Here is a 121,896-nt window from a genome sequence, read left to right on the forward strand (position 1 = left end):
GAAACCTTTCACATGCTCTGTTCTTGTTTATTTCACACTTCCTTTTGCTTTCACAGTCCTGTGCTTCGTGAGCAGAACAATACCTGGAAAAGGTTTATAGTGATCTGTTCATCTCATACTGTATGTCTTAGGAAGTATTTTCACACCATGTCTAACATTATGAGTTAGACATGGTGTGAAAATACTAGTATTAGTATTTTCACACCATGTCTAACTCATAATGTTACTAGTATACTAGTAAAGTCTAGTATATCTGAACATTTTGTACCTTGAGAAAGCTTTTTTCTTCACACATATTTAAGAAAATACTTATCAACATTCAGAGAGGAATCTTTTAAAATTAACATTCTATATAACTGACCTGCGATATGATGAGTTAGCTGTTGTGATCGCAAATGGAAAGTGTATATTAGAAACACTTCCTGCTTTCACACGGCCGAGTTAACTAGAGTAATCTCTTTTTCAACATATGTTATCTTTGCTTAAATTATTGGATAAGCTATAACAAGTTTAGTCTGTTTAGTGGGGAGGTTACAATGAGGGCTGTAGAGAGGGGGTTATGGTCAAAGGGCAGGGTGCCCAAACTCTGGCCCTAGCCTGCGATAGGTTTTAAGAAAGTCCTACATCATTTGCTTGCAGAAGGCCTGGAATTGTGAAATATGATAATTGGAACCAGTTAAAAAATAATTAATTAGAATAAGCGACTGATGACAGGATTTGTGATAAATTCTCTCTACAATGCACCTTTATCATTGCCAATAAGAACCTCACATGCCACATCCACATTTATAGGGCAACCACATAATGGCTCCATACAGTTTATTCTCTTGCATATCCCAAACTGTAGGACACGTCAGTATGAGTAAGTGTGCATACACATTACACAACTAATGTTAAAGGAATATGCAGTCAACCATTGACAGTAGCAGTTAAATTTCCTTTTCTTGAGATTGTTTATTTTACTTTGATTTATTAGAATCACAAGATACTACATTATCAAGTTGTTTCAGTGAGATTGAAGCTGCTTGGTGTTCATTACATTATATTTATTATTATATGTAATGTATTATTCATATAATGCTTTCTCCACAGTACATTTGTAATTCAGTCTACATCCTAACCCTAGAAAGAGTGTTTTTAAAAAGCTATAATCTTCTTTTGTGTTTCACCATATCTGTACATGTAGGTGTTTGTCAGCTATGCTACAGATCTCTTCAAAAAGACTAGATGCCACTGGCAGCTTACAAAACCTTGTTGAACATCTTTAGTGACATGGATTTACAGTCTGTTAGATCACAGGGTGGGCATAACAGTGGCACTACTGCCTCTCATCTCTTCGGTCCAAAGTTCGATTCCAGACTGCAATGCCTTCTGTGCATATTCTCCCTTTGCTTGTGCAGGGTTTTTGCCAGGTTTTTTGCATTCCTACCACCTTCCAAAGAAGTGTCTGCAAAGAATGCAGTCCAGGATGTAGATAAGAAGTCTTTCAAAATTACTGAGACACATTTGCAGGTGCATTGGGAAAGATAATCCACTCATTAGCAAATCTAACAGGGAGCGGTAAAGAAATTATAGACTATTTTCATTTTGGTTAATGTACTGGCAGACTGATTTGCAAACACTACAATTTCCTTTCTGTGTGGTAACATACTTGTGAAAAATACTAGGAGAAAGGAAATGATCAGCGCTTCCTGCTGATTAATGGCACTGATAACATTTTTATCTTTGAAGTTGTCCGAAATTAAAAACAAAATCAAATTTTGCTTTGTATTCTCATGTTAAGCTATTTAAAACAATTCTGTCCAAATAATATTGTATACCTGCATGCATTGAGACCCTTCCTGTGTTTCTCATATAATTAAATGTGAATGAATATCTTTTAAGTATTAACTATTAGCTGTGTTCATCTTACCATGGCACAGAATCTCACAATAAATGGCATGCGTTGTTTTTAATTATTTCAAAGACTTTACTTACTGTGTTTTACTAGTGTAACTCAAGAAATAATAGCACATTCAAATGGAAGAAAGCTACAGTAATTTTGTTAAGGTAACAAAATAATAAATTTGTTAATCTTCAATAAACAACATATTTTACCGTACCTTCCCGTACATGAAATGAAATCAATTGGCTTAGTTGAATGTATTTTATTTTGTATTTCCTTGAGTCTTCTCATTATGTTTGTTGTATCAGTCATAATTCTTATTGATAAGAAGAATTGAGATAAGAAGACTGATAATTCTTATGACTGATTCAGAAAAACTGTTGTCTTTTTAGTTTGCTTTGTTTGTTTAAGAAACAATGTCTTTTCACAAAAGTGTTTGTGGTTGTATTTAGAAACAGTGACATTTCCAATGGAAGTCACACAATGAACACCACCCTAAGGCTCTGCGTCATTTCTTTCTTTTACTTTGATTTGAGCTTTGTGCAGGTTATAGTTAGTATATGTCCTTCACTGTTCTAAAACAAGGTGTTTGTGTAAGCATTATGTAAAGCTTACGTCACAAACGTTCCCATGTATGCTATTCAAAGCAGCAATTATTCATGAAGGTATTAAGAGGGATACCATTTTTCTCAAATTAATTCTAGAACTGCACGACAAAATGCTTAAAATTCTTTCTCAAAACTACAGTGCCTTGCGAAAGTATTCGGCCCCCTTGAACTTTTCAACCTTTTGCCACATTTCAGGCTTCAAACATAAAGATATACATTTTTTATTTTATGTGAAGAATCACCAACAAGTGGGACACAATTGTGAAGTGGAACGAAATCTATTGGATTTTTGAAACTTTTTTAACTAATAAAAAAATGAAAAGTGGGGCGTACAAAATTATTCGGCCCCCTTGCGTTAATACTTTGTAGAGCCACCTTTTGCTGCGATTACAGCTGCAAGTCGCTTGGGGTATGTCTCTATCAGTTTTGCACATCGAGAGACTGAAATTCTTGCCCATTCTTCCTTGCAAAACAGCTCGAGCTCAGTGAGGTTGGATGGAGAGCGTTTGTGAACAGCAGTTTTCAGCTCTTTCCACAGATTCTCGATTGGATTCAGGTCTGGACTTTGACTTGGCCATTCAAACACCTGGATACGTTTATTTGTGAACCATTCCTTTGTAGATTTTGCTGTATGTTTGGGATCATTGTCTTGTTGGAAGATAAATCTCCGTCCCAGTTTCAGGTCTTTTGCAGACTCCAACAGGTTTTCATCCAGAATGGTCCTGTATTTGGCTGCATCCATCTTCCCCTCAATTTTAACCATCTTCCCTGTCCCTGCTGAAGAAAAGCAGGCCCAAACCATGATGCTGCCACCACCATGTTTGACAGTGGGGATGGTGTGTTGAGGGTGATGAGCTGTGTTGCTTTTACGCCAAACATATCGTTTTGCATTGTGGCCAAAAAGTTCGATTTTGGTTTCATCTGACCAGAGCACCTTCTTCCACATGTTTGGGGTGTCTCCCAGGTGGCTTGTGGCAAACTTTAGACGAGACTTTTTATGGATATCTTTGAGAAATGGCTTTCTTCTTGCCACTCTTCCATAAAGGCCAGATTTGTGCAGTGTAAGACTGATTGTTGTCCTATGGACAGACTCTCCCACCTCAGCTGTAGTTCTCTGCAGTTCATCCAGAGTGATCGTGGGCCTCTTGGCTGCATCTCTGATCAGTCTTCTCCTTGTCTGAGCTGAAAGTTTAGAGGGACGGCCAGGTCTTGGTAGATTTGCAGTGGTCTGATACTCCTTCCATTTCAAGATGATCGCTTGCACAGTGCTCCTTGGGATGTTTGAAGCTTGGGAAATCTTTTTGTATCCAAATCCGGCTTTAAACTTCTCCACAACAGTATTACGGACCTGCCTGGTGTGTTCCTTGGTCTTCATGATGCTCTCTGCGCTTTCAACAGAACCTTGAGACTATCACAGAGCAGGTGCATTTATACAGAGACTTGATTACACACAGGTGGATTCTATTTATCACCATCAGTCATTTAGGACAACATTGGATCATTCAGAGATCCTCGCTGAACTTCTGGAGTGAGTTTGCTGCACTGAAAGTAAAGGGGCCGAATAATTTTGCACGCCCCACTTTTCATTTTTTTATTAGTTAAAAAAGTTTCAAAAATCCAATAGATTTCGTTCCACTTCACAATTGTGTCCCACTTGTTGGTGATTCTTCACATAAAATAAAAAATTTATATCTTTATGTTTGAAGCCTGAAATGTGGCAAAAGGTTGAAAAGTTCAAGGGGGCCGAATACTTTCGCAAGGCACTGTAGGTGTATATCCTTGTGATCTGATGTATTTCATCATGAAGGAAAGTCCTTTTTGAAAACATTTCTTCCTGGTGTCCAAAATACAGGCAGAGCTAGATGACAAAGGATATTCATGCTATGACTATTTCCTGTTATAGTGGCTTTATGTTATAGTGTCTCCTGATCCAGTGCTTGTTTTGCTGACATGTCACACTTATATCAACTATGATACTGTATATCCATCTAGACAGTTATATAATGTTGGCCTTAAAGAAAAAAGGCTGCACTTAATGTTTGAGGACAGAACCCCAGAAGCGTCTTAATATACATATGTACTGTAATTATGAAAGGCTTTTCTCCCTCATTGTCCAAAGGTAACAGATAGCATTAGCTGGCAAAATACAGTTTACACAGTGCATGTGTATGAATGGTGAATGGATTACTGTCTTTTAATGAAAATCTGTATTTCTCTGAGCTCCATGAATGCAGATCCTGGTTACTCATTAAAGGCTAGAGCATAAATTAATTTTCGCTGTGAGCATGACTGTTGTAAAACACCTGCATTCAAAATGAAAGAAACCATATTTAAGCAAAAGTCCACAACTGATACCGGGGAGAAAAATAACTGTGACATGCAAAACTGAAAATTCTAATCTAGATAAAAATATATGAAATCCTTTATATTAAACTAAATCATAAAGCATATTGTGGTAACACCTAGAAAATAATATATACATACAACAATGTACATGCCTGTACATGTAAATCAATCTTAGAAATGTTAATAATTAGTTGGTTAAATGAATGTCTTCATATTTTAATTAATGTATTCTGGAAGGGTCTTCCTTAATGAAACATGCTGATGCATATTTTGAGCAGTTTGAATAAGAGACTATGATTTTGTTGCTTGCAGGTATGGACTTGCAGTCAGCTACAAGCACGTATGCCCACTCAGCAACTGGTATGTTGCTTTTTTCATGATTTGCCAGTTGTTGCCCTACAACAGTTTCATAGATTGATGAACAACAGCTGAATTAATCATTTTGTATAGTTGTTATGGCTGCTGTCAAACACCACTTTATTATGCTAGTGAAATAGTGAAATTGTATTTAAGAAATTGTATGTAGTACAGAATAGCTGAGCTGATTACATTTATTAGTAGAAATCTAGGTTGTACTATATTAGGAAAATTCCTCAGATTGAGTCTGTTTTCTTTCTTACAATTTATCTCATTTAATTTCAGGAAATACACAGATGTCTGTCACCCAAATGCATCAGAACAGTGCTGCACTGATGGAAATATGCCAATGATTAGGTATGAACACCTTCCTGCTGACCCCTTTGATCACTTTAATTTATTATATTAATGCACTGAAGTGTACATGCATATGGTTTGTAAATGTTTGGAGCAGTGGGGAACTGTGTCAGCATGTGTTGGCTGCAAAGGAACAAGTAAACAATAATTCCACACTGACAAATAGAAATGAGAAACTCAACGTTTTGGTGGTAGAGCCTTCTTCATGTGTCTGTGCTTCTATGTCTATATTCCTGAGTTTTTTTAAAGACCAATCTCAAGAGAGAACGGATATTAAAATGACCAAATTTAAGACCATTATGTGAAAACACAGTATTCACTTTTGCATTGTTTTAATATAATGGACTACTTCATCAGAGCCTCCTGAATATCATTGATAATTGCTCTGAGCCTCTCAGACCATGTCTTTGTTACCTGTTCCGCTTCTTGGGCCATAAATCCAGCATCAGCTGGAAAGGTCTCCAAGTCTGTTTGTACCTGCTGGTGTCTTTAATTGACACGTGTCAAGCAAATACCCATGCAATCTTTTCTGCTGTTTTTTTATGAGGTATAAAGCCATTATCATACTCCTCTTAACTGCCAGCAGTTCCCTACCACTTTTTAGATGGTGTTCATTCTGCAGGGACATTTCTCAAGTTGAAAAAGGTTGACAGATAACATAGCCCAAAATGACTTAAAAGAAGAAAATACTACTACAGAAAAATGCATATATTCATTGAAAAATATGAATTGCTAACCAGATGTACCCAGCTTTTTTAAAAACCTGGATGTTTTTCGTGTCTCCACTCACGGCGATGAACCCTGCAACCGGACATGGGGAGAATGAGGAGGCACGGACAGGCCACACACCCTTGACCTAATGTGACAGAATATGTGGTGTCATACAGGAGATTCAGTGCTAGCTGGAATGAGAGGCACATTTCTCGCCAACAGTACCCCAAGCCTGCAACTGCCAGGAAAGTTGCAGGGGTTACAATTTCGCTGGAGAATTGGTAGGGCAAAGGAAACTGTCCTCTCAGTGACACCCAGTCCATAGCGCCCCACTGTTGGGGAGCAATAAGAATAAGAATAAGAATAAATAATAATAAAAATAATAACAATAATAATAATAATAATAATAATAATAATAATAATAATAATAATAATAATTGCTTACACTTATATAGTGCTTTTCTGGACACTCCACTCAAAGCGCTTTACAGGTAATGGGGATCCCCTCCACCACCACCAATGTGCAGCATCCACCTGGATGTACTTGTCATAGCCTGTTAGTGATATGACACATGTTCTAGCTGAGGCATTCAGGAGCCCTAATACGTCTGTTTATACCAGAAATACCTCCCCATGGTTACTATGTGCAAGACAAAAATGTATCATGTTCCCAATGTTCAGAATCTTTAGGAATTTTGAGTTAAATGGATGGGCTATCTTGTGGACGGCCTCTCTCCTGACTCGCTTGAGGATAATGAACCACAACTTCCCCATATGTAAGAACATAAGAAAGGCTGGAAATAAACGAAGGGCATTTGGCTCACCTTATTCATTTGGATGCTAATAGCTACAGTATGTGATCTGAGAAAGGCCCAGGTATTAATTTCTCACCCACAGTCATCTGGGAAAAACGTAACCTCTCACATATATCCCTCCTGTTGAAGGAGTGATGGGCCAATTACTAAACATGGTGAGTATCATTCCAAAGGCAATACAGAGGATGGTGAAATGGGGTGCTTGCATAACAGACTGGACGCTATCTCCCCCCCCCCCACAATTAAAATGGACCCAATCTTGGGAAGTGCTACACCAACTGGTGCAGAATCCCAATGAGGTGGGAGTTCCCAATATTTTGTCAGCAAGTGTAAGTTTATGCCATCTACATACATCATTTTGATTTTTGTTATTTATCTTCTGAAACAAAATAAATCTTAGAAAGTGCTTTTATAGCTTTATGGCTATTAACCTAGCAATCCTTTTCTTTGCAGCTCATGTGGGAAAAACCCACCAGAAAATTCCTTGTTCACTGCTACTTTCAACGCAGCAGCTGTTTTGTGTAAGTGTCATAAAATGTGAAGTAAGAGAAATGTGTTTTAATGGGAAGGCATTGGTACTTTTGGAAAGATTAAGGAAACAAAGTAGAGCTGATAGAAATGAGAGTGTCCTTTTTGTCAATTTCAGCATTGTACAGAGGCAGTGAATTGTGCGTAGCAAACTCAAGTGTTGAGGAATGTATCTTTTTTCTCTTTCAGTTCTCATATTCTGCATCTGCCAACATGCTCATATTTTGGATAAGAACAGTAACTATGCCTTACTCAGCAAAGCAAACCTGGCCATTGGATGTTTGGCTGCATTTGGAGCTTTTGTCACCGGAAATTGCAATGTAAGAAACCGATCAATTATTTGACTTACAGTTGTTATCATCAGCCTGGGGTCTAGAATGTATTTGCACTCAACCAAGGTTATACTGGCAGATTTGCAGTGCCTTTTTTGTTACTTCTGCACACATGCACATTGTGTCCTAACACATCACATCAAGAAATCATACTGTATTCACATCAGCAGCCTACAAATGGGTTACTTTCTAAACTGATCCAGGGTTAATGGAAACATAAATGAGCACCTATATTTCTGAGTTATAAACCAATACTGTATATATAGAACTAATGCATGTATTCATGTACAATAATCCCAGATCACTTTATAAAGAGGAAAAAAAAAACATTTTTGTTTCAGTGGAAATATAGACATTTGACAAACATACTGTTTCCTGCTTTACAGCTAGTGCTTATACCTTTTCCTGTTGGTTGTATTTTAGCCTGTTCACGTGCGATGGCTTCACTACCTGGGAGCAGCACTGGGCTTTGTATGCCTCTGCTTTTACACTTTGATACTGACAATCCTGACAAGCAAGTGCTTCATCACTGGGCTGGAGCGCTTCCTTGCTCCCTTACGGATTATTTTAACTGTCGTTCAGGCTTTGTCGACCATCTTCTGTATCCTTTAAAGTCAGGTCACTCACTGAAGCACCACTCAGGTAATGGGAATTCACGCCGTTTTGTCAACTGTAGTTTCAGAAGCATAAACAAATGGCAAAATCGAAACAATGTACAAAAACAAAATTAGCACTGCAGCTATAATAATGTACAAACATAAGATAAGATCACTTGATAAGCCATATACAATTTCTTGCATTACGAATTTGTCTTTTCGCATACCCCAGTTTGCTCTCCATGAGACACCAGGACAGGGAGAGAAGCTTGGGGTCAGAGCACAGGGTCAGCCATTTATACAGCGCCCCTGGAGCAGCTGGGATTAAGTTTATATGTTCCAGAATCCAACAGAATAGGATTCCTCTGCCAGCTGCGAGATTGAACCTGTAACCTTCCAGCCCCAGGCGCAGATCCTTAACCACAGTGCCACTGCTCTGCCTTCCCCAAACTCATGCCTTTCCCTCACAGACAACATAATCTTTCTTGTTTCTTCTCGACTGTCTTGGTATGTTCCAGTATTGCCTGATGAGGTGCAGAGCTGAGACCGGTCAGAAAGCCCGTTGTCAGCCATGCACCTTTGTTTCAGGGCTGTAATCAGATATAAGGTGACAAAGAGTAAAATATTTAAAATAATATTTTAAATAAAGTAATTATTTAAAATAAAATAAGGTATCACAAGCAAACAGTACATGATGGCCAAACCAGAGTAACTGGCTTAAGCTGCGTAATTAATTAGAAGTGAGAAGAAATCTTAGTCCTAAAGAGTTCAAATATCTTTTGTTATTTGTATAATTCTTGTTTTGTTTCAACTGTCTCTTCTCTCAGACACCAAAGAACAAATCTGGAACACGACTGTGTGTTTGCAAAACTGGGAACAGTCTTCTAATGTTTCCTGTCAGCTCTTTCCAAGGCTGTGTGAAACACATGCTTAGTGCGAGAACAGAGAGGCACTTGCATTTCTCCCTGACATTTGAATATTTGCCATTTGCCTGAAATTATCACTGACAGATTTAATCAAATTCAAACTGAATATGAGCTCAGTCTGGCACATAACAAATGTACCCTGATCTGTTCAGACTTGCATATAATTTAATGTCATACATTACCACTTCCTAACGAATCTAGAAAATATCTAGAATCTAGAATCTTGAACATATTTTTATTTACTTATTCATTTTTATTAAAACTGGACTTTACCCTTGCATATTTCGTTGCCGATCCTAATGAAACATTATCTGACTTGCCACAGGGATTTTGCATAGTTGACATAAATTCAGAAAACCTTATGACGGCTGCTGAGCAGCCAGCAGTCAGGTTTACAATGCATGGCGTTTACAGTGGTCTTCATGGGAGCTTATGAGAATACTAGAGTCAACCTTTGAAGTCATTTCTCCTTAACTACAGATCACCCAGATGTGGTCTTCTTTGTACAGCCTGAATACAATTATAAGCACATGTCTGCCATTTGCGAATGGACTCTCAGCACCAATATCCAGCTGTTCGAGCTGACTTACGTTGCTGAATTTTACTATTTCTCCTCCTCCATGCTGTCTGTTTTAATACACAAAAGAGATGAGGAGAAATCATTGATTTTGTCCTGATGCTCAGGTTAACTGTGATTAATAATTGGTAATAATTATTGGTGAGTGTCAATAGTACCTCACTCTCCCATTTGACACTGTTTAATTTTTGTTGTTCTTTTTTCCTCCAAATGCATCCTTGTAGTACCACAGTGTAAAGAGTTTCTGCAATGAGTACTGCTGTGTTGTTACACCACATACAGTATATATGATAAAGTTTTCTTGAATCAAATATACTGTAACTCTACCTCATTAGAAAAGCAACAGACTTAGTACAATCTATTATTCTGTTTTCTGTAGAAAAACTATCACAGTTAATAGCCTGGACATGTACTGGAAGTGTAACCAGCTTTGAAATTCATTTATATGTTGCAATATTTTTTATCTTCAAAGCAAAACACTGGGAGCTTTGGAAATTGAATTGTTCAATTGTCTTCTGGGCTTGCTGTGCCCTTATAAATAACTGTATCCTTCTGTCATTGGGTAATGTTTGAATTTACCAGGTCCTGTTCACAGTATGTCTGAAACTCAACTGTAAACTCATATAAATGGTAGAATAACAAAATGACTGAATTAAGCGATGTAATTTTTTTAATTCAAACACTGTACATCAATGCAAGTGTCCATAAACCCAAAGTTATTAAAATGTGATTTCTGCAATGATGTCATATATGGATCTGAATAAAACTGTCTGGCCTAAGGGAGTTTCTTTTGCCATAATTCAAGCATACAAAACCAAAACTATAGAGTGATCTGTAAAATCAATGTATACACGACACATATCTGCACATGTAGAGATGGGCATTTCAGGCAACCAAAGTTCATGACTAACAACACCCAAGAATTAGACGTGTTCGAGTTATTGGGAAGAGTGGCTTTTGGTTTGACTTGCTTGGCTGAACTAAACTCCAAGTGTTGTAAACCAAGAGGTAGTTGCAAAGGTTGAGATGAGGTGGAAAAGGAATTAGAGAAATGACATCAGGGATGATTATGATTAAAAGCAGTTGGACAAAAATGTCTTGGTTGTCGTCATCCCTCCTGATCTTCAGCTAAGCATTTCTATTTGCTACAGGTATTTTACAATATCTTTTTGCATTACATTTTTTCTTTTCTATTAGCTCAAGATCTACAACTCAAACTGGTTGCACACCCTTATGAAAAGAAAACGCCTAAAACAAATAAGATTGCCCTTACTGCCGTTTCCATGCACAATCAAGGGATGCTGACTAGGCAAGGGAAATGTTACAGTAGCTCGGGAAAGAGGGGCACAAAGAACTACAGTATGAACTTGAGAGTCAACCTGAAACAATGGATGTGCGCTTAGCATTGTGGAGCATCACAGATACCTTGATTCTTTTTATTCAAAATTATTGTCAACATTTTCAAAAAGAAAGGGCGTCAACACATGAACATCCGTGTTAAGGCTGAACACGTTGGGAATTATCAAATAGGTGTGTACACCACTGTTAGAGAGTGTGTTTACAAGCTTAGAAATTGTCTGCTCTTCATTGTGAACATATTCTGACCGCAGATCAACAGGCTGATTTTTTTCCCTCCAGAACAGATCTTTCATTAACAGTGCATGGGTGGGTTTGCAGGACCACAAAAACTGTTGTTCAAAACAGGTCTACGAAGGGAACGTTAGTCATTTACTGCTTCACACACTAAGAAGCGAGTGTGAATTTAATTTATGGAACTGCCTTTTTTAAAAAAAATAGATACTGCCAAAGGCAGGCTGCAGTGCTTCTGTATAAAGACAACATAAAATGATATTTCTGATATCTGGATTAATTCAACTACGGAATGAACACATATAACATCTGATTCCCACTCAAGTGGAATTCTGATATGTTCAGTATAGCTACTACTTCCAAGACTTCTAAAGAAAATAAGAGTTTATTTTTTAGTATGACAACTTTATTGTGTGAGAATTTAAAAAAAAAAATATATACAGTATATACAGAAACATGGAACTCGCAAAAGTTACTTCAATGTCAGGATTTTTCTGTGTACAGTATAGATATTTCAGTGCATTCTTAATCACTTTGTCTGGTCTTAACTTATCAAATGGCAGCTAGAATGATCACATATGGTGCCTTGTGCAAGTTGTCACATGATGTCAGATTTTTATGAATTATAAATAATGGACATAAATTTATATATTCAACACTAATGAACAAACTGTTGATATTGGAACTCCTTCACACATAAAAGTGTTCAAAGTACAGTAACTGAAATGTTTCCGGCTTTCTAAGTCAGTATTTGACAAGGGAAGGAAGCACCTTTGGCAGTAGTTATTCAGTAGTTGGCAGTAGTGAATCTTTTTGGATAGGTCTCTACTACCTTTTGAGGAGATGTTGAGAATTCCGGCAATTCTTACAATTACAAAATTGTAAATTAGTTGTGGAGTACAATCCTGACGTCTTTCTATACATTTTCTACTGGATTCAAATCAAGAACATTCCCACTCAAACTATCTCAGTGTTGTGTTACTTTGTCATTCAGGAGATTGTCTTACTGAAGAGTTAACTTTTGACTCAGTTAGACGTTTGGCTTGCTGGTCTGCCTGCATGATTTAACTATACTTTGCAAAATTCATGTTCAACTCTGTCCAAACTAGCTTCCCCTTATCATGATGCTGCTACCACCAAGTCTGGCAGATGGGATGTTGACTGGATTAAGTTATATGTTGGGCTTCTGGCAGATATGCTTTGCATTAACACCAAAATGTTTTTTTGTTTGGCCTCACCTAACCACAAAACCTGCCGTATGTCTGCAGTACCCTTTTGACATTTTGTTGCAACCTCCATATAATATACAAACCTCTTTCTGCAATAGCTTCTTTCTTGCTACTTGCTCATTTCTAGGGGAATTTATTCATTATATGAATATTAGCGCAAGGTTAGGGCCTTTCTTTTAGGCCACAGAGCCACTGACTGGAACTGATCAGGTTCTACTAGGAGAAAGGGCAGCAAAATGAAAACAAATGTACAAAATAATTTTGCAAGCATCAGATCCAGTTGAACACTACAGCTCTTTTCAGAAACAAATACTGAGAGATCAGCCAGAGCCTGGAAGTTTTTACATTATGCATCAAACAATAATGAACCTGGAATTTGACCCTGAAACACCAAAAACAGGCGTTTGTTTGCTTTGTGCCTGCAAGTGCTTTGCATTGTCTACAAAGGAGGATATAAATGGGAGGAGACCAGTTTAGATAGTTTCTCACATTTGCCTGCAACAAGCCTGACAAGCTAGTAATGGGTGGATTCCAGATTTTGATTGAACTATGCGTCATTGTTAAGAAAGGACACACCTGCACACGCAATAAGTTATTAACCCCTGTAAATGGTAACTTTCTCTCCTAAATAACAGTAATATAAAGACAGTTAATCCGATTTCATCCTTCTTCACCTAAGAAAATATTTTAAGATGGAGAAATGTATTTCAAAGCGAGTAAACACCCAACATAAAAAACAGGCAAACCACAAAGAATATTCAGACTAAACTATGGGGCTTGTAAAATAGAACAAACTTTCTCCCTTGTTTGCGCAGAGCAAATTTGCCTAGCTAGTTATAACAGCTGAGGCTCTTACACACTTGATTAAACATTTACAGCCCTGCAAAAGACACATGTTAAAATTCATTAGGAGAATCTACAGCAAAAAAAAACCTCTGGTACTGTTCACAATCTTAAAGTAGATACCATTGTGAAAACAAGCTGCTACTGACACTGCATAGTCCCCAACCCTGTAAACGGGAGAGAGAGAATCGCAGCCACTCTGCTCGCAAGAGTATCATGAATGTGGTGGGGTGACCACAAGGGGACAGCTTAAAACATCCAATTAAACTAAGAAGCACCCCTTTGGGTGGCGAGAGGGAAATAGAGCACCCAGCAAAAACACCACAAAAACCAGTACCCAGGCCCAATTCTTACCCATGACTGAAGCTATGAGGCAGAACTACTAAGCACCACACTACCATGTTGCCTTAGCTTAGAGTATTACATCATTATCATTCAAAAAAGGGCATCACTTTTTTGGTGCGTCTTTACCTCCACAGGGAATGAGTAAGATCAAAGGATATTGAATAGAAGTAAATAAATATAGAAGGTAATATATGAAACTACCTTGCAATGTTTGTTTGTGAGCGATTTTGGTTTCTCAATAACTAAAGCGAATAAAGGAGCTGAAGGACCATCTAGAAAACTTACATCTGGGGGTGTGAATTAAACTATAGCGACTGTACTTTGATACACCACTTAAGTAGATTTTCCCCGATATCTGTACTCGAGTACGTTGGTTTAGTACTTTTACTCCACTATATTTCCCAGAAGCATGTTCATTCCCTTTTCCCACCTGGGATATTGATGTGTACATAGGCTGGGATTTTGATTTGGTAAAAGAGTGCTTGCTTTCGTGATATACTATTCTGAAGCCCAAATACAGACCATTTTATTTTTTTAAATCTCCATCCAGCAACACCCCCAAAGCACAGGTCTTCGAAGAGCTGAAGTGTTTGAATTAAAACCCCTAACCATGTCAGATAATAATGCTGATCTCCCAGCATCCAGAGAGTTTACAAAAATTAACACAGAGGTGTGTAAACATTACAGGATACTTAATGCAGGTCCAGATAATGTGTGTGAAAGAGTTCTGCCACCTTGTGGAGATTGTTATGCTGTCCATCAAATTACAAATCCCCCTCCCTGTAGAAATCTATTGAAATTCCAAAGACTGCCAGGCCAACAACCACTCTTGTTAACACAGAAAGTCTCAAAGAACTTCAAGTTAAACAATGTGATGAGATGGGTCCTAGACTACTTCTTAAACAGGTTTCAGGTCAGACAGATTCACTACACTTCCACTAGATCACCATGGGACTGTCTCACCCCCCCATACTATATAAAATCTACACTAAAGATAAGAGAAAACAGAAATCTCAATAAGTTTGCTGCTGACAGCTCTGATCAGGACCCAAAAAACATCACGAACCCATTCTAAAAGATTTTACCAAACGGTGTGATGTGTTAAATGTCTTGAAAACAATGGGACAAGTCACTGATTTTATGTTATAAACTCCAAGAGACCTTTTTTTGTGGGAAACATTTGTTTGAAGGTAAACAGAACTATTTTCACTTTTTTTCCAGAAGAATTTAATTGAAAGATTCTTAAAACAGTCTCACACGTTGTGTTGGCAACATCAGTACTGTCAATAAAAGGTTGGGAATATTAGTTGAAAATAGCTAAATAAAGACAAAACAGCAGAAAGAAAGGCTACTCATTAATTTCTAATACTTGAGTATTGCCAAGAGATACTTTTGTACTTTATTATTTAGTATTTTTATGTGAGAAAAACATTTACGGAGTTTACTTATTTTTGTATCAAAGTAACAGTAATGTTACTCAAGAAACATTTGAATACTTTTATACCCTAAAACATAGTAGCAGAGTCTTCAGCAACATTTGCTCTACAGCATCATAGAGCAGTGTTTCAGAAACTAGAGCAATATATACACAATACAAAATCATGTTTTGACAACGGTCATTGAATATTGATTTATGACAACCCAATTTGCAGTTATTAGACTTCAACCCCCATAAAAGCAAGAGAAAGATAAAAACCATGCAACATACTGAGAACCATCATTTTACACATAACCACATACCACTTTGACTCTAGCAATTACCATCTGAGGGGGGAGTGGCAGCCATCTCTGTCTTTACTGTTTACTCAACTAATTCACATGGGGGGGGATACCTGTGCAGTGGCCTAACAATCATCAGCCCACCCCCAGGCTTTGCAGCACTAACAATTAAACACTGCTACTTGGGAACTTCTGACCACCTTCCTCTAACAAGAATAAGTTCTATGACTGTTTCTCACAATACAAATTAAATGAGTGCAGCCATGGACCTTACCATTAAAACCCAAACAAAGCAAAAGTAACCTGAATACATCCATCAGTGTGGTCTATATGAGTTTAGTCAAAGATATACTATTTACTCTTGTAGTTATATGGCTATGCTTTCCTTTAACTTATTGTGAAGAATAAAAATGAGTTGCATACCTGTTATCAGTGCACTTTTGCTACAGCTTAAAAGAACAAAGATATATCCCCTTTGTGAAGAACTGCACTTGGGAATGGAAGGTGTAAACAAATGCAAATTAACTTCAAAAGTGATGAACACTCACTCATCACAGTCTCTACTGTGAATGACGTATACAGCATGGGATAGAAACTTAAAATACATTTTACAAAGAGAAGAACTAACAAAAGATGTATTTTTAAATGCAGTGTACTGAATCAAATGTTTTAGTAAAGCAATTAACTTTTACTTTAAAGAATTTAATATACACCCTGGAATTACAGAAGCAAAAATCAAAGTACAAGAAGAGCAAAATAATTCACAATGAACTTACTTTTGCATTCACCCAGAAGTAGTGTAAACAAGCAATATCAATTAGAAACAAATTGTGAAAAGCACACTTAAAAGGAGGAGTATCCAGGTATGTTCTGTATTTTATATTGTATAAAACATTTCTTCTATAAGCAGTAGTTCACATTGCCAACTTTGTCAGAAATCAAAAACAAGGACCACAATTTCATGTCGGTCCTCCAACTAAAGTTCCACAGCAATGATTATGCCATAAATAATTCTGAAGAACAAAGATCCAAAATATATAACCCTACAAGCAAGAGTACTAGTTCAGCATGGCTGAAATTTTAATTTAGTTTGGAGTTCAGTTCCAGCCTTACAGAGTCACAGCTAAGGTCTGTTAATGTCATTTTTCATACTGCAGGCATAGCCGTTAATACTTCTCATTTTCAACACTGTCTGCCAGAAAGGATTTTAAAATTTTAGAATTGCTTAATGAAGTAAAATGGCACTGGCTCAATTATTCTGGTTATAACCATTTTAGAACATTTAGCGGAGGTCATATAGAGTTTGAGAAAAGCAAAACATTACAGAGAAAGGTTATATAAGCTTTACAACCTTTTTCCTGTAACTAGATATTAGTTGTACACTAAAAATCTATAGTTTAATATACATTTTCTAGTTTTATTCACTGCCTCTGATGCAGGCCTTTTATACCCTAGAGCAAAACAACCCAATACCTTGTGATCTGTACAGGGATATTTCAATGGCTGCCAGCCAATTATTACTGAAAAATACCGCCTTTCATTTGTGAATTTATATTATTGAACATTTACAAATGTTAAAAAAATGACACTACAGTAGTTGACAACCCAAAGTATTAATATGATGCAGATGGATAATTTTATAAACCTACAGAAATTTTAATCCAAGCCTTCTTCAAACTGTATACATGTTCTTTGTCGTGGATCCACTTTTGCTAGAGGTGTCATCATGAGACTGATAGCCAAGCAGGGCTTTATTGGGAACATTCAAACGCTCTTTGTATTGTTGCCTGTAATAGAGAAAAGTACACAGCAGAAATCAATTAATTGAAACTGGACATGAAGTCCACATTGCAAGGTTAACAAATATGAAGATAAAAGTGAACTTCAGTCATTTCTTTCTGAAACTTCAAATGTCTAACTTCAAAAATAGTTTTAAAATGAGAGACAGTTACAAAATTAGTTTAAAAACGAGCCACTGGAGTTTGTAAATCACTTAACCTGCCCTATATAACTGTGGAGCATGCCACTCATCCAAAAAATGTTATGTAAATCTTTTTATGTGCTCTCAGTCATAAGTGTTGCTAGAACACTTAAGAAAAGGTATATTAAAAAAAACAAATTAGGTTGTCATTTATCCAAAGCAACTTGTACTTGTACCCAGTTATACAGGTGGGCATTTTACTAGAGCAAACTGAATGAAGTGCCATAGATACAACAGCAGTGCCTAACCTTGGATTTGAACCCACATTCATCTCTTACAATGGTGCTTACAGTCAATAAGATCATAAAGCTTTTCATATTCACAAGCCTTTGAGATTCTATATTTTGTGAACAATTTGCTTCATGCTGTTTTAAAAGCACCCTTTTCGCCATTTTATATTTCAGAACCAAAATCCTAAACAAAAAAATACCCCTACTGGTAACAATCTGCCATTCGTAAATACGTGGTTCAGGTCACATAGGTGCTAACTCTTAGCAAGCTCAGTACACAGTTGCCATCTAGTGGTGAATTAGAATTGAATCAAAACGCACTGTTCTGCACTACATCTTTAGTAGTTCTTCATTAAGCAAGAAATTAACTCTAGATCTATGCGTAACAATTATAAACAAAACATTTAAATGAAGTCCCCTGTGAATATAGAACAAGTTTCTTGTAAATTAAAGCATCTTGGAAAAAAAGTGAAAATGTGGGAAATTAAACTCCATCAAAGCTTTACGATATAGATTTATTGGGTCATAAAACTGTTGTCAAGACAGTTAATTTGATAAGGCTCTAAAATGAAGACAATTAAACGTTTTTTGGCATTTATTTAATATACTTACCCTATAGTCATGATGGCTTCCTTATTTTGGCAGTTTCCTGTCCAGATGGATATCTTGTCACCTTTAGGTCTAACGTTGACAACAGCACCACAAACATCATCACTAGCTTCATCAAACGATTCGCCGATTAAGCATAACAACTACAAAATAACAAAAAAAATCCAAAGTGAAACCTCCACAGACTATTTGTTCAAAAAACGAATCAAGACTTTGACAATAGAAGACGGGAATTTATTAAGACACTTACGGTCTCCATCCAGTAGCGGTCTAAGTCATTATGTCTCTGCTGTTTGCCAAGTGTCATCAACCACCTGCCACCAAGTTTATTTCGGTCATCTTCCCACATTGGTTTTATTCCATCCTGAATGATGAAGTCGACACCCACTTGTAACAGCATTATCACATACAAGTGGCCTAAACCCTTCTGTAATCGAATGTAGGGGAATAACACTTTGCACTATTAGAACTCAATTTGCCAGCAAAAGCTTGAGAAACTCATGTCACTTTCAAGAATAACAAGAAAAGCATGCTCTTGGAATCATATATCATATATACACATCATAACATGACTAAATCACAAAAATAAACAGTTTGGCTATTTTATTCCAAATTTAAAAAAAAACTGCGAAGATGGTCAAACATTCCTGACAGTACTGCACGTTGTAGTCTGGGCCATTTTGAACATAACAGCTGAAAGTGATGAGGCAAAGAGTTGAAGAAATTCCAAAACATCTTAAGTCTTCTAAAATGGTTAACAAAAATAAAAAAACACACATTTACCCAGTCTGTTTTTTGGAAGATTAATTTCCTCAAACCACATCAAAACTACAAATTGGGACCATAGGTGACCATGGATTTCCCAGGACAATTCATGTCTTACCTTAAATAAACAATAGTCACATCCAAATCCAAGCTTACTTGGTTGCTGTATGTGATTGTATAACCTAAAGGAGACAAAATATTTCTTAATCTCAGATTGCAAATCAAATATCAATAATGTCCAGTATTAATGTGATGTGTTACATATAGAACAGGAATTAAGAAAAAATGGTAAATGCTTAGATAAGGAAAGAGATGTTTACCTCTTTAACAATACTCAGATAAACACAACAATTGCAAACTCTTCACCCAGAACTAAAACACTTAAAAGTAAGTTTATGGTATTAAGTCTTAAACATTTTGTAAAGAAATGCTAAAAACTATAGAAATTACACAAATATATACCAGTGCTATTTGTTTGAAATTTTGTGATTTCAAACCTCATCTATACTGTAGAAAGTGGACTGCAATCATATTGATCCTAATAATGTTACTAGTTCAACAGCTACCCTGGTCTAAATAGCATGTCCACCCCTGTCTATCCAACCTGTTATTCTGTTTTGCTGTGCTACTCACTGACTGCTTTTAGAAAAGAGAGCTCTATGAAACAAACTGACAAGCACTGCAAAGCCATCACAAAGCTCCCGAGACGAGCTATAAAGTGGCACTTCACAACCAGATATGCAGAACTGCTTAAGAACACATGTGAACACCTCGCTGGTGAGCCTGGGGGCAATGGGACAATGGAAGAAGGTGAGGAAACAAAGCACTTGGCCATCAAGAAAGATTTGTAACCAAATGAGAAGGACAAAGATTCAAGGCGCTGTGAAGACTTCACAACAGGCTAGTCAATGCCCACATGAGAAGGTGGATCCTAATCCTACAGTTGTGTGGAAAGAATTTTAAAGTATTCAGTTGTACAATAACACACAATATAAAAATAGAGAAAAGGCATATGTACAAAAATCAACAAACGCTAGAATTCCCAGATGTCGAGCTGCACAAGAGCAGGCTCTAGTGTCCTTTCTGCACAGCCAGGTCTTCAGCAGTGCAAGACGGTCTGAATCAGCAGATCTCCGATTAAGAGCTGGAGTGTATCCGCACAAGAAATCCTTAAAACAATCTGGAGCTAGACTATTCAGTGCCTTATAAGAGAGCAGAACCTTCAAATCCTTTCTCAATTTCACAGCAGCCTGTGAGCACCAGTTATGTGCTGAAGCCAATCACCACACAAGCCACAGATGTCAAGACAAAGCATTATCCAAGCATCAGGTAAACAGAGCCAACTGCTTTACCTAAACAGTGTTACACAGATTAAGGAACTATACTCTTGAGATGTTCCTAACAATCTTCAAATGAAAATCCTGGGCGCAAATAACACCAGGGCTTCCAACGTCCATCAAAGATTTGATTTCAGAAAAAAAAACACTGAAGTCACACACTTTGCTGCAAGACTGAGAATCTCAGTCTTGACACAGATTAGTTTAAGACAGTTTCACCCATGTTATTATCAGACAGAATTTTATGGTAATTTACCAACATCAGCTAAGTATAGAAATCTCAGCAGTAGTATCCAATTTCGTCTGCAAGTAAATGAGCATCATCAGCACAGCAGTGACATTCAAGTCGAAGGCACCTCTTCTGACCAAGAGGCAACATGTAAACACTAAATGGAAAACAGCCCAGCACAGAACTTTAAACTGTCCCTGAGTGAGTGAAACAATATCATAATTAAGATTGAGAAAATTGCTCCAAGTACCCCGATAGCAGCCATCCCAACAATGGCACAATGCTCCTGATCTCCAGGTAATTCAACATCTGATCCAGGAGGATGGTGTATCTATCACTATAAAAAGCTGCACCTAAATCCTTAAGGATAAAAAATGGGCCGTTTCAGTACTAACACCCGGTTAAAAAGATGTCTTTAGATACAAGATGAGATTTTGGCGTTATTTGACCTAAAAGGTGTCATCTGAAGGTTATGTTAGGAACATCTCAAGGGTATATTTCCTTTATCTGTGTAATGCTCTTTAGGTAAAACAATTGCTCTTTGTGCCATTGTTCATTTAAGAAATTTTGCAAGAACATTTAAATATAATTTGGTTAAGATTAAGGTGTGCATAGGATTTTCTGCAGCACTGAAACTAGAGCAAAATAAAAATATTATGGCACTTGTGTACTTTGGAGTGATGTGAAAGGTGTGAAAGCAGAAGAGTAAGCCAACAGCTACCTAGACCAGATTTCAGGGACCTGATGAGTGTACAAATAGACAAAAGCAGAGAAGCAAGCTTTAAATGGGATCCAAGACAGGTAGTATGTTTGATTTTAGCTACCAACAAATAACTGCAGCAACAGCAGCAAAACGGTTATTTACGAAAGCGGGAAGGCTGTGGCTGGGTTCAGCAACCAGTGACTAATATGTAATTTGTGAACTTGCACGCATTAAAAAACAAAAAGGACAAAAATCAGATTTCGCAGTCTGTTTTGTGTGAACACAAAACAGAACCTGGCTGCTCAAGAACAATGTTAATGTTGTTCTAAGATGGCAGATGAACTCTCAGCCCCTTCTATCGCCACACATTCTCTTGCCTACCAGAGGAGGAATGAGTTAAAATAAACATTACCACAGAATTATCTTCCTTACTAAAGCTTTTTCCTGTTGCTGTACAATCTAAACAATTAGGTTGTCTAGTCTTAGTTCTGTTATCCTGGCTCGATAATTAACCTACCCCCAGGTGCACAACAGGGATTCACAGTCTATGTAATTAAATCACAAAAGATGACTTTGCTGATCTTTTCATTATTTACAATTTCAATATGTAAATTTACACATCAGATGATTGGAATCATAAGTCTTAACATTAAAAAAGGAAATTCGAGGTACAGGCTATTTTGCTTTTATGCTTGCCCCTTCCTCTGGTGAGACCCATAAAAGAAAACATAACCCACAGCACCTCAGTAGGCACCCTTCCAGAAAACAAAAGGAATATTTTTATAAAAATGATAAAAATGAATGTTAAGTGTTAAGGAGTGTTAAGAAATGAAGAGTCCAAAATAGGAACTTTGAAAATATGAGGGCTCTTCAGAACATAGATATTGATTTAAAGATATCTATTCAGAGTGCATTTGTATTGACTGTTTGCCAGTTATACAATATAAACCAAAATGATGCTTTACTCCACATTACCTAGACCACCCTTATAACTCGTGTTTAAAAAACAGTTTACTTAAGCAGTGGCACAGCTAATGCGAACAGCCATCAGGCACACAAATTACTTACGCCCAGAAGTCTTCCACTGTGTCAAACTTGGCAATGAGTCGCAAATTTTCTGTCCAACTTTTGCTTTTGTCATTTTTGAAATACCAAAGGGCCCATCTGTAAAAGAATGAAAAAACATATCCTTACATGTAAAGCTCTGCCCCCCTCCCACAAACAAAACCCAAACAATTACAATCACATGTTCTGCAAATTCTTATTTCCAGGACCTATTCAGATCCCGCGTCGTGGTTTCCTGAGTGAACACAAGTATTGGGCAAACTGCACTTGCTAGGTCACGGCCCCCAAGCGTGACGCTGAATGAACAAGGAGATGGACTCTGATCACACAAAGCAATATAAGAAAGACTTAAGCAAAATAGCTGTGACTCAGATTAGGCATCATGGCTTAACCGTTTTGGAAAAACCCACGACAATTGCCAGAAACGGCATTTCACTGCGTTTTGGTCATCTTGAGGACATGGGCTTTATGTCTGGGAAGACCACAGAATCTTACTGCTCCATGCTTTTTCCACATTTAAGTCTTTATGAATCAATGAGAAAACTGACAGCACTTTGGACACTAAGGCAGGGCTAAAGGAGAATTCAGGAACTGAAAAGGGAATTTCTTCAATACTTTGAGGTTCAAAAGGCATCCTGGAAATATCTCGGTATTAATAAACAAATTGACACAGATTGTCAAAAGAGACTCCTGTCATTGGCAACCCTTCCAACGTTAAGGCTATTTTGTTTCACCCTGCCTAAAAGAACACATTGCTGTGCTTCTTTAGTACATTCAGGGCATCTGCTGTATGTGGGAATGGATAAACTATTACTCGATTCAAATCATACTGGCCGAAAGATGTAAAACCAGACCATCATGCAAAACTCTCAAACAAAAATCAGCCAGACTAAAAAGAAAAAAGGTCTTTATTCTGCACTTTCTAGAATGTAGACATTCTACACATTGTGCTGAGCTCTGTAGAAAGTAATAGAAATGCTGTCAGCCTTGTCACAATAGCACCATTGTCTACAAGCTCTATTCTTTAATATGGCAGAAGACATTCTATTAAACCTATGCACTCAATTTAGTTTTACCATGTACACTGACATTAAAATTCAGTTAATACCTATTTCTGTTATTCCCAGATAAATTTGTTTAAAGGCTCTACATGGTATGCAATTTCTTACTTATCTCTATTTTTGTATTATAACTTTGCTCAGCACAAACAGTATGTAAACAGCCCTGTATGATGTTGTGGTAGGTTTTAAATCTAGACATGTTCTAGTGTACGTTGACAAGAGTACAATTTCTTTGGGTTGTCATTCAGCTCTAACATACAAGTCAAATGGCAAGACAGCTCTGAGAGGTAACTACTCCCACTGGAAACACCAGCTTCTGATCAACACTTGTATCTTACATTATCTGCAACTGATCTGTACAATCCTTACCGACCATCCGCATTTTAAATAACATGCTAAATTTAAATATTGCTGATAATTTAAAATATTACGTAACCTCCCCAACTAAAAACATGGACATTTCAGACATAGTGAGCACTATCAAGTACTCTGTACATTAAGTTTAAATCACCAGAGAGACGAAAGTTCTCTCTGTTTACCACTAAACTAGAAACTCTGCATTCAGGGTTTACAAAAAAGTGTAAATTCAGCCAAATTACACAAATTTACACAAGCCAAATTCAAAGTGATGACAATCTATGATACCCCATCATGCAAGCAGTGTAACATCACATTCCAAGTGCACAAGAAAATGAATGGGAGAATCGGGAGCAAGCTGCCCAGCCATGTTGCAGATGCCCAGGGCTCAGGTTAAAGAAAGGGCTGGATGAGAGCCCAGGATCAGTTAGCTACCCACTCACTACCACCCTAAATAAGCAGAGAGTAGACCTCTCTTGTTTGTTATTCTTATAATCACAAAACAAGGTCCATTTCATTGTTTGCCAAACTGCACAGGTCTTTGTATCAAACGGGACTTGTGTTCTGGATGGTGACTTTAATTGATGACCTTGCAATAAACCTTCAGTCATTTTTATGCTATATTCAACCATGCAAGATCTTTTGTGTGACATCAAACAAGCTATACAGCATAAAAAGAGAACCAAAATGCAAATTTGAGCTCAGCTTCCATCAGCATTTTTAAAATAGCTTTAACAAGAAAACACCCAAGAAGGGTGAAATTTTAACATTCACAATACACTGGAATTTCCACCAGATCACAGTGAATATTATCTCAAACTCACGCTGATCTTATCGGTTTTAAGCATATCTGAAGTATCCAGAAAAAAAGCTACCTGTTTTGCAAAGGATGTTTAATGTACTGATCTGGACTTGTAACTGCAGAAGAGGTTTCAGTAGAAGTCTCTTCAGCTTCAGGTCCACGCTGCTTAAAGAGAACAGGAAACAAAAGTTAGCACATTTTGAAATAAATCGAAAACAGCCAGAAAAACTACGTCACTGTAGATGATACAGTCGATAATCTCCCAAAAAATTAGGCCTGTTCCTCCCATTGAAAAATAATATACATAAATGACTCAGCCGAAATCAACGTCCAGATAAAGAGCTCAATGTCAATGCAGGATTATCTAAAAAAAATTGTAAAGCAAGAATATACAAAACTTAAATTCCGTTGACGACGTGATTCAGTATTTGACTTTAAATGAAAAGGTTCTTCTAGAATAGTGTCACTAGATTTCACTTTAAAACAAAAAAGCTCCTATCAGAATTACGCTGCGCATTATCTAGAACACCAAAAAAAATCACCTTGACACACTCCAGTTCAAATCCAAAGAAGTATGCTTTAATTGATTTGTGCTATGCGGTCGTTTTACTGTACGTAGTATCCAACATATTGAAAAGCAAGCTTGTGATGTGGCATCTAAGACCGGTATCTACACAGCCTTCCAGACTTTCAAGTACAAGTAAAAAAAAACCCAGTCGTCCACGACAGAATTGGGCTGTATCATGAAACCACTAAGATAAAACGGATATAATTTCGTTTCTGGATGCCTGATCTTTGCAATTCATTCAACACACGTGTCTTGGTTTCTACTCAAATCGGCCAGAAAAAGAAAAGCTCCGCCGGAAAGATCTGTACGAATTTAAAAAAAGGTATTTCACCCTAAAATTCGTTCTATTCCCAAATCCATCACTGAAAAATAATTGCTAGGAACCGAACCGACAAATATTGTCTAGACTCTGAAACTAAACGAGTTCCTTACTAACCCTCTCATTTCACCCTAGCATTCTGGGTACTGAACATGCTGCAAACCAGGGTGCATCGCCAACGCCACTCCCGCTCCATCAAAACTCTTTTAACAGAACCCCAAATATTTATAACACACTATACCGAACCTCTAGATGTTTAATACCACATATTTCCATTCGTTTACAACATCAGAGTCCCGAATCTCCATCCCAGCTTACCGGCTCCGAGGTCGCCATCTTGCCTTGCAAAAAACGCTACTGTCCACTCGGCCTGGCGCGTCACGCTACCACTAGGGATTCCTACGGCAGGCAGCTGAGGTCAAACTTGTAGTACGTAGACGAGAAGTAGCGTTATCGCGAGAGCCAAATGCCCTTTGACTCATTCATTGCATGGCCAGTGGTCAGCATTTCGGTCAAGGTTGTATAAAGGTTACGATAAGATGTATGTATTCATTTAACATTGTCCTATAGACTAGTGGATTTTTTAGATTCACACCTTTATTATTTTACTTATTTTGCATCTTGTGTGGTATTCAGATATTATTATTTCAAGTTATTGTTTTGCAATATTGACGAATTAAGAAAACGAGAAATATGATCGAGAAAATCTAGTCTTATAAAAATGCAAATCATAATAGGAAGAGAAACTCACTGAACAACAGATTATGTTCACATATCACGCAATGGACAACAAATTAAACAAACTGGAAATGCTGGTCGGCAAATCTCTCTATATGGGGTGGTTTAAAATACGACTGATTTTCTGAAAGAGTTTCTAAAGCAGTGGGTTTCACAAGCTAGCAAGTCTTGAACTGCACGGTTTCCTGACACAAGGTCCAAAAGCATCTGATGAGGTCACAATCTAAACACTATTTTAAGTTAATTGAGAAAGTCGACTCAGACTTTTAAACATTCATTTGGCCTTCCGGAATGCTCAAGAGAACGTAGGCATTCATCAGATCAACCACAAACAGACCAGATGAACTGTAACTGAGGGCTTGCGAATTTCTGACAAACTGGCCCTCACTTCCTCCTTTGGCAACGTTCAACTCTTTATTCCCAACAGAGATGGAAGGCAAATATGTAGTATTAACATCACCTTTTTGTATTATTTGTAAGCATACAGCTTCAAACGAAAAAACAAAAAGTGCCCTTAGACTACAGTATTAGTAGTAGTCAGTGCTCCTGGCCACAGTGGAAGTCATTTGTCTGTAGGCTGGAGGTTAATAATGTACATTATCGTGCTGAAATATCTACAGTGGGGGATCCAACTGTCCAGTGCCAGTTCATGTACACTCATTGCTAAGAGTTTTAGTCTGATTGGTGTTTTTGACAAAATAATAATTTCCTGTTCACACAGAAGCTTAGAAAGAGAACATCTTTGGGATGCAAATGTACTGTATCTTATGGTTTAAAAAACAACTTCTAGGTTTTGAGATAGGACTTCTCAGAATCTCAAAATGTCAAAGAAGGTTTCATCATTGGTACTACAGAAGTTACATAACACAAACAATAAGGCCCATTTCTTTGAGGGGCATAAATAATTTATGCACAAGTCATATGTCTAAATGAATCACTATTAATGGATGATAAGCCAAGTATATTGGTCATTCCTATGTGAGTTATTGTCAACAAAGCCTTAGATATTAGTGGTTAATTGATAACTGACAATTAACATAGTGACTAGTTTTGTAATAAGCAGTAGCATCAAAGAAGTGTGCGAATCATAAGTACATTAACTAAACATGCTTTCCAGCTGTATGTGTACACAAATTCACTAAACACAGATCAAATGCAAAATATAAATATATCTTTATTTTAAAATTGCCCATAAGGCAGAATTTTAGGAATGGTAAAATTATTTAGGATTTTGTTTTCAAGTCTGTAAAACTGATATTTAACTAATGTTTATGTACAGTATTTTATTTCAACAAGTCCCGAAGGGTGACTACACCATATAACAAAGTAAAACTCAAGAATATACAACAGTCATTTTCACATGGAAAAAAGCTAACATTGTGACTAATCCCTACTTATTACAATCCATGTTCCTACAAGAACCTTAAACATTAACAAAGCTGGTGTTCATTCCCGTTGTTTTAGGACAGGTTTCAAGTTACACACAGGTACAACTCAGATGTCTTCAAGTAAAGCTAGCAAAAACACACATCCGCAAATTAAAAACAAATTACAAAGAATAAAAGCAAGAAGAAAAGAAGATCCAGATTACATTAGGCCTAACTTTTGGGGCAACACAAAATGCATTACGGTGAATGTAAGCCTCTTAAAAATGTATATACATTCCCTCACATGTAGAGGGCTATTTAGTTATAAATGCTTTTTCAGTTTGATGTATAGAACAGTATAGAAGATGGGTCTATCTACAACTTATTTGACTGGGGATCTGTGTCAGCATGCATTGGCTGCAAAGGAACAAGTAAAGGTTAATTCCCAGCATAAAAACAGAAAAGAGACACATGACGTTTCAGCTATTTTGAGCCTTGGAACTCAGCTCAACTTTAATAATAATAATAATAATAATAATAATAATAATAATAATAATTGCTTACACTTATATAGCACTTTTCTGGACACTCCACTCAAAGCGCTTTACAGGCAATGGGGACTCCCCTCCACCACCACCAATGTGCAGCATCCACCTGGATGATGGGGTGATCTTTACATGCACCAGGCACACCTGAAGTCTCAACAACTGAAGCCTTGCACTGCATGGAATCAGCCTTTAATAGTTCCTATGCAATACCTGCTGTGCTGTTATTTGATTAATAATCCATCTTTCTTAAACTGTAAAAGCCAAAGTAAAATATAAATAAAAAGTTCTGTCACAACTTTCTCCGGCACAGGATTACAGTGTAAACCAAAGGAAACACATGTGTTTTCTAATTTGGACATTGAATTGCGATCGTCTCCTCCCTGTTGGTTCTTTTTCTAACCGTGTCTGTATGATACAGATAACAGACTGAAGGCTACTGTCTTCTTATCCTTCTTCTAATCATACGTCAACATCAGTGTCCATGGACATGGAAATAAAACATACTCATATAAAAGATACAACATATTCCCCAGGAACCAACATATAAGGCAAACATATTAAACTGAAAACTCAATTCAGTTCTACATTGAACTTCCAGAACCCAAGTCAATTAAAAGCATGTTCTGTTATGAAAATTATATGAAATGGATAAATCTTAAAATGTAATTTGAAACTTTTTTCTTTAAACAATTATGCCACCCATGTTTTTGTAGACAAATTATTCATTTTAACTTATTTGGGTACCATCATGTACATTTCCAAAAGAAACAAAAGCTTATTTTACGCATTTCATTATTTTAAAGTTGAAATGTACAATGAAAAAAAAACAGATTAGCCCTATTCCCTGAAAGATATTGAGAAAGCTAACTATCAACACACACTTACTGTATAAGTATCCCTGATTCTTTAGCAGAAAGGCAGTCAAAAAAGCTCAACACTTTTAATGAATGCACTCCTCAATTACACTTTGCACTGACAGAGGCATCCTAGCTTACACACAGTAAATAATGGTTTGGGTTCTTTTATCTTCAGTATCTACTGACGTATCCCATAGAACATTTTGTCTACAGTCACAGGCACCCAGGCCTTTCATTAACTGATTTGCCGATGGGTTTCTATGAGGCACTCCTTCATGTGTAATCACAAAATAAGCCAGTATAGTAAACAATCATTGTCAATATTGACAATATTGAGAATCATAATTTGTTACAAGACTTTGTCATATTGTTCTATTCTGCATTTTAGGCATTGGTTTTGAGTATATATCTTTTATTTACATAGCTAACCATATCTGTTCTGATCAAAACCTTTTCCATGAAAGCCTGTGTTTGTAGCTTTCTCTCTTGTATTTGTTAAATCCCTTGTACATCTATGAAACCTTTACATCTCTTATTAACATTTGAGCTCTTGTCTCACATTTCACAAAGCCAGGCCAATAAAGTTTCAGATGAAGTCATAAAAATAAAAAAATGTTACGGACCAGTGTGCTGGAATTACAGTACTGTGCAAGTTGTTCATTCTGAAAATGATTTATGTTATGATTCTGGTTAATTACTCTATTAGAATGATTATTCCCATTGATTGGCGATGTTTTATAAAGGTAATGCCCAGTGACCTGACTGTGCTAAACCTACAAATAATATTTATTTATGCTCCTAAGAATATTCTTGGGAACAGAGTCAAGGTGAAAGCTTATATTTTTCATTGACTAATCCTAATCACAAATGCACATTAAAAATGTAAAATGGTTTATTTCAAAATATGTAGAATAGTATGCTAAGAGTTATTAACAAATCCAACAAATGAGCATTGGAACCAATAGCATTTGTTGTGTTCGTAATCTCTCTTATTCCTGTTTTAGTTATTTGTTTTATTTGGTCACGAAAGATGTGTTCCTTCCCATCTTTTTCTCAAGTGAAAAAAAGTGTTAATAGTTCATAAATCTCCCCTGATGGCAAAAGGCTAGAGGCGTGTGCCACTATCGTTGTTCAGCAGAAGAAGCTCTAGAAAATATAAACAGGCTTCTGAAACAATGAAAGGAAAGATATTATTTATAAATATTTAAAGGTTTTGCCTTTTCACTTCAGGAAATATACTTCCATGCAGAATTGATATTTTTGAGTTTGGCAATTAAATACTGAAACTTTACAATATATGATGAACCCATCAGTTATCCTGTATGTAGACCCACTTTGAAATAACTCATTTTAATGAAGTACACTGAAGATAGAGCTCAAAGATTACAGTTTAGGTGAAGAACTCTGTACCCCACTTATTTTTGTTGTTCTGTGATTTCACACCACAAGTTGCTGCTGTTATTTTCAATTTTTGGCAGCATTACTTACAAACAATGGCACAGCACTGGAATTTGACATTTCTTAGCCATTGCTTGTAACATAATATAGCTGCCTCAAATTGTGCTCTCAATCAATACATATGAGTACAGTTTACAGATCAAAAGCTCTAAGGGCATACAATATTAAATATATTGTGGTGAGTGTGCAAAACATTTTTTGCAAAAAAAGTAAAGGCTTTTAAAATCTCTGTTAACAAGACATCACAAAAGTTCAGTTTTAATTACAAAGACAGACTGAACATTTTATGTCTGACACATACTTCAATACAAATTTTGTGGTCATTTCAATTTTAAAGAGCATTCAAAAAGTGGCAGAGAATTTTAGCACACACAAAAATAACTCATCTTATATTTTCATGTACAGTATTAATACAAATAGCTCACTACAGTGACATTAGCAATCTAATACACATGATTATTATGTGCTGTTTACAGGGTCTTCAGGAAAGGACTTTCTATTTTATTTTCCATGCAAGTTTTATTAGCAACAGGTCCTTTCTTACTATTAGATTTGTTTTATTTACATGAAAATAATTTCAATTTGTGCACCATCCACCTTTAAGAACCACAATCTAATGCAGTTTTGAAATTGTTATTGAAAGCTCTCAACTGTCAGAGGACAAGGTATGACCAATAAAAAAAAAACACTGTTTTCTCTTCCACTGTTTACCAACTCCACACTTCCTCCAACAGCTCTGTGAATATGACACACAAAAAATGACCAGTCATCTCATGAAGACCCTAATAATGCAAAGTTATTGGTATAATTGTGTTTTTCATGTTTCAGGTTAGCTTTTATTAATAGTAACTGTCACCCTTTGTTTTTAAGCAGATTCTAAGATATATTCTGACAAAGGAGATGTACTGATCCAATTCTACGGGCCATATTACAGAATCAGCACATAATGAATGGTGGTTAGCCACATCTTTTGTGGACAATAAGTATATGACCTACATGACTTGTCTTCAAACAAAAGCTATGTAAATAATCAGGATGTTTAGCGGAGTGCATCTGCTTTTCACTTGGGTAAAAGGATATTATTCGATGTCCAATTTTATAGTTTTTACTACATTCAAAAGGCTTAAGGTTGATATTTCATCAAATGATTATACATTCAAATTTTTTAGTTAAGGGCTTGATGATGGTAATATGGTGGTTGCATATAAGTGGTCATATGCATATATATATGTGGTCAAACCCCCAAAAGTTTGTTTAAAATCATATCTGGGTGGCTCCTCAAAACAGAAACCAAGACACTAGTGATATTCTCAAACTGGTGCGACTCCCTGTGTCAACTGCAGGTGTCAGTAAGGGCTGAGCTGCCAAGATACTGCCATGCTTTTCTTTCACTTCTAACAAATCATGCATTTTCATTTACATGATCTGTGACACAGTGAATCTAAATATCAGCTAATATACTTTTTAAATGTGGTATTGTTCTATAGCGCTTACATAGGGGTCCCTACGGGATGTTGTATAACAAGTACTTTTGCAGGTACTGCCACACAGCTTTCTAATTAAGACTTTAATTAAGGTCATTTAGATGACAAAAGGCAAATGCAGTAGACCTCAGATACTCTTGGATAACTGTGGAACTGTTATCACGTAAAGAAGCAACTGACAACATGCAAATTAAATCATTTCTGAAGAGAACTGTAAGAACCTGTCACACCAGATTGGCTGGGATGCCAGTTCTTCAATGATGGAACATTAGTCTTGTGACAGTGTATAGTAACTGGCGCCGCGACGAGCACCGGTAAAAAGTCAACGCCCCACGTCAGGGGACGGAAGCACCAGTGTGAGGCAAGCGGGGACCAAAGGTAACACAAAAAGAGTGGAAAACTCACAAAAAGGCAAAAAGAAAGGTGTACCGCTGTGCCTCGTGACCTCCTGGCTGGGCTTACCCTATTTAACGGGGTTCAGCCCGGGGAAAAAAAAAAACTGCTAGCACAGCGGTGACCCGACTGGACTGACCCTATTTAACGGGGTCCAGTCTGGTAGAGCACGGTGCACAAGGCAACAACAAAACAAGATCGCTCTGTGTGAAAAAGGTGTGTGTGAAACTATGTGATGGGACCGGCGAAAAGAAAAAGAATGCCTTACTAGGGCGCATCCCCTTCAGGACTGTCGATGTAAAACTGCCCCTTCCGGGGGTGTCCCTGCCCGTCCCGTCGGAGGGTGTCCAGGGTGCCTTTATAGGACCTGCCCAGCTGTGGCTCATCTAGAAGCCGGGACAGCTGGGACTACAAAGGTGAGGAGTCGCCCTTCTACCAGGGCTCTGCCTCCACACTGGGCAGGCCCCCGCGGAATGTCACAGTACTTAAGAAAGAAGGAGGTTTTATTGGATTTGACTCATGGTTGACGTGCACTGGTGGCAAATGTTTACCACAGGCCATTCATTAGCCTACTGCTTTATTTAAAGCAAAGCAAAAACTGACTACAGTGTGACAAAATTGACTAGTTTGAAGATACAGTATGGGTGTCTCAGTTAGTCTTACTTGACTTAAGTAGAAGAAGTAACACCATCTTGCCTGTGACTTTTCTAGCTTGGTAATATACTACACAATCCTAACAAATCATCTTTATCATGTACTGTACTTTACATTGAGGATAAGGGTTGTTGTTTTGTCATTACTGACAATTTTAGGTGTCACAGTGTAGGGAATTTAGACTGCCTTGTTCAAAATGCAGTTTTGAGATGGGAAGGGGACTTTCATGGCTATCTAAAGGAAGTGGACAACAGCAGAAAATGTTTGCAAGGGCTTTTTTCAGAACGAGAAATTCTGTAGAGTATTCACACATTATCATCCCATCGTTGTTCACTGACTGGACTGAAATTCATAGCACTAGAGTGACAAATCCGTCAACACGCTAAAATATATTAATTTAAATATAACAGTTGATATATAAATGGTTTCTAATCCTGCATTCAGTAAATTTCAATAATCTTGAAATAATAAACCTAAAATATTTTCATGTATTGGGCAACACGCTGTGCTTCTAGAATATACTGCAAACAAACTCTGCTGTCTACCATGCTTCCTGTCTACCATGTCTGCCATGCTTTCACAACCTTCTAATATACACCTTTAACTTTACACCAGACTTATTTTTCATTGAATATCTGATTTTGCATTAGCCAGTGCCAAATGGTTTTACAAAATACTGAAATTGTACAGTTAAAGTCTATAGTTTTGTGGGAAAACATAATTACTCCCGTCCCCACCCCCACAAAAAAAAAAAACTGTATTTAGCACCAGTTTTTAGTTCAGAATGATAGCACTGATTTTCTGTTAGCTGCAGTTTTGGTTGTAACACAGTGTTCTTGTTCTGACATGATGACAGAATGTAAGAACCTCACATTACTGGCTCTGTCTTCAGCTCTAATGCCAGGATGGCATTGTGTGCAACTGCCACATTTAAGGCATTAATGTGAAGAGAGACGTTTTTTAATATACAGTTTTTGTAATTAACACAGTAATAAATAATTCAACTTTTTGCAGAATTCTTGTAATCAATATGAGAAAATTTGTAGACATATTTACGCACCTCAATGTCTTCTCCAAATCGTTAGAATATGAACCGAAAAACAAAATTATTAATGATGATTAATTTTTCTGCAGGCTGAGTGATAGACTTTCACTGCCATCTGGTATAAGTCATTGTAAATCAGTTTACTTTTCAATCTTCTGGGAAATGTTGACAATGTTGCCTCTACAGGAGATGCTGATCTCCATTTTCACATCTTTTCAAAGTATCAGTATTTGGGGGTAGGCATTTTCTCCTTAAAGGAGAAATATAATCAGATATCTGTGGTTAAGTACTACAAAAGGCTTTGGATAATGAATAATGCACTACAGAGGTTTTTTAACAACACAAATTATTAAAATACATAGTATTCACAATTCCTGCTATCTTCATCCATACAAATCTGATGTTGAACTTTTTCAAGTTATTAAAAAAATAAAAAGTGCTTTTAAATATTTCATTTAAGTAGGCTAAAAACAAATAAATGTAACAAATCAAACAAGTACAAATGGTGTACCTTTCCTTCATAGTTAATGCCATATTCAATCTTTAAACATTAAATTTGAAGGAGGAAGAATTAATGCAATGCTACAGCTTTTTTCATAACCAAACCTAGCAACAGCAATGTTTTTAAATTTTGTGTTGGTTTTTGCTAATTTCTTAATGGAAGTTCCTACTACAATGGCACCATAAAAAATAGTTGAATTTGTGTTAGAATTCATATAAAACAGCACCAGATGCCTTTTACCCTACAAGTTAATGCAAAATATGAATAAAACCAGAAAAGTACATAATTTATGTTTCACTATGTAAATTCAAATCTAGAGTTTTCCTATTTGCAAGTCAAACGCACATTGACATACAGTAAAATTGCAGTAAACAGGCATAATTGAAGCACCAGAAATAAATCTCCTATGAGAAAAAGTAAAAAACAGCCTTGATGATGATCAGAATAAATAGGTTTTTGTGTCTGTACATTTTCATTCAACTTGTATATAAAAACCGTAAAAAAATCTTTAAAATCTTCTCTGAGCACCATTCTTTAAAATCAAAAACATGTACACGTACTCCTCCTACTCACAGTTAAAATCCCATGAAACAGTAAACCCTCTTCCTAAAGATATTTGAGATGAGGAAAATTACAAAAATAAAAAAATCAACCAAATGAAAGTCTAAAAATGTGTTCATCTTACAGCACCATCGAATGCGAGCTAACGTTGAGGTAAGGCAGCCTGAAAGTGATGGAAATGTCACACCCAGCGATTGTAAGGGCCGGTGACTTGAGTCAGGGCGTACGACGAGACGGTGATCACCCCATCCCTGGTTATCGCCAGAGCCCTGCGAGTGGGGATCTGAAGCAGCTCCCGCTCCTCCTGGCGGACCTCCTCCTTGCCAGCGCCGCCGCCAGGCTTGGCCCTTTTGTTCCTGGGCCTGGCGGGGCCGCCCTCCGCCCCGCCCAGCCTCTCCGCTTCCTCCTCTCTCTCCTTGGCCCGCTCCGCCATCTTGGCCTCCCACAGCGCCAGTCCGTGCTTGGGCTCATTCAGGCTCTTGTGCTGGTAGAAGACGAGAGAGATCCGGGTGGGGTGGCTCCGGTTTGGCTTTTTAATGGGGGTGGTGGCGTGGAGCTCCCTCCTGGCACATTCGATCAGGATGGAACCATGGGATGGAGCCACAGCCACTCCGCCAATATCAGCATCCAGGAAGTTGTGTTCGCTGTCCGACCACACTTCCCCAGGTTTAGCCTCGGGGGCTGGACTTTCTGGGGTCCTGCAGACATTATGTGTCCCTTGTATGTGCTCGGCTAGAAGCCCATGCTGATCTTTCTCTGCAAACTGAACTCTGTGAAACCCGTTGGGTCGGTTGCTAAGTGCCTCAGGGGGTTTGGAACAGAACAGTTCAGGAGTGCTTCCATGAGGGTGCTTTGACAGCAGGGAGTTGCTGTTCTTCTTGTTGGGTTCAGTCTTCAGAGTCTGCCAGTTTCTATGTATCTCACTCTGCCCTGTGCCCATGGGATTGGCTATTAAATTTTGGTTCCTAAACTTTTTCTGTTCAGGAAGGCCGGCAGCGTAGCCATTAACTGCATTTCCCAAGCTGTTGTATTTCAGGAGGGGAGGAACAAAGTTTTGATTTGCAGGTAAACCAAGACATCCATATGGGACACTAAAGCTGGGATGAAATTTGGAAAGTGCTTCCATGCCTGCGTTGGGCATGACCGAAGGTAAGGGGTACATTTTACTAATGTCATAAGGTGCAGAAGGATTGTAATTTTCTAATAAGTAATTTCCAATGCCAGTTTGCCGGGGCAATTTAAAGGAGTTGTAGTAATCCTGAGGTTCCAATTTCAAAGATGGTGACTGACTTGATGAAGTGCAACCTGCCAACAAAAAAAGTAAGTCTATTACCAAAAATAAAGTAGCTCTTTTATAATAAATAACTGAGTAAATGAAAGGAAATAAAGAAAGCTTTCTTGCAGGTGTGCATAGGTTCTTGGTTTTATTATAGCTCCCAGAGGTGACAGTTTGGTCAGCCTTTCTCAGTAATATAACTTGTGCAAACTCACAGTCTGGAGTCCCACAGCTTAATATTTAAACGTACTGTCAAAACTAAGTATAATACAGTAGTGCAACAAAATCTGGCATAATATTGTATCAGATGTTGTACTTCTGCGTGGTTCCTATTTGTGTTTCACTGTTGATAATGAGGATGTTCGCAGGAAAAACATTGTCTTCCTTTGGAAATTATGAATACTTGAATGAGGTCACCTCATAGTCTTCTTCACTGGGAGACTAAAAATATTCAGTTCCCTCAGCCTGTCAGTGTAGGACATTTCCTTAAGCGTTGGAATGGAACTGGTTTCTCTTCTCAGCAATATCTTTCTTGTAACATGGACAAAGGTATTCTTTACAGTGTATTGTACACTTTAAACATCCTCTTTTTAATTCTAATGTTAAAAATGTTAAGTGCTTACTTTTCTCTCATTAAAACTACACACAACTGGATAAACAGGGCCAGTAAATGATTTGTCCTGCCTGTCAACAGAAAAGTAACAATGTGATTAGATGCAATGTGACAACAAAAAGTGGAGGTCAGTTCAGTCCTCTCCTCCTGAGAGTGCACAGAGTGTTTTTTTGTTGTTGTTTGGACTAATATCTGCTGATCCAAGACAGAAAGGCATAATGCCGATCACCCACTCCGCACTGTAACCTAAACCTAAGCTACTCAGGCACAACCCAGCAGCAAAGCAACAGAAGCTTACAGATACACACACTTTAAAAAAAACAGGCAAGGACACGCCATTCACCTGTGATACACTGAGAGCTTCTCTCCTGCTCATTTTTGAGCTTCGCTGGGCTGGTCTGTTTCCGCTCCTGGCTGTTCTGTTTCTCCGCTGCTGCCCGCTTTGCTTCCAGTTTCTTCTTGCGGGCCGACTTGACGGGCTCCGCCAGCAGGCGCACCTCTCTGGGGAAGGCAGACAGGGCCTGCAGGGCGCCCGTCTCCATCTTGGCCCTCTGGCCCTCCACGCTGCCGAACTCATCCGTGTCGGAGATCTTGTACAGGGGCAGCACGTGCAGCTGCTCGTCCTCAGGTATGTTCCTCACCGCACGGTTGTCCTCCTTCGTTAAAGTGCATACCTGCTCAGACATGGGGGAGAAGCCGTATGAAAGAGAGCCTGACTGGTCTCTCTGGTCTGTCTTTTCCCCATTTACAGGTCTCTACAATACAGTGGCTCCAGCAAATCATGTGTAGAATATGTGCAGACATAGTTACTGGAATCACTGTAAAGACGACCTCCTTCTGAATGTAGTGGTTTCATACACAAAATGGCTTTAATAATGCTAAAGACCAAAACAACTAAAATTCCTCGTTATCCTTTGTGGGTCTTCATATAAATAAACATGCAGCATTATTAATGGGCTTTGCCATTATTTCCATTAAACTGACTCACAAAATCTGTAACTGCAAACCAAGGTTCCACAACAGTTTCTGCACAGCTCGCTCAGAAAAGAATCTGTGTGCTTGAAGCGATCTACCGAGATACGTACAACGGTGCTCCCATTATTCATGTTGTGCGTGTCCTTATGGGCATGAGCGCAGAAGTCGACACACGCTGTTACACCTGAGAACGGCTTGCCTTCTTTCAGACCCAGACGACAGTCTATACCCAAGTGTTCCTGCTCCACCTTCAGTCAGAGAAAAAGCTCTTTTAGCGATTCTGATGAAAAATGGCCATAGTATGTCAGAGGAAAACTGAAATAAAACTTAGAGAGGAATACAGTACAATCATGGGAAAAATGTGATAAAGCAAGAGGGAGTCTGTTAAAGAATGAGACAAACCAACAGGAAACTGCAGACTTCTGTGGAAACATCATGATTTTACAGAAATGAGGGTAAATCTCAAATGGCCGTGACACAGAGCCTTGACTTAGTGCTCTATTTTAACCTACTGTATATACAGTATGTATGCTATCCCTTCTTCTACGAAATCTCCTGGCATTGGTCAGGTGTTCTGGGTCCAATTGGAGACTTGCAAGAGCCAAAAAACTGGTATTTACCTTGTAGCTTCTTTAAATACTAAATAACAAATAAACCACATACAGTATACACTAGCTAGGCAACAGCAACAATTTTAAAAAAGGAAACATTATATGAAAAAGTCATTGAAACTTTCTACATTAGTCAAATAAATAACACTTATTACAACATTAAGTTTTGTATATCCTAATGTACAAAGTGACTATAATTGTTGAATTTTTTTTTAGTTTTGCTTTGAGGTGCTCATGCTATAACAGAATGAGATCTATACAATGAGATATACCTTTTCAGATGAACTGTTGATGTACAAGTGATTTTAGATTGGATGTTAACCCTAACCCTACCTGATTCTTAAAGGCCTCCGGAGCAAGTTTCTTGTACACAGGAGCCAAGTCTGTTGCTAAATTCTGAAGATTACTTTCCAACTTCCCTTCCTACACAAAAAAAGTCAAGAAGAAAATAAATTGGTGACAATCAAACACGACATGTTAAATATGTTCAGTAGAACAGCAGCAGATACATTTAATGTAATAAGTGTGTGTTTCTCCTATAATGGACAGCTATTGTGTTTTCATAAAATATGGATTCATGCATCTATATGTGTTGGTATGAATTGACAAGTAAATCACTTGTCACTTTCTTTTCCACTTCTATTACATTAACAAATTTGAATAGTTTAAACCTCTGCCTTTAAAAGCTTAATTTGTAGTGAGGTTACAGAAGATAGAGGCTACTCTCACTTCTGAGAAACCAACAGAGAGGAAGAGAATGACAATAGAAGGGCACAGGAATTTGCCTCCATATAGCACTTGAACTCATTGTTACTCAGCTGAATACAGAGTTAGTATTTCACAATTCTGCTCAATAACAACAACTGTAGCAACAATTAAGAATATCTGCCAGAATTCAAATATAATCTTCCTCATTGTTAAAGCAGATACACACTGTTTAGTCAGACTGAAAATGACTTAATGGTCAAGTGCATCACAATGATGTTGTTAAAGACAATGGTTCTTGACAGACTGGAGGAAAGCATTCTTTCAAATGCAGGAGGAAACTTTCATGTTATCTTGATGGATGTTCACTACATTAATTGTTTCATATTAAATTTCCCTAGTAATGTTTTGGAATTTACTTTCCCATCAAATCTAGATAAACAAAATAGGTTTCAATTTTAAATTGTCTCTCTTAAAACAGTCATCAGATCTGAGAATATATTAAACATGTACTGAGTCAGATTGGTAGCCACAAAACACAGTTTCTCCTACAATATCAAAACCTATTCCTTCTTTACTTACTTTCTGTTTTTCTCATTTTCTCTGCGCTTGGCTAAACGTGGATTAATACACGTTTAGCCAATACACGCATTATTTTGTGGTACATTTTTAAGCACAGACTAACATTCCTTTGTCCAGTGATCTTTTCATCATAAAAGTAGGAGAATCTCATACAGTTGAGCTGATCTTTTATAGACATTAGAACCTGGGTCCGATTTCTGGTCTCCAGATAATAAATAGCTTCTCATTAAGATTTTGCCACACTTAGTTTCAAACCTTCTCAAATGTCTGCTATCTTTGATATTCATAATGCTGATGGAAAAATGCTTACACTTCTAATTCAGTTTGGCATAATTTCTTACGTGAACATCAGACAAATAAACAATCATTATGGTCACAGTTGCCTTAGGAATTGTCTGGAGTTGTAATCTATGCGAACAACTGCTGTACTGTCACTTCACACTTTGAGACAGCTTAGAACAGGTTTCGTTTTAAACTCACCTCTATGGGGTCATCTCCCAGCAGTCTGAATCTGCGAGGGAATTTGCTCCGAGCAAACTTACAGCCATTGAAGTACATGCTCCATGAGCAGCCAAACGAGAAGGATGTTCCAGAAGTCTCAGGGTCAAGGCCTTGACAGGCACAAGTTCGGCTGAGTTTCAAAAAGCGAAAGAAAAAAGAACATAGACCCTGTTATTTTCACCCAAACCCAAGAAAAGATTCTTATATTCCAAACAAAACATTATGTAAACTGACCATTGTAGAGTCCTTGTATGATTTATCCAAAGAAAATACAGCACAGCAGTCAGGCATTATAGTGACAGACCGAAGCAAAGGAACAACAGGATCTGTATCCATTAGGCTGTGGGAACAGTATTTGAGGGGACACATACCAGATGACAGATGGGTATGCAGGTGCTGTGTTGTGTGTTGAAGCTGTATGTTTGCACACCTTACTAACAGCATACTAGAAAGTGTAACGGCTGATGCTTTTATATCCAAACTGACTTACATTTGTATCCATTTATACGGCTGGGTATTTTATAGGAGCAATGTGGTTGAAGTGCTCAAAGGTACAACAGCAGTGTCTCACCTGGGAATTGAACCCACAACCTTCCAGTGAGAGTCTAGAACCCACACTACTGCTGCGGTATCCTACTATCTCATCTGCTCCCAAGAGGATTGTGTGAGTTACAGCCATTGAGCCAAGTCACAGGTCAAACACTTGAGGATTCTGACAACAATTAGTGACTCCAGAAAAACAAAAATAAACACGACAGAACTTTCTGTCTTTCATGAAAACCAGTTTCCAAAGTAATAAAGTATGTAAAGGCTTGGATTAAGAGCAAAAGTATTCAAGGAACAGGACATAAGTCTACTCATCCAAATTATTACACCTCTTTAACAATTCTTCACCATTTTCTGAAAACATTTGATGCAGTACACCTAGCACAAATTTAGTAGTGTTCATTCAGCAATGTGGAATAAGATGGGAAACAAATACTGTCGCCTATGTTACGTGTTCCTAGAAGTACAGCATGCCATTAAGCCATCATTGCGGTATGCTTTCTGCTGACATGGCAACAAGAAAGTGCATTTTGAGCTGACCAGGGAAATGCCGGCAGGAAACCGGTACTCACTCTTCATTTAGAGCACATCTCCGGCTGGTTGGTGAACCATACTTGCAGAGCGTCTCGGTAAGCTCCTGGTACAGAGTGTCTGCTACTATACGCGGGATCCCTTCCCAAGCCAGGATGAGGATGACCACCACAGCATTCTGACAGCAGTGACCTGCTCGCTTTCTCACCAGGCAGAGCAGCTTCTCTTCCACGCTGGCACGCCGGATCACCTGGATTGTGTCACAACACTCAGCTTAGCAATTGACAAAGTCACAAATTGTCCAGCACATCTTTTACATTTCATTGGCTTTCAGTTTAAGAAGACACTTGTAACCCATACAATGGTACACAAATCAGAGCAGGTTAAGATCTTTAAGTACAAGACCCTTATACCACTCATAGCAGTGTGAGACCATCATTCTTTGTTTTTCTGACCGAGAAGGTGTTGGTATTGCCAAGTTTCTTATTTTTTCTGGAATTTCATTCCGTCGATCAGGTCATTTGTAGTGGATGAAAACAAATTAATATAATAAAACATTGGAACTTAGATCTTCCTCTTTTGCTGTCACCTACCCATTTTGCTATTGGACAACCTTGGGAGCTCTTTCCTTCCTTTCCGGTGTAGACCACCACTTCAACACGCACCGCTTTCCCTTTCTCCCCATACCTGCAACAGCGGAAGGCAAGATTTCACTATACTTAAACCAGGCATACACAGAGTACATGGGAATTCGAACCAAACTGTGACATGGTAACATCTAAAATACAGATAAAGCACGATGCTTGAAATTATTATTATTATTGACACAACTAGTATTTTTTCAAGATACCGTTTCATTTTAGGCTGTAGCCACATAAAAACAAAATTCCATCAAAAACACTCCATTCTAATAGGAAAAAATAATGTGCATTTGTTATTTGCATAAACAGTATCATTGGCTAATTGTCTCACTTGAGGCAGTAACAATGGCCAAAGATCTAAATGGCCAAACACTGGTGCTAAATCTAAATTCAGCCTAGACAAATTCTCAGTTAATTATTTTAATCCCTTTTAGAGCAAGAAGTAATCTGAGCACTTAGACCAATGGAGTCCAGACTTTTAATAAGGGACTGCTGTCTTACACTTCAGCGAAATTATCCTTCGGGTTAAGTAAGCTCTCATTATTTAGTGATGTATTATTTTGCGTATGGAAATATTTTACCATTCGTTTAGCTTCTGTTGAGTGAATTAGGCCTGAATAGTATCCTTTTATTTGATGAGATACAGGTTTCTTCCCTGTTTGCTCCTTTATTGTGACTCTGCTCCAACACGTGCTGTGTTATGCTCTGTATTCCCTGACTATATGGAATGAAAGAGTAGATAATAGCATGCAGCCGACAGAATTTGATTTTGAAGAATAATTCTGTATTTTACGTAATTATGTAATATTTGAGGAATTTAATTTTAATCCCCTCCCAGATTGTTGCAAGCTGTTTTAGTAACTTTAAAACCAAAATCTAATTTATTGATTGTTCTCTGTTTTGTCTAATAATAATTTGACTGTAATGAGACAAAAAATAAATTTACTTGAAAGGGTACAGTAAAGAAAAAAAATCTTTGTTTTTCTGTGGAATCTTAACAATTTTTAAAAACGTGTACATCCATAATTTTCTTTACATTAAAATGTTCAATGTTTTGCTTTTTTCAATACTAATATTGCACTTAATAAACCACATAATTCCTAATAACATTTCAAAAGCTCTGAAGCTCTAATTCACTGTGAAACAAATGAACAAAAGTCCACTTTACGTGACTGGGTCAAAAGTTCAATCCGTCCTCATTAAGGCAAAATGCTTATCGGCAATTTCAATGACATTTAAATCTGAGCTTTCCTAAAGTGCCTTGAAGCTTCATTTGTGAATGGTGGCATGTTATCACATCCAGCCCACTGAGTCACCAGAAGAAAAGAAATACACCAGGAGGCTCAAGAGAGCACAGTGACACAGCTGCCACACAGCAATCTCCCTTCACTGGCCAGTACAAACAGAACACAGAAGACTGCACTGCCTGCAAGGTGTGGACCATGGGCAGAATCCATTCACGTTATTTATTCTAAAATCTATCTGCTGCCACCAGTCAAAAAGAGGGTAAGTAGTGTATTCTCCAAAGCAGTAAGATTGCCTTAAAATCCAAATTCAATTATGATGTATTTTCCCAATGAGTTTTGGCCTACACGCCAGCCATTAGTGCAAAAAAACTGCAGGAGACAGTTTTCTCCGCGTGGCTAATTTACATATCGGTCTGTACCAGCTGTACTATTTATTTGCATGACACTGCGCAAAAAAGTGAGTCTTCCAGAACAACATGAACATATGCTAAAGAAATCCCCAACTGGTCCGGGGCTGTTTTTTCATTAAGTCTCCACCAAGGTCTCTGGTGTATAAACAGAACACACAGAAGCACTCTTACTTCCTAAAATTCTCTCACACTAATAAAATATATGCAGGCCTACCTGTTTTCCATCATCTCCCGCACTGCAGAAACACTTGGTCCTGATCCAAGATGTGTGTAGTATGGTCCTTCCTCTTTCTCTATAATTTGTTCTAGCCAGAAAAGTGTACATATTTATTTAATTGCCCACAGGCAGAGAAAGGAATTTATCATTTCAGAAAACATCAAATGTTTTTTTGCTTCACTTATTTAGATGTTACCGCTCATCTAAAAAAAATAATTTTCAAAATCATGGTTACTTGGTTACAAATTATGGTTACATACAGTATTAAATGTTTTGAAAAACAAATCAGGATATATTTTGACATCTGAGAAGTACATTTTTTCTATGGATTGGAGATGATTACTAGAGCACCTGGAATGTGCATTAGACTGAATGGAAGAACTTCAGCAGCATCAACATATTTTCCATTACTTTACTCAATCACAATTGGTACATACTGGTTCCATTCAACAGGTACCAGTGCATTCTGTCTGCTAATGTGTTCTTCGTCTGTCTTGCAGCAAAATGTTTTTATCTAGCTTTACAAAAACATTTTTCAACAGAATGTAAATCTTATCCATCACCATACATTTACTTTTTGCTGTATATGAATGCTTTAAAGGCTATAATATTTATAGTTAATAATGTTCTAGAAGCAGAAATATGTTGTTTGGGAGTATATAAGGTAATTAAAACAGCACAACTTGTTAAGAATATACACGCTGTATGAATAGTCAGGTTAAGTCAGGACATTACTATCTATTGGAAATCCATCCTTCTAAACAGATATTTTGAAGGCCTTAATGTGGCATTTAACAATGTTTGAATAACAAACTCATTACAGCCTTTTCACTTACCCACACAATCACAAGTTGGAAAGTCCGATCCTTTTTTGGAAGGTGTGTCAATCAGATTTTTGGTTGGGGTGTCCAAGAAGTTAAGAGGAGACTCAAGAAAGCTGTTTAAAGTGTTTTTGGTTGGCGTTGATTCCCCATTGAAGTTGGGTTCTACACCACTGGAGTTCAGATTTGATGTGGAAAGGACAGTAACAGAACCAGATGTTTCTATCTTGATACATCCCTCCGCTGTTGAGGCAGGTGGCAGCTGACCTAGAGAGCTGATTTTTGATTCGTTGGAATATATTTTGCTGCTTGGAGGTTCATTTCTGTCTTGAGAGGCTTGAACATAGAATTGGACCTTAGCAGAGCCTGTGTCTAAATTAGCACCATGTTGCTGCCCATCTAATGATTGAGCTACCTGAGTATTTGAATCACATTCTGTTTTTTGCCTCAGTGAACCTTCCAGGTGTTCACTTTTCTGTATTAAATGCCCATCAGTGTTCCAATCAGGATGAAGTTCAGAGGAGTCATTTGAAGGTGGAAGCCCAGAGTTTTTACAAGAAACAGACTGTAAAAGAGAATTATGTTCTAAAAGTTCAGACTTAACACCATCTTGAGGATTATTCTGGTAAATAAGAGCCTGTTTGTCCTGAGACACCTCTGCAAGATAGCTTTTCAGGTCTATTTGAGTCTGTGGAGGAAACAGGGGTGATTTGTGGTTCTGCACCATTTGTCTTTGTGGGAACACCTTTTGGACTTTGGTTCTTTGGGGTGCCTTGGTGTTTGCACCTCTTTTGGGAAAATGTCCAACATGATTCGCGGGTGACTGTCCCCAAAGGTGTCCGTTGGTGTCTTCAAGCTTTTGCAACTGTGCTTTTTTAGTTCTCTGCTTGGAAGGGGGTGTTCTGGTCTTCTTCAGTGGAGACGTGCTCAGGCCTTGCAGCAGTGAGTGATGATTGTTCTTGATGGGCTGAAGGGGGAATCCTTGGGGAGCGTGCGGGGCCAGCTGGGCAGTGGACGTTTCATCGACTCCTGAGGAATTCACTTGGCCTTTTTTGTGACTTGATTCAATAATGAATGCAAGCTGGGCCAGCTGAGCTGCCACATCTTCCTCATCCTTATTCCTGACCCTTTTATTAGGTAGGAGAGACCCATCTGAACAAGGGGATTGCTTATGTCCTTGAAAGGGGGCACCTCGACCATCTAACCCTTGTGTTCTAAATATCGTGTGGTCTCTGTGGAAATTGAGGCTTTGTTCAATGTAAGAACACTGTTTTTCAGGACTTACATGAGTTTGGATCTTATCTGTTAAAGAACTGGCTTCTAAAAGATCCTGTAAGGAAAGTTTGCCTGTTGACAATAAGGTTTGAGAATTATTAATGCTGCCTTGATTATGCAGTAAAGCAGGAAGAGTGCCATTCTCATGCTGCAGTGAACTGACTGTGAGGGTGTCTCTTAGGCAAGAGCCTGATGCTGAATTCTTGTCATTTGGAAGTTCAGCTTTGCCTGGTGGAGGTGTACTTACCTCTGGGCTATGACAGGTTTCAGCGGTTTGTGCAAGGTTTTGCAGTGGAATTACTGAAAGCTCCGTCAGAGCCTCGATAGCTATGGCCTGTTCAATGCTTATGTTTCTTTTCTCAACCAATGATTGGAGACTTGGATGAGAGAGCACCAAAGAGTTTCTGCAAAAGGAGGCATCTATGTTTTCAAGACTTGTAGCACCGTTTGTAGCACCACTTGTAGAACAAGCATCATCTGTGGTGACCTCTGTTTCCTCTAGTTTGCAAGTCTCATTTCTTGAAAAGGGGGAGATGGGTTTTGTAATACCGTCACTTACTGCCTGCCTTTTAGATATTGAGTAGCAAACAACAGCAGCCAAAGTGGTTAATCCATCCTCATAGTCTCCATCGCTTTCTAACTGTGCCAAAGAGATCTGATGATGAATTCCCACACAGTTCTCCTCTAGCTTAATCTTTTTTAGTGGCACAGTATCTTCCAAGAGTGACTCAGCCTTGGATTTAGGGCTGTTTCTGGGGTGCCATGGGAAAGATTCTTGGAAGTTAGGTGGAGATTCCAGACAACTTGTTTTTCTTTCTCCATTGTGGTTCCAGTTTTCGGGATTGTTCCCAGAATCACAGAGGTGAGAAGGTTGCTGTGCACTGTCTCCCACCTGCTCCTTTTCCAGAATGGGGTGTGCGTCTTGCTCTTCCTTGACCACTGGTGAGATGGGGTAAATCTGCAAGGCGAGATCCTCCTCTTGCATAGAAAAGGATTCTTCCATCTGACTTGACTTTGTGCCATTTACTGAATGTCCATACGACTCAACCTTTAGATCAACAAAACATGAAAACAAAAGTGAGCAAAAAGCAGGCAAGATCACCATCGTCATCAATGCAAGAACACCATCATCATTAAAAACATTATGTATGTAGTGTTTTGATTTGCACTGTAGAAGCAACAAAATAACTCTACAAAGCAGATTGTCTCTCTGCAGTTATATGGACACACCGAGAGTCAAAGATTCATTGAAATTAGTCAGATTTGTGTTTGAATTTGTCTGTGCAACAGACAGGAAGTACACTGCTGCAGGGGAGTTATTTTACTGCATGTTTGTTGATAACCAAGGTTTGCCAACACCTCGCTTACCACCTGTCAATGAGTAACTCATAATATGATTCTAAAAAACACTGTTAATATAACTTTAACTGGTCCTGCTCCAGGAGTAGCTGGAGCAGGATATAGGTGCTTGTCAATGGTTCTCAATTCAGTTAGATTAATCAGTAGACTCAAGTGATATTGCTCAGCTGATGTTTTTTTCATACAACGTATGAAGACTTCACCATCAAAGAGGGGGTTTTGACATTGTTGTCTCTTAAAACAACAAAGGTGTCGATATCTACAACATGGTGAGGAACCATTTTGTTGAAAAGAATGCGCCAGTCAAGAAGTCAGTGTCAAAAACAGTGGTCATGCAGCTACCAAAATACCAAACAAGCAAGAAGGGCCAAATGATCTTGACTAATTTGCAACTTTTTTTTGATGTTCTTGATAAAAAAAAACAGCACTGGGAAGTTCAGAATAAGCTGTCGAATGCTTAGAGAAAAAGATGTGGTTTTTCTGTTCTCGCCATTTCTAGCAGTGCTCTAATTACACACACAGAGGAAGCCTCAAACCAAAGATGAGAAGAGACATGTACACTACTGAAACACCACAGATGTGTTAATAGAAAACTGCCATGTTTGTTACTATTATATAAAAAGAAAACTATTTTTACTTGTTATGACACAGTCATTCTAATAAAATAGTCCATTAAAATATATTCTCCATTTTTAGATTTAAGAAGGATTCTAGGCATTTTAAGAGTAAAAATCTAAGTTGTCTTTCGAGTGCAAATCATGAAATTTATGTTGTGCTATAATGACGATTCAACTATAGTTCAATTTTGTTTGTCTTTCACATAAACTTGCATTAGTATCAACAGTTTGAGTTCTCTGTATTGTAGAGCTTAATCAACAAAATTAATTGTTGATCTCCAGCACAATCTAATTTCAGCTGAGACATATTAAAAGAAATGACATAGGAAAGCACCACGGAGCATTAAGTCCCAATGAACAATGAACCTAGTGTTCAATACTTAAAATAAATCATGGTTGGAAAGTGTTTTCTTTTTCTTGTGGCTTTCATTACATTTGAACAGCATAAGAAAATAATCACACAAAATCTTTTATGTGCATCACCAGAAGCAGCTGTTGATGTATTTGCTCTTTATCCTGGGGTAAAAGTAGTAGTTAAAATCGAAAGAATCATTTTAATTTCTGTGACACTGCAATATGGACTATTGTACGGTTTAACAGCAATATCCCCAGAACTAAGCTGTCTGAACTATATTTACTCTAACAAAATTAGAAGCCTTATGTTACTAAAATAAAAACTCATATTACACTTAATTACAAAACCATATACTAATATGACTATGGCAACAACAAATATGACTTTTTTTATAAGCCTTGTGGTTTTTGTGGTATAATGCATAGTAAAATAAATATTACCAAATAGAGTCAGACATATAGTTTGAAATCACATCTGCCATACAAAATACTATTCCAACAATTACCACAAAAGTCCACAAAACAAAGTCTGCAAAGTATATAATCATTGTGGTAATCAGATGTTAAACTATAGAGCTGTGCCCTGAAGGTTCCAGTGTAACATGTGTGTCAGACATCCATTTGTATCAGTAACTAAGTAATTAAGCCATGGCTAAATACCCTGGTTCTCCCCATTTCTATGCACAACAGAACTATCACACAGGTCTTCTCTTCAAACTGGAGCCTGGAGTCAGACTGGTTGCCAGCACTATTTTCCCTCACCAGGTTTCTTGAAAACACAGATTCCAATTGTAAATTCATGCAACTGCTGCTAAACAGTGATTACAAGGACCGGCCAACTCACACTCCAAACTGTTTTCTTTCAAAACAACAAGGTGTTGCAACTCTTCTATTCACAAAGACAAGCAAGATAAAAAAAACTCTTCCACATTCATTACTTACACAAGTAAAAATAAAACTGGGACATTTAAAGTGGATGTTCCAGTTGGTAAAATAACGTTTGCATTTAGTATTTAACAATCACAAGCAATGCACTCCATATCATCACTGGCTAAGCACACAGAGTGCTATTTTAGTTAGCAAAAAGATTAAGGTAAAGAAGGGTGTTGTTGAATGGGTATTTCCTGCATTAAAGTCTAGCCTGCACTTTTGTCATCTAGTCTATGTGTCTCATAGGTCATTCTATCAATATTTATGTGCATGATGCTTTGTAGACCACTGAGAAAAGAGAGTTTTTGCGGAGCTTAACTATGATATTACATGCACACTCAATAGCTAGATATTGTTTCCCTATACGCAGACCTGCAGACCTGTCTATGACTCTTGAAAATCCCTTGTAATTATTCAGCTCCTTGACTTCTGAGACAATTTGAAAGCTTTAGTCCATCCCAGTTGTCTGTGAAAACTCTTTGAAGTAGAAATTATAGCTGTTATGAGTTACACTACCTTACCCAGGATTTTCAGCACGTATTACAACATGTATAGTGCACTTCTGGTCTAGTGGTTACTGTATACAAAGCAGTTGAGACCCCCTTAGGTCTCAAATATAAATGGCAAAAAAATACAAACACACCAGTACAATCAAGGTTATTTATGTTTACTGAGCATTAAAAGCATCCATCTGGAATGGCAACAAATTTCACAGTAACTATAAAAAAATGAAATAATGGAAAAAACAATGCACAGACTTGTAGCATGTGTGGCCCCTGTCCGAAACAATACAAGCTGGAATTCTGTGTCACATGATTTGCACCAGGTTGTTGATACTGTCTTATGTGACTCTGTCTCATTGTAAACATTGGACAAGCGTGTACCAGATTTTAACCAGGCTTGACATTCAAAAGGTGCTCAGCATCACTTATGTCCAAATGTCCAAATCCAATTTATTTTTCTAAGAACACAAATGCATAGAGTGTCCCTGTTCTGTTTCTTCTGATGCTCAGTGTACATACATATTCTCAAGGTGGGTGGTTTTGAGGAAGCAGAACAGTACCTATCACTCAAGGAACAGCTCACCGACTTCATAGGTTAATACTATTGACATCAGAACAGATTCCGGCGTCTTCAATACTGGCCAGTGGCCATTGGTGTTCTGTGTCTTGCTGATCAAAACAGCACTGCCCAGGCAGGAGGCAGCAGATACTGTATTTATATACTGATTAGGCAGTTGTTAGATTTCCAGACCAAGAACAAATGAGCATTTCCTTTCCTTATACAACAGACATGATCTGCACAAAACAAAGAAGTATATATGTAGCTAGCTTACAGTTCAAGTTTTAAGGTTTGCATAAAACAAGGTTTTTTAGAACACTTATAACTTAGTAATCCACCATATTAACAGTTTTGAAGTATGCATTCCTGAAGCAGGTGCGCTCTGTTGTGACTGAGTCTATGACAGGAGATCTGTAGATTTTGTTTCTTGTAATGGTCATTCACATTAGCTTCAACTTTACCAACAGAGATAAGATGCTTCTTTAATCAACATCTTATGAATCTTTCACTTAGATGTTGGCCTGCAGAAGGAAGCTATTTCGTTGCAGAGTACTTATCTCTAAATGTATGAAAATCCATACAGTAATCACACGGAACTGCTCTTGTCTCTACTGGAAAATACAACAGGTGGCCTGAACAGAAAACGTGGAGATGTGCTGTTTCTGTTTCAGCACTTACAGATTTGAGTTAGTTTTCCTCGTAAACATTACTTCATTTCAAGAACAGTGCATCTAAAAATTTAAAAGCCATTACTTTCTATCTATGACTAGAAAGTCTTTTATTCCTGATTAGCACAATAATAACTCAGAGCCTAACTAGGCAGCATAGGGCATAAGGAGGTCTACACTCTGAACAGGACACCAGGACATCACAGGGTGCACACACACAGGGACAAATTTAAGGACAACAGCTAAGTTAGCCAGTATGTCTTTGGCCAAAGTGGCAGAAACGAAGTGCACCTAGAGAAAAACTACAACAGTTAAAAAACTCAATCAAACATCACATGCTCTTTACAATATGTGAATTAGTTTAATGCTGCCAAACCTCCCTTCTTCTCTGAATTTACAAGTTACTGTATTTAAAAAAAAGCCAGTAAATCTGAAGATGCCTAAATCCTTCTTCCCTTTCATGCATTTGTTTCAAATTAAGAATATCAGTTGCTTTTATTTGAATTGTCTATCCCTTTACTTTTAAAATAAAAGGACTTACAAACTTCAATGTATAAAAAATTGTGCAAACTGTCAGGTACGATAATATTGTGAGGCTGAGCTTTTTAAAGCTAGAAGAAAAAAAAAAACTTCCTTCCTGATTCAAGTGCATTTCTCTGAAGTCCTGTGTGTTTTCATTCACAGAGCTTACCTTTCCTGTTTCAGCTCCAGACTGCACTGAACCCAAATAAAACAACAACTGAAAATAGTATCTCACAAGAGCACATTTCTAATAATACCACAGACATAAAATTTGTCTCCCCATATTCAGATGTTCTTTATTTCATTTCCATTAACAAAAGCAGGTGCTTACACCTTCTTTATCTTACCATTATGAACACAGTAAAGCACTCTATGAACCAATGGCATGACTAAAGATGTAAAATTAGGCATCCGTTACCTTGGAAACTCGCGTTTTTCTCTGTGGTTTGGTTGTATCCTTGCTCCCCACCTGCGACAAGACATGTGAACATATTAGGATCCTAATACAATAAAATAGGCTCAAACAGAATTGAGGAAAACCTAAATGATTTTCACAATTCAAGCAAATTGAAAATAACTGTTGTTTTACCTTTCTTTTCCCCAAAAGGAAACCCTCAAATATGGGCAACATATCCTATAAGGTAGCCATCTTGCTTCCTTCAGCTTCAAAAGAATAACTGGCTACAGTACCTCATTCTTCAGAGAGCCTTTGGTATCATTATCATAGCGCTGGAGAGCAGTTGCTGGCTGCTGGTGCTGCAGACGTGCTGGGCATGCCTTTTCGCAGAAGCAGCCAAGGCCAGAGCAGCCAATAGCATGAAGAGTTTAGCGGCTTGTAAATTATCTTCCATGCCTAGACCCTCCTAAACAAAGGATCCCCTATGTGGGCTTTTACTCTACAACTACGCACGAGGGAGAGATACAATCTGTGACATGGAGACTGCAGAAGCCTGGACTGGAGCTGACACTCTCACGCAGACACGACGCCAGACTTCAAATCCAGAGTGAAAAATCCTGTCTGGTTCTTTTTTTCTGTTTTCAAACTTTCAGTTTTCAAAGAAATAAAGCATATGACTTGTTCACTGACATTCACGTACAACCCATGGGACATGAAAAGCAATAAAAAAGTTTCAATGTCTGTATATCTTTATTGTGATCATACAGAATGCCTAAACCTAGCTCAACAAGTCTATAAATCAACTTAACACTTACAATACATGGTCATGCACTGAAATTACATTTTAAATAAGTATTTATAAAAGAAACTACACAATTATCAGAACAGAAATTCTTTTAAAAATGCAAGACTCCAGCTAGTTAAAAATAATATTTCCTTCAGTGACCCATTCAGTGCCACCTTGTTAGGTCAAGACCTCCACACAGGGATCTGCTGCCCTGGATAAACACGACCTTGCTGATTAAGAGTCTTCAAGTTCTGAATTAACAGGCATTCATGGGAAGGTTTACACCCACATCAACAAAACTGAATTCAGACATTTTTTAATCTTGCCAGAACAAAACAGAATGTCCTCGTTAAAACACCTGACCCCATCGCTTATTTAACATTTAATCTGACATTCATAAAACAACTTCTAGGACATACTTGAGAGGAGCATCACTTTAACCAGGATTTCTGTATTCAAAGACGTAAATTCCCATATTAAAGCTTGGCCATGGATTGATGTGATTAGTCTGTAAAATGATCCCATACATAACAGAAAAATGTATGAAACCAGACTATAATTCCTACAGTTTACACAGATTTTGTATGACTCAATGAGAGGCTGGTAAGAACCTCAAATATTTTGGGCATAAGACAAATGACGGATTTGATAAGGGAACTGTGCCACAGAGAATTAAAAACTACCATATTTTATCAGACATTTCACTGTGATGATGAATGTGTTATAACTAAAACTAGACCCTTCAAACACCAGCAGTATTCCCCAGCACTTTGAAAACTTTTAAGAAACGTTTCCCATTTGTGATTAGACTACGGCAGGATCAAGACAACCTGTGATTACCACAACACAAGCTTAATACCTGTCAATGTTAGTGTGATGAAGATGGCTGATGAAACTTTATGGCAACATTTATCTTGCCGAAAGGAACAGGGAAGAGTGTGACCTCTCTTGCAAAAATGCAAGCCTTTTAATAAAAAAACAAATTATTTTTAATGCTATGAAATCCCTAAGAACCTCCCAGCTCTGCTACTGTGATGACTTGGTTTCTCAGGGAATTTTCTTTCCCCATCACAAAGAAAAGTGAGTGGAGTAAACAGCCCTGTTTTTTTTTTTTTATTAATGGCAGCGATAGATGTGGAAACACAGGAGATGTTGTGGAGCTCTCCCTTGCCCTCTGGGATTTTTTCAGAAGCTCAAAACGAACTCCTTGCCTATTGAAGGCATACTGGAGTTCTGCAGCAAAATGCCATGCTGTTTTTTTTTAACAAAAAAAAAGCCAACTGAGGGGTTTTTAATTAAATTCCGCATGCTGTAATACTAAAGCTAAACATGTGGTGCTGAAGGTCATGTGAGGACAGCAGTGAGCTACCTCCAGCTGTCAGCATGTCGGATTCCATATTACTGCCGTTTTCAAACTCTGTTATGCACTACACCATCCAGACAGCCCTTCTACCATGCTTCTTAAACCTGTGGCAGCAGCAAGACGCTCTGCAACCAACAAGGGCATTTGAGCTGAGGTTTTTTTGCGGCTCAAAATCGAACTGTAGTTATGTCTGTCTCGTCATCCAGGATATACTTTAGGAAACTACTACTCATGGCAAACACACAGAGTGCAAGTGTAACAAGGAAAAAGTAGAACGAATTTATAGAACCAGAGGGTATCAGAATAAATGAATAAAATTTACCTGACATGCATAAGTATTCAACATTTGGTCTACATTTGCATGCTGATTCTGATTCAATAAATTGCATGTTTTGCAAGCTTACAACAGGCTGTCCTACAAACCAAGGTGTTGTCTGACATGAGCTGAATGTACTGTCAAGTATGTATTTTGTCATCCCTCTATGTGCAATTATAATAAGACCATGGGTGTGTCTTATACACAATCAACTGCCTGAACTGGCTGCTTTTAAACACACATAGTTAGGAAGCCCATCATCAGACTTGAATCCAGGAGTTTATTCTAACAACACTGTTGAGAACATATACTGTAACAGGTACAGCGTATCCTGTCTCTAGATTTTAATTTAAGGTTGAGGGGACCTTGTTATTGAAATAATTTATTATTGTAGACTGTAGCCCTTTGTTTCAGACTTTATTTAAATGTATATATTGCATTACCTGCAAAATAAGGGAGATCTTCTTAATCTGAAGACAGGAGAGACACACTCAGCAGGAGCAGCATGTACCACTAAGGGTCTATGGCATTCAATATTGAAAAATATGGTTATCAGAGTGTTATTGTTTCAGCCTTGAAACTGTAAAAACAAGACCATCCTACCTTACCTGATTTTGTTACATTTATAACTTCAGAAAATAAGCTGGTACTCTTTAAGTGAAATAAATCTGTTAAATAACCATGAAAATTCACCTAAGGTGTTAAACTACACTAACGTGGCTAAGGACTGAAATTTGACATGGCTTCGGAATAATACTGCAGATCTTAATAAAGACTTCCACTGCAAAAAGCAACAACAACAAAAACAAGTCAAGACTCAGTAAAAGTACAGTCTATGTGATGACTAACAAAGAACAAGTGTTAAGAAACAACATTCCCGATCTGATGAGCAGCTGCAATTAACAGAAAGTGCAAGTTAATTTTAAATTCTCCCCCCCAAAACATTTTTAAATTCACATGTTTAGTCTAGGAAAAATCAGCACTTCCAGTACAGGAGCTCTTTCAGGGTAGCAAGATCACTGGCAGCCCCGACAGCCCTTAAAGGGTTAACCTTCAGCTGTGTAGTGATTTGGCTCGCCTCCCTCTCCCTCTTCTCTAGCTCACTCAGCTCTACGTAAAACGACAACCCTCAAGATCCCCCGACGTTTGCCGACTCAAGCGCTGAAATCACGACCTCTATTCACACTCGCCCGCCCCCGCATTCACGCGCGCCAAGTCCTGCTCCTGCCGCTACACAGGATTTTATAGGTGCAGCTGAAGATCCGCCGACTCCGGAGGCACGATTCACCTTCCACGGCTTTCAAATCAGGACAACCGCAGCACGCCGCTCTCATTCAGTGTACCCAGCCTCGAGTTCCCCGTGAGGCAAGTTCGTTTGACCGAGATCAAAATCGGCACGCTGCAGCTTTCTGTCATGCTTCGTGTCAACAGTCTCTAACAGAGTGTACACAACTCACCCCAAAGAGGAAACAAAAGGCTTGTGAAGCGAACAACTTGTGCTTCTCTGCCCGCACTGTAGCAGAACTTTATATATTCAGTTCTTGCTCACATACACCGTCTTATAACACAATTAGCTACTCGACGGTTTTGCTTCTGTTGAGTATGAAACCCCAGTAACTTGATCATATTGTGGAGAATTAGAGTGGAAACATACAGTCCTTGAAAAATGTCTTTTCACAACAGCAGATTTTTGCATTTTTGGTAATGTGAAGGAATTAAAGACTGTTAATGCAATTCTTTTGACCATGTGTGGGGGATATTATAATACAATCTTCACTGATGTTCAGCAAAATTAACTTCATATAACAATTACAGAATAAAGTTTTTTTTTATTTAAAGCATGAAATAAACATGTACAACACTACTGCAGAGTAATTATGGTACTCACTCATTTATTTTTCTCTTCTGCTGGTACAACCAGATCTAAACGAGTACAGCGACACTTAAAAAAAAACAGCACTTAAGGCATTACTAACAGTGTAGTCACATATCGTATCACTGATATGCTGACATGTTAAAGCAATTCCTAAAGAAAACAACTCAACCTGACAGACCAGTTTATGAACATTAATTCGGCGCTTTCCTGTGTGACGCAGTACTACGTTGGTGTGCTGCGGAATCAGAAGAGATCAGGTTTTAAAAAGTGCAGATCAGGGGTTTCTGTAGTCCCTCTCAGCCCTGAACCAAATATTAAATCTGCGATGCTCACTGAAACAAGCCTATATTTCACGTCGAATTTCTAGTCAAAAAGTGAAGCCATTTATTTCTCATTTAAATTGCATTGCATGTTTCAGTTAAAAAAATGTTATTTCTTACAATATTGGTGCAGTTCATCTTAACATCATCTGGTGTGTCATGAAAAGTTTGGTACGTTACAAACTTACTTTCAGGTGTAAAACTTTAGGAAGCACTTAACTAAGTGATTGAATTAACAGAGGTGCTACTGCATACAGACTCAAAAACACTACAATGCAAAAATCACTTACAGCACAAAGTCTGGGAAGTCAGTCCCCTGGAGAACGAGGTTACCCTGGGTCATCGAAGACCTGTCTTTTGACTGTAGACCTGTCCTGACCTCAGAGAAAGTGAAGAGCTCCCCTTCTGTTTGCAGTTCCGAGTTTCAATACCAAGATCCGCAGCCTCTTTTTCAAGCTAGATTGTTTATGTATTTCCTGGTGTTTCAAATAGGTTTTTCAGACTGGTCTTTATTAATGCACCTTTCTCATTCCATTTCAAAAGGCCAGATGCACTAAAAAAGTTTTAAAAAATTCAATGGTGCTCTCCTTTCCAAAGGTTTGGGAAAGACATGGATGATGGAGGAAAGAAAAGATGTGAGAAAAGACCCCCAGAAGTGCAAGCCCTGAGCTCTGTCAGCAGTGTGTTTTCGTGTTTCCCTGGCCACACCTACAGTTGTTAAGGCACAGTACTCTCAGCTAGCAACAAGTGCAACTCTGCTGCAATTCCCCAGATCACATCTGTCTGTGCTGTAGAACAGATACAGCCCAGCAACACAGCAGGATGAAGAGTGCAAAAGAGCAGGCAATGCTGTCTCCCTCTGACCCTTAGCAACTTGCCTAACCGCCTTCTTGGATAATGTCTCACGAGTCTATGATTTAATGAAACGCTCAGTCCTGTGATCATTGGCCAAATCCAGATAAAGCATTATCAATCCCACTCCGCAATCTGTCAATGAATTTTCAACCAAAGCCAGTGGATCAGGAACCTCAAACCATGCCGCCATCAAGAAAGATGGGCTTCAACCAGAAGTGCAATATGTGTGGTGGGCTCAGGAGTGTAAAAACAAATGTTACAGAAAATGTTGTTGACATGCTAGCTGCTTTTTGGAAAGAGTTTTGACTGTATCGGGGAAAGCAAGAATATATCTGGACTCCTGTGATATAAAGCAAACAGTCTGCAGATGTATGCACTTTGATTTGAAGCAAGTTTCTAAGAGAAATGAAATGCTTTGATTAGCAGTAAACGACACGTAACTTAACTGTTCCATTCTAGAGGAGAAAAGCAGAGTTTTTTTGGCCTTACTGCTTTAAGCTGTTTTTTTTTCTGTGAAATCACCATCTCCTACCTGAAACGGAAGCATTTTTATCTGAGAAGTACTTATCAGATAGAAACTGGTAATGCAGTCATTTTCTGAAATGGACTCATATCGATGTCTACTATTTAAAATGTAAATGTGTAAACTAGTCTCTTTTAATAAGATGCCAACTTTACCAATCAGCATATTTGAACCAACTCCTGTAATGAATTACTATATATTAATAAAAAGAAGCACTTTCACAGTACAATGCTATGTTCTGGATACTAGCTATGACATTGCTATGTTTTCTTAAATACAAGTGGCTTCTGATATTGGCCCAGCAGCTCATGGGTACCTCGTAAAAACAGACTTGCACCAGCCTGCCTTCAAATATTGTAAAAGCTGCAGGGGAAGAAAAAGTCTTGAATACTTCCACAGTTTTGATTTGAAAATTGTAGTATATTGTGCAGTTTAATTAGCAATGAGCTGTAAAGAGCTAATTCTCATGTTCACACATGAACATGAGTGGTCTTATGGTTGTAAATGTAAACTATGTTCATCTTGTCAGTCTGCAGGAGCAGTAATTAAATCTAATTGTCGCTTGATGATGAGAATTTAGACTGATATAAATCCACTTCCATTAAGAGTTACAGACATAACATTGAAATTCCATCTTTATCCATTTCATTAGTCCTGTTTTTCAACTAACAACAAGCATTTCTATAGTTTTCCTTAACTAGGAGCTTTCTAAAAAAGCATCAAAATGTGATTCTCCAACAATGTACATGAGTCATTTGATTTGGTTCTGCTTTTCGAAACAGGAAAGGAGACCAGCCTTCATATCGTAATTTCTGCCACACGAAATTTACTGCATTAGCAAATAACTAATTTTTCATGTTTGAAATTCAAGCAGAAACATTTAACTGCCTATGGATCTAAAATTAGCATCCAGACAAATTTAGACTTCAGCATGTGCCAGTTTACTGATCTACTGTGTTGCTGTATTATGAGGAAAAACGACAGGTGGAAACTCAGCAGGGTGGTTAGTTTTTTGCATGAATAAAGCATAGGGCCTCTTCTCCATTTTCCTGGGTCAGCTGCATGATGTATCACTGGCATGAGGCTGGAAACCCGGGTTATCAATGCTTAAATAGATTATGATAATCTATCATAATCCATTTTATTACGCACATTCTTAAATTAATGAAATCCCATTTAAAACCTCACATGCTTTCCAAGTATAATTCTCAGGCACACTTCAGATTTATTAATGTATGTTGCTGCATCATGCACCAGTGAAGTACAGAACCTCTGCCCTTGTTAGATCCAAGATGTTAAGAGAAATTCTGCCAACAAGATCTTGTAAAATGTGAGGAACAAACTAAGTTAAAAGGAATTTAACTTGCTTGTACACAAGACATAAGACCATCATAAAAAAAGCTCTTCAGATGAATACATCCCACATACTCTACATACTCACAATGTTCCCCATTGTGCTAAAAATGTACTTCATGTACATTAGGCATTAAGAACTATGTACTTTTTCTAGAGATTCGCACTGAGAGTGGGAGAAAAATGTTGCTCATACCTCCTTCAACAATAACTGAGTCCTGTCAGTTCACACAACTAACAGACCAAATATCTGGACTGAAAAATGTCTCATTTGTTAAAGTACTGAAAAGCCTACCTTGTCTTACTCATGACATGAGCTGGCCACGTTGGCGTCCACAACGTTGACCCACACTGATCTGTTTCACCTGAAATCCGCCAATAGCATTCAGACTACTGGCCTGTGGAGCACAACACTCTGGGCTTTGACCACATCTCTGACACACGCCAGGCATCTGGTGCAAACTCAACAAAGCTGTCTGTAATTGTAAGCAAACGACAGCTTCACCTTCCTGTACAAAGGCAACAAAAACAAAAACCTCTGCAAGCGGTAATATGAGCCAGTGCATATCTGAGACTGTTTTCATTATTCACTGCATTGCTGCTTCTTTTCAGAGGCCCTTCTAAGTGAACTTCAAAAGAGGGCCTGCTTTATGTGTTGCACATGCTCTGGTGAACTGTTTCAGGCATTCTGTTTTGTCACATAGCCATGCAAATTCAAAGCACTCCCCGTTACATTTCTCTTGCCAACATCCCCCAAATAAAGAATCATCATTCATATAATATTCTCCTTCATTTTATTTGCTTTCGTTTCACAATATAACTCCTGTCATTCAAAACAAATCTATATGATCATCTGAAAAGAGCAAAATCTGATTTAAAGGCCACAGTTAGAACTCCAGAGCTCTACAAATTGGGTGTTTTACGATGCTAAGCAGGCAGTGAACTAACAGTATTGAACAACTCCCTTCTAGGCTGTCACATTCACTGTATTAAACGTTAAGAACAGACAACTTTATTTCTCATCATATCCAGCAGTAACTAATCAACTCAACTCGTTCCAGTAGAGGAAGAATGAGGATTACGCATCCTTCTGTCCAAAACGGTCAGAGCCATGTGCTTCATCATTACACTGCCATCACCTGGTGTCTTCAGCAGACTCGACATTGTTCAGCAAAGTCTCACTGACAGCTCTACAAGCTCACAGGGAGCAAGCATATCCCAGGCGTTGCTGTTGCATGGCAACCCAAGAATACCTCTCCCCAAGTCAAGCTCACTCCAGTCCAGGGGCACTTGGCCAACTGTGTGCTGCTTGGTGAATTTCAGTCACAGTCAGATAATGACAGCCCAGTCGTGAACAAGTGATGTCTAGACTACAGGACAGAAAGTGTGCGCCAAAAGTCTCTGCTGGATGAACCGCTTACACATCTCTAGAAAGGCAACAGTAACATGCCCTCTACTTTTTACTTAAGTTTTTTTTTTATCTGCCTTATGCAGAGTCAGGGCACAAAGAAGCCAAGCCTAGAGTCAGTCCTACATCCTCAATTCCAACACAGACCACTCCTTCCAACTGTTTTGTGGCAGCTGAAATCCTGGAGGCCCAGGTTTTCCCAGGAAACAGCTTGCTCAAGTTTGTGTGACTTGAACTGCAGAGTCAGGAGAAACTAGCAGAATGTATACATAAACAGAAACTATGTGAGGCCATATACAGAGTTTCTTCTGCAGCAGCAGGGGAAAGTAATGTTGTGTTCCTCTTTGCAAACTACGTATATTCAAGTAAATCTTTTTTTATAAGATATCCATTTCAATTTGCAAAACACACAGGTTCAAAATGAGAGATTTCTGATGAGAAACAGATGTAACTCTTGAGACCAGAGCTCTGAAAGCGAAACTAGAGCCAAATGTGATTTGGTTTGCAGATGGAAATATCACTGAATTACAAACATTATCTGAGAAAAGAATGGCTCCAGACTAACACCTGTATGGTTTGTGTTTTCTTGCCAGTTCATTAGGACCGATGAATTCATGGCAGTGGGTCCAGTGTGAGAACAAATGTGTGCCAATGACCATTTAAATTTAAAGTGACTCCATTAGAAAAGCTTTTTGTGCTTCAGATGTTGGTAAATTCACCCTTAATTAAGCAGCAATAAAATAAAAAATCATCCAAAATAATATACTCCCAGATGAGTGTCATGAACAATATAAGTGTAGTGGACAAAAGAATGAAAACACCATTGTTGAGTCACCTAACAGGGAGTTGGGCCACCTGCATGGCTAGTACAGCCTATAAGTGCTGTGGTATAGAGTCAACCAGCATCTGGAATTCTGCAGGAGGGATAAGGCACCATTCTTCAATGGAAAAGTCAATTAGCTCACTCCTGGTTGATGGAGATGGAAAACGTGGTCTCAAACAACGTTCCTGAACATCTTAAGATTGGTAGCACACGTGACCTCACTCCCATTTGTCAGAATTGCATCCATTGCTTTGTCTACCACCTGTACATGCCGTAAAAGCCCTGGTAAATGTTAAAATGAGCACCAGCGAGCCATACTCATGTACACAGCACATATACACAGGGTAGACAAAATAAAGGAAACAACAAGCTAAATATAAATGTTTAGGTGGGTAGCTCCGTCAGCATGCGTAGGCTGCAAAGGAACAGGTCATAGGTTTATTCCATGCTGAAAAGAGAAGAGGGAAGTGACACCTGAAGAAGGCGCCAGGGCCGAAACGTTGTGTCTTCTTTCTTCTCTTTTCAGATGGAATAAACCTATGACCTGTTCCTTTCCAAAATAGAAATGTTTATTGTTATAAATAATAAAGAGTTGGGACACCCTTTGCATTCAGAACAGCTTCAGTCCTTCTTGGAAGACTGTTATACAAGATGTGAACTGTTTCCAGCGGGATACTGCACCGTTCTTCAAAAAGGAAACTGTCCAGTTCATTGAGAGCCGAAGGAGGTGGTAATCTACTCTACATTTCAACATTCCAGAAATTCCCATAAAGTGACATTCAGTGATATTTAGATCTGGTGACTGGGCATGCTATGGAAAGTGTGTGACTTCATTCTGGTATACAGCACATGACACCACTCTTGGATTCGTTTTGCAGTGTGTATGGGGGAGTTAACGACGCGCAATATCTTGAGGTACCTGGTTGCCAAAGACTGTTTTGTACTAATAATAATCGTGTAAATATCGGACCCAATGATTCCCACGAGATGGCACTCAAACCATAACAGATCCATCCCCATGGGTATGAGCTGGGAACAGGTAAGGCGGGTTGAAGGCTTCCTTTTGCTTTCCTCACACATAAACCCGCCCATGTAGGAAAAAGAGTAAAAGACAACTCATTAGACCATATTACTTTCTTCCATGCTCAGACCTCCAGGTTTCACACTCCCTACACAGGGCTATGCATCGCTGCACACTGGTTTCTGAATTCAGTTTTTGTTGAGACTGGGTCACAGAAGTATAGATTCAGTCCTGTGGGATTTGTTCAGGCCATTGTTTTGTGATATTTAGCAGCTATCCTGAGAACTGTCTGTCTATCCCTGTCAGTGATCTTCGATTTGCAACCACTGTTCCTCTTCCCTGATGCTGTTTTCCCTTGTTTGTTTTATGCCGTCATTATTTTTGACACGGTTCCCCTTGACACACTAAATCATTTTGCTGTTTCTGACTGACGCATCACCACTTTGGATCTCAACTATGTGACCTACTTCAAAATCTGTTAGATCTCTCATGTTGCTTTAGAACTTAAATATTAAAGTGTTGATTTTAAGACAACTTTTATAGTGGAAACATATTAGTAATTAGTACTGAAATTAATATGAAACACGTGTAGAAACCTTTTTAATTGCGATTTAGCTACTTCAAAATAGTCATTTTTTATTACGTGTTCCTATTATTTTGTCTGCCCACTGTATATAAAGAATGATTTGGTTAAAATCTTTTGAATACAAATGTAACTGCCTTTTAATATAAGGAAATAATAGTACTTGGTTTGCTTTACCATTTACATGTGAATAATAAATGCAACTTTGGAACAAACTACTAGTGTTGAGTTCCATGCATAATGGCCACTGATGAGCATGTACCCTTCCATTTCACATAAAAGGTATCTAAAAGAGAAAGGAAAAGACTTTATTAAGGGGAAAAAATGTCTATTTTCCATAAAATATCTTTCTGGAGCCAATACAGAAGCACCTGTTTCTTTCTTAATCAAAGCTTTTCCAGTGTTTCTGTTCAGCAGAGTTTTATTTTAAAATAACCAAACTTAGGAGTCCGTGGCACTGTTCCTGGAATCTTGGTCTGGCACTACACACAGCTTGGCTTCTGTTCCTTTTCTTTAAGAGACTCTTAATCATTGTTTGCTGAACCATCCTCAAATAACCTGGTAAATCTTCGCAACTTTCCAGACCCTCAAAAACCATAGAATTTAAGCCCACATTTGGAAGGAAGAAGGGGTTTTCATGCAGCAGACCTCAAAATGTCTATGTGTAGCAAAAGGATGGGAGTTCTGCATTGATCTGATGAGTATCCAGGTGTAGAAATGGTTCTGTTTTTCTAGTTATAAATAAAGTACAGTATTATGTCAATAAAACTGGACTGGGCTGTGGTGTAAAATGTATCCTTCTTCAACTCTGGGATTCACACAACACTTTGTTCTGTCCAGCTCATATTTTTTCATTTGTAACTTCAGCTTCTGTCCCGTAATATGGGAAGCCAGCTATTCTATATGATATGGCCAGCAGCCATATCGCCCTACAGCTCACAACTGGCAACACGCTGAAGCTCCGCAAGTGTGAGCCTGGCCAGCACCTAAATGGGAGACATTCCTGGAAAAACTAAGGTTGCTGCTGGAAGTGGAAGAAAAAAAAGCACCCTCCTTCGGATGATACATAAAATTGCGGTCCTGACTTTCTGTGGTCATTAAAAATACCAGTGTATTTCTCGAAAAGAGTAGCGGTGTTACACCAATGTCCTGGCCAAATTTCCAATAGGCCCTTTCCAATCATTGCCTCCTAATTATCCCCACCTATAAATTGGCTTCATCGCTCTATTCTCCTCCCCACTGATAGCTGGTGTGTGGTGAGTGCTCTGGTGCACTATGGCTGCTGTTGCATCATCTAGGTGGATGCTGCACATTGGTAGTGGTGGAGGGGAGTCCCCATTGCCTATAAAGCGCTTTGACTGGAGTGTCCAGAAAAGCGCTATATAAGTGTAAGCAATTATTATTATTATTATTCAGTCTAACTCTCAGCTGCAAATTAACTTAATCAACTGCTCCAGCTAAGGAGAGTTCAAGACAATATTCAAGTCCTCTGTAACCCAAATTCCAGGCAATCTTGGTGTTAAACCCAGATTTGAAACACCAAGGGAAGCACAAACACTGCCCTGCCTGCTAATGCCTAAATTCATAAATGGCAAGGGTATGGTATGGTATTGACATCTCAACTAGACCCGGCAGCTTGTTCTGGACCCCCACACTGTTTCACATGTGTGTTATAACAATAGTGTCTCCTCCCTCCCTGTAGTTTCCACTTGTGTCCTCTGGTTCACGATTCACTGTGGATTCTGAATAAGTGATTTGGGTTGACTTTGTCAACGCCCTTGAGGATTTCGAATACTTCAATCAGGTTCCTCACAGTCTTCTTTGTCAATGTAGGATTTCCCTTTAAACCCAAAAATGAACACGACTTTGGAAGAATTCAACAGCAGCAATATCTTTCTTTGTAATGTGCTGAAATAATCTGTAATGCATTATACAATTTTATTATAACATCTCTTATTCTCTCCACTTCTAAGAATACAGTATAATAAACCACTGTTTTCAGTGCTTCCCCACATTGTTTAGAGCAGTAGCTGAGCTCTATCTGTCCAGTACTAGTGGGTGCCTTTAACTGATCTACTGTACACGCTTGTTCAAAAATTTGCTTTGCTTGATGCTGCACTCAGTCCTGAGTTTCAAAACTAGCCAAATTCAAGGGTATTGTTTCCAACACCACCTATTAATGCACGATTCATTTGTGATGAACAGACACAAGTAGGTATGGTATGATGATGTATCACACACAATTAGCTTTTTTTGCCTTTTGCAGAGGTGCTCATATGTCAGGCAGCTCACCTGCATTAGGGCATTTCCAAACTTTAGTAATTGGTACAAGGTCAATACCAATTACACACCGTATTTAAAGGTTTAAGAGTTGAAAGCCTATGTGTGCGAGAGAAAAAAAATGGAAGACACAGATGTCACCCTAAACCAAGGTTGGGATTCACTGTCCTAGAGATGAAAATGATTAAGCTAGATCTTAAACTATACTCCAGATTGAAACCACGCACTGTATTTCCAATCCACAGGACTCAATCTGCACGGTGAATGGAGGCTTTTACTAGAAGACCCCATAGAAGCACATGCTTTTGTCTTGATTTCTTTCGGTTACACAATAACCTAATTTGCGCATAGACGATGAGACTCACTTATGCTAAATACAAGAATACAATGCCTCTGCTAATGGGAGACACCAGACTGGTGAAACCATGACAGAAGGCCCCAGTATCTGCACAGCATCAGAGCATGAGAGGGCCCATGATCACTGAGGCACCGAGGGCTAGAGCAGCTAATAACCACAAAGATCTCTTCAGGGAACATGCTGCTTCTTTCCTTTATTTGTACTTTAGGGGGTCCAGCCTTTCTTTTAGTTTTTTTACCAATTCTTGTGTGTGAATGCATTTTGACAGATTTCACACTACCTGGCATGTACAGTACCAGGGCATGCCTCAGCAAACTTAACTTTGCCAATTAATTTGATTGGTAATATCTGATGTTTAAAATCTATATTAATTTGAGGAAGAACAAGTTCTTGCCTGAGGCCGCAGGTATATAGCAATGCCTTTTGTGTAGCACACAGGATGAACTGCAGGGCTCAGCAACACGCCCCAGCCTCTGTGTACATCAAGAGTCAGCCAGCCACTACTATTAACAGCAGGCAATGTTTACATTAGCCTGAGGTGAAAGAGACTCGCACAGATTTCATTACTGTTTTCAGACAAAACAAACCTGCTATTTCCACTAATTATTCCTGTCATGTGTCTTTCGTGCTCTACATAGAATGTACTATTGGTATTAACAAAGAACAAAATTAAAACACACAAATGCCTTCTTCTGTGTTTCCATTAAACTGTATCACAGACTGAGTTTTTTGTTTCCTACAATTGACTCTTTTCTCATAAATTTACCCTCTTTTGTATTGCCCCTGAAACAAACTACTAATAACTTAATATTTATATAGATTATAATACAAGAATACAAAGCCTCTGCTCACGGGAGACATCATCAGACTGAGGAAACCATGCCTGAAGACCCAGGTATCTGCACAGGATCAGAGGCAGTGCGAGCATGAAGAGTGCCCATGACCTCTGAGGCACCGAGAGTTTGTGACAACACTGGCCTGGGACTCCACAGAGTATACAAGATGCACACTTTCCAACTCTCCAGGAAGTCCTTATTTACTTCTAGATCTTGCGCATAATACAATTTATTTTCTGACTTCTGAAATGAAAGTGATTTACATAGGCTTTAAACTATATATATGTTTAAGAACTTCAAAGGGCTCAAATTTATCAGGCTTTTTCCCTTTCAACTGACATGCCTAAAACGTCAGTCAATGACTTTTTGTTTATAACAATTAGCTTTCTTCTCTACTTCACTAGTATACCTATTTTTTTCTTCTTCTGGTTAAGTACATAATCTTGGCCTACAGAAGACGTGATGACTTGAATATACAGTATGTCACCATTTTGCACCGTAAAAGCAGGGTCTTTTCAGAATAAACACAGAATAAGAGATCTGAACTCTCCATTCACCACTTTCAAGTTTTCTTGAGTGTCACAGTTTCAAAAGGATCAGTCTTTGGCATTTCTCTCAGTGTTATAATTGACTCACAACTGTCTTGTTTTCCATTATTCAGCCTCACAACGACCATCTAAATATATTATGTTTGAGTAGTTATACTCCACACAAGATAATAAATATAGTAAACACAGAAGATTATCCACTAACAATGAAACACAATTAAAAAGGAATAAGGAGGTGAAACACAGTTGCCTTAAAGGCCCTCACAATATCACATTGGTGTTCGATATCCAATAATCAATAAATGATTATCTCTTCTGGATTCCTAAATGGAGATTGGGAATGGTCATTTTCTTTTTAAGTTTGAAATTAAGACGGAACATCAGGACCATGCTGTAACACATTATTTCTTTAGCTGCAAGAATATTCCAAAAAGGCTAGTCTTACTTACAGCAAACAGAACAGAAAGGATTTTGACATTTTCTTTTTTATGCTGCCCTATGATTAGAACAATGTGTTCTAATCATAGGGCAGCTGGTTTGAAAGCCCATTTGCCTTCCGATTGGGCTAAGTGTTCCGATTGAAGAAACACTACAATCTCAAGCATCTATTTAGAAAAGGCACAGATTACAGTAGGGTATAATATTAATACCACATGTGTTGAAGTTTCTAACAAAAACACTGGGCCTTTCTCAGTACATAACTGAGTCATATGTAGGCTAAGCCACTTGCAGACCATAAAAAAAAGGTGTTTGCAAGCATGTGCCAAAAGCTTTGGTAGCGATCCAAAGCGACTCATCATTCTGGAACAGTCGCATCACACACGGCTGTGAATGTCCTCATGACACCTCTGACTTTTCACGATTCTTGCATTCCCACTTCCCCTTCCTCCCACAGCACTGCAGAGACTCACTCCTCCCAAGCTTTGCTGGCCTTGCCCTTTCTGTGAGCCTCTCTCTTTCCCTGCATTCATCCTCCTCAGAGACAGCTCATTGTTAAAATGAAAGCAGTGATTCCTGAGGTTGAAATGTTTCTTTGAACACATTTTTAAAAGCACCATCTAATCATTTAAATGAAGTTATGTGTAATGTGCCTACAAAATAATACAGCATAAACATTTCTTCTAATAAGCTGGACTTTCAGAGCCTCAGACATTTTTCTCTCTTCAGCTTTTTACCAACCTAATTAGGTCTTACTTTATCTATAGAGGCTGCATTATAATGACGAGAGCTACTTAAGCTGATTTCTACATTTAAATTAATGGTGTTGGATGGCACAATTGTGGCTAATTTACTGACAGAAGGCTGCTTGAATCTGTATTGATTGCCTAATTTTGGGTCACAAGAGGTCATACCGATTTTTCTTCTGTGCTTGCCTCAGTGATGAACCAAGATGGACAATCGTGATCACTGTACTCTTACATCAATTTTTAAAGACTCTGCTTCAGGACTTATACAGTATTTACAGATCTGTTTTCTATGACTTGAAAAACTTCAACAAAATATGAAAAAAAACTGCAGGAAATCACACTTCCTCCAGTCACCCAACCCTTAGTGAAGCTTGGTGCCAATTCTTGGGAGCTGCTGGATGGATTTCAGTGAACCTGGATGTGAAACACCAAAATGTTTGGTTGCATTTAAGAAATTCAAGTTTTTCACAAGATGTGTAATTCCTTATTGTAAGGGATTTTAGCTGAAAAGTGGCAAAGATGTAAAAATATACAAGGTTAAAGCTCATGCCTTTCCAGGGGTGTACCTGGGCGTCAGTCAACCCCACAAAATGAGACAAACCAGACATCTGGCATGTGAAACAGCAATTGTACAAAGACAAGCTCATTAACACATAGCTGTTCAATTTAACACAGCAGTTCAGTCAATTGTAACTGAGCTGGTCGCATTAGCAGAATATCCCCTTAATTTCTATAACAACCTCATGAACAACATCCACAGTTTATCCATCTTCACATCTTTTTACATTTAGCAATACATGTGTCAGAGGCATTGAAAGTCTCTAGGAAGGTCACAATTTTATGTTTATTTTTATCTTTTTTTACTTCCCCACAAAATTTATTTTGTGTACATAAAGAAAGATATTGCTCACCCGAGAGTACAGATGAAGGGTTACTGCTCAGACGGAGTACCACACAAAATGGTCTTAGGACCACTGGGCATCCTAATTTGGATCAATAATTTAGATGTTGGTGTAGCTAGTAAACTAGTTTGTAGATGATACAAAAATGAGGATAAAATAGTAGGATTAGCACGTAGTAGGATTTTCTTCTCGTAGATAAAAAAATCAATACAGACATATAAATAAAATGGTTTTAGTCTGGGAAAACACCTTGCAGATGACATTTAAATGACAAACAAGTGTTGAGAGTTAAATACTGGCAGCAGAAATATGTTTAAAAATATAAATATAATTATAAGATGGGCAATACTGTGCTTGAGGAACTTAAATTTGAAAAAGACTCAGCTGTGTATTTTGCCATTTTCATCTTCTAGACAAGGATGGGAAGCAATGAAAAAGAATATGGGATATATAAGCAAACAGGATGATACATATTCTATATATGAACTGACATATAATTTAAAATTGTAGCTTATGTAAGTAATGCAATATTTATACCACATTACAAAAACATCTGGAAACAATTCAGGGAAGAGTGACCAGGTATATTTCCAAGCTCATGTCCTACTCTGACAGGCTAAAGGAGCTGAATCTTTTTAATCAGAGCAGATTACAAGAGCCAGTTTAAGCATTCAAATTCTTCAATGCATTGACAAAGGCAGTCCAATGTCCATACTCAGAATCCAAAGTGAAAAGTGCATTTAAAACCGAGAACAGGAGGCACTTCTTTTACACACAGAGCTATGGCAATATGGAACAGGCTGTCCTGTCATGTGGTGGAAGCTGACACTATCGCTTCTTTCAACAAACATCTGCTTAAATTCCTCTGATCAATTGGTTATGAAAAATAAAATGAGCTAGACGGGCTGGATGGCGTCTCATTTCCATCTTCTTCTTATCCATTTACTCTGATTTAGTTTCAGCTTCAACTGTGCCAACCACAAGAGCCACAGTTTCAAACTGACTATCACTCCAGCATCCAAGCAACCTAGAGAATTTACACACCCCTAGTATTCCAGTACACCAGGGTCGTGAAGACAGTGGGAAACGGGAAGCATCCGTGAAAAATCAGGTTTTGGGACAAAACGCTGTGGTTTGAATTTATTTCAAGAAAAAGCCTAGTGAGAGCTATCTTGACTGGGGGAAAAGCAACTTCTGAGCAAAATGTGAATTTGGGGTTCACAGCAGGGTCTGCAGAGATAGCTTTGATGTTTTGGCGTTTCCTCTCTGTCTAAGTAATGCCAGTGGGAGGTACTGTATAAGGATGGCACTTTCCAAAGATGGGATGCAGATGGTTGAGTTGTCAAAGTAGGTCCATATATATTGTTTGTGTTCTTCAGGTTGCTCATTTTTAAAGTTTACTGAGGTTTTTAAGGTTAATATGATTATGAATAGATACTGTAGCTGTTTTCCCCTTTTAAAATAATACATTATCACAACTTCAGCTTTTTATAAGTGAGACCTACAGTATGAGGGGTCAGGTTTCACTGCACTGCCACAGCTGTACAATGGGTATGGAATGCTGCAGTAAGTGATTGAATCCAGACCTTCTGGAATGAAATTGTCTCTTATCCTTTATTTGCTTAGGCTTGGTTTCCACTAGTGCCCTCCGGACTAATTTCTAGGAGACAGCTCAATCAGGAATTGAAGCTTTACTACGATTTACTACCATCCAAAGGCTTAACTGCAGCTTCTAAAACTTAGTCTCATTAAGCATCCTTCTTCTATCGCTTTGTGTCTTTTAGCAGGACATGTTCACCCTTTTCTATCCCGGTAAAAAAAACAACAAAGTAATAATTCAGGACATCAACCTTGATTGCTGTCGTCTTCTGCTATATTGAAGTCCATTACCCGAATGTTAGCCTTTGCTATCTTATACACTGAATGTCAGGATTAGACATTAAGGAGCCAATGGTGCAAAGCTACCATCTGTAACATTATGACTGAACGCCTCTAAGTCAGAATCTCCCCTAAAAGCTACTTCTTCACCTTCACAGAAAATGTAAACGCTCCATGTTTATTTTTCTTTTGGCAAGCCTTATAAGAGCACAGCATTATGATTCAGAACTTAAAGAATTTGCACAGATAAACTCTAATCGGAACAGATACTTTTAAACTTTAGCCCGGTTAGCCCTGACCAGATGAGTGGAAAAACTGTACTTCTGCATTACATTACACAACCCCTGGTCACCTTACACACACACACACTCCAGTCACATCCAGGTGAGAAAAGGAATAGCTGAACAATGCATGTTCAAACAGGATTACTGACCTGGGGCTCTGCACATGCAGTAGTCCAGAAAGGCAAGCTAAGTATTATGCTGTCTAAGAATATTTATGGTCACAATCATATGACTGCAATGTGTAATCATATAAATGAGGCTGCCTAATATCTAAGCTTTAAAGCTTTAACATTTTCATTACCCTGACACTCCTTTCTTTGACTACCTTTTCAGTTCAAAATTAAGAACTTTTTTCTTAGGAGGAATTGAAAAAGCAGGTCAAATGTACATCAGTTCCATTACAAATGAAAAATCCTCCATCCTAGAGCAGAGGAGTTGCAGTAGCACAACTGTTATGTAATAGAGAAGACTCTCGTCAGCTTTTTTTTTGGACTCTGCATGTAGTCTCACAAACTGTTAAAAGTATTACGAACAGTTAGCAAACATTCAGACAGGAAAGCTTCAAATAAACCACAGTACAGCCACAATGAAGACAAAACTCACGAAGGTAAAAAAAAAGTGCAATCATTTTAGTCTGTAAAAGAATACTTTACAAACAAAAGCTGTTTAGTTTATTAAAATGGTATTAATGATTATATTCATTAATGCCATGGTGGAAGAATCTGTGTACCAGGAGGCACCTTATCAGAAGATCCGGAAAAGAAACCTTTTCTGCAGTATTTGTAAATGAATATACATCTTCATTCACTAACTGAGGCCTTTCTATATTTGATGTACTGTAGTATAACAAGCTCCACCTGGTGTGGAATATCAGGAACACTGGGATGGTTTTGTACTGGCTCCAGAGGATACGTGTAAGCATTTACACGCTGGTGTTAAATGCTTTAAAGGAAGGGGCCTCCAGAGCAGATCAACTGGTATAGGCGCACGTCCAGGTGCAGGCTGAGTCCTAGGACCAAGGGTTCGAGCCAGGGTTGCGTCACTACTCAACTGCGGCCAGGATTTCCCCAGCAGTGGCACTCAGCCAGTTGAGGGCAGAGCGGCATCCGTCAGGCAGAGGTGTCTCAGCACTCAAGCAGCAGAGTGACTGAGCCCTGTGGTCTCCTGGAACGAGATGGTGCGGCTTGAAGCGCATCAAGACGAGTGTCAGGAAGGTGGGCGGCTAGAGTCTGCCTGCACTCCCTCCTTCTCTCCCCCGTGTGCGGTTTCGGGGTTTGTTGTATTGAGGTGAGGCGGGGGAATAACACACTAATGGCTGTTCCCAATTGAGTATGTATTAGCTCGATAGAAGTGGCTATACTATATTAAAACCCAGAAGCAATTAACATGTGGCATGGGTTGGATAAAAGCTCACAACTACAGAAAACCCGCACTCCCCTGTCTCTTGCCTTTTTGACAAGTAGAGTCATTTTTCAAACAGTAGAAAAATACTGTAAGCTACAAACAGAAAAAATAGATTAGAAATCATTCAAGAGCATTACACTGGCAACCAAAATGTTAATAGCAAAATAAAGGTGTGGGGGGGTATGTATTTTAAAACAAAGCTAGAAATAAAATTCAACATTGTAACATCCAACAGCTTTAAAGTGAGAGGCTTTGAAAAATTTAAAGTTGTTTCATTCTACCATGTAGAATTCTACCTTGACAAAATCATTTTTACTAACACTAACTTTGATAATTCCCCTATCCTTATACCCTTTTAAGCCAGTGCAGATTTAAAGCTGTTGTAACCTATTATTTCTCAGTTACTATTGAGCAATGTCAACTCAAAAGTATTTTATTGTGTGAGAAGTTTATTTCTACTATAGTTCATGAAAGTAATACATGTAGGGAACCAACTTAAACAAATAAAATTGCTCTTTAAATACTCCAATAACATAAGCAGTCTTCCAAAAAATAAAAAAAAATAATGCAAACATGTTAATTGAATTTCTTTTCCCTCTCTTTCCCTTCAATACATTAAAAAACATCTCATTCCTGCTCCCTTCCTGGGACACAGAATCATTAAAGCTCTGAGCAAATCATTGCTCTGCTTGGGCAGCTGAGCTCTCTGAAAGTCGCCAAAAACATCAGAAGAATCCAACAGCCAAAGATAGTTGTAGATAGCTGACCCACAATCTGGCCATAAACCTTTCTTACAAAAGCAAAAAATTAAAAAAAAGAAAGTGAAAGGCAAAGAAACATGGTTCACCAAAGCAGTGTGATATGTGCCACAGTTTATAAGGTTGTACCCAGGGAACCGGATGGGCTGAGTTGATAGTGTTACACTGGCCAAAAGGAGATTGCCCAGGCTGGGTTTTGAGTGTCATACCAATTTAGACTGTATCCACTGAATATAAATTGGAAATAGATACAGAGATGTTAAGGGAGGTGTAATTAAAATATTCCGAAACAAATACACACAACACTGATACAATTTGTGAAAACTCACTCAATGGGTCTTTTCTATCTTTCTCTAAGAAAAAATTAAGGTAAACTCTTTTTTGTTGTGTAGAGCAGATCTGGAGAACTGTAGCAAAGCATGCTACAAGAGTATTTACTTTGTACACTAATGCTCTGCATTTAGCTACAGTATGTCACAATATAAAAGTCTTTAAACTAAACAGTTTACAGATGAAATGAAAATAATTACTATTAAAAAATAATAGTGGAAGAAATCGACAGCTTATTGACTTCTCCTTGCTGCTTCTTTAAAATTAACAAAGAAATATAATCCCATGCACACAGATGCAACAAACGGCATGTGCTTTTAAAACCAAGAAAAAGATGCACTTCTTTACGCAAAGGGACGTGGAGGTCTGTATCAAGCTACCCTGCTTCGTTGTCAAAATCGATACCGTTTCAAGAAATGGCTGGATGAGATCCTCAAATCAATTAGCTTTTAGACACCAAACAGCCACCAAACAGGCCTCCTCTTCTTTTCACACTCTCTTATAGTCTTCTTCTAATGTTAAAAGACAAGTCTGGAAACACAGACCCACAAACCGTGAGCAAGCCAAACTGTTTTACTGTTTTCCTTTGTTCTGCTACATCCTCATGTATCTATTAATGATGGACCTTTAAAGCCATCATGCGACCCATACAAATTATAGCAAGCTTACTGAATAGTTTCTCACTATTGATACTGTGTTTTAAAATACTGTTAGGAAAAAACTTTCTGAATCTGAATTCATTGTCAAAGGCTGCTTGTTTCTCCTAGCTCTATCTCATGAAATAGGCCTACTAAAAACAGTAGACTCACTGCCTTTATTCACAAGTAACATTTATAATCATCATCATCATGTTTAAAAAACATACTTATGCAGCAGACTAGCCATGTAAGACTGAGAAACTCTCTGTTCAGACTCCTGTTGATCATCTTAAGTCTGAAAAATAAATAAAATGGACCTTGTTTTACACCATATGCCAGTCTTCCAAAGCTGCCATTTACACTGACTGTAAAACTAAATAACATGCAGGGCTCGAATAGGTTCCATCTTTAACTCACTATGGTTTTAGTTGTTAAACTAAAGAGTTTATAATAAAAGATGCTCAGTGTTTTTTCATTATTCTTTCTATATATTCATAAGTGTTATGATGTGAGCTCTTGCATGATCAACAATTACGCAACCAGTACTGTAATGTCTGTGATGAAGAAAGTATTTCATATACTGCAACAGGTAATTCAGCACAAAGCCACGAGCTGAGCCTGCAATCTCCTCTTTTAATACTTTACGTTATGCTTTCACATTTACGTAACTCTCCATAAAACAATTTAAACAATAAAAATAAAGACAGGTTAAGATATGCTTTTTAAGATGAAGTTAAGATATTCACAGAGCCTGAAAGTTCTATCTTCTATCTAAATATCACACATAGCATAACTGGAGAATTACTCAGAATTAGGTCTTGAATTCATTTAGTGTGATCAATCTTATTTAGATAAAAAATGTATTCATAAATACTCCTGAAATATTATAATGGATTTATCTGTTGCATTAAAAATGCTACAGGTTACAATTAACTATTACTTTAGATATATTTGTATTTCAGTTGACAAGGCTGGATTCAGTATACACCGCTCTTAGTAGCAAGTCTACTTGAAATATATACTGAGCATCGGAAGAAACTTACCACAGCAACAAATCTGCAGGTTAGATAAGATAAGATCACTTTATTAGCCATATACAATTTCTTGCATTAGGAATTTGTCTTTTCACACAACCCAACTTACTCACAATGAGAGACACAGACAGGGAGAGAAGCTTGGGGTCAGAGCACAGGGTCAGCCATCGTACAGTGTCCCTGGAGCACTTGGGGTTAAGGGCCTTTCTCAGGGACCCAACAGAGAAGGATTCCAGCAACCTTCTAGCCACAGGCACAGATCCTTAGCCACAGTGCCACGAGGCAGGTATATTGACATTTTAATGAACAGAAATGGTGTGGGTAATATTAATTATAGTGATTAACCTTTGTCATTAACAGGGCTGATTATTAGGGAGTCCACTGTGAAAATCACAAGCTAATAGTGTCCATGTTTAATGCTGCAAGCAAATCAAGTTATACATCTGCGATGCATACCTCACACTACGTTTCAGATGCTGTCTCTCAGAGCAAGTTGGGGTATGTGAAAAGACAGATTCCTAATACAAGAAATTGCATATGGCTAATAAAGTGATCTTATCTTTTCTGTCTTGTGGGATATTTTCCCATTCCTCTTGTAAAGACTGAACAGGCATGCGCCTGTTCACTGGTTTATGAGCCTTAGATGCCACTTGTCATCCCAGCTCATCCTACAAGTGTTAATGGAGCTCATGTCTGGTGAGTGGAAAAACCATGGTTTAACTGTTCCATTCCTACCTCTTATTAAAGATCTTGTTACATGAGCAGTAGTGTCATGTCAGGGAGAGCAGCAAGTGAGGTCCCAGAACTTGATCTTGAAGGAGCACTGTGCAAACAGGCTGCTATCAATCACTACAAGTGGAGCTTTCAAACAACTAGATACTTATACTCAGCCCATCACATTTGCGCTTTGCATGAATGGTTCATCACACACGAACTGTATATTTTTCTGCACATCTACACTGTTCACTGTAGCATCATGTGGTCTTCACAAAAACCTTGATTCGTCGATAAAGAGGACTTGACTCCACTGGCAAGGCCATCTGCGGTACTGCTCTAACACATCAATGGCATTATTTTCTTGATAAGCAGGGATTAATGGTTCATTTGTGTGTAGTCTTTTTGATTTTCAGCAGGATTGATATTCAATAGGCTAAATCACCTTAACACCTGTGCCTAATCAATTCTCCTATGAGTGAAGTGATTTAGTACGTATGCAACAGTAAGAGTCAGTAGAGTGTACTGCAGTTATGTTCAATTAATCAAACGGATGTAAAAAAAAACATTTATTCAATACCCAAGCTCCAAATTTTATTTTTCTAAAAAAGATGCAAGCATAGAGCGGTTTATTTTAATGTTCAGTATCGTTTGAAATTGTAGATACTGGTAAAATATTGAAATGTGCACAAGAAACTTCCACAATGGCTGAGGAAATTAATACTTTAATGTTTGGTTTTTAGAGGATCATTGGAATTGCAGCACACAGCATCAGCTTCGCCAGTTCTTACTGACATACGGTAAATCCCCAAGGACTGTCTTACCTGAGAACTTGACAACAAAGATGGCTTTTTCCTCAGCTCCATGCATTTTCTCAGCTTGCAGATCTGGTGGCCTGTCTTGCGGTTCCGGCAGCAGCTGCACTCCCCACAGTTGATCTTCCTAAGGCATGGCTCACAGACTCCACAGCGCCTCCTTTTCTTCTTGTCCCTCTTCTCCTGGTCGGACGACACATACTGGCTACCGACCTCGGAACTGGGCCGAGAGGTCGACACCCCAGGTGTGGTCAGATCTAAGCACTGCAGCTCTTGGCCCATATCAAATGGGGGATTGCTTTCTGAGCTATAGAGGGATTTATCGTCTGTGCTAACATCTGTTCTAAATCCTGAATCCAGAGCCGTCGCCGACTCTGAAATATCTGCAATGATGTTGCAATGTGGCACTGGGGTCTTAGAAGCTGCAATCAGCTCCTGTCTTGGCTCTGGACTTCTAGCACATTCTTTGGTGTCCTCCTTACATGGAGGCCCTGAAACTGACAAAACGGTGCTTGGTAGCACGTGGGCTGTGGAAACCTCAAGCACACAGCCCTGCGGATGTTCCTTGAGAACGTTCCAGGAAGGAATGGAGACATCCGGCGACTTTGGGTTGATTGCATCGGGTTCAGGTTCCATGTCCAGGCCAGGACCCAAACTGGAAGAAACCTCTCGTTGGCTCTCAGCTACTACATTATTATCTTCAGCATTTTTTAAAGGGTCTGAAACACTCGTGGCAGAATCAGCCGATTTCATTTGGTACAAGTCAGTGCCTAAATTTAAGGCCTCGTTAAGGTACGTTGGACAAGAATGCGGTATTACAGTACTGTCGGAATTTGGCGATTTGGGGGGCTCAAGATCCACATGGCTCAGTTTGGTTTCTTGGCTCTGGGAGCTCGACACAGGCTCTGTTTCCTCTACCATACAAGGCAACGTTTCGACAGATTCTCTATCTGTCACTTCTGTTTCTATTTGACCTGGGTCTCTACTGACAGAGCAGTCCCCGGAGCTGGGGCTCGACACGTCCTGCCCCATGGCATCTTCCTTACCAAGCTCAATGGGATGGTGCGGGTCTGGGACGTCTTCAGGAGCTCCTGTGCTCCTGTGCTCTGGACTTGGCCTTGCTGGGAGACGGCACCTAGAGTTTGACGTCTGTGTGTTTCTGTTCGGCTGAGGAGCTTGAGGCAGGCTTTGGGAGAGTGGTATGCCTCGAAGAGACTTTCTGCGGTTGGGAGAGTCTTCAGACAAAGCTTGCTGAGGCAGGGAATTACCCTGTTGCCTAAGCTTCATTGATCCTATTACACGAAAGGCATTCTTAATGCTGTTCTGGGATCCTCTTGAGCCTCCACTGCCAGACTTGCTAACCTTAGCACTTCTTAGCTCCTTGGCGGTCTGCTGTCTTTTCCGGCTGATATTTTTAGACCTCTCAGCATCCTCTGTCTTTCTCTTCAAGGGCTTTCCCCTCGTCTTGTTAGAGTTAAAAGTCTGTCTTCTGGCAGCGCGAATGTTTTTCTTTTTCCCATTGCTAGCTTGGCCTCTAGGGGGCGCTTTCTTGGTGGATTTGGTGGAACGAGGCATAGCTGGACTTCGGGAGAAAGGAAAGACGATTTAATGAGAAAGCAGGCATGAGCATGAAATTAGATATGATTTCAAGAGTCGGGTTTAGCTTCCCAGGTTGGATTTTTTCTCTGAAATTACAGGGCCTGTTTCATCTCTGCACTTTGGTGAGAATTCTGGAGGAAAGAATGCAAAAAAAAAGTGGTTTAAGAGAATGTGTGTTTGGACTAACTTAATACAAAACAGTATGTGTTCACAAACACATATACGTATTAACACACTCACATTCACCTTGTTTCTGTCCATTAACATCCACTACTGTTGCACAAAATGTCAGAAGTGTGAAATATACACTGTCATTTTCAAAACGGAGTTCACTGCATTTCAACTGCAATATTAACTGACAGCAAAAACTACTAATAGTCAACATTAAATATTTTGCTTCCTTAGCTCTTGTTTAACACATATGAAGGAAATACTGCAGATTATTTTTTTAATAAAAGCTATGGGCTTTACTCTTAAACTCTATCGATAATGTGTACGTATTAAGACGTTTCAGCTTTTTCGATCAGCAAAGAGAACTATAACTTACACTAGGTGATCGCAACCTTTTAATTGCCTACCTTTTAATTGTAGAAAAGTTATACATTTAATTAAATTTTATCATGAATCCTCCACGTTTCGTATGCGCTACATAACCAATCTCACTTTAAATAGGAATTGTTTATATTCGTCTTAACATTTGTACAAGCCAGGGCTTCAGAGACAATATAATGCAGCAGGCAGAGTGTGCATGTTGCTTTAAGAAACGGAATGGAGATGGACCGTGTAATGTGGGTATTCACCCTCCAAACGGTCACAACGCTGAACACCCTGTCAGAGCGCTGACCCGTGAAGAAAAGACACGCTCGACCCCTGTATAAATAGGAACATTCAGCTGACGTCAAGTACGAAACTGTGCCTCGTGTACTAGAAGACTTTACGTCCAACTATTCTTTTTTGTTCGATAAACTCACTTTTAGAACACTAACAAGCGGTTAAAACAGGTTTTCCTTCGACAGCATTTAAGCCCAGCGATTCTGCGCATAGACAACTTTTGGAGAGGGTTTCACGCCGTTGCAGTTCACAAGTTTCTCAGCACCACGTCTGACATCTGAGGCACTGCGTGGTACACAGTTCCTGTACTTGAAACTAAACCTTAAGCCGTTCTGACAGCCATACGGAGTTGTTGTGAATTGTGACATACGCTTTGTACTTATTTTTTTGTTTTGTTAGAAAAGAGAGATCAAATAAGTTACATACCAGAAGGGCAGCTGCACTGCCTGTATTGCTAATAATACTCCCGTCTTGCAAGATACGGTTGATCCTTGTATTTTTTTTTCCTTTTCAAATATAGTTGGCAGCACCACTTGGATAAAATAATACATGAATGCAAACCTGCGATACTGTGTAACTAAGGTGATTCTTGCAATAAGACCGAACATACAGCCAAAATGTGAGTAAAAACCATTGATAAAAAACGTAAATTCTCCCAATACCCAGTCTCTTCAAGGCAGCCCCTCTCCCAGACAAGACCTATAGTCTCGAGTCGACTCGGCTCTTTAATGGACGCTTGAGGGAAAGAGAGAAAACCTGGAACGGAATCGTGAAACCACTACCGCACCATTATTTAAAAGCAATTTTCTCCCAATAAACAGACTCCTAAAGGCTCACAAATGAATGTAGATGTCTGTGTGCAGATTCTAACAGGGAGGGGGCCACAAACAGATATTACATTTCTTTTTAATGTAATGTTTTTTTTCAATATCAAGCAATGCGAGAACATGCTCATAAATACTTTTTAAATATTCGTGACAACTGCGCAGAACCTCTCCAACAGTCCATCGTTTTCTGAGACAAGAAAAATGCACCTGAACGTACAGTAATCTTGAAGAAAAACACTTTGCCACTTTTGATTAACAGTATGTCTAATCATATGTAAGAACAATATTTTTGTTCGAATGTTTTCTCCTTTTTTATAAAATGATGAGTAATAGCTAGAATAAGTTTCAACAAATGATTTCACACCCAGCTGACTGGCAGGCCACATTTTTACACCATTATAATAAAGAATTATAGTATGCCAAATAAAGATACAGTATGTTAGCACATATGTATAATATTAGTTCAGGTATACACAATGGAAGAAAAAGTGTAGTAGTTGTGTAAAATATGTGCCACATCACACCGTTGTGACATTACAGAGAATGATTTAAAACATACTCCATGGTGCAATATGGATATCTCCAGTTGAGTATTGTAAAATGTGTCTAGGCAGGGAAATGATGAAATGATGCATATAACTGGAGTAGTCCATGTGTTCACCGACTGGTAGAACCATGTTCAGCAGTCGTTATCGGTCACTTGACAGTGCTTGTATTGAGATAAGCATGTAATGATGAACGTCTAACTTCTGGTCTTAACTTTAATTTTGGTAATGCCCTTCTGTCAGCATTCTTGCCTGGAAAATCAATAAGTTACAGGACTGTAACATTTCATTTTGTAGCTTAAGTGGTGCATTGTCAGATGCAGGGAATACAACAAAGTTACCATCTGGTAACATCTGGAAAGACAGCACGTGATTGTTTTTTAAGTGCAGCAAGTCAGGAGCAAGTCGACTGCGCATAAAAAAGAAGGCCAAACCCTTCAAACCCTACCCGAGAGCTTCCCCTCTCAGGGGTGAGAGGTAAAAAAAGGCGCCGGTTCAATCCACAGCCCCAGCTTTGGTTGAGATCCGGCGGTACCAGAGGTCTACAGAGCTGCTGTTATGCAAGGCGCCCTTCCCCAGAGTGGTGAATGAGATGTGTCAACAAATGTTTATACTGGATTACAGGTGTTGCTGTCTGTCCTGTAGCCCGGTTGTTCAAGACGCCTACTGTACCTGCGTTCAACCCACACCAAGAGGGTTACCTATATCCCAAAGACCTCCGGTTTTCCCGCTGCAAACGGGGCACCGAGGACCTAGGCTAAGGCGGACAGCGTACAGCAGGGCACTAACTCTTGCCCTTGTCCGGATTTCACCGAAAAAATGACAAAACATTTTATTAGTCAGGGCTGTCGCAGGCGCTCTTATGGTATACAGTGGTGTGAAAAAGTGTTTGCCCCCTTCCTGATTTCTTATTTTTTTGCATGTTTGTCACACTGAAATGTTTCAGATCATCAAACAAATTGAAATATTAGACAAAGATAACACAAGTAAACACAAAATGCAGTTTTTAAATGAAGGTTTTTATTATTAAGGGGAAAAAAATCCAAACCTACATGAGAAGGTTTTTATTATTAAGGGAAAAAAAAATCCAAACCTACATGGCCCTGTGTGAAAAAGTGATTGCCCCCCCGTTAATACATAAATCAACTGTGGTTTATCACATCTTTGGAAAGCTGAGTTCAATTTCTCTAGCCACACGCTGTCCTGATTACTGCCACACCTGTTCTCAATCAAGAAATTACTTAAATAGGACCTGCCTGACAAGGTGAAGTAGACCAAAAGATCCTCAAAAGCTAGATATCATGCTGCAATCCAAACAAATTCAGGAACAAATAAGAAACAGAGTAATTGAGATTTATCAGTCTGGAAAAGGTTATAAAGCCATTTCTAAAGCTTTGGGACTCCAGCGAACCACAGTGAGAGCCATTATCCACAAATAGCGAAAACATGGAACAGTGGTGAACCTTCCCAGGAGTGGCTGACCGACCAAAATTACCCCAAGAGCGCAGCAACGACTCATCCAAGAGGTCACAAAAAGCTCCACAACAACATCCAAAGAACTGCAGGCTTCACTTGCCTCAGTTAAGGTCAGTGTTCATGACTCCACCATAAGAAAGAGACTGGGCAAAAATGGCCTGCATGGCAGAGTTCCAAGACGAAAACCACTGCTGAGCAAAAAGAACATAAAGGCTCGTCTCAGTTTTGCCAGAAAACATCTTGATGATCCCCAAGACTTTTGGGAAAATACTCTGTGGACTGACGAGACAAAAGTTGAACTTTTTGGAAGGTGTGTGTCCCATTACATCTGGTGTAAACGTATCACAGCATTTCAGAAAAGGAACATCATACCAACAGTAAAATATGGTGGTGTTCAAGACGCCTACTGTACCTGCGTTGGGTGGTAGTGTGATGGTCTGGGGCTGTTTTGCTGCTTCAGGACCTGGAAGACTTGCTGTGGTAAATGGAACCATGAATTCCGCTGTCTACCAAAAAATGAGGGAGAATGTCCGGCCATTTGTTCGTGACCTCAAGCTGAAGCGCACTTGGGTTCTGCAGCAGGACAATGATCCATAACACACCAGCAAGTCCACCTCTGAATGGCTTAAGAAAAACAAAATGAAGACTTTGGAATGGCCTAGTCAAAGTCCTGACCTGAATCCGATTGAGATGTCGTGGCATGACCATAAAAAAAGCAGTTAAGGCTCGGAAACCCTCCAATGTGGCTGAATTACAACAATTCTGCAAAGATGAGTGGGCCAAAATTCCTCCACAGCGCTGTAAAAGACTCATTCCTAGTTATCGCAAATGCTTGATTGCAGTTGTTGCTGCTAAGGGTGGCCCAACCAGTTATTAGGTTTAGGGGGAAATCGCTTTTTCACACAGGGCCATGTAGGTTTGGATTTTTTTTCCTTTAATAATAAAAACCTTCATTTAAAAACTGCATTTTGTGTTTACTTGTGTTATCTTTGTCTAATATTTCAATTTGTTTGATGATCTGAAACATTTCAGTGTGACAAACATGCAAAAAAAATAAGAAATCAGGAAGGGGGCAAACACTTTTTCACACCACTGTATATGCAACAGGTTATATTATGTTGTTTTTAAATCTGAAGTGTTATAATGATTTTTATATTAAGTAAATATTTTATTGAAGTTTATTTGGTAAACAAAACAATCAAGTCTTTCTGTATACAAACAATCCTCTGGGGGCAAAATGTTGAGAAGGTGGTTTCTGTCTTGTGTCCCCTGCGTTCTTCACAAAGTCCAATGTGCTGCTGCTGTAGCATAATTAATCTGAAGCCTCTTACACGTTAAGTGGGCTGGAGGCAGTATCGGTGTGAATAAATATGAATCGATAGCACTGATGTCAAACACTTAATGCAGTAGTGTGTCCCTTTATATCACTACAAGGTTGCTGAATCACGGAGAAGCAGGTTACTTCTAATTAACTTAAATGGGTGTAACATTCAGCTACTGCGAGGACGTTGTACAAAGGTTGACCAGATCTAACATTTCCCTCAACAAGCCACAGAATCTGACAAGTTGCTGCTTTTCCGGTTAAGCAATCGTCTAAAAATATATAGTCCAAGCAATTAACAAAAAATCATTAAACAATAGGTACACCGTACATTTTTACTCTATATTCGATCACAATTTATTTTATTGATATACAAATTGGGGTTTATAGCATATTTATGAACACACACAGAACACAACTCGTATTGCACATTAAATGATACACTTTCGGATTATTAACTGGTAAATATATGACATTGTCGGATATTTCAATATACTGTATATGTCGAAGAGGTCTTTTCACAGAACAAAGCATCTATTTTTGTAGGATGACGTAAGAAAAAATGTCCCATTTCTTAAACATTTACTTCTGTTTTCAACACTTTATCCGGTACAGTGCTTCATATTTCCTCCGCTTTGCTCAAAGCAAAATGTTCATCATCTGTATAAAATATAAAATGATAAAAACAGTGTTTATTCCTGTTATCTTCCCATTTAAAACATCCAGAAGATTTTCAGAGAACATTTTAAATACACTTTTAGAGTACAGCTGCAATTAGTTGTATTAGGTATTACAATTTCAACTATTGAACAGGTATGGATATGTATTTTAACAATATACTGTATGGCTATTATGTCACGCATATTTCATCTGCTGGTACAAGTGCAGTTAAACTTATAAAACTAAAAGGAAACTAACCATTTACGAACTAACTCTAAAAAGTAAGTACAGAATCGCCTTCCGTGGGGCTAGTTAGTAAAGTCTTGGGTCTTAATAAAGTACACTCTATCATCTTTCCAAAATTGGGTTATTTCAAGGTGATTCGATGAAAAAATATCAGTTTATGAAAGTAGAAAAATGTCAAAAGGTCAGAAAAGGTTCGGAGAAAAATGAACAGAAGATTTTTCTGTTTTTTTTGTTTGATTGAAAAGGAACGGACGTGAATGAACTGCTGTCCTTGTTAAAAATGACTAACTCGCCATCATTGTGACGGTGTTATGACAGATACGGTGTCAGCTTGATATGGGCTATCCTCCAGCAATCACGATTTCGGACTTTCTAAGCAGAAAGGCGGTAAATGATTAACATCTTCAGAAAAATGAAGACAAAACGCTATGATTAAAATAGCTGTGCTAAAACACTAGTCTAGAGTTCATATGTTAAAAATACCAGTTACAAAAATTCAAACAATTAAAGCTCTCACGTTGCTTTCGGCGTTTCCTCTCATGCTTTGCGGAAATGAAAACGGAAACCGTAGTTGCGCATTAAAAATGCGACTTGACGAACGAAGGGCATATAGCTGTTTGTGAAACTCACATGGTATTTATTTAAAAAGACTAGGATAGGACGGAGTTTACAATAGATCAGCGGAATGGGTTCATAAACGACCTGCTTATATTGCTATCCCTAGTTTGTGACGATGCACAGAAAGAGGAAGAAGGTAACACGTTGTGTAACTTCGTGTTGTTGAGAACTGACCTTGCGTTGCACAGCTACAGCAACGAAGAGGTGTACCGTACGGCACTGGCATTTGGTATATATCTCAGCAGTATTACAGGAAAACTGTCTTTGGAAAACGGTACGCTCTATTTTTCTTAAGTTCTGCATTTTGTCCAGGCCATTCGTGATTGTGATCGAGCATGCAGCAATCTACGTATAAAATGATTGCTTACATCGGACCAGTGTAGTACAAGTATTTACGAGACGACATGGCTAACGTTGCATGCATTATTGCACAAAAATGAAACGAACTGGCACTTCACATTTTATTTTCGCCTTACGTATTCTTAGAGCAGTGTTGTGTATATATATACATGTAAGCAGAGATTCTCGAAAAGCAAACGGGTTGAAATTGAGTAACTGGTTACAGATCAGGTAATACAGTATGGATCCATGAATTTACAGTGAAATCCAATTTTATGATATCTGTCTTACCGCAGACACTTCTCTAAACATGTTAACCATTACCAAGGTAAAACTGAGTAACTCCACAGAAAAAAATACAGAATAAAACAATGGTAAAAGTCATTGCAATCCTGTAGAAACTAGTTAAAGACACTAAACCAGCAATTTCACTCAAAACATTTTTAGTATGCGGCCTGAAACATTATCAGAGATTTGTGGTCTGTTATCTAAGCACAGGCTTTTGAAGAGTGGAGCTGAGCCATAAGAATTTCTGCTGCAGCGGAGAGGTGTACAATATGTTCAACACACCACACAGTACCCTTCAGCAATTCAGCAACTTTACTTGTCTCCTCACAAGTATAATACGGTGTACTTTGAATCTGATTATTTTAAAGCGAGGAGAGCTTGTATTGGTTGCCAAAGTATGAAAAAATATGAACAACAAGGCCACAATCTTGTCATGTGTATTTGTACTTAGATAAGGTCCTGTGAAGGTTGCATTTTTTTTCCAGATTGGCCTCACTGAACCATATTTCTCAAATCCTCTGCACTTATCAGTGACCTATGATTATTTTTGAGAAGATGCTACAAAGTCAGTCTTTACAAGTACAGATGTTGGCTCATTCAGCCGCAGTCTGTTTGGCAGAAGTGGAATGTCTTTTGCTGTTGTCGCTTTAGGAATTGTGGAGGACATGGATCTCTGTACATCCTGAACTATTGCAGCAATGACTACTGAGGCATCCGTTTCAGCCACAGCCCAGTCTGGGCTGCCCAGCCCGGCTCGGACAGACTATTACTGGATCCGCTCCTTCATTTCAGGAGGTAAAATAATTTATTTTTCTTATATTATTAATATTTCTGCAGGGTATAGCAGGCGGCAGCGTTACGTGTGGGGTTTGCATGTTTTCACTGTGATTGCAGTGTTCTCCAAGGTTTTCTCCCACCTGAAGACACGCAGACCAGGTTCGATTGGCTATTCTTAGTCCTTTTCTCTTTGGCCCTGCAATGAACTAGTGTCTTCTGTAGGTGCTTACGCACAAAACAGAAGGTTACTGATGATTTAACTACCTAAATACTGATAATCATCAAGTGAAAATCAGTCGCAGCACTATTACAAAAGTTTAAATTTTGGGATCTGATGATTGTAATATAATAAGTGAAGAAGTTGATGAGAAAATGACTGTGATACAGTTTATGGTGTCATAAAATTCAAATAAATTGGGGCGGTGCGGTGACTCTGTGGCTAAGGACCTGGGCCTGTGGCCGGAAGATTGCTGGTTCGTATCCCGCGGCCGGCAGAAAAAGAAAAGCCTCATATTGGCTGTCACATGTCAGCATGCAAAAATCTAGCATGCAAAAATCTGCCCTGCAAATTGTATAAATGCACAAAATGCACCTATATAGAGGGAGAAGTGCATGTGTTTTTAAAATCTGAAAAGATGTGTAAATCTAAAAAATATCTGAAAAAAAGTCTAAATATCCGAAGCAAGAGGTCTAGAAAGTTTTGAAGTGAAGAGCTTGAGCATGAGGTTAGTCACAGCTGTGTGCACGTATACCGCAGGGCTGGAATTCAAGGCTGCTCTGTTCTGCCTCCTCCGCGCATCGCATTTCTCAGGGTATTCCTCATTGCAGAAAACGAGAAAATTAAGACATTATTAGAGACCAAAAATGTCTTTACCACAGCAGATTTATATTGTAGGATCCAGATTGATTTTTTTTCCCAGCATTTGTTGCAAATGTTTATCCAACAGTTGAAGTGATCTCTGGATGTTGTTGTAGATATTAGACTGTTAAGACAACTGAAGAAGATAAGAGAGCTGCCCGGGAAGTGAGATGATAATATAATTTCTTGTTTTTGTAGGTTTTTTTTTTGGAAACTATGCAGTCTAGTGGCTTGAAGTAGGCTTTGTGCTCAAATGTATATAAAGATGCTGCCTGTCCTTGGTCAGCAAGATAAGGGCATTTATGTGGTAAGCTGGCTGTACTCCCAGAATATGAAAAGAACTAACTGTTGTCTAGTCTGCAACTTAGATATAATTAATTGGCATGTGTTGCTGTCTTATCGTTTGTTTAGAATGTGTAATAGTGACTCCATTTGTTTTAAGGTATAAAGGACCATCTTCAGCTACTTATTTTTTAAGTCTGGTGGTTGCCGGACTTCCATATGCATATGAATAAAGAGACTTCTGGTTCACAGACACCTGAACTTTGTCATTTGTTTGACACTACACAACTAACTGTTGATATTTGGAATTTAATATTTGGTCTTTAATTTTTATGACTACTATATTTTCTTTTCTCTATTTTTAATATATATTATACAATTTTAACATTAGATGTTTTTCTACTCCATAATGTTCACAGGTGTAGCAGGATGCTGTGCCAAAACAACCATCGCGCCTCTTGACAGAGTGAAAATTTTATTACAAGCTCAGAACCCTCACTATAAACATCTAGGTGAGTGATTATCCGATGACTTAACGGCACATTGGAATTTTTGTCGATTAAGATCTAAAGAGAATGTGTAGTTCATTTTAAGATCAGTTTTTTTAGCACTGTTGTTATTCAGGGCAACATACAAAATGAACCTGTCTTGTATGTCAGCAAATTGTTATCCACCAATCCATTATCAGAAAGCTGCTTATTCTTGGTATGATTTGTGACAACTGAGAGCCCTTCCTGAGTTCTATGAAAGTACTTTGCCCTGGGTAGGATGACAGGCCGACCATAGTGCCCTTACAGAGTCACGCACAAGCACACTAAACACAGTGAAGGAACACTAGTTTAACCCAACCTGAGCCAGAGCACCTGGTGAAAACCCTCACAAAAAGATGTGTGGGAACAGGAAAACTCCCAATCCCAGTCTGGAACTGAATCCAGAGACCAGGAGCTGTGAGGTAACAGCTGTAAATACCATGGGGCCTTTTTTCACACCTGGCATTCAAATTCACTTGTACTGACAGAACTCTGGCAGGTCCTTAGATGACTCCTTTGTATATAGTTTTTTTTTTCTAGAATATCTGAAGGCAGTGTCTGAACTGCATGACTGTACTCAGTTAATCTCAGATCTATAGGATATGTTGTTGAGCTCATGTAGCCTTACTAGTCCCTGCAAATTAATTTCCAGAAACTAGGTTGCATGCCTAAAATTTCATAATGCTTTTAGCAAAGAATGTAACTTCTTTTTATGATGTTTATATGACTTTACTACATAAGACTGACAGTAGAGCAACTTCTGTTGTCAAACACTGCGTCTACAAATTAGACCTAAATCACTGTGTTGTGTTGTGTTGTGTTGTGTTGATGATCACTGCAGTAAGAGTACACCTGATTCGCCAAAGTTGTGGAAATTTTTTAGAGACAAATGTAAGCTCTCATTTGTTAAAATATTGGTTAAGGTTATTGTGTTCAAGAAGCCATGCATAATAAAATCCTAAATGCAACTCTAAAAAGGGACTATTAACAGTTACGTTGCAATATCAATATCGTATGTAGTGTTTTGCAATGATAAATGTATTGATCTTATTCGAAGACTGTGTCTGACTGTCTTGCTCAGGAGTATTTGAGACGCTTTGTGCTGTGCCAAAGAAAGAGGGGTTCCTTGGCTTATACAAAGGAAATGGAGCTATGATGGTCAGAATATTTCCTTATGGAGCCATTCAGTTCATGGCCTTTGACCATTACAAACAGGTATGTAGTTATAGTACTGATGCTTTTGTCACAGTACTATTTTGTATGATGGATTAGCACTGATTTGATGGAAAAACAATTAGCTTTATAACTTTAATCTAATAAATATGAAAGGATAATTATCTGTTTTTTTTTTAATTTAATGAAACATTTTAAATATTTGTCCACAACGACATTCACAACAAATGCATAATTTGATTTTCCACAGTTTCTGAGAAAAAAGTTAGGCATCTCAGGACACGTTCATCGGTTAATGGCGGGATCTCTGGCAGGTAAAAAAGTTCTGTGTTCAATTTTATTCAAGTGCTGTCCTCTGCATGTGCGTGAGTGAGAACCTTTTGGACTCAAGTCACCTGGTTCGATTCTGATCTTTTCACTTAATGAGAACTGTTGAGTGGAGATGTTATTGCGTCACCATGCTCTTTTTGAATTAGAATAACATGGCATAGTGAGTGTTGTTTCCAAGTCATCTCACAAAGAGACTGACTTTAAAGTACATTTCTATCTCTGTTACATGCCTGTAAGCATATTTCTGTGTCTTTTAATCATTCTTTTCTGTAATGCGCTGCAGGCATGACAGCAGTTATTTGCACTTACCCACTGGATGTCGTCCGAGCCCGACTTGCCTTTCAGGTAAAGGGGGAGCACAGGTACACTGGAATCGCCCACGCTTTCCAGACCATCTACAAACAGGTAATAAATGTAAAAAGGGGTAATAAAATGTGCTACACAAAGCACCTTTTTTAGGATTAGTTGAGTGGCACTGGCGTTTCAAATGTTTTGAGCTTATCTGTGTCCTGTCTCTAGTATATCCAGTCATTTAAAACTTTGGAGCTTCAGTACTTTACCTTAGTCATGCAAAAAGCAAGTATAACATGAAACATCATGTGTTCTCTGTAGGAAACAGTGCCTACGTGTTGTGTATGACCCTTTGTATTTACAAGATAGACATTTTGAACTTGTTGAAGGTCACGCTGTGTCTCGTTGCCTTTCACACTGGAACAGGTTAGACACTTGATGATGATTTGTTGAAACGTGAATGTGTTATTTTTTTTTTGAAGGAAGGGGGTGTCTTAGGGTTTTACAGAGGTCTAACACCTACTATTATAGGCATGGCCCCTTACGCAGGTGAGCGTGAATATTTTCATATTTGGAGTTACAGCGGGGACCGTCAGAGCTTAGAAGCCAACTCTTTCTGTAATGCCATTTCATCTCCAGGCTTCTCCTTTTTCACCTTTGGCACGCTGAAAAGCTTGGGACTCATCCATGCTCCAGAGCTCTTGGGAAAACCATCCTTGGACAACCCCGATGTCTTGGTTTTGAAAACGCACGTGAACCTTCTCTGTGGGGGGATAGCCGGAGCCATAGCACAGACAATCTCGTGAGTCTTGCGCTTCATCTTTGCTCTGTTGTGTAGTTTTGGCATCTTTTGTAGAACAGTGTAGGCTGGGGTGTTACGAAAACGTCAGGCAGAAAACTAGGATACAGGAGAGGAGGTAGTTGGTTTACTTCCTGTTTGTGTTAGAGATACAGCCAGAGTACAACCTACTGAATGTACTAAGTGCAACACGGATGCAGCTTTGCCTGGAGGCAGACATGCATTATTTCAGAACACGCTTGTCTTTAACCAGACATCTTTTGTAGGTATCCCCTGGATGTGGTTCGCCGTAGGATGCAGTTGGGAATAGTCCTCCCTGATTCTGACAAATGTCTGTAAGTAGCCTCTATCTTTCATGCATTTGTAATATATTATATTGTACTTTATTAGTCTTGTACAATAATTCTTTGCGTGCAGTTCACTGGTTGAAATTCTGGCATTCAGAAGTTGACAATAATTACAAATCAAAAGACGGGTTCACGTTTCTTTCACTGCAGTTATGTTGATTTCAGAGCTTTTTCCTGCACCTGTGCTGTTGCTGCCTGGCATGTTTTTCCAATTAACGTGTATCTTTAACCTCCAATGATAAAATGGGAATACCATCACACACCCGCAGAAAAACGAGAAAGCAAAATGTATGATTTACTTTGTACACAACATACAGTTGTTTTCTGTTCCTGTGATGCATTTGATACAAGGGACAGGAAGCGAGTTGCTCTGAAACTGAGACCTGTTTTGTCTTTTCCAGTACTTTGACCAACACCCTAAAGCACGTGTACAAACAATATGGAATTAAAAGAGGACTGTACCGTGGCCTGTCACTGAACTACATTCGCTGTGTGCCCTCTCAGGCAGTGGCCTTCACCACGTATGAGCTCATGAAACAAATACTGCACCTCAACTGAGCACTGGCTCTTACAAACATGGAGAAAACATGTACTAATTTCTTTCAACAAAGCAGAACAACTGTTCTAACACTATCGAATGCAGCTTTAGAACCACTGGGTACCAGGCACACCTGCCCTGTTTTGAAGAGCACAGCTGGACTTACACTGTAGGTAACTGATAAGTTTTTGCAGATGTGGGATTTTACTTCAACCTTTTTCCCTTCCCTATTTATTTTTGTATAAGCAAGAAACACCATTCAAAGTGGAAACAAAGTCAAAACTGGCATATGCAATCAATGATAAAAAAATCTGGCATTAGTAAAGTTTCAGTGTTCCAATTTATTTATTTTTTCATCTCCAAATGTAATAATGTTTTACACCAACAGACCCAACACTGGATTCATTGCCTGTTAATGTCTTTTACTTCTGTGTAAGACTTATTTAATGGGACACTGTTTTAGTGCCTTCTGTGGTCACTCCTTTAAAACCTCGTTTATTTTCCCATTTGTTTATATCTTTTGTGCTACAGCTGATATGTCTTTCAGAAACAAACTACAGACACTTGAAACAGGAGCAGTGGTCTCAATCATTAATTGACAGAAAATACAGACTGATGTCTGACTACTTTTAGATTAGTAAGATTACTTGCCTTTGCAAAACCTGAGCAAAGTAACAGTTAACTGTTTACATAGATATTTCATGTGAATTGCCATGACTTTGTAACTGTAATTAATATTTTATTTACACATAAAAGCTATACATATTTTGTCCTTTCAGTCACATTAAGCCCAGATAGCCTTACTTGTCTGAGTAATATTTGTATTGTTAAATGAAACATTGATTTCTGTCCTTCCTCAAGAATTCTGTGCTTAAATCAAGGCATGGAAAACATTAATACCCCAGACCAAAGACACCTTCAAAAACTGTAAGTTAATAAATTAATGTAAATCGGAAGGTGTCAGCACCGTTTGGCTATAGTCTTATACAGCATAATCAGTTTTTCAAAGTTTGAAGATATTACATTGTCCTGTACGGAAAGGTTTATAGAATATATTTCCATAGAACAGTTCTGTCTTTTCCATACTATGACGAACAACATTCTAACGAACAATACAAAGTGCTTAAGGATAGCTATAGGCTCAGGATTCAATTACAGGTGTCATCACAATGATATTGTACTGTTATATAGTGAGCTTCAAATTAACTTTTATTGAGTGATTTATCAATTTAATGTTGGTGAAAAGTGACTAGTATACTATGGAAATTAGTAAATAAAATAAATTAAACTAAAAACAATCACATATTACAAATAAGTAAATAAATAAATTAAACTAAAAATAATCACATATTACAGTTTAAGTATTTTATGATCAGCATTTTCTTGTTAGAGGCTTGCTTCAGCTGAGTGAACACAACACTTTTCACAGATTTTTTTTATCTGTAATGGAGAAGTCACTGTTTTTACCTTAGGATGATATTCTTGTTGCCCACTAGAGGACAGTATTGGTACTTCTTTGCACTATTTTCCAAATCATGAGGTGTAAGAGTAGCGGTTAAATATAGATTTTATTGCAGTCCTTGATTATTCTTCTTTTCTAAAGGAGCATATTGATTTTGAAGACATTCTTTGTCTTTTTTTAAATGCAATATGAGCTTAGTTGTATCTGTAACCACAGTAGCAAAACTCCACTTGTTTTCTAATGTTCAATCAAAGCATGTTCACATAATTGAGTATCCTTTACAGCTTATGACTTTCTCAAATGAAATACTTATCTCTGTTCTCTGTTATGAAACAATACTATTTAGATGTGTTCCTTTCTGACCTATGTCACAAATTTGATGTATGTACAGTATGTGTGAACCACTATGTACTGGTGTTTTCTGAAAAGAAAATGGCATTACTATATCAGGCTTTTGGATTGTGTGAAAACAGGAGTGTATATATTTGTAGTGTGGTATGTTATACATTAAATATTGTAACATTATTTCCAAAAACATGACTGGCCTCAGAAGTGGCTTCTCCATTAAAGACACTCCTCCCCAGTGCTTGTTGCGCTCTAGAATGTTCTAGGCAGGCTTGTGTCACTATCCAAAAGTGACCAGCCTTCCTTAAGTGCTGGTGGGCAACTGGCCAAGTGCCACTGAGGGTCTTGTGGGATCAATCTGGCCAGGATTCACTCAAGTGGCCTGCTATGGTGAATGCAGTAGGGAGCCAGCTTTTGTCTTCATGGTGTCTAACTAGCTGGAACATGGCTGAGGCCATTGTCAAAAACAGGGTGGGAGACGATCAGTCTTCCTAACACATACTAGGCCATTGGCACCTGGCACCATCTCTGATATTTTATACCATCTCATACTGGACGAGTTTCTCCGCCAAGTCATTGCTGAACCTCTGTTACTGGGCTGCGGTGCCACGACCAGCAAGTTGGACAGCTCTGCCTACACTTCCTCATTCCCCGTGTGCGGTTGTGGGGTTTGTGCCTGAAAGCCGATGTGAGATGTGAAAAGCGCACAATTGGCTACTCCAAATCGAATGGGTTTCTCTAAAATAATTAATTTATTATTTAATTTAGAAATTCTGATTAAAAAAACAACTGTTGTAAGGTCTAGGAATCTCTTCTGTGAATCGCTTTCATCTGTCCAAGCAGTCCAGACATGATTGTATTTAAATGTGACATTGAATAAAAAGCTTTGATCAACCTTTTTTTCCCCACTGGACTTCATTAGATTGCTACTTTTTCTGAAAAGTGTTAAAAGTCTAAAAAGATTAAAAAAAACGATATATAAAATTATTTTGAAAATGTTCATCTACAAAATGCTTCCATTTGTACTTTACAGAAAGTATGGTCAGGGTGCCTTCGATTGTCCAAGAAAATTGGTGTTTGCAGTTTCCTAACTTGGACAACTTAGTCACAGTATTTCCGGTATTTAAATAAGCTGATCATCTATTCACACCTATTCCATGTATTATATTACATTACATTAGAGATCACTTGCAGTGAAAACAATAACATCTAATAGTTCTCAAGGACCACAGTTGACCATTTCTGACTTGGCCGATCCTGTTAACAGCCATGTACTCCCAACCATTTAACGCTTTGAAAACCAGGATAAGCCCTGATGTACCAGTGTGGCTTAGATACGGAAATTCCATCAACTGCTACTTGGAACACCTCTCTCTCTGAATATATATTTTAGTGGCGATACTAAGTAACAAGTGCTGGGATTTTACACAAAAAGTAGTATTTCTAGTGATATATATACAGTATATATTGTCTTCTCATGGGTACGCTATTAAAATATTTCAATGCAAAGTCTGGGTTCATTAGTTGAGAAGAACCTGTTACCAGTGGGTAGTTAACAACATGGGGCAAACTATTCCATGCATGAGTGTAGAGATGCAGATCTTCTTTGTATCCTGATAACTACAACTTTTTGCATCCTGTGTGCTGTTGGTGAGACTGAACATTGGGTTTCGTGGCAATCACAATGATGCTGCTATCTTGGTGAGCTGTATATTTGACATTCGCTTTTAAGAATAGCATTAGCACCAGTGGGTTCTAGGTCTGTATACATGCATCAGAGTACAGCGCAATTTTATCAGACCATCATCTATTTGCATGACCTGTGGTTTCAATGCAAAAAAGAGGGAGAGAGAGTGGTGAAGGGAGGAAGAGAGAGAGGGAGGGAGAGAGTAAGATAGTTTCTCTGAAGAAAAGGGGAAATCATTTGTACTAGACAGCACAGTCAATTAGACAGCTTCAGGGGAATAGAGGTGGTCAGTTTAAAACCCCAAATATTGAGTCTGTCTGAAATAGTCTCCACTGAGAGAGTGACTTTCATTTCGATTTTGTGATGCCTTCCTACACTGTGACTGTGGCAACCGGTAGCCAGTGGTTTGCTGGTACAGATGATTATATTTATCTGACTCTTGTGGGAACTGAAGGATGCAGCGAGAAGACTTTGCTGGATAAACCACTCTATAATGACTTTGAAAGAGGAGCTGTAAGTGTTCATTTATCAGTTTTACATTTCTTTCTAGCTGTTTATAGTGAAAATATTATTACAAACCTTTAGCAAAGTTTAACAAGTGACAGCTACTAAAACTCAAAGACAGTAAACTAAGCCAAGATACTTGGGGCTTATATCGTGCATTAGAATCGCTACTGGCTATTTGTGTGCTAAAGCAAAAGTGCATTTAGGCTTGTTTTTCATGTGACATTATTTGCTTATTATAAAAAAAAATGAAATTCTTAGATCAGCTTTTAAATGAGACTATTTTCTTTCAAAGCTTAAAATGCTTGAATTCCCCCTTTGTTAAAAGTATACGCAGTTACAAAACCTAGCTTCACATGACACCTGTTTGCAGTGCACAGAACATACAGTATGGAACTTGCTCGCTCCCTAAAGGCTCGGGGAAATAAATCCTAGACCTTCATACATTTTTTAAATTTACTGATAACTGTTAAACAACTAAGAACAAACATGTAAACAAAACACATACTGTACATGCTCCAGAATATAAATGTTGCCATTAAGTGAGCAGAGTAACACCATGATTCATATATGTGTGTATATGCCAGGCCATATCATACGACTGATACATTATCACAGATTAATGTGCTCATTTACTAAGATAGAAAATTTAGCTAAGCACGAACGCAACTCAAAAACATGCCTTGGCTGGGGTCCTTTGAAACCAAAAAGAGATATGTGCACTGAGAAAAGGGGAAATCAATCTGTCAGCAGTAATGTGCAAAGCCAAGCAGGATAAAATTGGATGTTGCCGAAAGTACAGAATGGTGATGAAACATTTTTAAATTTGAAAAGAGGATACCATTCATAACCACAGCGACAGTGACAGGGGTGAGTGTTGCTACTTCTTATCTGTCACTTCTTAGGACTTTAAAAAGTTAGGGCTTCACTGCATTGCAAGAAAAAGTACATTGGCACTCTAGAATTGTTCAGGGAGACATTAAACACAAAATGGAAAAGTATAAATGTCAAGGATAAAAACAACCAAATTGATAATTGTTAATAAAACAATATTCAGAAATGATAATTATAGTTGTTAAAATATAGATGGAGAACTCTTCATTTCATGACATGCATTTCATTGATATTTTCAGTATTTATGCCGAGGTTCTAAAAAAGTCAGAAGTTGAACATTTCTTGGCAAACCTTTTTCCAACCTGTTAGAATTGTGAGGAATGAATCACATTTCTGAAAGATATTGCAGACTTTCATTGCTTTTGTCAGTTTTGAATGCTGCATTCTGAAAGAATAAGCATCATGGCCTTGTTAAATTTTTCTAAATACACTAATCGCTAATTCAATGCATTTACCTATGGCAGGAATTCTGTTAGTCTTATGACTTGCTATTTATACCCTTGCTTCCTAATTTTAATAATGTAGCATAATGGTGTTAAGGCACCATTGTGCATGAGATAGTTACACTGTGACTGGTCTGTCAAAGGAAGGTCAGTTTGGCATCTCTTAAAAGAGTTTTGCCCCCAGGAAATGCAGTGAGATAACGAAGCACATTTTCTGAAAATGTAATAATTTTTCCAGGATGAACTGCATTGTTCTCTTGGTGATAGATCTGTCCTTTTATCTTGATTTCCTGATACATACCTTAGATTGAAGATAAAAGTCAGTATCAAATCCACACATATATCATAACTTTTTATATCATACAGTATTTTGCTTAACCTGGTATTATCTTTGCATTGCTGATCAATTCCTCTGTGTTTGCATTACAAATCAGTACCCAGATAAAACAGAATGCACTACAGTATATAGCAGGGAATAACAGAATTGCTTTTTACCATGCATTACAATCACGGTTTATTGCAGTTAAGTAATATACACTACATTTCATAAGATATTGCTGTTCAGCAGGGTTCACTAAGAAAATATTTTGAAATGTGCAATAGCTCCTTTCTTGGTGCAGTGTGACTGATTTCTCCTGGGGGCACTCCTGAACTATTTCCAAAGGGAGAGTAAACCTAGAGGACTGTTTCTAAAACAGCTGTACTGGCATGTCATATTCTGAAGCATTTTATATTTGTAAACTGGTTTTACATTGTTGAAATATCATACATTGTTATAGAATGCACAATTATAGTTTTGTATAACATTATGTTAATTCCAAAACATGAAAGGTATAAAAAATGATAAATTGTCTTTATTAACTGACTTCCCGGCGGTGCGGTGTCTCTGTGGCTAAGGATCTGCGCCTGTGGCTGGAAGGTTTCCGGTTCAAATCCTGCGGCCGGCAGAGGAATCCTACTCCGTTGGGCCCCTGAGCAAGGCCCTTAACCCCAACTGCTCCAGGGGCGCCGTATAAATGGCTGACCCTGTGCTCTGACCCCAAGCTTCTCTCTCCCCGGCTGTGTGTCTCATGGAGAGCAAGTTGGGCTATGCGATAAAAGACAAAATTCCTAATACAAGAAAATTGAATATGGCCAATAAAGTCAAACATCATAGGAAGATGCAACACAGATACCTATAAAATCCACACTACAAGATGAAAACCCAGGGGATTTAGCCATGGGACATTACAGCTGCTGGTCACATCGTTTGGGAGCCGCATTGGATTTGTGATGACATTTTATGGATTCAGCAAATTGTTGTTCTCTGAATCCTAATGGCGGGGGGGATTGAAAGTTGGGAAAATAAAATAGTGCTTATGACAAGGTGATTGGTAACGTAATTTTGCCACTATCTTCTATTTCGCAAAAAAAGCGTATCAGTGGCCACACATAAAGAGGTCATGTTGTCTATCCATATTGTTCATGACAAGCTGCTACCTTAAAAGCATGGATTCCACAAGCCAAACCAATAGAAGGTCTGGGTAATTTGTTTATTTCGCGTTATGTCTCGGTGGCGGACTCATGAAACTCCATATAACTCAAGACCTCAACTTAGTTCTTTTTTCTTGCTTCCCAGGTTGATTCCTACGATGTGAATGTGACAGAGGACCTGGGTGAAATTCAGCTGGTAAAGATTGAGAAACGGAAGTACTGGGTGCACGATGACTGGTATTGCAAATACATCACTGTCAAAACCCCAGGTGGGGAGTACGTGGAGTTCCCCTGCTACAGATGGGTTACCGATGACAAAGAGATCGTCCTTAGAGATGGAAAAGGTGGGCACATGCATTCCAATAGTAATAGGAAAACATAATTAATCGAAAAATGCAGTCCTGCACAATGAAAGGGATTGTAAAATGAAGCAGGAAGGCTTTAGATGCAAACAGAAAAAAGCAGGATTTCGTGGCAGATGAAACAGCAGGTATTAAAATGGGGCAAACCATAAATAGAGCTATCTGTTGCTCAACTTTAAAAGTTAGGACAGAAGCTTTTTTTTTTTAAACTGTGGCCTTGTGTTGATCACGTGAAATGCAGGAACAAGACAGTATATGACGTAATTGTGTATCGTGTAAAACTACACTATACTATAGCCCGAAGAAGGCTCCACAGATGAAACATTGTGTTTCTTTTCTTCTCTTTTCAGCATGGAATAAACCTTTACGTGTTCCTTTGCAGCCTACGCATATTGACACAGCTACATATTTGTATTACTAGTGTAAAACAATTCTAATATAACAAGCACTATTGCTGAGATTCGAAGAAGCTGATGATTCATGAGCACATCCAGCAGCCTTCACTTAAACTCCATTGACTGCCAAGTGGGAGACCCAGAAAAATGCATACTTTTACCAGTAAAAAAAGTCTTACAGAATAGCTTGTAAAGAAAATCAGATACGCAAGAGCAGTGCAATGTTTCTGTATTTCAGTTTTAAATTTTATAACTAACATTTTGACACGAGTGCTTTCACTATGTCACTGAAGCTGTGTAATGGTAAAAAGGAAAGCCAACGTTTTGCTCATTTTAATTTTATTTCTTCTCTGTTGGCAGCACGATTACCCCAGAACGATAAAACAAGGCTGGCCAAACAGCACAGACGCAAAGAACTTGAAACGAGACAAAAGTTGTACAGGTAGGACTTCAACAGCTTTTCCTTTCACAGTGAGCACTGACCTTAAAGTTGGTTTCTGGAAGATGAGCATCAAAGGTTCTTACTGCTCCAGTCAAGCTCAACATAAGGCTAATATTCTTTAAGTTAACTAAAAATAAGATACACCAGAAAAGCATCCCATTATACAAAATACCCCTTTTACTCCCGCCAAAACTGCAATGTGTTTTTCTAAGAAAAAATGAGCTTTTGGATTCTTTCAATGCAATAGAATTGTAGCTTTAAACAGTTCCATTTACTTGTCTCATTATGATTATTATTAGTTGAAGTCGTTATTCTTTCTTGTTAAAGAGTTCTGATATGGTGTTTTGACTATAAACAGTATTTAAAATTTGAAGATGTTTAAAATACTTGAACATAAACAACGATGGCTCTTTCACCCGTTCTCACCAAATGACATACCCAATTATCCAGCATGGAAGAGTAAATAGACTCTTAACATTTGAACAAATCTGCAAAGACTGCATTAACTGCAAGCTCTTCTTTTTGTGCATCTAAAGTTAATTATTTGTTATGCTTTCACATTGAAAGCTGCTATTTAGCAGCTCATGACCTTGAAGGGAAACTTCAAATCTTCATCTGAGGACAGATAAGCGTACTGCGACGTAAAATATGAGTGATTCCAGATATTGAACTCTAAACCACAGATCACAGTCAAACTATTGTAGCTGTTTAGATGTAGGTGAAGATGTTTGCTAAAGGATACCAGGAAGGTAACCCACTTTTAACAAGCTTAAAAACATTTAATTGGCATGTGTCTCGCTGTTGAAATAAGTCATTTTTTTATAATTGAAATTCTGAACATTTAAAACTAGAAACATTAAAGCAGTAACTCGAATCATCTACATTTAATTATTTCATTACCTAAACCATATGAGTATTTCCCATGATATTTTGCATGACGCTCTGATGTTGTCTCTGCATTTGCTTTAATAAATTCTATGAAAGGCCAATCACAGGTGAATGGCAGGAAATTACATGACACAGTGGATTAGACCTTTCCCAAGAGAAAGGGCCTAATCCAGGAGTGTCCAGTCCTAGTTCTGGCTAGCCTATCTGTCTGTTGGTTTTCAAGGTCTCTTAAAATTAGCAACACCGGGAGAGCTGGGAGATGCTGTTAAATGCTGTTACAGACATTTCATTGCCAGCAACTACTGCTGCACGCTGCATTGTTGTGCATTTGATAAATACACTTTGATTTGATTTGAAATCGGTCCTGTACATCCAGTAAACCAGCTGGTTGCAAGGGTTGAGCTGGAATAAAGGCTCACAGACTTGGACGTCCCTGCCTGATGTTTCACGAGCTGTGCAAGAGTACTTTGCCTCCCTCATGCATATCCAAGCAACCAGAAGCTCATTTCGGAAGCAATTTCTGCGGAGTCAGGAAATTGCCAGAAAAATAATCTAAGAAGAAAATGCAGACAATCTTGCATCACATTATATGTAAGATATGCATCAGACAATGCAATGCAAAGCAACAGCAAAGTCCCTTTAATAATTATTAGCAATTATTGGTTGTTTATTGCATAGAAATCCATTTTGATTATTGAAGGTCCTTTACAGAGGTTACGCTCTAAACAATATGAATAGCCAAATAAGCAGCAATTCTTTTTATGCTCATGTGAAATATAGATGGATAGATTGCATAGGATAATGATGCAACTTTGCATAGCAAAGCTAAAGAAGAACTCCAATTTTAGTTAGGGTGTGTTTTGTAAATGATTACTCATCGCAAAAGAACAAGAAGCAATTAAATTGCTTAGGGTATTAACACATTACTATTAAGACAAACACAGGCTCTGAGGGGACTTGATACAACCATGCATAATCATCAAGGGCATTGACAGCCAGTCCTTCAAAATTAACAGTGAAACACAAACCAAAGGACACAAATGGACACGACCTGGAAGGGCATTTAAAACTGAGAACAGGAGGCGCTTCTTAACCCAAAGGACTGTGGGAGTGTGGAGCCAGCTATCCAGCTATGTTTCAAGAAACAGCTGGATGAGATCCATGGATCAGTGAGCTACTAACTACCACATGAGCTACAGTAGATGGGCTGAATGGCTCCTCCTCTCATTTTGCTGCATTGCCATTTGCAAAACCTAAGAAATATCTTTTTAAGTTAGTTAAAAGCTTTGGGGGTTGTTGTGCTGATGAGTTTGTCTTATTGAACATTGAAGCAGAACCCACAAATGTCTTGTGTGCATTAATAAAAGATGCGAGTGAATGTAAATTGTGAATTTGTAGGTTAACAGGAAGAACATTTAACCATAAACCAAGCACTTCACATTTCAAAAGATGAAACTTATTTTTGCAAAATTGCCACGCAATACTGGAATTTACTGCAAAATTCTTAATATCTCCTTTAAGTTTTTGTTACAGTAAGAACAAGAAGTCAAGGATTTAATGTAATCCCTCAATGTTAAATAGAGATGTGTGGAATACTGGTTTCATCTTTCTGTAACACTTTACAGCTCTCCGTTCTCATACATAATCAGTGTCAGTACTAAATACTATACTATTTTGGATCCTGTAAAATCCTAAAACATATTTTTTTATTTTATTAATTTCATTATTATATTTATTTTATGGAGGTGAACATTTCCCTTGCAGCAGAGAAATATTGAAGGGCTTCACCAGTTCAGCCACAAAGAAAAATTTATTTGCTCTGTCTTTTCAGTGATTAGGTTAAAACATTTGTTGACGTTGCTTTTCTGACAAATAATAGCCTAAAATGGGTCAAAGTGATTTAGATCCAATGGTAATAAAAAGTTGTATTTCAGGTCCAAAGATAGGGAGATAAAAATTCAGAATGTTAACTTATTTCTGGATATTTTTGTGTATACATGATGAACCATATATGTAAAATGTCATTTGTTGTGTTCAATCCCCCTCAATTTCAGGTGAGCAAGAATATTGTGACAAATAGTAGGAATGAAGACCTCTGATCCCTGATATTGTTGTGTGGCCTAGAAGTCAAGTAAAGAGGCATTAGTGGTGTAGAATGAGCAACAACTATAAGGCACACCATAAAGACAGACTTTGTGACTTACTGTAGGTTTTGCAGGGTACTTAAACATTAGTACATCTTGAACATTGTACTGACAGATTGCACTGTTCATCAGCATCAGCATCAGCTACAGATCACGCTGAGAATGACTACAGTCTGGAAGAGGAATCATGATATCCCACTTCTTCTCTGACACTAGACTAGAAGTATCTAATAAAGTACCTCAACTGTTAGCTAAGAATAGCCTATGCAAATTCTTTCAAAATACTGAAATAAAAAGAAACTCACAGGAAACCTCAGCTGTGGAATGATTCACCATTTCATTGAGAGAGGGAGAAACTCTCTCTCAGTCAAATGTCCGTGCTTCCTTTTTAGTTTCTGCTTCTGATGTGGTTTTATAGTGAACATGCCCTCATGTTCAGACCTATTGGTTAATTAAATGACTACATTCTGTGATTCTGTTCTCTTTTGAAGGTGGAAAGAATGGCACCCAGGTTTCCCTATGAGTATAGATGCCAATGCGCATAAAGAGCTTCCTCGTGACATTCAGTTTGATAGTGAGAAGGGAGTAGACTTCATCCTTAACTACACAAAGGCGTAAGTATCATCACACCAGCTTAATCTGCTCAGATCCATGAAGGGACTCCAGCTCTTTTTACACCTAAGGCCGAGTCTTTTCCGATCAATTAGGAGACTAGGTGTGTCCCTGAAATGAAGTTGGTTTCACAGCCTCTAGGTTTTTTTTATCATCAAAGTTTGTAGCATTTTTAAACCACATACATGTAACATAGAAACTGAACTGCAAGAAGGAACATTTGAGCTGCCTTTAAAATCCTTAAAAAGTGAAAATGACAACTGAAACAACAAGAAGATATTTTCTGTTTTCTCATTTTCATATTTTGTACACATGTACATGTAGAGGACTTAGATATTTCGGTTTATTTGAATGATTTAGAAATGTGCATGTCTATTAGAAAATCTGCTTTGATATTTTTTATATGAGCATAGGTTTTCACAGATGCTACAGAATGCTAATCTGCACTTTCCGTATATTTTTACAGCATAAAACATGGTTAATATTATTGTTAAATGTGTTATATATATATATTCTAGGAGGAATAGTGCTGTGAAATTCATCCATTACGTAGTACATTTTTATGGTGGGGTCTATCTGAAAGTACTCAATATGGGAGTTTCAATCAATTGAATTAATTTCTTTACTTGTTTAAATCATGAGTGACTGGTTGTAGTTACTGAAAGTTACACAATATTCATATTTTCATTCCTAATAATCTCCAAATTAGAATTTTCACAATTCATTGATTTAAGTGGGCAAAACAAAATGGTTCCAGGTGTTAAGGAAAATATGATTTGAGAGTGAACCAAGAAGCCTGCAGGATTGTCTCTCACCCAGCCCACAGTTGGTCAACCCTGATTCAAACATTACTGTATGTATGAGCTTACTATATAAAAGCTGCAAAAGGTCATTCATACTTATTGGAACAAGTAATAGGTTTATTCCATGCTGAAAAAAAGAAGAAAGAGAACACAACATTTCAGCCATGGAGCCTTCTTCAGGTGACACCAGAAGAAGGCTCCACGGCCGAAACATTGTGTTCTCTTTCTTCTTTTTTTCAGCATGGAATAAACCTATTACTTGTTCCTTTGCAGCCTACGCATGCTGACGCAGCTACCCACCTGAACTACTACTATTAATACATATTTGTTGCATACAATATGACTAGTCTACTGTTGTAACTGAAAGTATGAATCAGTACAGAATGTAGTGTGTTTAGAAGCTTACATTTTGTTTTTAGTCATGATAGGTGTGGGATCATTTCTGAACTGTGTGATGCACTAAGTTTGATATGGAGGAGTTTTATTACTGGAACTGAACTGGTGGTATGTCTGGAAATAAGAAGTAACTATTTCTGACCGTATTTTTATTTAGAAATGTACAGACCCTCATCTGCATTCTTATCAGCTCAGCTATCCGCCACTGCACAGAGCAAGTGTGATATGTGACTCCCTTATACAAATGCAATCTGCTGAGGCATCAAACAGAGAGGTGAACACCCTAACAGCTAGGCTGCACTCTGACATCAAATTAATTTAACTTAACCTTTTACAACAGGATGCAACAGTTATGCATTAAGTAAGAATGACTGTAGTACCTATACAGAACTTCACTGCACCACGTAGTTTCAGAAGTGCTGAAACTCCATTACGACTAGGTTTGTATCAGGAAGGAGCATTATCCCTTTAACTTTGAAGGGAAATGTTAAAAGTGTTATCAAATTACTAAGAGATTAAAGTGACAGTGACTTGTAGTGACTTCAGTTCCAGGTTCTCTGATAGCCCTTTCTCCATCCCTGTCCCCAGGATTGAGAACCTCTATGTCAATCGGTTCATGCATATGTTCCAGTCTTCTTGGAGTGACTTTGCTGACTTTGAGCGGATCTTTGTGAGGATTAGCAACACAATCTCAGGTTGGTAAGACTTTGCTTGTGATATACCTTGGAAAAAGTATTAGCAAGGTTATGATTGTGTTTAGTAGTAATTAGCCTGGCAACTCTTAATAAATGACAATGCTTTTTATCCAAATTAAGATCTTCCAATGCTTTTATTTTCTCATGCAATCATTTATATTAGTTGTGTTTGTGTGTCAGCACTTGAAATGCAATAATCCATCTACAATATGCATTGCAAATGTGCGCACATAGCGGTAATTGATACTGGGCTTTCTCATATCTTTCTTTATAACAAGATTTGCCGTTGGTTGAAAATGTTGTTTAGGCATAACATAAAAATGCCCTCCACTCCCTTTCTACCAAAATGTGTTTCAGGGCAGATCTTTTCCATTGTGTTGCAGAGGTCCTATCATAGCTTCCCTTTCAAAATAAAAACACTTACAGTACAATCACTGCGGTATTTGTAACTGAAGATCTAACTAGAAAACAAATCTAAGCTGCCACATGTGTAAAAACACTATGCTATACATATCACAGAAAACATGATCTGAAATGTACTTTGTTCTGATACAGTTATCACAGTTGAGAAAACCTCTGAAACACCACGGGGTATCAAAATGTTTCTCTGGGTGAAGAGTGCAGAACGAACATTGCATCCTGGAACCTGCTGGTCCAAACCCAAGTTATGTGCTTAACATATCAGGCAGTGGGGATTGAGATCTCTGACTGCCATGCAAACTGGCCCTGGTGTGGGTGTGTGCATGTTTGTGTCTGAGTGTGCCTTACGATGGACTGGCATCACATCCGGGGTGTATCCCACGTTGAGGCTTCTGCTTGCCAGAATAGCAACCAGCTCCCCCATGACCCTTAATGGGATGAAAATGAGAAGCTAGAAAGTGGGTGGATGGATGATTCATGGTCAAGAATTATTTGAATTAAAAGAGCATACTAATTCTGCAACTATATAGAATTGTTCACAAGATAGAACGAAATGTCCTCTAGTTCGGCTGTTAATTGTTTTGTGGCTATTCCTCTGTTTTTTTTGCAAATACAGTATCTTGCAGTGTTGCTTGAAGTAGTTGGGGTATAAGATAAGTCCTGAAAGGGCCCAGCTGAAAGCGTCTTGATCATCTACTGTACCTTTTGGCAAAATGCAAAACTAGGGGGGAACATGAAAATATTTTCTTGCTTTTGTAGAGTATGTCATGCAGCACTGGCAGGAGGACTTCATGTTTGGATACCAGTTCCTGAATGGCTGCAATCCTGTCATCATCAAAAAATGCACAGCGTTGCCAGAAAAGTTCCCCGTCACTCATGAAATGGTTGAGCTCTGCCTGGAGCGAAACCTCACTCTGGAGGAGGAGATAAAGGTCAGTTTCCCCCTGGCTCATTCATGATGAGACAAATTATGTGTATTGGAAAAAATTAATATAACTAGACCACACTAAGAAGTCTAGCGCATAATATCCCTCTTTTCAAGCAATTGCAACATCGCCTTATTTTCAATTTAACAGCATCCTACATAGAAGGACTCTCAGTTTGAAGCATCTCAGGTTCATCCGTCTAAGCGTTATCGCTAGCTGGCAACTAATATTGACAGGATATATTTACTAATTTCTGGTTTGTTGTACATGATTATTCTTTTAAATCTAAACTCTGCTGCAACCAATGCAACTTCTCTTCTGTCAGTTGCTGAGCCAGCAGTGCCGCTGTGAATGGGCAATGGATTAAAACTTCTGTCTCTAGCACACCTCTAAGCCCCCTAAACCTAGCTTTAGAAAGACTAACTTTTTTATTTTGCTTCTCTAATCAAAAGGGTTTTGCGCAAGAAGCAGTTATGAAATTCAACAGGTCAAAAGTGTATGCATTTTTGCAGAACAAGCAATAAAGCATTTTGTAGATAGAAACCTTGTACTCTTTAAACATAAGAAGCATTTAACATTCCAGTAGGTCAGTGTGCACTGAGGCATAAGCCCATGTACCATACAACTTCTTCAGATAAACTGAAATGGTATAGAAAATGACTTCTGCGTTCCAATGAGAGGATTAAAAATCACATTTAAATATTATTTATTTGCAGGAAGGCAATGTTTACATTGCTGATTATGAAATGCTGGAAGATGTAACACCGAACTCTACAGATCCCTGCACCATTCAGTATTTGGCGGCTCCCATTTGCCTACTTTACAAGAATTCTGAGAACAAAATTCTTCCAATCGCCATTCAGGTATGTGAATCCAAATGATCTGTGATCTCATGCGTCAAGATAGGAATCCTTGCAAGTTTTCACTGCCCTTCCTCTTTAAGGCCTGCTGATGTTTTTATCCAAAGCGACTTACATTTATACTGTAGCTGTTCATATTTTATTTATTTATTTTATTTTGTGAATTTTACTAGAACAAGATGAGTGACATATCTTGTTCTCACAGGTAAAACAATGTCCACAACCTTCCAGTTACAAGACTTGACACCTAAGGACTCCTCCAGACTGCTACCACAACACTAACTTTAAACCAGAGTACACCAAATATTTAAATTTACACTCAATTTGGTTAGTTTCTACTCACTGAGGTGGTTCCACACACAGTTCCCAAAGGGCTGGAAGAGACTGGAGATAAAGGTTTAACACCAGCGTGAGTGTGAGTTTGCACCAGCACATCAGTGGTCACTAACCCATGATCTGATGGCTTTGAGAGTTGTGGCGATGTCTATCATCCTTTAGTCATGTGATGTTTTCACTGTGTAAAAACAAGCAGATATCTTGACAATGCATATTCCTTACGTCTTCACAGTGACTGTTAATTCTTGTAACTTCCTGTCACGTAAGTAATAAGGGGCTTACACTTCTGCCAGTTCAAATTCTTGAGCACTGCCAAATTCTGTGTTGGAGATTATTGTTCTTATTTTTCTTAATGCTTTAGTCTGTGGTAAGTTAATTAAAAAAGAGCTAAAAGAAGTTAACATGTTGATCATAGTAACAGTAATCTTAAAAATATAATTAACCACAGATAGATAAAAAACAGCATCTCAGAAGACATCAGAGGTTAAACTCGGAGGTTGGACCTAGTTAGTATGGTGATAGAAAGGCCAGGCTACGGATGGTGCTGGTTGACTGAGATAGGTGGTGCATTTCCTTTCTGAACAATATAATAACCCAGTTTAATGGTGGTTGTGACACTGTGATACAGGAGGTGTTGTCCTTCAGATGTGGAAATGTGATCTTTGATTATTTGGTATAAGAACCCATGGTACAATTTATAAGCATAAGGGCAATAACTTGGTGTGCTGGCTAAATAGCACCTTAGGCTTAACCTATCTAACGTCCCCCCTTGATTCAGTAGGTGAAGTCATTTCTCATGTCTCCACTTGGTCACAGGTTGGGACCGTGTTGGATGGTGGATCCCCTCTTTTATATAAAACACTCTGGGATTAAAAATATTATAAAATTAGTATTTGCTTGGAATATCAATAATAAGTGGTTATTAATGCGAAGAAAGTCCCACACACTGCTAATATGCAAAGCCATCTGTTAGGAGTTAATCCTCTTTGACCGATAGTTCAAGAAAGAAGCTGAAGTCAGAATATTTTCAATACTTTTACTTAACTTTATAAATGTCCAGTATGAAACAAGTTTAAAGCATCAGTGGTATTAAAAATGTGTCCTTCAAGTGGACAGCATGGATTAGGTTCAGACAATGGAATTTCAGTGCATGTACAGTAGATTCAGCACAGAAACATAGAAGAGTACTTTATGCAACAATATTTAGTGACTTTACATGGGGCAACGTGGCATTCATAATGAAGGCTCAAGGGAACGTGCAAACCTTTTTTCCTGATGCATTGAGAAGGGCACTTGCTGAACAAAAGGAAACCAGCCTGCCACGTGTAACCAGCACCAATTTGCTAATTAAACGTTTCTTTCTTTGTCATCTCCCCACCACCGTTACAATTGCCACGGGCAAGGCAGTGCAGCCCTTTATTATAGAGCATTCTGACTCCCTGCCTTCTGTCCCCCAGACCGAGTAGGATAAGCAAATATATAAAAAATCTAGATCCAGTGACCAGGTTTGTCTGTATGAGAAAATTATGGCCGACGATTAATAGTATTTACAGTATAATAAACCACACTCCATCAGCTAGTTCTCAATTTAACATTTATTCATACAGTAACTTATTTAAAAAGCATCCAAATACCTCTACTGTAGCAGATCACTGACAAAGGATTATGTTTTAACAAAAGCCTACAGAGCCATTTGCTATTTATATTTAAATACTATAAGTAAGCATGTCAGTTAAACATCTACATTTCAAACAATTCTAAACTGAGAAATTATGATAACATCTAGTACACTCCATCCACAGTATTTTTTTGCATTACTGTCTCGAATACAAGATCCTCAATTGATAATGGAGTAATACTTAAACATTGTCACTTTGTCTAAAAACACTGCTCGAGTTTAGTTAGGAATATAAAAGCTATTTAATAATGTCAAAACGCTGAAAATGACACTTCCAAATATGAGTTGGACATGAATGATGAAAACTGATGGCAGAATCTAACTCTTACCCTTCTCCATTCATTAAATTTACAGAGTACAATAGTTTAAGTATGTATTGTTTTTATTATCGTACTGTGATGTTCCTTGTTTACAGTCTAATTTAGAATTACCAGCAGATAAAAGTGTTCTGGTGAAGTATGATGTTCACTGAAACTTCCATGTCTGAAGTGAATGGTGAATTAAAATACAATATTCAATAACAACTTAAAAACTGCTACATTTATGTTAACAAAGTAATCTTAATAAAATGTGACATAACTATTTATGAGAGAAACATTTTTAAAACCAAAACCAAACCAAAATTCAAAATAATGTACAAATTGAATTACTGCCCTCAAAATAGTTATCTGTGTGTCGTACAGTAAAATTACTTCTGTCTACAAAAAAAGCACATCAGTGGAATGAACTGCAAAAAGAGTTTTTAATGATAATTAAACCTTTCTTTTCTCAACAGCTGGGTCAAATTCCAGGGGAAAACAATCCAATTTTCCTACCAAGTGATGCTAAATATGACTGGATTCTGGCAAAGATCTGGGTGCGATCTTCTGATTTCCACATTCACCAAACTGTCACACATCTCCTCCGGACACATCTCATTTCAGAAGTTTTCGGAATCGCCATGTTTCGCCAGCTTCCTGCTGTCCACCCCATCTTCAAGGTGCTTGCCTACAATTTTTCACAGCAAACTCAACATGGGTTCCTTCTGTCCCTCCTGCTCTTGACTCTTCTTTCTTGAAGCATGCTCAAAAATACCCAGCTGTTGCATTTTATGACAGCTCCAGGCCTTCAAGGTGGTTTATGTTGCTACAGCATTAGTATTCTTTCTAGCATTCATTCTCGGTGAAAAATAAATCGTATCAATCAGGCTTGTAATGCTAAAATGGCGATTTTATTAAATGATTGCCTTCACAGCTTCTCATCCCCCATGTGCGCTTCACCATTGCCATCAACACCAAGGCTCGAGAGCAGCTCATCTGCGAGTGCGGACTCTTTGATAAGGTAAGGACTGCTTTACACTCACGTCTAGCCTTAACTTTCTTTCCTCGAGGAGTCAAACGTAAGATCTTCACTTTCTGTTTAGCCAAGTTCCTCACTGCTCTCCTGCTCCAGCGAGGTGTTTCCCAGGCCTACTCCTGGAGGGCCACTGTCTCTTCAGGATGTCATTCTGAATTCTTACTGAATTAAATGTACTGAACCTTTGAGCAAATATTTGATAACAGTTTTAACTGTTTTCTGCACTCAGAGCTTCAAGTAACGCCTTGTTTGTGTCAGTTCCAAGAAATATAAGAAGGAGAACTTTGCTTCAGCTGAAAGTTTTTTTTTTCTCCTACAATTTCATTGACAGCTCCTATTTCAGTAAAGTCTTATCTATCTCATTTCTTCTCAGTTGTCCAGATAGAAGTGTTCTTAGTGCCGCAAGGGCCCATTGGTTATATCCAACCAAGAACTTGACCTGTAACAAACCTAAGTGAGAGCTGAATCCCAGCATCTGAAATGGTTTATAAATACCAGCAAACAGTTACATTTAAGAATGTGATGAGCTAAAGACCCTGGGGTAACCCAGTGCCCAGACTGGGAAACACTGGTCTAGAGGAAACATGTCCAGTCTTCTTCCACATGGTAGATTCAGTGTGGACTGCTTGGCGTTGCAGGTGCTGCATTTTTAGTTGCCACCACGAATAACAGCTGAGCATCCTGAACCCGGATCTGTGACCTTGAGGCGGTTTTACTATTAATTATTTTGCTGACGCTTTTATCCAAAGTGGAAGGGTACTCTTGTGCCAATGGCAGAGACTTTTGATTGCATAGATTGTTGCTAAGCCCTCTCACTAGTTTTGCATGGACACTGTAGCATGCAAACTACAAATAAATGTTCAGCTCACATTCAATAAACATCAAGCACTATAATGAAGCTCAAGCCTCATCATATTCACATGGTTGCTGAGAAATGGTTTCTGTGAACTTTTACAAGCTTGACTGTAAAATTATAAAGTAGGAGATGAAAAAGAAACATCTTTCAGTGTTACATATATTTTTCATTAACAGTAAAACTGAGAGGACTCTTTTAGATAAGATTTAGAGTCTTTTGATATTGCTGTTGGCTGCCAACAAGAATATGCAGGTCATCAGTATCGAACAAGAATGCTACCCCGTTTCCTGTTTTCTTTACAAAAGGTTCTTCCACTTATGAGCAGAATGCCACAAGGTCTTATTTTTACATTTTCTGTTCACACCTTCAACACTTTTGCACTCTATATCCCAGGTCAGCAAAAATGCCGTATTTGACAGTTTGATCACTAATTTAAGCTTTTGTACGTGTGTTAACTCCACAACTAGTTTTAAATGAGAACCATTAAGTTCCAACTGCAGTGTATAGGTTTAATATTTTTACCACAATAACCACAAAACACAAATACTTTTTTGCGGTAATTCAGACAATCGTAATACTCCCTTATTCCTAACCATTTTACTAAATATTGGACATATAATTTCCATTTGCATATTTATTATAGAAAATAGCAGTATAAGATAATTAAGTAACATTTTTACAGTAACTACAGATTATCATATTTGTAAGGACAGCTGCAGATGTAAGAATTGCTTGGTTCACCTAACCTTAATTAATTAATTTTTATTTTTTTCCACAACACAAATTTTATGATTCTATTAACAACTTTAACGCTTCTATAGCACCAAAAGAGTTCCTTCAAATAATTGGTGCTGAAGTTGTTCTCACGATTTCTCTAAATAGGTCAAGAGTTCTGAACACAAAGTTTCCCTTTCCGATGCTAACTGCCAGCACTTGTCTCACTTTGAGATGGATTGCAGCACGCATTCTTGTATCTTTCAAAGGCTGTCATTAGAGTTTTATTACTTCATAAATTCTCTAGCAATCATCCTACAGGTATACACATTAAAAGCAACACCTCAATATAAAGTGTTATTTAAGGAGACTGTATTTTAAAACATCTAATAAGTCCAACATAAAATACTGCAATTTGGGACAAATTGTTGACACAATGGGAATCAACAAGTGATACATGAACCAGAAGGCAGAAATGGAAACTACTTAGACCTGCATTAAGCACTGAGAACACGCAGTGCTTTTTTACCCACAGGGTTGTGCGACTCTGGAAATTACTAACTACCCAACAGGCTAGGTGGGTTGAATGGCCTCCTCTCATTTACACCGTCTTGTGTTTATAAGTCTTCCACGGCGGAGCACTTTCAGGATTCTGAGAGACAGTATTAAGGAACTTAGCTGCAAGTTATGAAAATGCTGCGAAGCCTCACAACTCACCTATGCTTTCTCAAGCTTTTAGCATATGTGTGGACAACTTGGGGACAACGTTCCCCAAGCAGAGAAACACATACACTAAAAAGTGTGTTAGTTCCGTGTAATCTTGTGGGACATCTAACCAGGAAATTTCCAGTAAATAATAATAATTGCTTACACTTATATAGTGCTTTTCTGGACACTCCACTCAAAGCGTGAGTGGACTCCCCTCCACCATCACCAATGTGCAGCATCCACCTGGATGATGCGACGGCAGCCATAGTGCGCCAGAACGCTCACCACACATCAGATATCACTGGGGAGGAGAGCAGAGTAATGTACCCAATTCATAGAGGGGGATTATTAGGAGGCCATGATTGGTAAGGGCCAATGGGAAATTTGGCCAGGACACTGGGGTTACACCCTTACTCTTTTCGAGAAACGCTCTGGGATTTTTAATGACCACAGAGAGTCAGGACCTCAGTTTTACGTCTCATCCGAAGGATGTCCCCGTCACTATATTGAGTTTTAGATGAGTTCAATTTCCCGTGCAGATCTCAGTTACCGATAGTGAAAACTCTATTCTGATTTACGTCCAGGACTAGTCATTTATCCAGTACAAATGTTTAGAGACTTTTGGTAAAGAAACGTTTTTGTTTCTTCCATCAGTTGAAAATGTGATTATTATATTGTTTACTATACACATTTACTTACTCTGTAGGCCAATGCTACAGGTGGAGGGGGCCATGTTCAGCTGGTGCAGAGGGCCATGAAGGATTTCACGTATCAATCCATGATCTTCCCTGAAGCCATAAAACTCAGAGAAATGGAAAGTCAGGAAGAGCTCCCCTATTTCTTTTACCGAGACGATGGGATGAGAGTCTGGGAAGTAGTCAAGAGGTACAGTGATGATGCATTTCTTAAGCGGGCAAATATTTCAGTACCTGTGCAACTTTATCAACGAATAATATCCTTTTTGTGAAATTATGTTATTAAGCTCAACGTAGTTGAATGACAAAATCAAGATTATTGATTTCCTAAAGATAGAAACTTATCTGAGGAATGAGCTCCCTCCCCCATGAATACATAATAAATGATCCAATTTGTTTAGGAGCAACTTGACACAAGACATTCGCCGATGGATTGAGACACTTTCAAAAGAGCAGTGAACTGTAATGTTAAAAGATTCTAGAGATAAATACAAAAGCCATTACTAGATAAATTACCGTCTCAAATCATTACAAGCTCTCTAGTCTTGTCATTGTATGAAATGATGCATCAAAAGCACTTTTGTTTTAAGTCACATAATATGTCTGAGCAACACGTATCCTGTGCTCTGAACAGGTTTGTGACGGATGTTGTGAACATCTACTATGACAGCGATGAGTCAGTTCAGAATGATGAGGAGATACAAGCCTTTGTGAAGGATGTAAGCGTCTTTGGGATGCAGGACACCGAAAATTCAGGTTAGTGTTTAGTGCAGTTTCTGTTAAAAAAATCAAAATTTAGCATTTGTTATTTTGTGAACATTTTCAGGAAGGCGCGAAAGCAAAAATTTCCTAAACAAAACTGGATTTAACAGAGTAAGATACATATATTGTATATTTCTAGTATTAATGTTAATAAATTTATCATGGTCTGTTCAATAAAAAGTCCATGGAAAAAAATAGAAAGGAGATGAAAATAACATTTGTAAGACAATATAACCACTCACACAAATGCGAGTGTTGGATATCTTGCTTCATGTATATACTGAATCAGTGATACAGTACATGAAGACCATGCGTTTATTGCTGTATGTGTAATGCATAGCCTGAAAAAAAAGAGGATATGAAAATAACTGTAAAGCAATACTGTATAATCCGTCACACATAAATATCTTGCTGTGTATACAATGCTAGCCCCTGAATAAAAACGTTTTTTAGTAAGGTGTTTCAGTAGAGAACATGCACATTAAATATATGCAACTGATAATTAATTTTCTGCCAACATACATACTGTATAGCACACGCAGACTTAAACACAGCACTGTCCCCACTCTTCAAAATGCTGACAGCAGTGTAACAAAGTATAATTACGAGATTGTTAGGAAATATCCCTTAAATCGGCATTCTGAACTAACTAAAATATCTGCTTGTCTAAATCTCAGCCTGCAAGCAAAACCTTGCCATGTACATGCAATGTAACCAACCTCATAGCAAATTACATAACAGTTTCTGTCCATTGCAGTTATTGTTTGTAATAGTCTAGTGAAAAAAGAACGCCAATGTTTTGAGAACAAATGTAATAACATTTTGTAAGTTCAGGCTCTGAAGAATAAACTAGCTACAGTAGAAGCTAAAACTAAATCCAGTGCCAGCTGTTTTGTTTCCAAAATAGAAACTTCCTCTTTTTCCTGACAGGAAGTAGACTTCCTCGAAGCCAGGGTGGGGGTAGTGAGAGTTAAAGAAAGGCTACAGTCTGCCAGGGGATGCAGAGTAGATAGTGATGAAATAACAAATTCACTGTAAAACAGTATAAAAGAGATGCCAGCTGACAGCAAATACTGTTTGTGCAATTATTTATTTTATTATTTAAAGCTTAGCTACAAAACTGCCTTCATTGTTTCTACATAAACAACTGTTACACAGTCCTGACCCAGAATTATTGCAACTGGTCAGATTTTCTTGTACAAACCACTTAGAGATGAAGACCATAGGAAAGGATTTAACCTTTAACCATAGTAAGAGTAATTTAACTCTGTCAATCAATCAAGTGAAGCTTTTAAAATATGCCTTTTCTGCAGAACCACTGGGCACCAGTTGTTGTACTGTATATGGCTGTGAGTACAATGTTTACTCATGGGGACTCATTCAGTTCCCCATGGCTTTTCTCAGCACATACCCCTGGGTAATTAAAGTCTTTTAAGAGTTGCTTATGCCAAAATATTTCTTTGAAGATGGAAGTTCAGAACCAGTAATATCAACTCCAAGACTTGGTTTGCCACAGAACATTCACATTCATTCAGCCAGAGGTCTTAATTAAACTGAACATGAAAATCATTAAATCTCATAAGTCGTAGTTTGTCAGTACCAAGGAGAAAGGAATCACAGAGTACAAAGCGGTGGATATAAAACTAGTGAGAAATGTAAAAAGATGATCTGCAGTATTTTTGGGTGATAATGTGATCCGTTCCTCTCAGGGTTCCCGAAGACCATTAAGACACTGGAGAAACTGATTGAGTATTTGACCGTTGTGATCTTCACCGCCTCAGCACAGCATGCTGCTGTCAATTTTGGGCAGGTACTGTAAGCAACTATTTCAGGGAAATCCAATAAGGACACACAAACTGTTAAAAACTAAGCATGAAGGACAGCCACATTCTAATCTTCATTGCTTTAGCAAGTCTTAATGTTTAATGGTCCAACCTTACCAGAAACAAATCTAATTTAATTCATTTTAACACAATAGGTTTTGGGAAATATTTCCTTATGCTACAGGTTATGGGAGCATGGAACAAGCTACCAGGCTTGCTGCTTTAAAAAAAAACAGCTGGATGAGTTCCTGGGAAATACATACCAAAAAACTAGATGGGCCAGATAGTTTCCTATTGTTTGAAACCTCTTATTTCTTATATTCATTCATTATATTCAGTCATAGCTAACTCAGCAAGCTTTCAGTGATGATCTTATACCCATCCTGTGTAATCCTATTTTAAATTCCCCAATAGGTTTACAGCTATGTTATTGTAAATCGCAAAAATGTAAAATAACTTTCTACAGTATAACAAAATGTACAGTTTACTATGTACAGTGTACAGTTTTATTAAGTAGCATAAATGCAAAACTGCCAATGAGATCACCAAGTGTAAAAACATTCCTTTACTTACAGTATCAGAAATCATAGATAGAATGGGTGTGAACATACAGTATGACAGAATGAGGCATGTTTCCATCTAGTGCAGTTTCCTTTAATATTCTAAAGTTGCTAATAAAGCAATATATACGAAGTAGTTCAAGTAGGTATCGGCGTCAGCATGCCTAGGCTGCAAAGGAACAAGTAAAGGTTAATTCCATGCTGAAAAGAGAAGAAAAGAAACATGTTTCAGCTGTGGATCCTTCTTTGGGTGTGAGTATTGGGTTAACACTATAAACCCACACCCGAGGAAGGCTCCACAGCTGAAACAATGTGTCTCTCTTCTCCTCTTTTCAGCATGGAATAAACCTTTACTTGTTCCTTATTAATATATATGCTGAATTGTAAATTTTAGTAGACACCACTATTTCATAATTATTGCTCTTTTCAAAACAATAATTCCTAATCTTGCAATTCTAAACCAATAGGAATATATCTACTACATGCAGATAAGGAAGCATGTGAGTGCTTGTTTCACTTGTACTAAATAATCACCTTCTACTGTATATCTTCATTTAATGAAGGGATCTTTGTGCTGGTGATTGTTGTTTCATAGTATTTTCTCCTAATAAACTATAAAGAGCTTTCTCTCTTGCAAATTAGAAATGTGCTGTATGGCTTTCATCAAACCATGACAACCATGTGACACAATCGACATCCTCAGTATGACAGAGGCTGCTGAGGGCAGAGGCGTACACAGGAAGAAAATATAACCCGCCACTGCTGCCCCTTGGAGTGTGTGCTTTCAGATAGAGTGCAGGCCACAGCAAGCACCGTGTCCACACAAAGTTCACTTGATCAAAAGCAACATGGCACTTCAGAATATGTAGTATTAGAGAGGAAATGTTAAAGATTTTACTTCAGAAATTCTCTCTCTCAATAAAATCATGTAGCATGTTAAGACATACAAGGATACCATGATTAACAATTTTCTTTTTAATATGCGTTATGATATAATACACTGATATAGTAAATAAGAATGTATCTTGCAGGCCCAATGGCATGAACCCAATACTCTTTGCAGTTGTGATGGTATAAATGTATTAGATAATGTCTCCATTTCGTGTTTTTATAGTTGCAATGTCAGTAGCATGAAAGAACCAGTGTATTCTAATTCAAAATTTGCCATTGTTCCAGGTTAAATGCCGAAAACTAGGTCAGCTTAAATCCAACTTTACACTTACTGGCTTTTTGTCTATCCATTGTATTGATGTAACACATGAAATACGTTTTGTTTGCAAGATCTTCAGTGGATGATGATAGGCTCCACCTGCTTCATAGTGAACACTAGCATGGAAGGCTGGAGCCCCAGAGTTAGAAATAGGTAGAGATGCACCACTGTTACTGTACATACCTGGAGTTTGGTCTTACAGCAGGAGAAAGGTGTTCCTGAAAAGTTATTTTCCCCCCTCATTCACTTTTGGCAAAGCTTTGCAGTGAAACACAATAAGGAAAGAAAGTTTCATATTTTAACTGCAGATCTGCAAAAGCCAGCTGTACATTTAAAGGACCCCAATTTAATCAAATCAAATTGTCTTGGTGTGCTTAACACACAATACAGTGATCAGTCCTAAGCACTCCTTATCTGAAAAAACAACAGATTGAGGCAATATTATTCTACCTTCAATCTGGCTAAGAATTTTATCAGCCAAGCCCAACCTTGGGACCTATTTAATCTACTATATCATGGCACGATTTGCATAACAATGAATTGTTCATAATACTCATTATATAATTATAATAACTGTTGCATCATTAATACGGAGAACAGCAAAAAATAATAATGGAAACATTTATTTTAACATTCCTTCCACAATCTAATTTTACCAATGCTTACAGTGTTTCTGCGGTGTCCCAAAGGCTTCAAATGGTCATTCCTGATCTACAGTAAATCATGCCACTAGTCATGCCTTAACTCCTGTGAATGTTGAATTTGCCTCCTTGAATTCCACACACGAAGGTTTCTTTCTAATGTAAGAGATGGTGGGGGCTGGGTTAGGAGTTATAAAGATCTTGAGTGCAATGGAGACTGCATGTTCTGGGCTCCGAGATGTAGAATGATCTACTTCTGTGAACGTTATAGAACATAAGTGAGCATACAACCTAAGGGAGGCTATTAAACCCTTCAAGGAGGTTGGGTTGCCTGTAAATCTCTTGCAGCTGTTTGTTGAAGGGCATCATCTTGAATAGTGGCTGGGTGGGTAGCTCTAGCTACCACAGCTCTTTATGATATGAAGCACCTCCTGCTCTCCATCTTGATTGCAACTCCCACGCACTTTTACAGTACGACTGGTGCTCCTGGATTCCGAATTCCCCCCCTACCATGCGCCGCCCACCACCCACCGAGAAGGGCGTCACGACGATTGAGTTTATCATCGAGTCTCTTCCTGACCGTGGCCGATCCTGCTGGCACCTAGGGGCTGTCTGGGCCCTCAGCCAGTTTCAGGAAAATGAAGTAAGTAGGACTGCGAGTGCCTCCACGTACAGTACATACATTTGTTTTCTACAGGCCGTGTGGCATATCATTAATGAGACTCGGAAACCCGAAGTACTAGCAGATGCGTCACATTCCAAAGATCTCCTGCAGAGGACCATCATTCCTGGTTTAAATCTCATTCACTGCTTTCAATGCAAAGTTCAGAGGCATGGAAGGCTCTACCTGCTCCTTAAAAACTCCAGCACAGGATTTTAAACATGACTTATTTTGCTGGATAGGAAAGTGGTACGGTTTTCAGACTTAAACAGTATATATAGGTATAGATGGCCAAGTCTAGTACCTAAGAAAGGGACTCCCGCAGGTTTTACAGTTATTTGTCAATTCCCAACTAACTAAGAAAAAAAAACAAGCAATCTGTCTCCTTATTTAAATACAATTGAATTATAACTCTGGAACTGTTCATCTGTGGCTTAAGATCAGAAATCTCCTTTGCTCATATCAGGACTGAATTTCTATTTAACAGCCATGAAAAAAAAGGGAAGCTGTGAGCTTTGACTATCAACCCTGAAGTTAAGGGTTTCTAGTCCTTTTTCCTGAAATTACCTTCAGTCCTATTGTCAGTTATTTTTAGGCATGTACCCAGATGAACACTTTATCGAGAAACCGGTGAAGCAGGCCATGGCGAGATTCCGGAAGAACTTGGACGAGGTTGCCAGCATCATCAAGGAAAGAAACAAAAACAAGAAACTGCCCTACTATTACTTTTCACCTGACAGGGTCCCAAACAGTGTTGCGGTTTAACTTGTCGAAGAGAACCCAGGGCTTGGCTATTCCAGTTGAGTAAAAGAGCTTAATATTATGTTTGGAAAAAAACGAAATCCTTGTCTTGCTTTTTCAATGGATTGTTTTCGTCGTATATATTTTAAAAGGTAATCAGGAGACTCTTGTAATTTATTCTTTATTGATCTTTAATGATGAAGAGTGGGATTTTTTCATTGGAAAGTTTATAGCTTCCTACTGGCTTTAAAAAAAGATCTATGCATAAATTAAATTTTACTATGGAACGGGGACTAAAATTTACCCCACTGGGCACAAGTTCTCAAGGGGAAAATGTTTAGAACTGCGATATACTAAGGACCAAAATGGAGATATTCCTCCACTTCACATACTGTACATAAAGCTTGCTTTATATCCTGAGGGAAACCAAAAGTACAAGATTCTCTCACATTTCTCTTTCTAAACAATCCAGTTTTTGTGGGTGCGGGGATGAACTGAGCTGTTTTCTGGTGTCCTACAGCAGTCCTGCTTTCATTGAACTGTTTGGCTTAGAGTTAGGTTTGAACAGTTTGTTTATAACACTGTCTTGAGAAATTGGAACAGAATACCATCAGCATAGAACTCAGGTGGTCTGTTCCCAAGATCTTTTTTTTTTAATTCTTTCAAAGTAATGCTCATGTACAATTTGCTAGAAAGAAGGATTAGTGATAGCAATTCAATATAATCTTAAGTCTGAGATTCATTGGTACTGCAAGTGTGATGCGCATTTGGCACTATATCTGTTTTTTACATGGCTTTGAAAGCGAATGGAATTGTATGCGATTGTCTATGAGACACATTTAAAATGCTATTAACCCCTTGAAAGGCATTAGTCAGTTGTGGAGAAATGTTTTGGCAAACACCACAGGTTAACAAAATACATGTATAAATTAATAAAAACTTAACCCTGCATGCATAGCCATTTAGTCTCACTCAGATATGTTTACAAGTGAAGAATTTTATTTGATTATTGGTGCAGTGATCAGTGATTTGTATGCTTTGCAGTGTCTTGTTCCTACAAACCAATGTATTAACATAAAACAATTGTTGAAATGTACATTTTCTCTCTCTTTTATTATAATGTATATCCAATAAATTCAATTCAGCACTCTTTAAGAGAATTGCAGTTTTGAAACCAATTCTTCCCTTACAGTTCAAATTTTGAAGATTTTGTAACAATAACTAAGGCTACAATCTAATACTTGATATTAATAGTATAGCTTTTATACACAGCATTTCCAAAAAGCTTTTCCCAAATA

At 38.2% G+C, this 121,896-nt stretch overlaps 5 protein-coding genes across 13 annotated transcripts in view; 3 read left to right on the top strand and 2 right to left on the bottom strand.

Annotated features, from left to right (window-relative positions):
• Positions 1-10,817, top strand: part of LOC102689385 (transmembrane protein 150A) — an 11,510-nt gene extending 693 nt beyond the window's left edge. The window contains exons 2-7 of the mRNA XM_006630578.3: positions 5,152-5,199; positions 5,482-5,553; positions 7,533-7,600; positions 7,797-7,927; positions 8,363-8,540; positions 9,951-10,817. Coding sequence (XP_006630641.2) covers positions 5,152-5,199; positions 5,482-5,553; positions 7,533-7,600; positions 7,797-7,927; positions 8,363-8,540; positions 9,951-10,138 — 685 coding nt within the window. The 3' untranslated portion in view covers positions 10,139-10,817. The remainder of the gene's footprint in view (positions 1-5,151; positions 5,200-5,481; positions 5,554-7,532; positions 7,601-7,796; positions 7,928-8,362; positions 8,541-9,950) is intronic.
• Positions 10,818-15,419: 4,602 nt separating this feature from the next.
• Positions 15,420-26,215, bottom strand: eif4e1c (eukaryotic translation initiation factor 4E family member 1c). Of its 4 annotated transcripts, none has more exons than XM_006630444.3 (7): positions 26,109-26,215; positions 24,977-25,065; positions 22,687-22,782; positions 19,468-19,531; positions 18,835-18,948; positions 18,588-18,727; positions 15,420-17,551 (listed from the first exon to the last, which is right to left on the bottom strand). In XM_006630444.3, the coding sequence occupies exons 1-7, from the start codon at positions 26,124-26,126 to the stop codon at positions 17,437-17,439; spliced, it is 636 nt and encodes a 211-aa protein (XP_006630507.1). In that variant the 5' UTR covers positions 26,127-26,215; the 3' UTR covers positions 15,420-17,436. The 4 variants fall into 4 exon arrangements, with proteins under 4 accessions (XP_006630507.1, XP_015202457.1, XP_015202456.1 ...); XM_015346971.2 differs by having other exon boundaries at positions 24,977-25,068; positions 26,109-26,214; XM_015346970.2 differs by having other exon boundaries at positions 26,037-26,112.
• A 1,467-nt stretch (positions 26,216-27,682) lies between these two features.
• On the bottom strand, positions 27,683-80,616 carry tet1 (tet methylcytosine dioxygenase 1). 3 transcript variants are annotated; one of them, XM_015346985.2, is made up of 12 exons: positions 80,544-80,616; positions 77,461-79,181; positions 52,279-52,329; positions 45,089-47,396; positions 44,250-44,340; positions 42,331-42,424; positions 41,779-41,987; positions 40,640-40,790; positions 39,206-39,295; positions 38,372-38,509; positions 37,630-37,960; positions 27,683-36,702 (listed from the first exon to the last, which is right to left on the bottom strand). In XM_015346985.2, exons 2-12 carry the CDS (start codon positions 79,024-79,026, stop codon positions 35,579-35,581), a joined length of 6,153 nt encoding a protein of 2,050 aa, XP_015202471.2. In that variant the 5' UTR covers positions 79,027-79,181; positions 80,544-80,616; the 3' UTR covers positions 27,683-35,578. The 3 variants fall into 3 exon arrangements, with proteins under 3 accessions (XP_015202471.2, XP_015202470.2, XP_015202472.2); XM_015346984.2 differs by having other exon boundaries at positions 80,308-80,586; XM_015346986.2 differs by lacking the exons at positions 77,461-79,181; positions 80,544-80,616 and adding an exon at positions 52,450-52,544.
• A 5,030-nt stretch (positions 80,617-85,646) lies between these two features.
• slc25a16 (solute carrier family 25 member 16) lies at positions 85,647-94,828 on the top strand. 4 transcript variants are annotated; one of them, XM_006630445.3, is made up of 10 exons: positions 85,647-85,848; positions 86,853-86,996; positions 88,539-88,631; positions 89,731-89,864; positions 90,073-90,136; positions 90,436-90,557; positions 90,926-90,992; positions 91,083-91,245; positions 91,509-91,577; positions 91,991-94,828. In XM_006630445.3, the coding sequence occupies exons 2-10, from the start codon at positions 86,900-86,902 to the stop codon at positions 92,145-92,147; spliced, it is 966 nt and encodes a 321-aa protein (XP_006630508.1). In that variant the 5' UTR covers positions 85,647-85,848; positions 86,853-86,899; the 3' UTR covers positions 92,148-94,828. The 4 variants fall into 4 exon arrangements, with proteins under 4 accessions (XP_006630508.1, XP_069045169.1, XP_069045170.1 ...); XM_069189068.1 differs by having other exon boundaries at positions 85,647-85,803; XM_069189069.1 differs by lacking the exon at positions 91,991-94,828 and having other exon boundaries at positions 91,509-91,581.
• Positions 94,829-95,850: 1,022 nt separating this feature from the next.
• Positions 95,851-121,694, top strand: alox5a (arachidonate 5-lipoxygenase a). Its single transcript, XM_006630446.3, has 14 exons — positions 95,851-96,134; positions 99,081-99,279; positions 100,053-100,134; positions 103,658-103,780; positions 105,566-105,672; positions 106,852-107,024; positions 107,735-107,881; positions 110,668-110,871; positions 111,126-111,212; positions 114,212-114,390; positions 114,835-114,956; positions 116,672-116,772; positions 119,669-119,839; positions 120,443-121,694. The coding sequence occupies exons 1-14, from the start codon at positions 95,985-95,987 to the stop codon at positions 120,620-120,622; spliced, it is 2,025 nt and encodes a 674-aa protein (XP_006630509.1). The 5' UTR covers positions 95,851-95,984; the 3' UTR covers positions 120,623-121,694.
• The last annotated feature ends 202 nt before the right edge of the window (positions 121,695-121,896 follow it).

The sequence above is a fragment of the Lepisosteus oculatus genome, chromosome 4 (assembly GCF_040954835.1).
Source record: "Lepisosteus oculatus isolate fLepOcu1 chromosome 4, fLepOcu1.hap2, whole genome shotgun sequence".
Taxonomy (NCBI): Eukaryota; Metazoa; Chordata; class Actinopteri; order Semionotiformes; family Lepisosteidae; genus Lepisosteus; species Lepisosteus oculatus.

Excerpts from the sequence above, each read along its gene's own strand:
- eif4e1c (XM_015346969.2), bottom strand. The coding sequence starts at position 26,066 with ATGGAAATATGTGGTATTAAACATCTAGAG. Across the intron at positions 18,949-19,467 it reads GTGACTATTGTTTATTTAAG|GATGGAATAAAACCAATGTG; the intron begins GTAAGACATGAA and ends TTCATCATTCAG. Across the intron at positions 17,552-18,587 it reads GAAGCCATCATGACTATAGG|GCAACAATACAAAGAGCGTT; the intron begins GTAAGTATATTA and ends TCTCTATTACAG.
- tet1 (XM_015346985.2), bottom strand. The coding sequence starts at position 79,026 with ATGCCTCGTTCCACCAAATCCACCAAGAAAGCGCCCCCTAGAGGCCAA. Across the intron at positions 47,397-52,278 it reads GAAAAACGCGAGTTTCCAAG|GTTGAGTCGTATGGACATTC; the intron begins GTAACGGATGCC and ends GTTGATCTAAAG. Across the intron at positions 44,341-45,088 it reads TCCAACTTGTGATTGTGTGG|AACAAATTATAGAGAAAGAG; the intron begins GTAAGTGAAAAG and ends TTTTCTGGCTAG.
- slc25a16 (XM_006630445.3), top strand. The coding sequence starts at position 86,900 with ATGACTACTGAGGCATCCGTTTCAGCCACAGCCCAGTCTGGGCTGCCC. Across the intron at positions 86,997-88,538 it reads CCGCTCCTTCATTTCAGGAG|GTGTAGCAGGATGCTGTGCC; the intron begins GTAAAATAATTT and ends TAATGTTCACAG. Across the intron at positions 91,578-91,990 it reads CCTGATTCTGACAAATGTCT|TACTTTGACCAACACCCTAA; the intron begins GTAAGTAGCCTC and ends TGTCTTTTCCAG.
- alox5a (XM_006630446.3), top strand. The coding sequence starts at position 95,985 with ATGCCTTCCTACACTGTGACTGTGGCAACCGGTAGCCAGTGGTTTGCT. Across the intron at positions 105,673-106,851 it reads GATTAGCAACACAATCTCAG|AGTATGTCATGCAGCACTGG; the intron begins GTTGGTAAGACT and ends TTGCTTTTGTAG. Across the intron at positions 114,391-114,834 it reads GTCTGGGAAGTAGTCAAGAG|GTTTGTGACGGATGTTGTGA; the intron begins GTACAGTGATGA and ends TGCTCTGAACAG.